The 144179-nt window shown below is 41.0% G+C and overlaps 5 protein-coding genes across 10 annotated transcripts in view; 1 reads left to right on the top strand and 4 right to left on the bottom strand.

Moving 5' to 3' along the window:
* Positions 1-12837, top strand: part of LHCGR (luteinizing hormone/choriogonadotropin receptor) — a 26177-nt gene extending 13340 nt beyond the window's left edge. Inside the window, exons 4-11 of the mRNA XM_083830499.1 lie at positions 82-156; positions 723-797; positions 887-964; positions 3268-3336; positions 4158-4232; positions 5231-5416; positions 7835-7915; positions 9947-12837. Of these exons, the coding sequence (XP_083686625.1) occupies positions 82-156; positions 723-797; positions 887-964; positions 3268-3336; positions 4158-4232; positions 5231-5416; positions 7835-7915; positions 9947-11201 (1894 nt within the window). The 3' untranslated portion in view covers positions 11202-12837. The remainder of the gene's footprint in view (positions 1-81; positions 157-722; positions 798-886; positions 965-3267; positions 3337-4157; positions 4233-5230; positions 5417-7834; positions 7916-9946) is intronic.
* Positions 12838-12971: 134 nt separating this feature from the next.
* GTF2A1L (general transcription factor IIA subunit 1 like) lies at positions 12972-28417 on the bottom strand. 3 transcript variants are annotated; one of them, XM_083830500.1, is made up of 9 exons: positions 28321-28417; positions 26632-26733; positions 26163-26286; positions 24526-24581; positions 23195-23288; positions 21505-22109; positions 19740-20033; positions 18897-18986; positions 12972-16951 (listed from the first exon to the last, which is right to left on the bottom strand). In XM_083830500.1, exons 1-9 carry the CDS (start codon positions 28339-28341, stop codon positions 16844-16846), a joined length of 1494 nt encoding a protein of 497 aa, XP_083686626.1. In that variant the 5' UTR covers positions 28342-28417; the 3' UTR covers positions 12972-16843. The 3 variants fall into 3 exon arrangements, with proteins under 3 accessions (XP_083686626.1, XP_083686627.1, XP_083686628.1); XM_083830501.1 differs by lacking the exon at positions 28321-28417 and adding an exon at positions 28120-28129; XM_083830502.1 differs by lacking the exons at positions 24526-24581; positions 26163-26286; positions 26632-26733; positions 28321-28417 and adding an exon at positions 24038-24487.
* Positions 28418-33946: 5529 nt separating this feature from the next.
* Positions 33947-60495, bottom strand: STON1 (stonin 1). Of its 3 annotated transcripts, none has more exons than XM_083830497.1 (4): positions 59407-60495; positions 46657-48626; positions 38113-38315; positions 33947-37747 (listed from the first exon to the last, which is right to left on the bottom strand). In XM_083830497.1, exons 2-4 carry the CDS (start codon positions 48575-48577, stop codon positions 37673-37675), a joined length of 2199 nt encoding a protein of 732 aa, XP_083686623.1. In that variant the 5' UTR covers positions 48578-48626; positions 59407-60495; the 3' UTR covers positions 33947-37672. The 3 variants fall into 3 exon arrangements, with proteins under 3 accessions (XP_083686623.1, XP_083686622.1, XP_083686624.1); XM_083830496.1 differs by lacking the exon at positions 59407-60495 and adding an exon at positions 57426-58378; XM_083830498.1 differs by lacking the exon at positions 59407-60495 and adding an exon at positions 49972-52440.
* An 8041-nt stretch (positions 60496-68536) lies between these two features.
* Positions 68537-98595, bottom strand: PPP1R21 (protein phosphatase 1 regulatory subunit 21). 2 transcript variants are annotated; one of them, XM_083828196.1, is made up of 22 exons: positions 98441-98594; positions 96120-96188; positions 95606-95752; positions 94409-94510; positions 93569-93733; positions 93410-93468; positions 90913-91007; positions 88824-88876; positions 86541-86690; positions 83409-83510; positions 83245-83333; positions 82412-82548; positions 81754-81846; positions 80044-80171; positions 79544-79696; positions 78648-78740; positions 77643-77876; positions 76131-76166; positions 74803-74919; positions 73851-73949; positions 71463-71591; positions 68537-69703 (listed from the first exon to the last, which is right to left on the bottom strand). In XM_083828196.1, exons 1-22 carry the CDS (start codon positions 98495-98497, stop codon positions 69674-69676), a joined length of 2337 nt encoding a protein of 778 aa, XP_083684322.1. In that variant the 5' UTR covers positions 98498-98594; the 3' UTR covers positions 68537-69673. The 2 variants fall into 2 exon arrangements, with proteins under 2 accessions (XP_083684322.1, XP_083684321.1); XM_083828195.1 differs by having other exon boundaries at positions 83245-83510; positions 98441-98595.
* Positions 98596-108271: 9676 nt separating this feature from the next.
* Positions 108272-142774, bottom strand: FOXN2 (forkhead box N2). The gene is given in 7 exon segments (XM_083832023.1): positions 108272-112519; positions 112521-112950; positions 113379-113447; positions 118076-118140; positions 122159-122283; positions 129067-129617; positions 142644-142774. Coding segments are annotated over 6 exon segments (1269 nt in total). The 5' UTR covers positions 129604-129617; positions 142644-142774; the 3' UTR covers positions 108272-112476.
* Between the last annotated feature and the right edge of the window lie 1405 nt (positions 142775-144179).

Here is a 144179-nt window from a genome sequence, read left to right as displayed (position 1 = left end):
GACAAGGCCAATTGCTAGCGAAATTCAAGTCCCTCCAGGTGTGTAACAATACAACACTGACATATATTTCCCTCATTACAGATTAATTCTGAACACGAAAAATCTGCTGCACATTGAGGACGGAGCATTCAGAAACCTTCCAAGGCTAAAATACTTGTAAGAAAGCATTCTGTTTCTTTTCTGCTTGCGTTCTTTTTTTTTTTTTTTTTGTGAAGGAATGGACAAACCACAGAAGGCAGTTTAAGGAAAAAAAATAAATTTTTCATGCCTTATGATACACCACAAGTTCATACATCATATACAATAGCTTTAATGTGCAGTTAACTAATAGTGAGGTTAAATAAATGTAATAAAATAATTAGTGAAACGAACACAAGGTATAGCAGTAACAGACAAAACAACCATAAAGTCTGCCAATTAGTTCTGCTAAGTGTATTTGTAAAGCAAAGTTTTCATTTAGAGATGACACCACACAAAAGGGGTAACTAAAATCTCTTCCTTGCACTTAATGTCAAGAGGTCTATGCTGCTTCTCCAGGATACTGCCTGAGAATGCTACACACAGTTTTTACAGATCTTAAAAACACAGTTGGAGCCTAATTAAAAATTACGATATTTGCCACTCATATTTTAATGCATTGTTAAGCTCATACCTGCAGGATTGACTTCTCCTTGCATTTTGGCCTGGTAACCTTTTCCCCTGTAAATCATGCTTTTCTCTAGGAGCATTTGTAACACTGGAATAAGAGAATTTCCAGATCTGACACAGATCTTCTCATCAGAAGCTCATTTTATCTTGTAAGTGAAGACCCACCCTAGCCCAGCTGTGAGTCTTTCCATCTCATTCCTGTATCACTGACAAATAACTTTTTTTTTTCCTCTCAAAGGGAGCTCTGTGATAACTTGCGTATGACAACCATACCGCAAAATGCTTTCCAGGGGATGAACAATGAATCACTGACACTGTGAGTAAAACAATGTTAGATCCAGTTCCTTCCGTGAGGATAATACAGCTGTTTGAGGAGAGTAACTCCGCTTTATAAGAGAGTAACTCTGCTTTATAAGAATCTTGAAATTAAGCCCCGTATGTCTGTATTGTCTTCACACCAAGACTTTCCTTTTAGCAAACTGGATTCAGTGCTACAGCTGCCTGCAAGACAGGTGAGTTTAATGCTGAGATGCTCCGTCCAAGGAAGGCAAAGAGCCGCTGAAAGCCAAGGAGAAAAGTCATCTGCCAGCACAGCAGGAGCCATGTAGGGATTTTGCAGTACCCCGTCCTCACAAAAACTTCCACAATAAATGTAGAAATAGCCCAAATCACAGACTGTACTACTTTTCAGCAGGATGTGGCTGAAATTCAGGGCTGAGGAAGGCCCAGCAGAGCAATAGAGAGCAGCAGCAGGCTGCCTCCTTCACCTTGTAGCACAAACACCAGTTTGGAAGCAAATAACACCAACCTTTGCAGACCAGAGTGATATTTAAAACGCAGCATAAATCCAAATGTGGAGCCGTGTCTTGTGACATGGGTGTGCTCCAAAACACCTGCGCAATTCTCCATGAATATTTGTTGCTGCAAATGAGCTGGAGCTTGCATGAGCAAGTACTGCAGCTGGCTGGCTTAAGCCCTTCATCAGGCTGATGTGCCAGCACAACAGTAATTTAAACACAAATGTGATGTATTGACCAATACCTTCAGAAAGTGTTAGAAGAACTAAGCATAAATGTGACCGAAGACAACTAACTACTACCTGATGTTAGAGATGAGCAATGGCTTAGTTGAGGGCATCATTTTATCTTATGGGCCGTTTTCCTGTTAGCAAGTTCACAAAATAACTCCAGCAAAATGATGATTCTGTTAATGGTACAAGAAAACAAACATGCTAGAGATGGAGAAAGATGCTTTTTTTTTTTTTTACTGCAACCCTAAACTGTATTAAATGGAAGAGAGTCTACCTCACAGCCAGGAAAGAGCTAACAGTCATTTTTCTCTTGTTCTTTTGTGATAGGAGAAGAAAAGTATTACCTTATCAGCAGCTTTCTAATTGTAGATCTACACTTTAACTCCACCCCTTGTAATTAACTGCAATTAGCTGAAATAATTCCAATTGTTGCAGCATGGTCTAGTGAAGCACAAGTTATCTGTGAGCGTGTACATTTAGCTTGCAGTAATACTTTGCATTACAAATAGCTAATGTAGGCTTTCCAAACTGTTAGTGTTTCATGAGGACAGGGAATCAATACTACACATGGTTGTGTTTTTTAAGGAAATCACTAATTTCAGCATCGTGCCAAGACAGACTCCTCACATCAAATGTAGCCAGGCACGCTCTACACTTGCAGCTTTTCTTGGGAGCAGGTTCATAACCCTAGTTTCTGCTCTCCCGAAAACAAGTGGAAAAAAGAACAAGAAAACTTTTGTAGAGATAAAGGATCCTCTATAAACAGCACCACATTTTGTATTAGGACTTAATATTAAAGAAAAAAAAACATACAAATTATTATATACAAATGATACTGAAAAAATAAGTTAATATCACAAATGGCTTTTTCTCTGTGAAAACAGACCCACAGATTAGATCTCCTAATGAAGGAAAGTAGCCAGATTTTAGGTACAGCAGGGTCCAGCCATTTGGTACCTGGCCCCGGAGTGGGAATCAAAAACCCAGGGCTGGCAGCAAGTGTCCCTGTGCAGTGCAGAGAACAGTGAGGTTTCCACAGCACTGTTCTGGTCTGGCAGCACTACTTCGGGTAACTCGCTGACTGCTGGATGATGCATCACCCACCCCTGTTTCTCTGCAAAGCTCTCACTTGGGCTGCTGGAAGATTGGTCTGTCCATAGAGGATCCGCAATCCAGCAGTACCCTCTGGGCTTTACATGAGCTTTCCGTCTGACACTTCTCTGACTCTTGCAGCTTTGCATCTTTACCTACTTAAACCACAAAATCCAGGTCTTCTGCCTGTAGGTTGTTGTCTTTGTGCCAAGGGTTTACCTGGAATAATGTCTTGATTCTGGGTCTCATTCCAAGGTGGGCACCATGCTCCTTGCTCTTAAACACCTGAACAGGAAGGCACGTAGGGAACTTAAGCTTCAATTTTATGTTAATTTCAGAGCTAATGGCAGTCATGCCATAGTTACCTATATTCTTTATAAACCAGACCCTCTAATCCTTAAAATGAATACAGTGTTAAGTTTTGAAATCCGTAGTACAATAACATAATCTCATCTTTTCCCAAATATTTTTCCTTACACATTTTTCTTAATCTTCAGCAAACTGTATAAAAATGGATTTGAAGATATCCACAGCCATGCCTTCAATGGGACCAAGCTGAATCAACTGTGAGTATGTTTCCCCTCCTCGGCAATTTAAAGAGCCATAGAATTGTACAAGAACCCAAGTTGGAAGGGACCTCGGAGATCATCTTGTCCAACCTTTCATAGTAAAAGCAGGGCCTAGACAAGATTGTCTAACTCTTTGTCTAGCTGAACCTTAGAAGTTCAACTAAACCTTACTATTTTAGATAATAGTAGATTAGTAGATTATTAGATAATAGCTCAAATGCAGTCACAAGCTCTTCATTCATCTTAACTGCCTGTCTTAAATTTCATGATACCCATTAGAAAAGTCAATATATCAGTGTCATTGAGACTCAGTTGTCAATCCTGTGCCATTTACTGCTTTTCCTGAAACACTATCCCTTAGAAAGCTGCAGTTTTTATGAGAAAAACTCTTATTTTTTTAAGTAAAATTTAATAAATTCCTAAATTTAGCAGCAGCAGTGGAAAGCTTGAACCTGTAGACCAGACTCAGGAAACTGCATCTTACACCTGGAAATGTCAGTAGTTTTAAAATCAGTTGCACACACCCTGGGACTAGCCTCATGGTTTTGGCAATTTTTTTGTTGTATTTTTGTACACTGCTGCTGCAGTGAAGGAACCAGAATGGCTGTTCCTGGTTTAAGTCAGAAGAAATTGGAAATGATCAGAATTAAGTGTAGACGGTAACAGTCTGATGGCATCAGTGGAGGGAAGGTTGTAGATATACGAATGCACAACCACCACTGTGACAGGAGGAAGGATTGAGAGGAAATAGATGAGAATAATGGCAATAGAAGTTATTTCAAAATACAGATGTAAAGACTTGATGTTTCATTCCACAGAATTCTGAAGGACAACAGAAACCTCAAACGGATACACAACGATGCCCTGAGAGGGGCCACGGGGCCAGATGTCCTGTAAGCATCAAACCCCTCTTTTATCTAGTTGCATAGATGTCCCCCATTAACTGTGCTTTGCTAAGTGGACTGCATACTTGATCTGATACCCTCTGTGTGTAAAATGGAAACATATCAATAAGACAGCATGAAATTGCAGGGCAGAAGACTCAGTCAGCACCACAACAAACACTTATCAGACGGTTTTAGCCTTGGCCTCTGCCCCATAGGGATTTGGGTGGCTTTAGTTATATTTGTGTCAGATCCTACTGATCCTCTCTCTGTGTGTCTATCCTGACATTACTAAGTAACTTGTATTTTGGTAGGATGTGAATGTTTTTACAATGTATTATTTTAGAATTTGGTTATAAAAGTGAATGAGTTGATCACATGCTATAAGCCAGTGCTGAATAAAACATATCCTTCTCATGCTTTATTAGTCGAGTACATTCTAGAGGGCTGCACTGGCTGAAGCAACATGCAATAAAACCCAACAGGTGGCTCTGTAAATAGCTCTCTCCACATATGCCATTGCATTCCTCTTATTGGTGACTTGCAGTTCAGAGCATTACTAGCATCGCTCACATAATCGTAGCTTTTTTTCCCTGTTTAATGGCCTTACTCTGACAGTGTTCGGTCATGTAACAGGCCTTTTCTCATGCAAGCAAGCAGCCCCTCTGAAGTTACTCTAAGCCAAACTACTGACGTTTGTCTTCGCAAGAATGGGAGACTCTTTTGTGTGTTTTGGTTATTAACCATTTAATTAAAACATCTAGAACAAGGCCTGACATGGTAGGTTTTGATTTCCAGCAGGATAAAGCCAGCCTCATGCCTGTCAGGGACTGCTGGGTTGCAGAGAAACACACTGCCGTATCACACCCTACATCTCTGAGATGGATATTGGGTGGCTTTGTGGATGTAGGCCTTCATGAAAAAACTGAGTCACTGCTATCTATCTTCACACTTTGGTGGCGCTTTTATCTGTATGAAAAGAAACAAGAGTGCTCTCTGTTTTGTAGGGATATTTCTTCAACGGCACTGGAGTCCCTGCCTAGTTACGGGCTCGAGGCCATTCAGGTCCTAAATGCAACATCATCATACTCACTGAAGAGGCTGCCAACTCTGGATAAGTTCAGCAGTCTTCTGGAAGCTGTTCTAACGTATCCCAGCCACTGCTGTGCTTTTCGAAACCTGAGGACAGAAAAGTAAGTCCAAATAGCACACTGTTCTGCAGGACTTCAGAAACTCCAAAATGGCAGTCCTGCTTTGTATAGCTGGCAGGGTTGGATTATCCTTGCTCCAGAGGCAAGGAAGCTGTGGAATGTAGCAAGGCCTCACTCCAAACAGCAGATCCCTAAGTCCAGGAGAGGCATTTCTACTCCTGTTATTGGAGAAATATGTTTCATCCATGATCTGCCAGCAGGGACATTACTCTAAGTCTGCTGAAAGCTTGTATTTTTCTTGATACCTCAGTAAAAAAAAGCCTTCTGGCAGTTGGAAGATACACTACCATCAAGAGCACTTTGTCCTAAAAAAAGAAAAAAGAAAAAAAAACCTGCAGCCTTTAGCTATGCAGTTTATTTAATGCAGGTACCAAGATGATCTTGTAGAAAAGGCAAGCTTTCAGTTTCTCACTGAAATAAGGACCTGACACAAGCCAGCAGAAAGAAGCTACACTCAGCTTAGTACCGGGCCTTTCAGATGACAGTAGACAGCATGGTTCTCCCTACTTCACTGCTGGAAACTGTGGCACAGAGAGCATTTCCCATCCACTAATTTGGCACAGTCAATTTGAGACAACTGGAGTTAAATTTTCAGCATTTTTGCTTCAAAGAAATCAACTCTCAGTTGGCTGTAGTCAGCCAAAGCAACTCCAAATGAGTTTAGTTGCAGCTGTGAGGATTCCACAATTCTCACCTATCCCACATGAAGTCTGCAGTAAAGACGTACCGAGCAGCCCTTTGTGGTGTGCCTGATTAGCGTGACCTGCAGATGGTCACATCAGGGCTGCGTTGCAAGGACAGGAACAGAATCCAAATCTTCAGGGTAAAATTAGGGGTAATGCTATGCTTTCTCCTTATTTTAATAAGTGGTTTCCGCTTCTGCAAGAATAAAGCAAAGATCCTATAGTCAAGTGTTTCCATCGCTACCAAATGCTGATTCAGTCCCTGTGCAAGTCTCTCAGTGTGTTGTACGCAGAGGCAACTCTGGGACAAAAAATGTTTTATTCATTCTGACTTTAAAATTACCATTGCACATATGCGAAAAGGGACCAAAGTAAAGTTGCAAAGATAACTGTGTTTCTCATGTTTATTAATTTTCAGATGCTTGGCCTTGTAACATATCATCATGCTCTATAAAAATAGAGGTGCTCTAGGAAGTCACTTTCTTATATTCAGGGACTGTTTTCGTAAGTCAACTTTGAAAATTCAAACCTGCAAATCAGGAAACTAGGCTGTGCTCCTAACTGGCATCAAAAGTGTTCAGGTGACTGCTGATGTGTTACATATCTGCACAGCCTTGACCCCTGGAAAAACTCATACAAGCAACAGGCTATTATTTTCTATGTCGTCTGCAGCTATAAAGGAATGAGAGGCACATCTCTGTTTTCCTTGTCATTTACTGATGACAGCAGGAGACCACAGAGACTGAGACATTCCAGTTTAACCAGGGAAGACTTTTCTTGTGGTTATGTATTCTTAAGACTGTGCAATGCAGCCTGTTTCTGTCTCCTTCTAACCCCTTACCTTGCCCTGAACTCTATATGCGTTCATCCTGTCTCATGCATTTTTACTACCCCTGCCCGTTCCTTCATATCCCATTCTTTACCACCTGTGGACTGCACTGCGTTAGCAGTGAGACATGGTGACAAGGTCTTAAGTATATCTGACCTCGCAAACAGGTCCGCCTAAGTCACAGACATCAGGCAAATGAAGTCCTCACACCAAATATTCTTGGGATTTCTGGGCTGAATGGGGGAAAACACAACCGGCTATAACGCATCTTCAAAAAATTACAGGAAAAGCAACTTATTTGTAAGCATCACATTTGGACTAAGAATGGTATCTTAAAACATTATTTCTTTTGTTATACATAACACTTTCTGGAAGTTTCCATGTGCTTGATTCTCTTAAGGCTACACAGTAGAGTACTGGGCCCATAACTTTAAAAGCCTCAAAACCAGAGATTTTGCCAAGTATGTGGTCTCTCAATTTGTTCTTTTCAAAGTAAGCTTCCATGCATTTGTTAGTAGATGCACTTCTCTAGAAGCAGCCTAACTGCTGCTGTTTGTACTGGTGGAGAAAGTGGCCCATTACAATACAGTATATCATAAGGCAAAACATTTCTGTTACTTACAGCTCGTGTTATTTCACTACAATGAGTAAATCATAAACAATAAACAAGCTGAAAGACCATCCCTTATACCCCCAATGAGTTATTGCCCACTGTCACAACATTTTAGACCTTCCCCTCCCTGCTTTCAGAGATCTGCATGAATGTCTCCACTGTGTGAGCCCAATTCCAGTTTACCTTACATGTCTATGAAGATCAATTGCAAGGAAGATGAGAATTAGGCCAAGATCCAGACTGAAACTCACCTTTCTTTTCCATCCTTGTTTCAGACAAAATTCCTTGCTTTCCATTTTTGACAACTTCTCCAAACAGTGTGAAAGCACAATGAGGAAACCAACTAGGGAAATATTGTAAGTACCGCTCTGCATACAGAAGCTGGAAATAGCAAATTCGGACCCTCCCCTCCTGCCACTCGTGTTTTTTCTAGAACAGCATGTTTTTTTCTTTCCATTTCAGTCACCCTTACAAGTTGCACAATGGTAGTTTTACTATCATTAAACCAAAATTTGTGATTTTGATGTTCAAAAGGGTAAAAAAAAAAAAAACAAAAAAAAACACATGATTTCATGGGCTTTACTCTCTCCAGCTTCTCTTCTAAATTCTTGAAAGGCCATCGAAACACTGATTAAATATTTAACAAAGTTAAGGGCCTACTTGGAGACTTTTCAGTCCCAGAGATAATTGTAGGGTTGTTTGATCCGAAGAAAAGCTGCCATTGTTAATACTTCTTGTCTATCTATAGAATAATTAGAAGATTGCACATCATCATTTGGGCCATAGATTTTCATGGTACAAAAAGAGTCCCTGAGTTAGAAGTTTGGGTAAGCCCGTGCAATTTGTTTACCTCTTCTAAATGTGTCTTTCCATATCATCATAGTTCTGTATGACCAGCATCCAGTGGGACAGGGAGAAAGGCAAACATCAAAACTGTTGTGTTGGCTGTGTTGGATGTAATAAGCACTAAAAACAGTATTTCATGAACAAGTTTACTGACTGTGGAACTACCCATCCCTCTCCTGCTAAATGGGAGGAGACCTTGGGACTTCTCTTTAGCCCTAACATGGGGTCAGATCATTGCAAAGTCTTGAAAAACAAAATGCCAACACATCCAATACAGCTGAAATGTGATTGATCCATGGGGATAGAGATTTCCTTGGACAGTATCTCATTTGCTGATTGGTGAGTCTTCCTACACTTGCTGTTGGGTTTTATTCAGTCCTTTGTAAAGCCACAGCTGCAGCACGTTTACATGGCCTCTCAGAGAATCACAATTATTTTTAATTAATAAGTAAAGTCAAACATATTTCCCACTCTTCCAGTTTAAGCCAGGCAAGTAAAAGCAAGACATGGAGCATTTTTTCATGTAAAGAAAGAAAAGGTAGGATAACAAGATTGGGAACATATTTACCCAACATGAATAGTTGAAAAGCGGCCCAGCTTCATTTGTCAGTTAAGACCCTGCTCCAGAAAAATAGTTTAACTTACAGGCTTCAGTAGATGCAGAAGTTTAAGCTTGAATCTAAGTTGTCCCAAACCTATGAATTTTACGAAGAGTTGTTCTCAGTGGAGATGCTTTCCAGGTCTCACATTGCAGACTGAGAGTTTGTCCACCGAACATTCATGGTTGGGATGACTGGGGAGTTGTGAAATCAATAGTCGTTCTGGCTGGGAATCGGAAGGAACGGTGCTCACTTTTAAAATGTACCTTCTTTGGAAGGCTTATCGCCATACTATTGATGACCTAGAGATTAGAGATCTGTTTTAAACACCTAAAGATATTTATAGTTAGGCATTTTTCCAGTCTAGACTTCATATATTCCTAGCTATTGACATACTACTCTATCTTGTTAACCATGCACAGCTGCTAATCCTCACTTTATAATACTGTGATCAAATTCCTCAACACTTCCAAAGCCATACATAGTCTCAGGACTTTGTTGAGTAAGTACATTTCCTAAGAGAGGCAAAGGAGCAGAACTAATATCCTTATGTTATTTTAGTTTGGTTCTTTAACTATCTGATAAAGCTTTATGCATCAAGCCTATAGTCCATCAATAGAAGTGCTCCTATCATTTGAACTGCACTCTACTGGCATCATGAGAAAGATGGCTCCATTACAGGGCAATCAAGATAAAATACTTACAAATTGGTAAATTGTATAAGAAAGCATTCCTATGGATGTAACCGTGACTTCAGTGGCTCTCCAAATATGCTACCTAAACTAAAGGCATCCTTACAGGGCTTCATTGTATGTGAATATCCTGTAGAAAAAAATCTAGAAAGTGTTTTAAAACAACTCATTTGTTGTATTTTTATAAAAGAGTGTGAGCAACATGTAACAAACAGTTCACTTCTATTTGGGGGGGTTGTTATTTTAATAGCTACAGAGATGACTCTTACAACACATCGCTGTGGTCAGCAGAAAAGAACATGTACGTGCTTGCAGCAGATGAAGAAACTTTTCCTTACAGCTACTCAGACATGTTTGATGATAGTGAAATGACCGGCTTTGAGTTCGAGTATGACTTTTGTCAGCCTAAGATACTGACGTGCACTCCAGAACCAGACGCATTTAATCCCTGTGAAGACATCCTGGGGTACAGCTTCCTCAGGGTTCTCATCTGGTTCATAAACATCCTCGCCATTGCTGGCAATTTCACTGTGCTCCTCGTCCTCATAACCAGCCATTACAAGCTCACGGTTCCCCGCTTCCTCATGTGCAACCTCTCCTTTGCTGACTTTTGCATGGGACTCTACTTGCTGCTCATCGCTTCGGTCGATGCCCAGACGAGCGGCCAGTACTACAACCACGCCATAGACTGGCAAACCGGCAGCGGCTGCAGTACTGCTGGCTTCTTCACCGTCTTTGCGAGCGAGCTGTCCGTCTACACGCTGACGGTGATCACCATCGAGAGATGGCACACAATCACCTACGCCATGCAGCTGGACCGCAAGCTGCGGCTGCGGCACGCTGTGCCGATCATGCTTGGTGGCTGGGTATTCTCCATCCTGATTGCGGTGCTGCCACTGCTGGGGGTCAGCAGCTACATGAAGGTCAGCATTTGTTTGCCCATGGATATCGAAACGGGTCTTTCCCAAGCCTACATACTCCTCATCTTGGTGCTCAATGTTGTAGCCTTCATTGTCATTTGTGCTTGTTACATCAAGATATACATAGCTGTCCAGAACCCGGAGCTGGTAGCTGCCAATAAAGATACCAAAGTTGCCAAGAGAATGGCCATACTCATCTTCACGGATTTCACCTGCATGGCCCCTATTTCCTTCTTTGCCATCTCCGCTGCCTTTAAGGTGCCTCTCATCACAGTGACAAACTCCAAGATCTTGTTGGTTTTATTTTACCCGGTCAACTCCTGCGCAAACCCGTTTCTGTACGCGATTTTCACCAAAGCGTTTCAAAGGGATTTCTTTCTGCTGATGAGCAAGCTTGGCTGCTGTAAGAGCCGAGCGGAGCTTTACCGGATGAACTATTTCTCTGCTTACGCCTCCAACTGCAAAAATGGCAGCTCAGCCCCAGGCCCCAGCAAGGCCTCACAAGCACTGCTGTTTCTGTCAGCACTAGAAAAGCCGTACAAGACACGGCGCCCTACAAAGAAAAGTCAACTGGAGCACCAGTAGATGCAGCACCTCACAGTGCTGGCTGTTATTATTTCAGTGACCAGGGATTATCTTACAGTATCTTAAACATCTCACAATAAATAAAAACACAAGTCAATAATTCTTATGCAACAACGCTGTTCTGAGGTTCAAAGCGGTATTTTCCCTTTTCTTCTGCTGTAATGATAGGTATGGAAGGTGATTATTAGGTGAAACACTGCTTCAGGGGAACTGGGGGAGTCCAGTAGTCAAGGTGCTCTTGAAGTTAATGTGTACTGCAGTGACTGCAGTCTGCCTCCCTTCTTTCCAGATCTGCTTCCCTGTGGTATTTAAAGCCTGTCTGCTACCTTTTGTGCCTTGTTTTTCTACTACTATTAGCTATGCTGGCATTGTTGGGTTAAAGAAAGGGCACTAGACTAGACGCCTCCCTTCATTTCATCAACAGAAACTTCCAATTACACAGCCACATACACCCAGTTAAAGAACAGCATTCATCAAGCAGCGTTGTAAAGATGTCACCAAGGAGGAGTTGACCTGCTGAACCTCTGTTACTAGCAATTTCACAGATTACATTAGATCTCAGTTAGAGCTTGTAAGTCATTTACTTTAAAATAAAATAAAAAATAACCCATATGCAGCCATGCATGATCTGGAAATTGAAAGTGATGCAATAGCTGCAGAACACCAAGTACTGTATTTTGTATATCATACATACACACATATGAATCACATAAACTGTGAAGGCCCCCTCTCAGCAGCAGGATAGCTGCTGCCTGCACAGGCAAATAGCTGCTGCTTGTTTTCTCTCCAGGGGCAATCTCATGGATTATTTACATCTGCCCCCCCTTCAGCGTCACTGGTGCCAGTGGCATTCAGGATGCTCTGGGGACTCCTCAGCACTCACATTCCAACCCCATTCCCAGCTGATAAATAGTTACTTTTCAGTGACTTTTTCCATTGAAATGTTTTTTCATTTTCCACCACGCATTGTCTGATGCTAAGGAGATCCAGATTTGTGGCTGCATTCCTAATTCGAATAAGAATCGAGCATTCCTTTGTTACTGCAGCATTACAAAGGGGCTTAGTTACGGGCTCCACAAGGAAAGCTCACAGTTCTGTGGACAGAAAGAGATGCAATAGCTGCAGAGGCTGCAGCTCAAGCCTCTTCTTGGGTTACTTATTCTTGACAGATTGGATTCACTTTCTCTAATAGGAGGAGTGTATTACAGTGTCAGCAAACCAATCTGCTAGCTTGAGACCTACATATGGCAGTTTGCTTCACAGAAGGTAAAGTAAATGTGTTTTATCTGGGCTTGTAATCAAAGTTTTAGTGTCTTAGATCACATTCTGTAGATGAGACCCACAATACCTGAAGGCAGATCCCCAGATGGTATAATATGCACCTCCCCTGCAGTCAGCAGAAAAATGCAGCACCGTAACGTCTGCACTTACACCAGAACAGACCCAGTCCAACAGCTCTTGATGGCCACTGAAGGTGTAGACTGTGATGTATAAGAAAATGTGTTTGTTATGATCACTTTAAACCCCTTACATTTTCTTTCAAGTCTGTGACAGCAACAGTATGAAAGTCTGTGTTCCAAAGCGTACCTCTTGTTGCCACAACACAGCACTGCAAATTAAATTTGCTTCACATCAATGACAGTGATTCTTCGTGGTATTGAATGGTTTAGCACTAGCTTATAATTGCGTTAATTAGAAATAACATCTCTGACCCTCCCTTACCTTCAGCTTAATGCCATGATTTCAGTCAGTACAGCAGGTCTGTGTACAAGCATAACTGTACTCATGAGCAGCTGACGCACACGGGGAATAAAGCAAGATACAGAAGTGAAGGAGACTGTTACAACTCTGTTTAGCCATCAGTAGGAATTCCATGTGAGATACCTCTTTATATGTACCAGATGCTGAGCTAAGCCCATGAAGAAAGGGGCCTACTGCAGGATATTTACCTAAAAAAGGGACTGGAAAAAACACTAGGGGAAAAAAAACATAGGACAAGGCAAAACAATGTCTTGAGTGGGCATCAGCTGATTTACTTAAATTGCACTTCAACAGGATGAAGGCTCACTTATATAAGTCAAATTTTTCAATACACAGAAATGAGCAAGCAACACTTTAATAAAGATTTAGATTCACATACAAGCTACATGCTATTCTATCTTACTGTTCTTGGTAAACTTCCCTTCTTTGTAGTGTAAAGTTTTAGACAGCCATTTACTGAAGTACCTTCAATGGCCATAACTGGTATTACACACTTCATCCTATCTGCAGCAAAGTGTTTGCTAAACTGTAAGTAGTGTCAATCAAAAGCATTAATATGATAAATTATTAAGATCAAAACCACTCCGATCTGATTACTCCTCAAGGCATGGACTAAAGTAATTAGCCAACTGAGCTTACATTTTAATAAGGAACAGTTTTTTCCAGTATAAAAATTCCTAACTTCTGGTATTTTTAGTTAGCTGTAAATATTTCATTCAAAGCTGTATGTCTTTGCCAATGTTCATTCAAGAACGCTGGAAACAAAGAGCAATTCTTACGTGGTTGGATGAAGGAAAATGGAAGCACACCCTTGTGCGGCAGTACAAGCAGCCCACACAGACAGGCTATAGCTCTGCACCGGGAAAACCACTGCAGACACTCCCAAGGAATATCTGCAGAGCGGCTTAGCAGGAGCTAGAAAACTGGCAATGATACATATTTAGTAGCCATTTTCTCACATACGTCAAAGGTTGTGATAGCAACAGCAAAACCCTACTTTAATCCATAAAATTCATATATTTGATAACTCAGGTAGACACTAGATGGACTCCATATTAAGGTTTCTTCATATAAAGAATGTACCGGTTTAGAAAATGCAACTGAATGAAAATTAAGGGGATACTCAGTGGCATAGCTAAGCTGTCTTCAGTATCCCTTTTGATTCAGGTCAGCTTTAGCCAGAAATAACAGATATATATATATATATATATATATATATACACACACACACAGTCAGCAAAGCTTCAGGATGAAAGATAGTCCTTTTTTATTTTAATAGCTCTTGGTACATGTGGTCCAGGAAAAGCAAAAGTGGATGAAAAAGCATCAACTCATAAATCTTAAAAGAAGTTTGGGAAGATAGTATTAAAAATATACTTTTAATTCCAGATGAGTAATTTATATAGTGAACATCATACGTGGACTGCACAGAGTTTGCATCAAGCTGTCAAAAAACAAACAAAAAATCCCTTGCAAAAACATTGAAGTATGAGAAATGTTTCAAGAACTGAATACAAAAGCAGATTAGGGTAATAGATAGAACACATATAATAATTACAAATTGGGAAAGTTTAGATGAGATAGAAGAAAAAAATCATTTCCTACTCCAATGTTTATCCTGCACATCTCAGCACCCACTCACAGATGAACAGGCGCCATAAGGGTGCTGAGAGCTCTGACTCCTCACCTTCATGTAGAAGCAGTCTTTAACACAAGCAGAAAGGCACAGAAGAAGCAGCTGCCCATCTTTAAAACTGTCCTGTGCTGCACTACCTCTGCTTTTTCAGACCAGAGAAGAGAAGGCTCTGGGGAGGCCTCATAGTGGCCTTTCAGTACCTCAGCAGGACCTACAAGAAAGTCAGAGCGGGACTCTTTATCAGGGAGCGTAGTGATACAACAAAGGGTAATAGCTTTAAACTAAAAGAGGGTAGGTTTAGATTAGATAACATGAAGAAATTCTTTACTGTGAGGGTGGTAAGGCACTGGACCAGGCTGCACAGAGAAATTGTTGACATCCCCTCCCTGCAAGTGTTCAAAGCGGGGTTGGATGGGCTTTGAGCAACCTGATCTAGTGGAAGGTGTCCCTGCCCGTGGCTGGGGCAGGGCAGAATTAGATTATTCTAATGATACCTGTGCTGACAAGTTGAAGTTGGTACCGCAGGTCATAACCTATGCATTTCTGTAGCATGAACGCTTCAGAGCCTGTAAAAGTACTGATATCTACAAGCATCTACCATGTGGGAAGAGCTACATTTCCTGCACATTCATGGGTTTGAAGTGTAGCATCAGTCCAGCCACAAGCCAGCTGAACAGGAACAAAGAAATTATATGCCATAACATTTAAACTATTCTGGATACACAACTCTTCGCATACCACCCGCAATATCCATAAAAAGACAAAAGAAATGCCACACTCAGGCCTTCTAGTTCAGTGTTCCTTCTTAGAGAGTGGACAGTAGCAGGTAAGTCCAAAAGAACATGCAGTAAACTCAAAAGGTAGTTAAACACATACCGCCTGAAGGAATCATCTCAACGCTATCAGCACAAAGGTTTCTACCATGATGAACAATGGCTGGTTTTCTTCCCTTGTTCCCCACGTTCTCTCCAACTCTCTCCTTTACTTTCCTTCTCTTCTCAAGGGTTTGGCAGCCTCCCACAGAGTAGAGAGAACCAAAGCATGTCATGCTGTCTTCCTTCAGCAGATGCAGCCAGGAGAGAGGGTTGCCAGACCCCAGGAGACGCACCTGCCCCTGTAGTGGGATGATCCTCTGAGTCAGCCCTTTAACTTGTGATATTGCCCTTCAAGGAACAGGAGCTAATTAGGAGAAAGCTACAGCTATGAAGGGCGGGGGCCTGGACCTAAAACAATATAACTTCTTTTTGATCTCTATTTTTAGAGGAAGAAACAAGAAGAAAATGCTCCAAACTGCTGGGAATGCAATTCCTATGGCAGGGTGAGCTATTGTCACAAGCGTGACTTCTACACATTTCTCTAAGCAAAGTTACATTTAGGAAAGACAAAAAAAACTCACTGCTAGAAATGTATATAAGATGACATTTTATTATTATGCACAATTTGTATCATTCACAGCCTACTGGTCTGTAGTCATAGAAGGCAGTGGATATGCACAGAACTGAAGTTAAATGACTTCACATTGACAGTGAAAATAAATCACATTCTAATGTTAAATCACACTATTCATTACATCTCAGCAGACGTAGAAGGTATAGAATAAACAATAATAGTTCTCATATATTGAGCTGAAGGGTCTTCTGCCCCCATTTCCTGACTTGCATATAAAGTGCCTACCTTTAAGCTGAAGCCAAAAAATAAACCAACACACAAGGTTAACAACAAAAAAGCAAGGGACAGGAAGGAAAGTAGGGAAAACTACACAACTGAAATAGCCACAAGTTTCAGACTTATACAGATATTAAGCTTTTTTCTTTTTTTTTTTTTTGGAACTCAGTCTTTGAAAATAAATATCACTTACAACTGTGTAGTTTTAGATTTCAAGTCATACTTCAGCTCTTATTTAAAAAAAAAGAAACAAAACCAATGGAATTGAAGTTTACTTAAATACAGTCATTTGGTATTCCATGACTTCCTTCAATTGCTAACACAGTCAATGTTCTAGTCTTTACAGCTATTCACTCCAACAATGCTTCTTTAGCGGAAAAGTAATGAAATAATCAGAAAACAGCAAAGACAAATGAGCAGGTAACAATACAGTGTTTTAATTTGCATGTATTAAGAACACATTTTACATATTTTGCAAGTTCACAGTCTTTCTTTTAAATGACAAAATAGGAAGTCCAGTTGTTTCACGGACAGTAAGGGAATAAGGCCACAGTTCTAAAGTACATTCTTCGGTGAGGCTTCACCACTCTGCATCTCCAATGGCTTTTGCAAAAACATAGTCCTTACCCTCAAAGGACATCACTCCATCCTTTAAGTAGAACTTCCATTTGTTCTTACTTCGATGTATCTGATGAGAGAATTAAATCACCCCACCCCGCCCCCCCCAAAAAAAAAATTTAGACCATAATAAAAAAAAGAACATTTAAGCAAAGCTTAGTTTAAAAAACTTGTTTTTCCTTTAAAATTCTGATAGCTCAAAACATGCAAGACACTTTCCCTGAACGCAGCACAAATATTCAATAGAGGCAGCAGATTTCAGTTGTATATACCAGATTCTTTGGCCTCTCAAGGGAACAACTTCCTGAATCTTACTCTTGTCACATTCAAGTTTTCCCACCTCCCTTTAAAAACACCAATTACGTAAAACATCCCTCTTACGCCCTCACCCACATCCCCCGCAAGGCAAAGGTAGCTGTGTGAAACCTTATGCTGGCTGGAAAACAAGATAATAATGAAGCAATTTGATTACTGTACCACTCCGAAAATACACTGCACCTTGCAAATATGTATGGTTTAATTGAAATGCAGTCATTTCCTTTTCCCATACGCATGACAAAGCAATACTGCATACACAGGCATGTAAGGATAAGGCTAAAAACATGAAAACGTTGCTCAAAAGCAAATACTGCCATACAAAACAGTAAGAAAAATGTGCATATTATTTCTTAAGTCCTGCAAAACAACCTATACTACAGAAAGTTTATGTTTAATACTAAAAGAAGGAATCTTAAACATCTCTAACAATTCCTTGGGTTTTAAGCATCAGCCTATTTCCAGATTCAGGAAATAAGGGGAAAAGAATTAAAGACAATCATTTTGCCTTCAGCATTCTTTTATAGATAACTATATAATTTAACAGGTAACTATTTCCATCTACTTTCTACTAGATCTACTTGTTTTTATTAAATCTATGTAGAAAGGAGAAGTTACCAGCATTTCCCCCAACTTCTCTAACTATCAATTTTCTGCAACATCTGATATTAAAATTTCCTACAGACATGTCCAGAATTGGACTTACTAGTTTTTAAAAGATTTTTTTTCAACTCATTACAGACAAAACTTGCTATAAATAGCAACATCCACTACCTGTAGCATCCATAACATCAAACTAAGTTATGATGCTTCAAAATTTTGTGCAACTTTTCAATACAATACACACTAGCTCAATTTCAGATGCATTTTCCACACACATCCCTGCAGCTACATTTTCCAAAATAACAAGCTTCAGAAACATTCAATCTGTTACACTTGAGTAAAGACAATTTTCTCAGCAGCCCACTGTTTCCTAAAGCACAGACCCCTTTAAGGCAGACCTAGTTGAACACACAAGAAAAATTATCACTAGTCTCTTCTGAAAGCATAAAAGCAAAGTCACTTTGTTTGGAAACTATTAGACATATTTTTCCACGTTTGCTTTCAAAATAAGATGCGCACTTTGTTTTGTCAACTTTTAAGATATAAACATGCAAGTGCCCAAAACATAGCTAGTACTTAATTTGATCTCTGAGAATTCAAAATAAGGTTAAGTTTTAAACATTAAAATAAAGCAGGACAAAATGGCCTTTAGTGACTGTTTGGCTTTTCAGTAACAGGAATTCTGGTAGTAAAGTCTTTCAGGAAGCACTTCAAAGACAAAAGATAGTACACACACACCTTTTCCTATTCCCTATTTCAGAAGTCTTAATTCATGGCCAAAGATGCATGTATACATCCATGAAGCTGTTCACATAACTTAAAAAAATTAAGGAAATGCATAAGCTTTTGCAGCTTTACAAGTCTTAATTTTGAAAGATTCAGCCCCTTACTCTTTTTCTTTATGAACCCTTCGATTGTCCTCATTTCAGAAAATTGCATACAAGTCTTCAGAGTACTGTCAGCTAAACACATCATTTAAACACTCAATTATTACAGCATTTGTTTTTCCTTAAAAGATACTGACAGCAGTCCAGATATGGATTTGCTGAAGATACTATTTATAATGATTAAGGGACAAAGATAACTACATACTGTACCTTGTCATACTGACAAACTATCACGTTATCTGTGTCAAACAAGTCTGGAACGTCCTGTTCACTGACATCATCATCAGAATTTAATGGGTCCTAGAGTTTAAAAATGCATTTAAGAAGTATTTTATACATTCTTGCAAAAATAGTGTTGAATAACTTGACATTAAACACAACCAGAACAATAAAGGTTAACACCAAAAAAATCAAGACTTAGAAGCTATGGTCCGCAAAGCTCACTTAGAAGCATCTTTACATGCTTATGTTCTCAAAAACATCCCCCCAAAACAAACAACAAAAACAAACCACCACAAAAAAAAAAAAGGTCAAAATAAAGCAGAACTCCTAAATGCCAAAGCTGACCCCAGTAACTGGAACGCTCATCAACTGTCCAGACTCTAAGCTAATCCTCTTGCGAACATTAAGGACACAAAATTTCATCTGTTTTAAATAAAAAAATAAAATAAAATAAGAGTGCTACACTTCTATCGTGCTGTTCTCTGTCTAATCCCCTGTGGTTCTTCAGAAGGAATAATACAACTAGATTTGTATCCGGATCTTACTTAAAAGAACTCAATTCCACTGAGGTCAGGGTTTCACCATAGAATTTAATGCTGGTGATTAAATATTTTAAGTGATCCAATAAACAAATGATCTCATTCATTTGTTCGTGCTCCTCATAATGAGCCCTCTCATAATTCCTCAGTGGCATCTCCTCTTGAGAGAGACATGTAACCTAACTACGCTCTCTGCATTAAACTTAGCAGGAGCTGTTCTGGGTCCAACAGTTCAGTATTCAAGGCAGATACGGTATTGTAACGTGCTTCACAAGGCTTGAAAGTAAATTACCTCCTCAACAATATCTATTTGGGGCTCTTCATTATCACAGCTACTGCTGCTAGAATCCATGTTTGAAATACTGTCACCTTCTTCATCCTCTCCTTCATCCTCATCCTCCAGAATTTTTAGATCCTCTGATTCAATAATACCAATGAATTCATTCTCTTCTGTATCTTTTGTGTGTGGTATTTCTTCCTTGGGAGAAGCATCACCGGTTCCATCTAGCTGAATTATGCCTTCAATGTCACTGCAGATATCCTTCTCTGATCGTAAATTAGATTCCACCTGCTCAGTAGGTTCCAGCTGACAACAATAAAAAAGACCAGAGATGGCTTTTAAGTTAACGCCACATAGCTTTCATTGTTCAGTACAAAGCCTGAGATTTTTGTTTAATAAAGCAACAAGATTCACAGCACTTACTTAAGTGGGAGTTTCAAATCCTGGACTACTTGTAAACCCTGAGTATGTTTGAAAAATCTTGTTCTTACACCTACCTTAAATGGAATCCATGTCAAATATTCATTCCCTCAGTAATACAGAAATATATTTTCTTAGACTTTTCTTTAAACACTATTGTACTTGACTTCTTTAGAAAATGATGTTCAAACTGGCCTCTAGAATTTTCTTTAAAATAGAAATTCTAACTTAAAAACTATTCCTTATTTTTGAAGTAAAAAGATGAATCCATTTCTTTCCCTCAAATCAAAGTGCTTTGTTTAAATACAATATAAAAAGCTGAGAATAAATACCCCAGTACTTCAAGTATTTCATAAAAGCATTAGAATTCCAAAACAGAAAGTTCACAGGAGCATAAAAGAGCTTTAAGCTTTCAGTGATCTTAGGTTTCTCATTAAATCTTTATTGGAGCACTACATTCACATCCACGTACACTTTCTAATTCAAGAAAGTTAACACTTTTTTGATCTTCCATTCTTCCTACAGACAGTCGTCATCATTCTGCCCAAGTGTAGATGAGCAACATAAGATGCTTTCTACTTACGGTCATTTTCCATTACTGTTATTAAATTTGTATTTAATAAATTTGCCTCGATATCATATAAGCACTACAATTCAAAATCAGCACACCAGCCTCAAGTTATATTTGCAAACAATTTCTGGAACATAGATTTGACGAAGTCAGAACAGAGGCTTGTTCAATAAAATCATTTTTAAGTTTTCCACAGAGCTCTAGCTGAATTCTAGCTTGTCAGGACTTTCTTCCCAGGGAAATATGTTTCTTTCCAGCAGATTTTCACTTATGGAATCTGACTTTTCATACTCAGTATGGGCTGTCAATATAAGTTAATTGCTCTTCACATGTTATGAGTTAAAATTAATCCCTGTTGACAATCCAAAAGCAATTTTACAACTGGCCAGTATCCACACACAGATTCAGCATCAAAATGACATGGTAGTTCTCAAAGCATCATTCATGCTTGCTCAGAGGCAAAAACCAATTATCTCAAAAAATAGTCTATAAGTCTGTGAATGCACTGTATCTATCCAACGCACCGATAGCGTTTTTCAGATTGACGTTGTATTCAATCCAAATATTTCAACAACATTTGCAACCAAAATTTTAAATATAAAAATAAGCAGTCAGCTAAATGCTCTTCAAAACAAGCTCAAGAATGAACCTTAAAATGATGATTTTTATCATCATTCATAGGTACTACTTACAGACATCTTTGATCACATCTCTTAAAAACTTGTTCTTCAAACAACCATCTACAACAGCTGTATTTTCACCAGATAAGAAATAAAAATGTCCTACCTTGTCAGTGGGAGCAATGGTGTCCTCATCTTTCAGACCACTGTTATCATCCAAACCTTTGCCCATGATAATCATCTCAATGATATCATCAGACACCTGCTGTTGTAGCGCTTCCTGAGGCTCAGTGTCTAACTGCCCCTCCACGTCCAGCAGCACACTGCTTGAGTTGTTTGCCTCAACAAATTCAGAAGGAGAAAACACTTCAGAGGGTTCTGAATTAAGCACAGGTGTATGAAGACTGCCGTGCTGGGATTTCTCTGTAGATTCTTCATGCTGATTCAGCACTGCATTAGGTTCAATTTGCTGCTGACTCTCCGTAGGCTGCTGAACCAACGCAGTACCGGTAGAGTCCTCTAGGTGTTTATTTTCCGTGGCACTCGGTTGAACTGCCACAGTCTGTTGGACAGCAGTCTTCTGAGTTTGCAACATGTCGGCAGTTGGCTGGACAGAGGGTACCTTCACCGGTGCAACACTGGCCACATTGGCGTGCAGAATTGAAGGTTGCCCAACCGACTGAAATATCTGCTGAATAGGAAATTGCAGAATATTTGCACCTCCTCGGCCCTGTGTAACCACGACAGGAACATTTACCTTATAAAGCTGCCCTACAAAGAGAAAGATGAAAAGCTGCTTCAGTGAGTTGAACTACAGATCCATCTAGGCCAGCGTCCTGTTACCAGTAACAGCCAAGAGGAAACAATCAGGCAAACTACGGAGAAAAAGGATGTTTACAAAGTAGTACTTTCCCAAGTACACTTTCAGCCAGTTAGGAGTAAGAAAAAACCTTGCTTTAAATTTGTTAACGTGTCATTTCAGAAACAAAGGAGTACAAGATGAAACAGTAAACTGTTCCCCATCTCCATGGACAGTTCTTTCTTTTAAGGGCATCCCCCCTATAATACGGATACAGTCTTAAACATAAGACTCCTAGTTTATCTGTCTTCTCCTTGTACAAAGAGAACTCCAAATACTGAATCCTTAATTATTATCATCAGTGTTAGAATTAAGATGCCGGAGCTAGTTTGCCAAACTAATTTAATTATTCTTTTCTCCACACATTTGCTTACACATGCAGTCATTGATATCAGCCTACAGCATTCAAAACCTTAGAAGTTATACCCAAAATAGACATCTAGGACATTACTGCTTAAAAAAGAACAGCTGTTTAAGGAAAAAGTGAATCTATGACTGAAATAAGCCATCCATTCATCAAACTCCAACGAATACGAGCAAGTTTTTGTACGGCCAATTTCATCAGCAAAAGAGGGTGAGCAAAAAGGGTGATGGGTGGTTACATTTTATTTGAATATAAAATCAACTTGATTCTGAAGCACCAGAATGTCTTTGTCAGTTTAAAACATGGAAAGACTACCCCTCATACAGGGCAAGGAGATATCTGTGCCTGGACCGACAAAGGTACACATTTGCCAGCAGCTGTAAAACAAAAAAAATGGCATTCCCTGGCAGCCCACATTAACTAATGTTGCAAGTGTACACAAGTGACACACCAACTAATCAATGTAATTACTTCCTCTATGCAGTAATTACACACTACAAAGGAAAAGGACAAGTGGCTCCACCCACCTATACTTCACATTTGTTTTATCTACTGCACTTAGAACTATCTTTCAATATTCACATACAGTCAATGAATGCACTGTAATGTGTTACATCTCCTCTTTAATCTTACCAGATGTTGTCTGTAGTGTCATTCCAGCTGGTACGTGTATAGGATAAGCAATACCCGAAGGGAGAGTAAGAGTTGCACCTGGTCGTGAAGCACCCTAGATACACAAGAACTTTGTTAAGTACCAGTGCATACCTTATTCTCTTAGGGCCCTAAATGTCACATTTAACATACCCAGAAAGAGGCCCCTTTGCGATCATCTCTACTGAAGAGTTGCTTCAGACTTTTGATGTATAGGCAGATAAAGAGTATTTTGTAATTGCAAGGATGATGATTGGCCCCAAGTGCTTTATATTCTCCAGTTATCACATCCTCTTTTCATTAAGAACTTTCCTGTAGCCCCTCAAAGAGCACACCATCCAAAATGATACTCTTCCACTCAAAGCCACTTTCACCTAAGCTTATGCATTATTCCACACAGTACAGACTCCTTGCCTAGGCCTATGAGGACACTTCACATCATTCTTTTTTTCTCCTGGAAAGAAAAGAGTTGAATATAAGATGCCCTTTCAAACTAGCTGTTCCTGGGAAACCCAAATTTAAAGTTGGGGAACTTGCATGTTACACAAATACCTTCCCAATATTATGTTTCAGCTTGGCAAGGTAGTTGGCTGGAGGCTCAGGAGGCACTCAACAGATGCATCAAGCTCTTATAATACATCCTTCTCCCCCACACCCAACTCCACTATACCAACAGCTCAGAACCTATCACTCCAAAAACACTCACTTTCATCTGGATGATTTCTATGCCTCACAGATAACGCTGCTTCCAACTTCATTAGTGCTGGCATTTCCCAACCACACATTATTTTAACATCCAGTAATAAAAATAAAAATGATGCCTACATGTACATTTCCACTTCTTCCAACCTCTGGGCTAAGTTCATGCAGCCACATTTTCCAACACTCTTCTGGCTGCACTGCTTGCAAAACCAACTGCTTTTTTTTTTCCTCTGCTCACACAGCAGTAACAGAGTTTGAGCACTCCTTCTGTGAACTCTTAGCTTTTGTATGGTTTTCATCAAATAATAAAAAAAAAAAAAAAACAATCAAACACACAGTTTCCTCAGCTGTGGATTCTCCCTCAGCAGACTCCTGGTCCCTTGCCTACTATACCATGTTCTACCGATATAACTGTCAGGAGAAATGCTATCTTTTTCAGTCCCTAAATATTGTCCTAAAGCACCCATACACCAAAAAGAAAAAAATAAAATAAAAAGAAAAGAAACCCTTAATATTTGCATCCCCTCAAGCCTGTGAAAAACTGACAAACTTAATCATTTTAAAATTGAGAATAATCAAAATGGAAATAAGAATTCACTGCAGCTACCTACCAGGCCTGCTGCCGTGAAATGCTGTAAACCTCTGCCAGCTGGGATGACTAAGGAAGCTATTTTAAAAAAATTACAAAAACATGTGCATCTCAGAAACAGTTGATCATTCAGTAATTTACAGCATGCAGTCCTGAAACTAAAGCAATCTTAATTTCAGCTCAGACTCATTAGATCAACAATACGTAAGCACATCTAGATAAGGCTACTGAATACACTTCCTTTTATGTTGCTTCAAAGCTTATGCTGTACTCAGGACAGGGGTTATACCCTGAATTTATAAAACTTGCATTCTGTTAAAAGTTGGTCTTTGAGTTTTTGTTGTTTTAAATATTTATCTATTTGATCTGCTTAATAAGTTGTACTGTAAAATCTAAGCATGCCATTTCTATTTATTAATATGACTACAAACACATGTAAAATGCACTGCCTTGTCAACAAGAGGAAAATGTTTAAGCGGTTTTCCACTCTAGCGTAAGTCCAATGGTGATAATAGCAGGAACTGTAGGATGGGTTTTCAAAAGCATTACATACTTCATTGAGGGAAGACGAACCAAACAGAAAGCTTTTGCAAGCTTCAAGAAGAAAAGAATTTAGGTAGCCCTAACTACTTTGAAAACCTCTTGCCATAGGACAATTCAAATCCTATTAGAAACAAAAATAAGAAGTTAGGTGGCTTTAAGAGAGTCTGGTATGTCTTAGCATCAGCTGCCCTTCCAAAAGTTAGGAATAACAAGGTAAATAAAGTTCATTAAATAAAAAGCTTCCAATAGCAAACAAGCCCCAAAATAAATCCCCTTTAATTGCATGGAATAAGGTGAAACATCTGTCTCCAAAAACAGTCCAAATATGAAGACTGTAAAAACAGTAAGTAGATGAAAAGGTACCTGCCCATCCTTTAAATGTTCTCCATCAGCATATACACTATGACATAGATTTTCATTAAATCATCACGTACGATATTTTTTTTTCTTCATGGGGAAGTTCCTCATGTCCTTTCACACTCAGAGAAGCCTCAGTTGAGCGTTACATTCTACCATAACATTAGCACAGTGGTCCGCTGGACTTAACTGAGAAGAATATGTCCTGATATGAGCCTGTATGAAAGTCAAATAATTCTGTGCACCGTGAATACTGCTTTTAGGAGTACTGAAAGACAGACCAAAAAACCCTCCCAACACTTGCACTCTTCTGTTTGAACAAGGGCTTGAATTTTAAGAAATGCTGAACCAGGTTCAACTCCACCATGACAGCAGAGCTCCAGGGCACAAACACGTCGTATAACCCTCAGCACACATCATGCCACACATTAAGTGTGAAGTGAAATGCTTAACACTTTTGATGAATTTGCAATTGAAGGGTTACTCTTCTGGACTACATACAAGAAGACTAAAACTCTCTTCACGCTTCCCTGCTGGAAATAAATGGCAGATCAAGTGCATCTAGACATACCTGCATTAGTTTATCAAAGTTTAATTTGTCCTTTACTGGTCAAATTTTGCTTTCAGATACGTACTGTTCCCCATCATGCTAGATATATACACAAGCATTGCAAAACAAGATCATTCCAGCAGCTTCAGGTCTTCCAAAAGATTCTTGAAACACTGAGCTATTCTTAAACTGCATTTGCAACATCTGACCTGATGAAGCCTGCAAAACACGATGAAAAGTGTGTGGCAACTGCAAGGTCAACTGTGAAGAATGGTGGCTATGTCTGAAGAAGCCTTCTGTTGCTTTAGACTGCATCACCTTGGCTTCCCAAAGCTGCAGAGAGAATATTAAGGTCAACAGACATCAACTTTAAAATCAAACCACATATGATAATCCAAATATGATAAAAAATAAGATAAAACCAAACATGATAATCAGGTATTCCCAGCTCTTCCAAGGGTAAACCGGTTCTATCCAATAAGCCTGGCTACACTCACTACTAGATTTTGACTTCCAGAAGCCAATACAACATTCACAGAACACTTGTAATTCTAAGTTAGGGCTAAAGTTTACATGTTCTACAGGGCCAAGAAAGAGACAGGTATGTCATCTCCAAAGATAAATATGTACATTTACATATACATACAATTTTTATTAATGGAAGGGAAGCCAACAAACCTGCTTCAAGTCTTTCAAAACCTGTTCATCTACACCCTCTTCAGCAAAGAGTTCCCGAACACCTTCAATCACATCTTCAATAACAGACTTGTAGAGTTTAAGCTGTATGTAAATTTAAAAAATTAAACATTTTCAAGTTAATATGAACATTAAGTCACTTGAAATGATAACATACAAGTCTAATGTGGCTGCAAACTGAACTGAACTGTTACAAACTGAACACCACAGACCAATCAGTGTTAATACACTAAATACTCTGTCAAATGCAAAGGTCTGTGACTCTACCAGGTACATAAGTCCAGTCATTCCCTTAAATCTGTAGAACTAATAAGACATTCCTGGAAAAAAATACTGGAATTGAGCCTCAAATTAATGGCTTCTGTGGGCTACAGAAATGCTTAAGAAATCCTAGAAATGTTAGAAAAAGCAATTGCTGTGGTGTGTTTTCAAACCTATCATGTTTGGAGTGCCAGTTTAAAATTGACATTTACTGCTCAGTATCATTCTAGTACCCAGCATCATAGCCTCTATTGTGAGGAGCAACCAACAGTACAAGCTACTAAAAATGAGATGTGCCAGTTTTATCAGAAGCATAACATAAGCAACCTGCAAAAAAAAAAAAAATCCCTTTGTGACAATAGTCTGATGCTGTATAGTAGTTTAGGTGTGGAAATTTTAATGCCACATTATATATACGCATACATAATTAATCATATTACAACAGGACACACAACATTTTATTAGTTCATCCATGTAAGTAGATCCTAGTTCTCCATTCAGATCCAGACAACAGATACAACCACATACCAGCTTCAAGATTTATCCATTCAGATCGAAAGGGAGGATAACAAGCTTTTGGCAATTTAAGGCTTACTGACCATGACTATCATCACCACCACAACAGCCTGCTAATAAAAGGTGAAAGATGAAATTTAAGATTTTTAGGAAACCTTGGAAGCTAGGACACCAGGATTTTAACTTTCATTTTTCTAATTTAACAAATAAATGTTTTACTACCATACAGTTATTCTACACTGCAGGAAATAACCATTCTTTTCAAAGTTACTAAGTAGTAACATGTTATGCTTTTTGTGAAAGGCAATCAGAACAATTTTAGCTACTCTAAAACGACCTTATGTGTGACTTCTTATGGGAGCTTAGAGATCTCCAGGATCTTCCCCTGCCCATTTCGGGACTGTAGGAACAGGGAAAAAAGGAGACTTGTCCCACTACAAAAAGATGCTGACTAGCCTGTATGTCAAATGCTTGGCCTTCACTTTTAGTGCAGAAGAGCAGAACTTAAACCACTTTGCTTTCAACAGGCCTATTCCTCTCCCCAGGATGGCCAAGAAACTTCGCATTATGCACAGCTGTATAGCAAGGACGAGTATTTATTACACTATATATTAGGTTAAAAACTCTACGAAACAACCGTAAAACGCAAACTCGACTTCTAAATTAGCAAAGAACAGAGTCAGGAGCACGGACCCCAAGGGCAGCCCCTCCTCGCCCCCGGCCGGAAGCCACCGTTTCCCTGGCCCCTGGCCCCTGGCCCCTGGCCCGTGGCCCGTGGCCCGTGGCCCGTGGCCCGTGGCCCGTGGCCCGTGGCCCGGCCTGGCCCGTCCCGTCCCGTCCCGTCCCCCTGCTCGGAGCCGCCGCCAGGCCCCGGCCCCCGCTGCGAGCCCTCACCACGGGGCTGCCGTGAGCCATGGCGGCGGCTGCCCGCGGCCCGCCCGCACGCCTTAAGGCGCCGTTGCCATGGCGGCGCGGCCTGGGGGCGGCGGGCCCGGGCCGTAGGCGGGCCGCGGGGGCGCTGCCAAGGCATGGCGCGGGGTTGGGGGCCTGGGGCAAAATTGCAGTTCTGTGAGGCTGTGCCACTTGACGGTTGTTTATCAGGCCTCTTGGGAGGGTGGGTGGGGAGAGTTTTGTGGGTTTTCCAGTGCTCTTGGCTCATAATGTTGATAGTCTCACAGTAATACAGTATGGGAGAAGGTACTGAGGGATGCTCAGAGCAATCATAGAATCATGGAATCGTTAGGGTTGGAAAAGACCTACAAGATCATCTGTCTGGTTGATCATCTGATGGTTGTATCATCCTACTACCAATGTCACCCACTAAAGCATGTCCCTAAGCACCACATCCAACCTTTCCTTAAACACCCCCAGGGATGGTGACTCCACCACCTCCACGGGCAACCCATTCCAATGCCTGACTGTTCTTTCTGAGAAGAAATGTCTCCTCATTTCCAACCTGAACCTCCCCTGGCACAACTTGAGGCTATTCCCTCTAGTCCTATTACTAGTTACCTGTGAGAAGAGGCCGACCCCCAGCTCCCCACACCTTCCTTTCAGGTAGTTGTACAGAGCAATGAGGTCTCCCCCAAGCCTCCTCTTCTCCAGACTAAACAAGCCCAGTGCCCTCAGCCGCTCCTCACAGGACTTGTGTTCCAGACCCCTCACCACCTTCGTAGCCCTTCTCTGGACACGCTCCAGGGCCTTAATGTCCTTCTTGTAGTGAGGGGCCCAAAGCTGAACACAGTACTTGAGGTGCGGCCTTACCAGAACAGAATACAAGGGTTGCTTCCACTTACCTAAAGAAACACATTGTGTTTTGCTAATGTGTAGAGAAGGAAAATTAAATGAATCCCTAAGACAATTATTAATACAGAGGAAGAGTCATACATTTTATTATTATTATTTTATTTATTTGTTTGTTTTTTATTGAAGATGAAGTTGTTGGAAGGTTATCATGCCATGGAACCTGTGAAAAATCACTTGGAAATGTAAAACCTCTTGTTTCCATCGCATTTAAAACCAGTCTCCTTATACTCAACCTTGCACTGCCAGTGTCAGTCCCAGCCTGCTGCGTTTCCAAGCCATAGGGCCTCAGCAGAGCCTTGTGAATGACAAACATCCACCTGGAGGCACAGGACAAGTCCAAGTGGGCCACAAACCTGTCAAAAAACAGTCTCCTTGATGATCCAGGCAGGCAGGTTAATTCCCCCTGAAACGTACATAACGCTTTTGTTTTATTTCTTTGAAATAATTAGTAGGTTTCCACAAAAATTCTTCAACTGGAAATTTCCCTTTTTCAGAAAGTACAGATTCTGTGGGCAATATTCAGATTGTAATATTGGTGGTCTCTGAGTAATGTGCAACTAAGAGCTCTAAAGGAACTATATGTCTAGTAGGAACTTGGTGATCTCAAGAGAAAAGGTGATGTGGACCAATAGCTGAAGCACCAACACAAAAGCACCACAGAGACTATGGCTTTTGTCTAAACCCTCTTTGGTGGCCTAGAGCAGCTCACCTTGCTGCTCTTTCTCTCAATTTCCTTGCCTGCAAAAAGTGATGCTATTGTAAAATTGCTCCATAGCCTGATGAAACATGTTATAGAAAAGCTACATACTTATTATTCAGAGCACAAACTGGTGAAGAAAGTGTATGCAAAACCCCATGCTTGCCCCTGCTCCCATTGTGCTCCCTTTTTCCTCCTTGTGCCTGAAACACACTGTGGATGGCCACACTGGGACACAGCTGAGTATTGGTTACTAAACCCAAGTTTCTTCTTTCAGCTCCGGAGGCCGAAGGGGGACGAGGCCCTGTGCAAAGTACAAGGCAACTGAGGCACCCAGTTTGGACCCTGAGCACTAGCACAACCTGAAGCAGTCTGAAACCTCAGGTTTTGTACATGGAGGAAATGAGGCTTTGTCCTGAGAACAGAAAGGAAGAGAACTACAGTTGCCCCTGTAATGCAAAAATATACCTAGGAAAGCTGGTTGGAAAAGCATATTACCTTGCTGTAAAACTGGGAATTCATTCTTACCTCATAAACAGGGAGATAGCTGAAGCTTCCAGTTAAGTAGCAGCAATCTGGTACATCTACACAAATTATTGCTTACATTTGCAGCAATCTGCTCATATGTTAATACAGAGATTTACCAATTTAGCAGTTACTCATCTGGAAAAATGTTCTTTATTATCATATATGTAGGAGAATATATATTCTGGCCTTTATACGCATTCCATCTATGCATACATCAGTGTTTTTCTCCTGATTCTCAGAACCTAGAAGTATCTTTTTTTCTTTTTCCTTTCTTTTTCTATTTTTAGGTTGCTATGTAGATACAGTGCTGTCTGACTTGTGAAGAGAAGACTCACCCTTAAAGCGTTAGATTTTAAGGCTAGCTTACACAACCTGAAGAATGAAAAGATTTTAATGAAAATACTGACAGACCCTTAATTTTATAGCTAGACTAACACCTACAACTACAGCAAAAAAAAGGAAGCAACATCCATAATCATATTGTAAGTTGTATTTTTGCAAGTGAGACAAAGAACAAATGCAATTTGCTATTGAAGTAATTTTGCTCTGCAACAAAAATATTTAATGACACTGTCTAGATCTTGAATTAAGTAACAATTACATATTCAGCTGTTCTGTGTGCCCTGCATCACCACAAGAAAAAGGCAAGCCATGTTGCTTTGCTCATAGAGTAATTTAAATAATAGTATGTATTTTTAAAGTGCATCATTCATTTGAAACTATCTGGGATAGTGCATAACAGGAGATTCATTCTTCTTCTTCCTGTCTGATCAGTCCTGTTGTGTTAAAAGAAATAGCAGGAAGAACTTTCAGCCTTTAGGATCTCACTGGGCACTGAAGGTTGCAGATGGTGATCCTGCAGCTGACTGCAACTTATTCATGAGACAGATAAACCTGACACATAGCCATCTATCTGCCAGCCTACTGTACAGCAATTTTAGAAAGGTAGAAAAATGCAGAAAGAACATACATAAATGAGTTTCCCACTATCTATGACCCCTCATTTATCAGGGAGTTACAAACTTCCTTGACATTGGAAAAATTTGTATGCCTAACTTCAAAAAGAGAGGGAGTTTGGGCAGCTTGATACCAAAGGATTTCTCAGCTATCTCAGCTAGAGGTCAGGTTACTTTGGGTGTGTCAGCATGGACATTTCCTTCAGTCTCAGTTCAGCTTCCAATCCAGGTCTCCCCATTGCAGTTTCTTTAACAGCTCACAAGTGTTTTAGAAGTCAGGTTATCAAAAACATTAGTATGCTATTCAGACACTCTTGATTTTTCTGGGTTTTGTCAGCACTTGGGGTAGTGCTGCTTAAGGGCACCTCAAGCATTCATTTACTGGACAGGTTTTAATTTGTAATTATTTATACTCCTCTTGGTACATGATGTCTGGAGAAGATTTATTTTTGGATGATGAACCTTTATTAATCATTTTAAAAAAATACCATTTTCAAATGCCTTACCTCTAGAAACAGAGAGCCCTCAGCCAACTCAGATGCTTGGTAGTGAATGCCCTCTCCTGTTAAAATCTAGTATTGCTGCTGTAGAGGAACATAAATAACCACAGGTCTACACAATTCTTTCTTAAGACATTATATTACAACTACCATCTTGCCCTTCTTACCAAGTAAATGTAATCACTCTTAGAAGGAAGTGGTTGCAGGATCTGGGCAGTCCCTATGCAAATGCCTCGACGTGGTCAGACCTATAATTTCATTTTAAAGCTACTCTGTAACACACTGCCTTTGTTTTCAGCGGTTGATTCTTATATATATGGCACTGTAGTATCATAACCAATTTTATAAATAATGTGATTTTGTTACAAGCTCCATCATTTCTTTTGGAGTTCTCAGACAGGTAACACTGGGACACGTTTAATAAATGGACCTCTCCCATTTATCATGTGTGACAATTGTTTCCTCAAATGCCTCCCTTTTTACCGGATTTAAACAACTTCAGAGGAACTGTAGAAAAAGCTGTCCCTTAGTTTAATTTAATGACAAACTTTCACGACGTAGGGGAGCACAAGAAGGGCTCTGACCTGCACAACTGCTGTATAAAAAAGGCACTGCCAATGAATTGAATACACTGAATAGTTCTGTACAGCTCTGCTCCTTGATACACCCAGAGATTTTTGTAGCATGATTAAGCCTAATAAAGGATGAAATAAACCTTGCCTCTCTTAAATATTCAACCTCCCTCCCTCCGTCCCCAAGAAAAGCTCCAGTCCTGCTCTTGGGCTCCCCAGCTCCACTCTCCTGTGCCTAAGAGATGAGCAGGACGACGAGGCACTAGCTACACGCATGTTCAGAACCACACGGAGTCAGGCTGCGGTGGGAGGCTGTAGGTGGAGGCGCCTGGAACATTATCTGAAATGGCTGCTGGGAGTTTTAGAGTTGAGCAGATGGTTCCTCAACAGTTTTAATCCAGCAGTTGGGCAGATGACTGCTGAAATCCAGCAGTTTGAGTGTGAAGTTAAGTAAAGGAAGAATGGCATGTTTTGCTCAAGCCCAGTTTGCTATGTCTAACTTTGCATTTAATAATTTAGAGGGATAAATCTGAGCAACCACAGAAGCCCTTTACACCAGCAGCACTTTTTTGCAGCACCAACAATTTGCTACTGCTAAAATCAGTCAGGCACATGAATTAGAAACAGGTGATTCAAGCACAGTCTGGCAGTAATGTTTTCTTGTGCGTTGCCTAATTGATACCAAGTCAACTCTACTGAAGAATGACAGACACATAAAGATTAAGCTGCACTGCTGTGTCGAGTCTTGGAAGCATTTATGTGAGGACCCATTGCTCAAGGATCATTTTCCTTGGGCTTCCCTTCCAGAGCAAACATTGTTGGATTCCTGCTCTCCTAATACTTGACCATATGCATCGTTTCACTTTTTTTTTTTCCTCCTCCTCCAAAGTCTACTGAACTTCTACCTGAAGTGATGCAAGCATTGCACATCCCCTTTAACAGTATTAACTACATAATCAGCAGCAAAAAAAAAAAAAAAAAAATCAGTAACTAGTTCTCATGGCTCTGTGGAGACGCTTTTCATTTGCATGCTATGACCTTCCACAAAGGCGGCTAAAATAACCTTTTTTGTTTTTGCTTGAGGCAACGGATTGCTCCCTCCATTTCTGATCTCTTCTAAAGTTTGGTGTCAATGTTTACATTTAGGAGGTAAAATTGACTCAACATTACAGATGAATGGAGAAAAGAAGGTCCCACATTAGAGAGCAGTCCAACTAGGTTACAGCAGTAACATACCTCTGCATATCATCAGGATGATACCAAAGTTCCTGCTTTTAATCTTGCATATTCAGCTTTCTGTGACCAGCATTATTTAAGGCTAAGAGTGATGTCCCCCATTCATACACACAGAATTATTTTTTGTAATAAACTGCAATACTTGGTGGTACAAGATCAACCAGTTAATTACAGTAAACGTAAAATGAGCTTGATAATTTTTTAATGAGGGGACAAGAAACTGCCAGTTTGAAATACAATTTTATTTTTCTAATCAATATGTAATCTACAAAGTGTTATTACAAGATCATCAGCATGATCTGCTTATATTTATACAGACAAAAATAAAATATTTTCCATTAAGAATAACAGCACTGCTTCAGAGTTATCAAAATTACAGCTAAGAATTACTAACTGCAGCAGTTAATTACTGTGTTTAGTCAACAAAAAGACAAATAAATGTAAAATGATGTGGACACCAATACGGCAGCTAAGAAGTCTGTCAAGTAAAATAAATGCAGCTAAATGCAACATGTGAACACACGTTTTCAGATGCAGAGTACTTCTGGACAACTAATATGGAGTCTGGAAAAAAGCACAGAGCATAAGGATGACCATGGCTTGGCATCACGTTCAATGGAGTGCACCATCATCCTCATTTCTCAAGAGCTGCTGCACAAAGGCAGCCAGAACATCATTCCCAGTCACTGCAAGGCTTCAGCTTTGACATCCAGTAACACCTCCTGTCCTCGTTTTTGTGCTCTCTTCTGGTTGCAGTAAGCAAGCATTGAAGATTGCTTATTTACTAGCATCAAGAATCTTCTACAGTGTTTTTTTTTTCCTGCCCGTTATAACTATTCTTCCTTTCTTCTTTTTTTCCCCACTCTCCTTTATTCTTAAAGGCTTTGATGCAGATCCCATTTTGTCAGTTAAAAGACTTCCATTGACTTCAATGGGTGTTTGAATCCAAAATTACATCAAATACAATTTACCTACACTAACACAACTAGTATAAGAAAGATTAATGCAAAAAAAGTTTGTCAGTTTGAGCAAATACAACGCTTTGTAAATAAACACTTTGAAAATAGCCGTTCTCATTGATTTACACTTAAAATTTAGAACACACCAACTGTGCTTCTCCTTTGTGAAGGAAATACAGATAATATCTAAATACTGCCCTGCAGTAAATGTTAGTGAAGTGTCAGCATCGTATGTGACCTAAGCAGTTGGAAGACTTTCAGTGAGTGCAGGTGCTAGCTGTGGACATGCAGAGAACAGATATGTGTGAAACCTGGTTCCTCATATGATGCCAATGTACCTCATGGGCTATTTAAAGCCCCAGTCCTTCTGCCAGCTGGACACCGAGCACACATTTTAGCAACTGTTCCTCATCTCCCAGAATACAGTTAGATGACTTACTGCCCAGATTTCTAAAGAATAAAAACCAGTATATTTACTCACTATCACCTGCTATAGTGTTCATAGAAAATGTTAGCAAATAAGTCTTAAACACAGAGAATGTTCATTCAATTGGTTATACTCAATGGCATCAGAGAATGCAGAAGAAATATTACAAAGGAGAAGCCAGGGTGTTTCTGCTTTAGCAGGTTGCAGTAGAATAGGAAGTTAGAATTGATGGGGGGAAGTCAGACAATCCAAACTTTCTTTCATTAAAGTGCTTCATATTTTTAAATATTCTGACAGCAAGGTATACAAACAGCAGTTTGAATCTGAACAGGGTAATTATTCAGCCTTAGGCTTCCCTAATTGTCAGGTTTAAATTGAAAGCTATGCATTAAACAGAGTAGCTTTCTTCCAATACAGGAGTATTTCTGTGGAATGGATTCCCTGTGATACTGATCCAATTCTTATTAAATTAACAGAGAGTCTGGCAAGCCTCAGATGGAAATCCAAGATTGTGCTACACAGATAAAGTTGTAGCTTGATCTTTTTATGTTAACGAGTTCAGTAAGGCTGAATGATCATTTGCACCATACCAGATACAATGTGGACTCACTACCAAGAAAGATGAATTAAAATGCTGCTTTACAGCTCTGGTATAACTACGGATTTAAGTGAATTGCAGAGCTCTGCTGTGATGCCAAGCATGAACATTTTGCCCTACTATTCACTGTGCCACTCAGTTCAGCTGAGAAGTAAACAAACTGAAATTGAATGTGAATAAAAACAAACCAAACATGACTTGAAGGTGCTAATGGCTACTAAAGTCAGAACAGGGATGGAGGATGCCGCATCTGAGACATATTTGGATACCTACTGTACTCAAATTCCTGCTTAGATTTATGATAATATAACCTGCTAATAAAAAGGATATATAGAGAAGACAAAATACCATAATAGTCTATTTGGGGCTTTGGCAATGTAATACCCATAAAAACCTGCCCCCAGGACTTACTATAGAATCTATTATGCATTTCATTCTCAGCTTCCAAACGGGTGGAAAAGTTTATTATGGTGAACTATGTTCATATTATGGCCTTCTGTTTCCTCAGACTGGTAATTTTCTCAGTACATATCCCACATTTTTCTACTTTCAGGGAATAACATTTATCTGTATTTTTACACAGTGCTCATATAAACAGTTACAAGCTGTGGCAAAATATAAAGTAAGACTTAGTGTATTACTGTATTTTTATTCTCCAATAATTTCAGTTTGAAGTAAGGATAATTTTAGGAAAACTGCAGGAAAAAAATTATCACAAGTATTTTTTTAATTTATCAGATTTTTTAACAGAGCTGGAATTACAGCCTGCATAAAATGACTAAGGGGATAATGGCTATGTGGAAATGCTAAAAAACTTTCCTAAATTACAATAATAGGAAGTTAACACATTAATATAGGGTTAGTAGCTACCTGCTAAAATGTCACACTTTCAATTCCCTTGCAATAGTCTATTCCTGCGTTGTTTCCCCTCAAAAATGCCATTAGAGCCAGCAGCATGATGAAAATACCTCACTTTCCATGCATGAAAAAAAAAAAATGCCCTCTGTCTTGAAGTTCTTCAAAGCAGCAATGCAGCAGCTTCTGCAGTTTCCAAACCAACATCTGGACCCTAAATCCTAAAGGCACAATCAGTAGCAACTCACCATTTTTTCAGCCTGTGGGCTGATGCAAATTATCAAAGCTTCATCAAATGAAATAGGAGTGGACCGTTTTACGCATGATGAGAATATGCCCCCTCACTTGCTGCAACAATGGAAAAAAAAAAGCCTGATGCTGGCACAAACATTTTAATCACATCTGCCATATGTTCTTTTTTTTTTGCCCAAGAGATTACTCTGAGTGAACCTGTAAAAGTGCTGGGGAGGAAACACTCCCTGCCACAGAAAAATGAGGAATATTATTGCTGAGGAACTCTTCCCATTTTACCAATGAAATCACCCAGTTTATAACTCATTAGTTGAGGCTCTCATAGAGAATAATATTACAGCTTGTTTTGTTCACATAAATTAAGGAGAACAAAAACACGGGGGACATAGGTTTTCAAACGCCACTAAAAAAAACTGTAATTGGTCCTGCCGGACCTTACACATATGCTGGTCTGCGCATAAGTGCTCTGGCAATTTGTACTGCTGAGCATTGTATGTCCAAGTGACATGAACTCTTTGAGCAGTGTCATTAGGTTTCAATATGGACTATGAGATCATTCCCAAGTCAGAGATATGCAACAGGAAAAAAAATATATTACAATCAGTCAAGTAAGTGCTCGCATCCTGCAAATCTTTACAAGTAGACCTTGCTCATCCTGTTTTTCCCACGACGGGAACCTGACTTGAACACAAGCCAATCAAATGAGTGCTGATTTGCAGCAACAAACCCAAAAGCACTTAAAAATATATTTGATGACCTAGTTTAGGATAAACACGATCAATGCGCTTTTTCTAACAATAGAATTTCCAATGTGAATTGATTCCTACTAATATCATGGTGATGATGCACGCGGTTCTCCTTCACTGCATTAAGCAGTTGCCAGCCTTATCTGGATCTTCTCCATCAAGCCTAATCCACTTCTTTTCAATTTCAACCTGTAGTTAGAAAACAAAAAACAGGTAGAATTAGCAAACAATGGGGGGCACTAAAAGTGTGATTTGCAGCAATGGCACAAATAAGAGCTTTGACGCAGAATCAAAACATTTCCAGACTGAACAGATTTCAAAACCACTACTCCCAAATATAGCTCACCGAGGAAAAATAAGGCTGCATTTGTCTTCCAGCATCATCTTTGATGAGACAAGGAATTATTTTTTAATGATTCTTTTGCTTGAAGTCATTATCACAAGCACATGCAAGATATGGTTAGAATACAAAGCAGATTTGCTCTGTAAATACCGTATGGAGGGAGTGGGGTAGGGGAAGAGAAGGAAAAAATTGGAAAAACAGCCCCGAATACCTGGCAATTGTAAAAAGCTTTCTGAATCACATGTTTCTGCGGCTGCACATCACTCTCTAAGCCCAGTGACTTGACTTCTGTTCCTGATGCACAGGTATCATGAATGACAAACTGTACAGTAGCAAATGGGTACCAGTCAGAAGGTATTTCCTGGTCTGATCCAAGCTCGAGTTTGTAAGACAGGCTGTGTGGATGATCTGAACCTTGGAAAACATAAAAAACAACAAACACACACAAAATCAGTTAATTATTTTTGCTTTGTTCATAACGCATGGTTAGTCTGCTGGCAGAAGACCACAGCTCTATCTTTTATTAATGCATAGCTGTTACATAGTACATTATTCTATCATCTTTTCTACTTCAGCACACTTTCCACAATGATTGTGGTTTTACAAATTAATTTACAAGTGATTTAGTAGATCCTCTCAGCTTCTGATTAAGAAAAGAGTAGTACAAATGTAGGGAAACGGCTGCTAAATTCAGACTATTAGGAAAGAATCTCAGTTTTCACTTCAGAATATATTTCTTACTTTACTGTTATAGAAAAATAAAAACTGGAAGACCCCAGCTTAGCCAAGACAGAGATACCTCCCTGTGTACAGCCAGGGCTCTCTCCTGTAGGAATTTTCCTGGGGTGTTCCTTTCAAGAGCTAGCACTATCTTGTGTAACATCATTTATTACAGTCTGTCTATAGCAGGAAGATAAAGGTATGGCTCAGACTGCAGCTCAAACAAGGTACATCCCAGCTGCCAAGATACAGGCTAGCTGGATTCCCTTCCTAGCTTTGTTTCTGCTTTGGGAAAAGAACATAACCCTGCTTCTTCTAAAAGAAAATACTGCTGAAGTAACTGTCCCGTTATAATGTGGAAATGGCATGGAAAACCATTGCTCCTTCACCTGGCCCACAGGAACACCAGGGTGAAATGCCTGCCTTCCAAAGAAACATCAGCAGAATCACTGCATGAAAGCAGTATAATAGAACGAAAAGAACCCTTTCTATCGCATCTGCATCTCCAAATTCTTTAGGGCAAAAAAGTAGCAATTTCGTGTTTCCCCTCCTCTCCAGGATTTTAAGCATCAGCATAAACAACAAACTACCATTTGGCTGCAGGCAAAGAAAGGCAGAGAAAGGATTGGCCATATTTTGCTGAAGGCAAGCCTGGCAGAATATATTTTTTATCCATTATATTAAATGGCACCTCAAAGTTCAGGCAAAAGTGTCCCATTCTTACTTTCTCCAGTGGCAGGAATCAATTTCGCATCCAAATGAAGAAAATGCTAAAGATGGGGCTAACATACACCGAGCTTTATCTATCCCATAGGAATCATCCATGTAACGTTCCATATTCAAATGCTCACAGGCATTTGACAAGACAAAAAATAATAATAATAAAGTCCTTCCATAAGAAGTAGCTGAACCCGCAGCAGTTTCCCTACAATAGCCACATCATCTCCAGTGCTCCTAGGAGTCTTGGGCTGGGCACATCCTCTTGCACGGCAGGTGGAAGCTACATATGCAGCAGCACCTTGTCTGAATTTCCCCCACAACCTGCCTCAAAACCTGCCCAAGCCAGGCCGTTTGCAATTTTAGAAAGTAATTTACCTTTGATCGCTTTTGATGGATAGAGTTCTGTCAAATATACTGGTCCCTGAGTTCACCAGAACAAAGTTTAATTCGATAAACTGCCCTCCAGATTTCATTCCAACCCTGGAAGGAAGTCAAAAGGCCCCCAACAATCCAGGGTTAAAGAGCATGAAATTCATGTTTGTCTTAAACATACTCACTAAAACAACCTTTTTACTTTTTTGTATTGGCTACTAAAGTATTATTAATATAATTAAAAATCCCCTCTCTCTCCCTTCCTTTGTTCAACGACAGTTAAAATCTGACTGCCTGGAAGAAATGGTGAGGAACGGGGAAAAAGGAACGAGAAATCTCCTTTGGATTGTCAGCCCCTGAACTTCAGATGGTGTGGGGGGGACAGAATCTCTAACTCTTTTTCTCCTCCACATATAATAACAATAATCAACAATCTAAGAGATATTTGCTGACTGCAAGTGTTTTTCTGTCGGTTCACCCAAAGCCACACAAACACAGCAGCATTGTTGCAGCCACCACTTCAGACAGGACTATGTCTGCCACTGGACAAGTGCATTCCTGCACTGTCTGGACTCTCTAAGTGGCTGGTTTACAAGCATCCACTGCCGGCTTGCTTCCAGCATATACAGCATTCAGTCCTTATCCTAAATGTTTCTTCTGTAACTATTTTTAATGTTAAGAGATCTGAACCAGATTTCAGAAAATAATTCTATATACACAGCAGATGTTGTCTTGCACCATGGGAGAGTATCAGCCACTGGCTATGAAATCCCCCAGGTTTCATTACAAAAGTGTGCGTCACACTGCAGAGGCAGCAACTCGACCCTAGGCAAAACAGCAGCAGTCGTAACACTAGATGGCACATGGTAAGAAGAGGGTTTCTCTCAGCCTCTAGGGCTATGGCTGACCAAGGATCTGAGGAGAAAGGTTTTGTCCAGCAGCATCTTGTTTGGAGTCCCTTTGTGGTAGAAGGAAAAGGGTGTACACATCTAGGGACTTTTGGAGATCAAATTCAGCATCTTCCTGCTGTGGGAGGGAGGCCTATGAAGAAATGAGTAGTGATGAGAATTGTTTGGAAAAGTATTTTGTCTTCCAAGAATGGGAAACCACAAAATTGCTTGGCATCCTCCTGGAGAGCTATCTGATGGTAGATGTCTCACGGCAGATGCCCGCTTGATTCCAGATGAAGGCATAAATGAGCCATTCCTCATGGCCTGCTGCTAGAGGGTCTCTGTTAGACATGGCATAGTTATGGTTCAGGTATCACCTAACACTTAAAAAGCCCTCTGGGCTCACATTCCAGCTAACGTACACTGTGAGAGGCAGAGCACTCAATGTCTCAGTGTTGGGATCTGGTAAATTCTGGACCCTTTCTTTCCCCTCAGAGGTAGCCTGTAAAAGCAGAGATGATAGTTTTGGGATCTGGATCAGGCTACTGCCCTGGGTCCTCTGGAGCAGCCTCCCCTGGACCCTTTTAGCTACCCCCAAAACACAGAACTCCTCCCAGCCCACCTACCTCCTGCACAAGACCAATGCCAGAGGCACTCACCCCTTCACTTGCAAACAATTTCCTCTGCCCACCACAGGGCCATGGTAGGAGCATGTAGCAACCCCTTCCCACCAGCTGTCAGACAACAACATGACTACCCAACGCTTCAAGAGATGGTGAGCATTGCCTTAGTTTTCTCCTAAAACCAGATAGTGTTTGTTACCTCTGCTCCACAAAACTATTGCTTCCCAGCCTTGCGCTACATTGGAGTTAGAAGAAAGAGAGGTTGCATGTGTAAGACTTTTTTTCCAAAACAAACAACCAACATCAACGACAACAAAGCCAGCAATGCTGAATAAGTGAGATGGTGGCCAGAACCAAAGAAAATGCAGAAAGACGAGTTGGCTACAGCAGGTACAGCAGGCAGGGTATACGTCTTTACGGTTGCCCAGTGAAAGCTAATACATGAGCTTTATTGTTAGCATATTACGCAGACGCAAGGCTAGCTAGCTATCCAAAATGTACCCTTTCAGGCATGGTGAAGACATTGACCATCTGGCCTGATGGAACTGAATCACTCCTGAAAGGTAACTGGACAATTTAGGGAGATAACTGAGCTTTTAATGGCTACCTTAGGAGACAGAAAACACGAGTCTTAGGTGTCTAGGCAACTTGTTACAACTTTTTGGAATTGAGACACCTAAGTCTTTCCCTATTTTACATGTGACGATCTGGCAAACCCAAAGATGTTCTGAATTCTTGCTCCCTTCCTTTGAAGAACAAACAACAAAAAATCCCACCATGCTATTAAATGAAATTCAAACCATCACCTAGCATTCAGACAGCACTTCACAAAAAATTAATAACCTAACTTTGCTGCCTTTACTCACACTATTTAGCACTCAATCACCCGTATGAGTAGCATTCAAGCAACCTTATCTGAGGTGGCACTGCAGGAAACACCACAGGGTGCAAATTTGCACAGCAAGAGATTAAAACGTAGTGATTATAAGACTAATGTCTCCCCAGCTCCCCCAGGCAGCACACATGCGTAGCTTCTCCAGCACAAAGACTGGAGGCAATACTGTGCTGAAATCATTATATATGTAAGTGCAGAACATTGTAAGTCCTGCTTTCACAAAGTATATATTCACACCATTTGCAGAAACTTCATTTGAGCAATTCTTCAAACTCCAAGCCTTTTAAACTTTTTTTTTTTTTTAATTAATACTAACACTCAGGCTCCAAACTCTCCATTTATGTATCTGAATAAGCACAGGCAGCTTTTAAAAATCTGGGGTATCTCACAGCTGACATAGACTTGGCATGGCCAGCACTCTTCCAAGGAAGCAGTTTAAAAGATCCAGTGGATACTAACATATTTCAATCTATAAACAATAGATAACCTTTCCTTCCCCTCTCCCTCCCCTTATTTTTTCTAAGCCTTGAATAAAGGCCTTTTGAAAGCAAAAGCCTCAGCATATTTTTTCTCCTTCCAATAAAAGTATTATGAATGTTTACATATTTCTATTAGTTTGACTGTCTTAAGATTTTTGCCACAACTTAGGACAGTTTTATTTTTGAAAGCTTAAATGTGTGCAGAATATTTGGTTAAAGGCTTTTAAAATTGACCAGGCAGTAATTCTACTGAAATGTTTCCTCAAACACATGAGCATTTCAAGGATATAGATGATTTTTCAGATATCAGCCAGAGGAATTATTCAACCATCAGAAGTTTAAGCTACTGTAGAATGCCACCAAAAAAAAAAAAAGTAGTTCTTACTTTCAAACAACATAAATCTGAGTTTAATTGTGCACAACAAATCTTAAGACGAATGAACTGCGCTCTCCTCTGTCCTCCCAGCGGCAGACTGGGACCCAAGAAGGAGATGAACAGATAGGTGAACGACTGGCTATGTGGCTGGTGCCAGGCTCAGGGTTTGGGGTTCTGTGATCTCAGACACACCTGGCCAGGTGGGGAAAGAGTGCTCTGGACAGCAAGCTGGCTGGGCTTATTACGCAAAAATAACAGGAAGGGATTCTATAGGTACATTGGCCAGAAAAGAAAGACCAAGGAGAGTGTACCCCCACTGGTAAATGAGAAGGGAGAACTGGTAACAACAATCATGGAGGAGGCTGAGGTACTCAACAAGTTCTTTACCTCACTGCCAGTCAGCCTTCTCATATCTCGAGTCCCTGAACCTCCAGGCTGTGGCTGGGGGAGCAAAGTCCTTCCCACTGTAAATGAAGAGCAGGTTCAAGACCACCTGATGACACTGAACAGGTACAAGTCTATGGGGCCCAATGACATAGAACCCAGGGTTCTAAAGGAGCTGGCTGAAGTAGTTGCAAAGCCTTTCTCCATCATATTTGGAAAGTCCCGGCAGTCAGGTGAAGTCCCTGGTGGCTGGAAAAAGGAAACATCACTCCCATTTTTAACAAGGGCGGAAAGGAAAACCCAGGGAACTACAGACTGATGAGCCTCACCTCTGTGCCTGGCAAGATCACAGAACAGATCCTCCTGGAAGCAATGTTAAGGCACGTGCAGGACAAGGAGGTGATCCAAGACAGCCTGCATGGCTTCACCAAGGGCAAATCATGCATGACCAATCTGGTGGCCTTCTGTGATGGAGTGACTGCATCAGTCAGCAAGGGAAGACCAACCCATGTCACCTACCTGGACTTCTGTAAGGCCTTTGACACAGCACCACACAATATCCTTCTCTCTAAACTGGAGAGAGATGGATTTGAAGGGCAAACTATTTGGTAGATAAGGAATTGACTGGATGGCTGTAACCAGAGAGTTATAACCAATGGCTCCGTGTCCAGGGGAAGGCTGGTGACTAGCAGGGTCCCTCAGGAGTCCAACTCAGGACTGGTGCTGTTTAATATCTTCAGCAACGACATTGACAGTGGGATCGAGTGCACCCTCAGCAAGTTTGCAGATGACACCAAGCTGAGTGGTGCGGTCGATACAACAGAAGGAAAGGACGCCATCCAAAGGGACAAGGACAAGCTTGAGAATTGGGCCCATGTGAACCTAAAGAGGTTCAATAAGTCCAAGTGCAAGGTGCTGCGCCTGGGTGAGGGTGATCCCAGACATGAGTACAGACTGGGAGAAGAAGTCATTGAGACCAGCCCTGCAAAGAAGGACTTGGGGGTTCTGGTGGACAAAAAGATCGACATGAGCCTGCAGTGAGCACTTGCAGCCCAGAAGGCCAACTGCATCCTGGGTCCAGAGGAGGGCCATAAAGATGTTTAGAGGGCTGGAGCACCTCTCCTATGAAGAGAAGCTCAGAGAGCTGCGGGATATTCAGCTTGGAGAAGAGAAGGCTCCTGGGAGACCTCACTGCAGCCCTTCAGTATTTAAAGAGCAAAAAATATTAAAAGCAACCCACACAGGCAGTCCCATAAGTCTTGAGAAAGCACACCCCCACCATCACTTCTGGCTCAGCCTCCTGCCTTGCATTAGTCCAGCCACTGCTGCTGCGTCTCTTCTGCCCCCATTGAGCAGAACATGACATACCAAGGTAGCAAGCAGCATGCAAAGTAGAGGGCTCTTCTCCAAATAACCAACAATTTGGGAGGAACCAGGAGAAAACGTATGGCATTGGCCATAGCTAAAGGCCAACCACAGCTTCTTCCAAAGCAAAGGAAGGGGAAGAACCAAGATGGTGTTAACACAATGTCCTTTCTCAAACTGACCACTGCAGCATTTGTGCCCTCTCTCGCACTGTGCAGATCAATAGAAACTGAAAGGCAAAATTGCTCGAGGTTCAAAAGACCTCATCGCCTAAACAAGACCCAATGTACAACACGGAAGGCACTGCTACTTCCATGTAGTATCATTAGTAAAAAGATTCACTGTACTCTGCCAGCAGGCATGCAGTAGTAATTCATACTCTCACAAACACCACATTAGCATGTTGATGCCAGACTCTTTGGAATGGCATTTTAATACCAAAAGCAATCTAGTTCATACGTAGGCTCAGGATAGTATTCCTTTTTCATTTGCTCCTGCTTCAGTTTTTCTTTCAATCTGACACTTCAGTGACATAAGCAACAATCAGAAGTATTCAAATATGAAACTGTAAAAAAAAAAATCTTAATTAAACTACCAAGCAGATTTAATATAATTTACAGGTAGTTAAAAATGAGAAGAAAGTAATCCACAGGAGGTTTTGTTTGCTTGTTGGGGGGGGTGGGGGTATTTAATTGCTTTGAATGCAAAGTCTCACCTGCTCACACGTCTAGCTGTCAGAGGTAGTGAGTGGACATGTCAGATTAGTACGAGCATACCTGAAACCAGGAATTCAAAGACTGAATCTCTTCTGGACATTTTGAAGTGGTAGTTTGTCCAGACAGTCAGGATGTTACAAGACTAGCCCAAGCTATTTGTAAATACTACGCACCTACTGCCTTTTTAAAAGTACAGATTTTGCAGATGTTTTAGGCAAATACTTTAATAGATGCCCTTGTCTCACACAGATCCCCAAAGTCTCACATACATAAAATGCCTATCCACGAAAAGGTTCAAGTGCCTTCACCCTACAGACCTTAAACCAGAGTGATACTTTTGTCAAGATCTTGCATGCCTTTAGAAAAAGATGACGTGGCCTAGTAATGATTGAACATGATTAAACATGATTGAAAACAGGAATTTTAAAACCATATATTTATATTTTCCTGCCCTCCAAAATTGTCTTTCCCTCAGTTAATATAAACCAACTATTTTGCTTAGAGAAAAATTAACAATTCCCATGTGCATGACTACAAACTTAACTGGCTTTACTGCAGCAAGTATCTAGAGAGGTATTAGCACCACAGAGAAACAGGAATAAAGTGGGAGGCATTTTTGGCAGTGCAGTTATTGCCATGAACATACCATCTCAATACACAAACCCATAAAGAGGCAGTAGATAACAGCCTTTGCAGAAGCACAGTCAAGTTGCTACAAGTATGACCACAGCACCTTCTAATTATATATCATACCCACCATTTTTTGAAAGATGCTAGAAATCCAGGACACAACAGTTCCAGTACCACCTTTCCTATTAACTGTATGACACTGGGTGAACAAGTCATTTCATCTACCAGCATTTGCTTCCCATCCCCGCACTGTCCAGCACAAACCTGTGAAGCATAAACCCTCCCATCTATTTTTTACTATAGGCTTGAGGTTTACTCAGAACGATGAGATCCACTTCCACACTACTGCACCCTTAAGATTAGTGACAGTAATACATCTGCCTCCACTGAATTAGGAAAATGCCCTTGAAAAAAAAAAAAAAAGGCTATTTTTTCTGAAAGGTTAGTCCAGCTTCCCCCAATACCACCAATATAGACACAAATCAGAAGTACTGAATCTGATGGAGGCACAGAAGCATAAAAACAGGGCAAAGTCCTCAGAAGACGTGCACCCAAACCCATCAATTTATAGCACAAATTATTTACTTGAGTTTTTATCTGGAAGCCTGTCTATCTTCCACACAACAGCCCTGTAGGCACTTTCATATTTCGCTGTTCCAACCGAGACTTGTATTACGGGATCAGATTCAATCTCATGTAAAGAACCAAGGCATGTTCTTCGATTCATTTTTGCTTTTAGGGACTTCTGCCTTTGGAGGTTCATGGTCCAAAGTGCTTTGATCCACTGAACAGGAACTGGAAAGCGTATCATAACATTTTCACAGTATTTCACAGAGGGTAAACGTGTTATAGCTGAAGACATATTTATAAAAGCCTGAAGTTCTACATATGCCCCCTGAACCACTACTGCAGCCTTCACAGAAAACGGAAGGTCTTCTCCATGGTACTGTGTCCTGAAACGCATTAGCTCCAGCCTATAGGCATCAGGGGATATAAACTTAATAATTCGTGATTGCTCAAATTCCTGCGTTTTGACACAGCTATGGAAATAGCAATCAAGAATGTTGATCCATTTCTTCTCCACATCCTTCTCAAAGTAATGCTCATCCCTCTTCTGGAGTTCCAGGTCGTTCAGAGTCAGAAAGCAGTCAGTACTTCCATTCACAAAACACAAACAATAAATGTGTGTGATGACAGCACTTTCTACAAGCTTTCCTTCTGCTTTAGTGATTTTCCCCCAGAAGTTATCCACTATTTCTAGAGTCATTTCTTGTTCTTCATAATTTCTCCTTTGCTTAGAAACGGTAGGAAGTTTCATAAGCTCTTCCTCAACTGTTACAATGAAATCAGTGAAGTCATTATAATCCGTGGTTCCTAACTTTAACATCTGCTCTACCTCCGGCTCATGGATCACTTCTACTTTGGGATGATACTTCCTTTTCTCTGTGTAAGAGACACACTCAATCTTCACCGTATGGATTTTTCCTGAAACATTATAGCTCTCTAGTTTGGGTTCGGATAGCTTACAGTGTGGCTGCAGCTGGAATTCTCTGAAAGGTTTCTCAAGGCCCTTTTCATAGTACATCTGCAACACACCTCCTGCAAGAACCCTCAGGTAAATAGGACCCCATTGCCGAGATGACATCATGTTCTTCTTTTCAGGAATGCGCAGCATGAACGGCCATCCATCAGCTTTCCGGCTCCTGAACAGGCCATGAGGAACAGTTGGGGACTGCTTGTGCCACGCGTGAGCACTGGAAATGGGTAAGCTTCCCACAGTGTCAGAGCCATCAGCCTGCAGGTGTTCAAGCCTCTCACAGATGTAGCTGAAGGAGCCCTGGTTAAGGCTCTTCTGATCATGGTAAACCTCTTTTTCTTTAGAATGACAAATGCCTTTGTTAATCGCTTTGTCCTTCCTGCATGTGTTAACATTAGCTGGTGATGTGCTGAGTGCGCACCCTTCCCTCCAAAAGGGACTGGAAAAGCCACAGTCACTCTGGAAGTGGGGGAAGCGCCCCAGTGTCAATGACTCTCCTGACTTGTCACAGCCTCCTTGCAGATCAGGGTTTCCCTCATCTGTTGATTTGGAGAACGAAGTCTTAACTGGATTGTCGTTAGTCAAAGGAAGGCTGCTGGATTTCTGCAAGGCGAGGGAAGAGCAAACCCCAGGTGATGGAAGGTTAACATTTGATGGCCATTCAGGAATAGGATACAGGATATGAATCCCAGGGTTCTGGATGCACGGATTGCCTGGGTAGTCTCTGGTTGGTGTGGTCAGTGGAGAGTTAGTGGGGGGCCCAGGGCTTAGGTAGAAGTCAACTACAGGAGACGAGAGTGGAGTGCTGCCTGTAGAAGATGATCGACTTGAAGATTCATGCACGTTAGAAAGGTTGAGTTTAAGGCCATTTGCTTTACAACTGCTGTGATTATCAACCAGTTTCTGAGGTGACTGGAAGAGTGGCTCGTCATCAAAGGTAACCCAATTGGTTGGATTTGTGGAACACATCTTGTAAGAGAAACCTGAAGCACTCGCAGATATATCACCCTCAAAGCATCTATAAAGAAAGAACAGACACAATCAGAAATCAATTCTATTGAAAGACAAAACCAAGAAACCCAGCCCTTACAATACTCAAACCACACAAAGCTTAAAATTTGCATGCAGTTTACAAATCATATAGAATCACAGAGTGTTTTAGATTGGAAGGGACCTTAAAGATCATCTAGTTCCAACCCCCTGCCATGGGTAGAGATGCCACCCACTAGACCAGGTTGCTCAAAGCCCCAACCAACCAACCTGGCCTTGAATACTTCCACGGATGAGGCATCCACAGTTTCTCCAGGCAACCTGGCCTGGTGCTTTATCACCCTCACAGTAAAAAATTTCTTTCTTTTATCTAACCTAAACTTACCCTCTTTCAGTTTAAAACTGTTACTCAGCCAAATGTACTTTGTGTGTTACATGTCTCTGTTCTCTTCAGAGACCTCTGACTTATGCTCTCAGAGATCAGACATCACAGTAAAGTTAGAGGAGGGGTGGAATGGCTTATAAACAAGCAAGAGCTACCTATAAGGATGAGCAGTACATCCCTGTTGAAGGGTAGACTGTAAGAATCTGGAGGAGATACAAGCTGTTGAAGCTCACGTCAAAGCCAAGTAAGTAACAACATATGCATCTGCCAAGCACTGAATTGGCTGGTGTCCTGGAAAAAGCACCAGGCTTCAAACAAATTAATGCACTTATCAAACAGAGTAACTTTGGTGAATTGCACAGCTAGATGTCCTTTGAGCAAGACTGTAGCCAGTAAATAATTGTCTTGCCTTTGTTGTTCTAAACCATGCACTGAAATGTAAACGCTCATTGTATCCTTATGCAAGATAAGTCATCCACAAAGTACTCCTCCCCACTGCTCCCGACTAATGCAGAAGTGAGAAATAAATTGCTGTTGACTGCAGAGGAATCCAGTACAATGAAGCACCACAGGGCCTACATAAACATCGTTCATTTGCAAAACAGTATTCTTATTGTGTTAGAGTGTGTTCGCATTTGCCGGAAAGCACAAGGAAGGCAGAGTTCATGTGCACAAAACCACCTGCACACATACTACTCTGTTAATTACGGTTAGATAACAATAATTTAGAGCCATTCTCCCTCATACGCAAACAGCCATAGTCAAGCCATTTCTTAATTGCACAGCAAGGATGTACGCATATAATCATGTAACCACAAAAGCCATTCCTCATCTGCAGCGTTTAGAGAACTGTCTGTTTCTAGAGATGACAAACTTCAGCCAAGTGGAATCTTATCCTACGAGTCATTATTTTTCAAAACTTCTCCCTTATTTCTTGGCCAGCTTATAGCCTTTAAGAAAGCATCATAAACTGACACAAGACACTCACCCTGCTGTTGAACAAACAAGGGATTGGCATGGACCCTTTGGTCCTTCATTATTTTTCTGAACTCTCAACCTTTTTGTTCAAGAAAAATATTTGCACTATGCTAGTTATTTTATAAGTATTCTCCTCCCCACTTAAAAAGAGAAGGAGAAAATGAGCAAACAAGTTACAAAGGACAATCACAGCTCAGACAAAAAACTACTACTGTATCCTTCACCCACTCAGTCACTTCATCAAAATCAAGTGTGGCAGTGGAAAGAAAAATCAAAGCTCTTTGGTCTCATATTTGGTCATGATGTTTTCTTCCTATTTCACAGCCTTCTTCTCCGTCCCCTCTGCAGTATTTACTGACTGCTTCTGCAAGCAGGAAGTTTCGATGTTTTCAGGCTTGCTCCATCCCCATCTGGCATTTATGAAAGGTAAGTGACTGCCAGCCAGAGAAAAATACTGAGGGTGAAAAACCACGCTGAGCAAGGAGACTGAGAGACCTTCTTGCTGCCTGGGCTCCATGGATGTAGCTGAACGGAAGTGACGGTGCACTCGGGAGCCTGACAAAGCACAGCCTTCCTGTCCCGCTGCTGCAACACTGAAGGGGCAAATCACAAAAACTTGAGATCGTGCAGAAGAGGAAGAAAATATAAAACAGGAACATTTGCAAACCTTGTTTACAGGAAAAAATATTCATTTTCCAGTGCATTTCCCTTTCACATTTCAAGTGAAGTTTTTCAGTGCCCTTTATTATTTCCAGATGTTGAACTATTTTTTTCCAGCCTCTGTTGCTATTCAGCCTTTTTAAAATGTGATGTTGCAGATTATTCAGCATGTTTTTTCTGTTACAAAACACACTCATAAAGATGTTGGAAATGTAACTGCTATATACTTAACCTCAGTCAATAAATGTCTACAAAAGGAAACACTTTGGCAGATGGAGCTCTCATTTGCAGTTACAGTATCATTCATGTACCCGTCAAAAACTGCAGCTTTCACCTTTTATTACTTGTTCAGGAATGTGTTTAAAAAAAAAAAGATGCTGATATTAAAAACAAAAAAAAAACACAGGCAAGAAGCAAGTGTTGAAATAGATAGCAATTCCACTGCTATTGCTCACTAATTACTGAAAGCAACTACTGGGAGTGGAGAAAAAAATCCAAACGGATCTTTAAAAGCAATTTTTGTAATGTCATGCTAATATGATGAAATGCACCCTCTCCTCTGTTACAGGCAGCACCATTCATCTAGTCCTTAAAAGAAAAACACACATTTATAGTCTTACCTACTTTATGTAGTTTGTTCTCGGATGCTTTTACATCTGTACGACACAATAAATTAATCCTGTCTCTCAAGTCCTCTTTTGTTCTAAAAAGTGCTTCAAATTCCTTCTTAAGAATTAGCACATTCCTCCTTTAAAAGGCATTAAAATCGGGCTGTAAAATAGACGTCGTTTGGCTCCAAAAAGCTCCCTTGGGACCCAGGTAAGCATAACCCAAATACTTTAGGTAACAGGAAAACGATACAAGATGCCATTGATCTCTCTGACCACGTACGCTATGCAGCCCATAACATCTAAATTACAAGCACGTGTGGTATGTCCTTCAGATATGTGACAGGAAATACCATTTTTAGAATATTAAAATCACAAACAAAAAGCTGGCTGAAACATCAGCTGATATTAAATTTGACTGCAGCGAACTCAAGAGCTGCGACTCAGCTCAACCCATCGTGTTCTGCCTGAAAACAATCCTTGCATTTAGCAAATTAACTCAGTCCCTCAGTGTTTAACGAACAGAAGTTGCAGCTGTAACTTCTTCACTTTGATACCTTGAGGATGTAAGGAAGAGGATTCCTACCCTATTATTGAGAGATTTTATAGGCTGCAGCTATTACCAGGTCCTTTGCTGCTTCTAAAATCCCAGATCAAATCTGCAGCTAAAATACTACTCAGCTTCTGTGCCTTGCGGGGGGATGCCGCTATCTGTTCCTGCAGCGAAAGGGTAACAACAACTTACTTGCTGCAAGGTGCAATTGAAGGTATCGACTATGGTATTTTTAATCCAGATACACCTTGGTCCTCAGCTAGCTGAGGACGGTGACATCCTCCAGTTGTGTCTCCACCACCCCGATGGAGCAGCTTCTCATCACCCCCCTTACAGCAGGGAAGAACCAGCACGTGAGCCAGTTCTGTCCACAGCCCAGCACATCACAGTACCCAGACCGCCTGGGCTGTCTGCAGGCTGAAAAACGTTGGGGGTCATGCAGCTGCTAGTGAACCCCCTGAGCATCTCGGTCCCAAGGTCTTCCCAGCTTCTGGCACCAGGTAAAACCTTCAGGCGCATCCCTGTGGATTTCAACATGAAGGGGCTGGTTGCAGGACAGTCTCCATCACAGCACAGCTCCCATAACAGCAGCTCGCAGCCTGAGCTGACTTGCTTTCACAGGTTTGCCCAAGGATTGCCTCCTGGTTTTATGTTTGTTTTTCTTTTCCTTATTTTCCTTTTAAAGATATTGAAGAGGAGTGGGGTCAGTTAACAAGGAATAAAAGGGAAACAAGTCCCTTTTGCAAAACATATAGTAAGTGAAGGTAATGTTTGATAGAGTGTATTCATATTCCAAAATACACAGAGAAGCATAATTACATAAACACATTCATTGTCACCTCTCTAGCCCCAGAGACTATTGCGTGCCTTCAAAAGCATTAGACTATATACAGTCTTTAAGTAAGTTCTCTTTGTAACACCTGAGCACATCTCTTAGGCGTGCTACTTCCATGGTGGGATCTTACTAGGCAAACGTCAACATTGCACATTGGTTCAAGCTCAAAAAAAAAAAAGGCAGATTTAGCAATGCACATATACCTACACACACTGTAACAAAACGGTTAAATAAACCCTTCAAAACCAGCTGAACTCTTGGCACAAGCTGCTCCATTTGTGGACAACACCTGGCAGTTTTATTTCTGCCCTGCCAGAGAGACTATGGCCCCCATACATTAATGCATGTAAATGATATTTCCAGGAACATCATCATCCACTCTCCACATGCTAACTAGAAATCTAATGCAAAACTCTCCATACTATGCATGCCGCAGTAAAGCTGTCCCATAATGACACCATATGAGTTGTTACTGTTTATTGTATAAATACGCAGACGACTCTTAAAGCATTTTGCCGTAAAGCATAATGGTTTCACAGGGAAGTACAAATTCTCTGCAGTTTAAGCAATAAAGCACATATGGTATATAAAATAACCTAAACATTTGTAAGTCCTTGTAATATCCAAGTAAAATATGGCAAATGTATCTCTCAGTTTTACAGCCATATTCCTTTATCACCATATAGTTTATTACTTAACTACACAAAGAAAAAAATGAAGAACACCTTCTATGTAAAACGTTGCTTGATTTATGCTGATTTGCCTCAGATTTTGAGACTACATATGGCTGCACTTTTATTTAACTCTGCTCTACGTCTCCTAGGCGGAGAAAAAAAATCTACAATCTATACATGTGAAACGAACACAAGCAAATGACAAAACTGACTGTGAAAAATTGGCTTTCATTTGCGTTTTGGATATATACGTGAAGTCTTCCACTGCATCACTCATTTCGTTACTTTTAGAAAAATAAGTCATTGGGCTAAGAGTCAAAAATACAGACAGACTTCAAAGCATAACGTGAACTTGTATTTACAGCGTTGGCTCCGCAGAGCATGGGCGCAGCTGGGAGAAGCTGTTCACGTGGGATTCCAAACTCCTTGCGCCAGGAGCACAACCTCCATGCGAGGCAGGAGTAACTTGCTCCGTCCTGAGTCACGCACAGCTGACAGATACAGCTGCTGATACTGCACACACAAGTGTGAAAAAGTTAACATTCTTAATTGGGGGTTGGAACTAGGTGATCTTTAAGGTCCCTTCCAACCCGAGCCACTCTATGATTAATAGCATCAGCACAATGCTGCCTGTGTCCAGCAGGGCTCATACTTGCAATGGGAATAAAGCAAATCTCACATCTGGACATTGTCTATGCTGGGGAAAAAAGGCACCCAACATGCAAACATTGCAGCAAACATAGAAGGGTAAGAGGTTATTAGGTTATTAAAACGTCAAGTCCATGTATTGGCCCAAATGCGCTGTCCCTGAAGAGCATCCAGCACTCGGGACAAATTCTGTACAGCGGTGCTCAATGGAGCACCTGCTTCTCTGCACCTCTGGGTCATGTCTCATGCCTTAAAAAGCTGCAAACAAATAGTAAATTCACACACGAGGGAATACCTACAGCAAGCTTTCAAAATAAAATGAAAAAAGCAACAGTGCTGCCAGATTCTCATCTCTAACATCTACTACAGGCTGTGTGGCTGTTACTGAAGAGGGTTTCCCCCAGAGAAGCAGCTCATCTTGCTCACTACAAAACAAGGCTAGACAGTGATAACCTTCCAGTTTATATTGAACAGAATAATTTACTTGGAAGTGCATTATCAATCTTCAAAGATCACTGAGTCCAACTGCCCAACCACTTCAGGGCTAACCAAAAATTAAGGCACATTAATAAGGGCATTATCCAAATGCCCCTTGAACACCGACAGGCACGGGGCATCAACCACCTCCCTAGGAAGCCTGTTCCAGTGTCTGACGACCATCACAGTAAAGACACGTTTCCTAACGTCCCGTCTGAACCTCCCCTGGCACTGCTTTGTGCCATTTCCCTGTGTCCTATCACGGGTTACCAGGGAGAAGAGCTCCGTGCCTCCTTCTCCACTTCCCCTGCTCAGCAAGTTGAAGAGAGAAGTTGTATGAAAATTTAGCAAAGCTATTCAAAGGCATTTTCAATTTTCCTATGGAATAACTACCCCAACCTTAACCAGTAGGTGCTGTGAATGAACTCCTCATGCCTGGATCCACCCTAACAGACCTTCCCTAGCATTCAAACGTGAAGTAATTGCAAAAGCTGCTTCAAAAAGACAACAAAACCACATGCATGACTGCCCTTGAGCATAATGTGATCAGCTTAAGTTGATCTCCCCGTATGCCGTAAGCCACGATGCCCACAGCCTCCCTCCTTGCTCCTGTGGTCACGCAGCCAGGGCGAGTCACACGAGCTTGCTCACTGATCCAACTAAGTGCACGGCTGCAGGGCACACCAGCTTTAACATGAAGTTGGCACTCTAGAAAAACAGGAATACTCCTTCAGCCTGCAGATACATTATAAAACACATAGATCAATGACTGCAACAGCACAAAGAAGTCAGTAAGAAGCCCATCTCCACCAACAAAGCATCCAAGAATCACAGGCTTACAATGAAGATTCTAACATAAAGAAAAAAAAAGTTTTCCCAATCCACAGCTACACTGAACTCTTCTGTTTTTGACGAAAGGTGATCGTATCTTGCACTGTACCACACCACCAATTCTGGACTGGTATTTAAGAAAGATCCAAAACCACAGACTTTACAATTAAAAGGTAATGAGAATGACAAAAAAAAAAAGGCTAATCTCTGATTTATCATCTAGCCTTTTTATTAAAGGCTCTGATTTATCATCTAGCCACAAGAATGGCAACTGTCAATACTCAAAACAAGTCTAAGCATCTCTCTTGGGTCCATCAATGGTTCTCACTTCCCAGGTGGTCCCTTCAGAAGGCTCAGGAAGGGTACCCATGAACAGAGAGGCGCTGGGAAGGCCAGGTCTCAGTAACATGCTTTTGGTAGCACACACTTCCGTGCACCCTTGGAGTTCAGGTACATACCTGAGCACACAGTACGGGCCATCCCCATGCTCATGCCCCACTCGCTGGCAAACAGGTGATCAGAAGGGAAACATTCAACAGGACAGCATCCACTGTCAGAAGTGGTAGGAGTATTTCTACTAAGTTGGCTGAGAACAGCGTTAAGCCATAAGAACCCCAAAATGGTAATCCAAGTAAAAGCAAACACCTTTAATAGAAAAAAACTTTTCCTAGAAGACATAAAAACAAGTTTGATCAAATCAGTACGGTAACTAGTAAGCATTCTCTTCATCATTTGTTTTCCTTCTTCCCATTGTCCATTTAGACGAGATACATAAATCATCTTTAATTCACTTCATGCACATGCTTGCTTGTCTCCTTTATACAGCACACCCCTCCATGGGGCCTCTCTTCTCTATACAAAAAAAAAAAATCACCCCAATTAGAGGATAAACAGGGGAGAAGAGGCCGAAGTTCCTGCTGCCATCCAGTCCCCTCTCGCATTGCCATAGCGACTGCACAACTCATGCTCTGCAGGCAGATTTTGGGGAGCCAGTGAGCAGTCACAGAAGAGACTCATGCAAACTGTTTATTGACAGTAGCTGACATTTTACTGCACAGAAGGCTTTTTTGTTGGTTCCCCCCCTCCCTTTTTTTTTTTTTCTTTAAACCATAACACAGTGCTCTGGCCTGGAAAAGATGGGAAAATAAATGTTTGTTGTTTTTTTTTTACAGTACTTCTGCAGGTCACCAAGCTAATGGCATGTCACTGAATTTACTGAAGCATCCTTAAACTGTGTTTGGGAAACGAGTTATCATTAGGAATGCACAAACATCTCACACAAGTGCTCTGGTCACGGCAGAACTGCAGAGGGCTTCAGCAAGTAGTTTATTTAACATCCAAACTCCTCCCCATGAGCAGAGGCAGGGATTTATAACACGCTACCGAGCAGCAGAAACGCAGTCATGTACAGCTGTGTCATTTCTCTAAAATCAACAACCTTATTTTAGAATTAAGCAGCCCTCTGGATGAAAAATAAAACCAAACCAAACCAAAACAAAACAAAAAAGTCCTGAACGCCTTGGCACACAGATTGCATATCAAAATGTTAAACAGGCCATGTTTAGAAACAAATTTAAAACTGGTCCCCAGCTAGTGTTTGTAGCGTCCCTGGGAAGCCATGGATGAAATGACACAACGAATACGTGATGAAAAAGTATGCTTCAAAACCTCCTTCCCCAAATCTAAGCGCTGAATAACAAGAAGCAGGGAAGCTATTTGAAATACTACACTTAGCACATTCACTGAACCACACAGTATACTTGGGGGGAGGATGGATGTAGGGATGGGGGGGTATATTCAGAGTCCGTTTTTACATCAGCATTTACATCAGCATTTTTACATCAGCATTTACATCATGCTCATACTATGCATGAGCATACCTCATGTTTTAGTGGCCAATAAACAAGTGCTAGTACCTTCCCAGAGATTAACACACCACATAAAACTTGCAGAGCTCTTAACATGAGAAGTACTACATGGAAGCTACTGCTAACATTTTCTGACAGGCCCACTCTCTCCTAAACTGCAGGATATTCTGTTTCTCCCTGTCACAAAGCCTGAACATTCATACTAACAAGGCATATCATAATTAAATCCTTACTGCTTAATTGAATAGAAGTATTTTTAATAGCTACCGATGACAGTCATGTCAGAAAGTACGATTCCTAATTCGCTTACCCAAAAATCCTCATCCGGATTCCTCTCCAAAAGCACCTCTAAGATAGATGTGGACCCCGTGGTATGGACCCATGTTTGGAGCAGTGCTTGAAGAGCTGCAGCCTGTGGGCATCCCCAACAGGCTCAGTTCAGAAGGACGGCATCCCGTGGGAGGGACCCCACGTGGAGCAGGGGCAGAGAGTGACTGTGAAGGAGCAGCGGAGACGAAGTGTTAGGGACTGACCGCAGCCCCCATTCCTCTGGGCTGCTCAGGGGGAGAAGGTAGGATAGGGTGGATGGGGGAAAGCTGTTTGTAGGTTGTTTTTAGTTCCTCACTGTTCTAGTCTGCTAGTGATAGGCAATAAATTATATTCATCTCCTTATACTGAGTTTGTTTTGGCCATGGCACTAATTGGTGAGCAATCTCCCTGTCCTTAACTCAACCCTCGAGCCTTTTTCCATCGTGTTTTCTCCCCCACTTCCTCTGAGGAGGAGTGAAAGAGCGGTTGTGGTGGAGTTCAGTTGCCCAACAGGGTAAAAGCAAGATGCCAGAGTTAACATTCATGCATGGATAAACTTCAGAGTTTGCGTTAATTTGTTATTTAGAGATCTGGATTTGGGTAGCAACATCCAAAAGCTGTCCCATTAAGTTTATGCATCCCAATATTTTTTTGAAGGGATTGAAAATAAGTGTATGTGCAAAAGGAGAGAGGAAGAAGGAGAATAACCAGCTCAGATCATGAAGCGAGGACCCAATACCTACCTCTGTCCAGAATTTCCTAACAGTGCAAGGTACAGCTCTAACATCAGTTACGTATAAGTATAAGGTCTGGCCAAACTCTAGTAGTACAAACTACTTCTGTGCTCTAAACTAGTTACAGACTAGTTATATGGTGCGGTGCTAAGCACTGCTCTCCATATAGCTACTCATACAAATAGTCAGGGAAGTAGGTAAGCTTTTTTTCATAACATTTTCTTGCCGTAGGTGCACTTTCAATGCAATAAAGCAGACTATTTGATGTTTTGCCTTCAGCTAACCTTCTTCTTTTATTACACATGTAAAAAAGCCATGACCTCCAGACATGGAAAATGGAGCTAACAGGAAGGTGAACAGTTCATATGTAAGAGCCTCAAGCTCTAAAACTTCTTTTCCCTTCCCCATCCAGACGTTACCATTCTCCCCCAAAAAGTTAAGTCCTGTTTGCAGAAAAAACAGGTTTCTGGTGCACTCTGCATCGGTGAGAAAACATCCCAAACCAGGAATGTGAGCGTAGACATTCGTAACCTAACTTTTACCATGCTTCAATAAAATACTCCAGTCAGCATTTTTCCTAGCACATTTACGAGGTGCTCTCAGTTGTCGCAAATAGCAGAACACCTAAATCTTTTAAAAAATAAGAACCAAAACTTTACTGAAGAGACCCCTCTCCGTGAATACTTAGTTAAAACCAGAAAGCAAAAGTTTTCTGCAGTCTTTGTCACCTACACTACTCTTGAATTGCATCTCCAGAGTTTGCACGGAGGGCTTATTTATACACACTAAGTGCAGTCTGACCAGCTCAGACACGTGCCAGCGCTGCAAGGCACATTCTTCAGCTGGATGTGCTGTTTGTTTTCCCAAAGCCCTGTGTCCTGCTGAACATACAGCAGGAATTTCTGCACCAATAACTTCAAACGCTGCGAGCACACACGCACAGTTTAACATCACCAGCTGCATTACTAGAAAACATGAGAAAAGGCTCCAGGAGTTAATTTTGCTTCAAATAGCACACGGAAAAAAAAATAAATAAATCCTCGCTGGCCTGGCTCCCTGCTTAAACAAGGCGAAAGTCCTGGGAACTCGGGGGATGCCCGTACCCAGCCCCACAGCTCCGCGCCCCGGCACGCCGCGCAAACCCAGCCCCTTCTCGCCACTTCGCCGTCGGTAAACAAACAAAGGTAGAACTCGGTATTTATTAAATCCCGTTCTTCAACCAAAAAACAGAGAACCTCACCCACTTACCCCGCTCCAAGCGACCGGCTGCGCCTTAACTACCGGGAAAACGCCGCTGCTGACGGCGACGCCGCCGGCCCCGGCTGCCCTCCGGCGACCCGCGGCATCCGCTGCAGCCGCCCGGGCAGGGAGCGGGGCAGCCTCCGGCCCGCCCGGGAGGGGGTCACCGCTGTCGGCAGACACAGCCGGCACCAGCCGAGCAGGAGGCGACGGGGTCCGGGACCGGGAGCGGGACCGGGAGCGGGTCCGGGTCCGGGTCCGTGCCCAGGCTCCGCCTCGCCTCACCGCCCCGCCCCGCCCCGGCCCGGCCCGGCCCGGCCGCCCCCGCAGCCCCCGCGGCGCCCGGCAGGGCCGCCATTTGCCGTGCGGCGGGACCCCGCCGGGCTGAGCCTCGGTCGGAGAGCTGGTCGCTCCCGGAATTTATCTTCAAAACAATTTTCTTTGTAAGAAGTGGATAGTGTTCCCATGGCAAGGACGTTGTTGTAATCCTTGAGATGAGCAAGCCGAGTGCTTGCCTTTCCGTTCTGTGCCTGAGCACATCTTCTGGATAAACTTTGAGAAGGGACGGGGATGCGTTAAGCAGGCGGCGCGGGCCGGACTCCACCGCAGCTGCTGGCAACAAGCACAGTCTCTTCTCCAGTGGCACCAAACACTGCCCTCAAGGTCACATCTTTCAAAGGTGCAAAATAATTTCCCTCTTGTGCTGCTCGCATCCCAGAAATTCTTTCGAACAATTTCCTCTTATCTTGAAATTCAAACAGCAGAAGTGGATCTGCTGAACAGCGAGACCATGGGAGCCATTCAGCTGCACTTACAGCCTAACCTTGTTTCATTTCCTGCCCTTTCCCAAGTTTACAATAAGTGTGCTAACCACTGAACCGTCAAGTCTGCAAAACTTTATGGTTTTAAGCAGGACTGTTGGTGAAATTACAGAAATTCTATTTTATTTAACTCTCCAGCATATACCAAACTTCAAAGAATAGGGGAACCTTTTCAATAGGGGAAAAGCAAGTGCTTGTTCTAACATACATCATGAATTTAAAACAGTTACTTTCTAGACCCATTGTTAGAATATGGTAATATCTGAGCCAATTTTTCTTAGATGTTATAATTCATATAATATGATATAGCATTGCTGGATTTGATTTTCACCAACTTTTAATAATAAGCGATATGCATAAAAATTCTGATATATCCAGTGAAGACTGCAGAGCTCTTTTGCATGCTTCATAGCCTTCATTTAAAACAGTGTTGAGAAGTGCTTCAAGTGTATTAATTGAATTTTTGTGTAAAAGAAGTTACCCAAGCATATATGAAATCTGTGAAATGCAGAAAGTGGGGAAGAAAATGCCTGATGAAAACAAGATTTCATTTCAGTGGTAATGGGTGCTACAGCAGTAGAGTTTCTTACTAGTACATATAGTTAAGGCAACTTTGTGTGTGCATTTGCTTATAACAATGTCTGTAAGGTATTGATAGCCCTGTCCTACCTTTCCTGAAGGTAAAAAAAAAAAAAAAAACTCATCCCTCAAACAGATCTAAAAAAAAAAGGGGGGGGGGGCTGGGGGGGGGAAGGTGTTAAGATGTGGAAGACCAGGGAGAATGTCTAACTGGTTGGCCACAGAGCTCAAAAAAACATTTCCTGGGAAGTGCTTCAATTCTTCCCTTTCTAAACTGACTTCTCCAAGAGTTTCATGTAGAGGAGCCTCTTGCTTCTACTTCTGACAAGGACTCCAGGATCACTCTCTTCAGCTGTGTACTCCTCTCCCTTGTAGCACTGTGCTGGCTCAAAAGCATGGGTAGAGCTCTGCAGCCATTTAGCTTACATCAGACGCATAAACTTGCTGGTTTCTTAGCAAAATCTTAAGCCAGGGTGATTTTCCAATTTGTGTAAAATAGGCATTTTCTCCTCTGTAGCATCAATTTTCCTCTCTCTAAAAGGGAAGGTGCTGTCAAAGAAACGGCAAAGGATTTCTTGGTGTCTAGAACATACGTCCCAGGAAAGGGACACCTAAAAGAAAAGAAGTGCCTGTGTTTTAATGAGTATGCCCCTCAACCCTTGGGAAACAACTTTTTTGGTGGAGTAGCAGTCACAGGGACAGTAACTGTGAGAAAAGACTGATGACCAGAACCAGTTAGGTGACAAGTGATCCACCGTTAGAGGAAAATCTGCTTATGTTGCGCTGCAGAAGATACATTGCAGTCAAAGAGGAGCTGAGGAAGGGCAAGCTACTGAGACTGAGATTCAGAGATGAATTACAATTGTTTTAGAAATGGGGACCTCCTAGGGAACAGGCTTGGAGTAAGCATGTGGGCAGCCTCTGGTGAGGATATGAGACACTGATATGTAACTTAGGTGAGACAAGGAGCTGACTTTCCATGTGGTAAGAAGCTTGTGAGATTGTTTTCTGAGGCTTTTCTAGAAATGGAATTGAGACAGGCTCCAGCAAATTGAAGGGCATGAGGTGGGATGAGCAGTGACTTTGATACGCACACAGCAACAAAGATTTAAATCAACGCTGAAAGACATCATTTTCAACAACACATTTCAGGCTTTAGACCACTTATCCTCGGAGTTCTTAGCCTCCCGACCAGGGAGGTGATCGTCCCCCTGTACTCTGATCTGGTGAGGCCGCACCTCGAGTACTGTGTTCGGTTTTGGGCCCCTCAGTACAAGAAGGACATCGAGGCCCTGCAGCGTGTCCAGAGAAGGGCTATGAAGGTGGCAAAGGGCCTGGAACACAAGTCCTGTGAGGAGCGGCTGAGGGAGCTGGGGTTGTTTAGTCTGGAGAAGAGGAGGCTCAGGGGAGACTTTATTACTCTCTACAGCTACCTGAAAGGAAGGTGTGGGGAGCTGGGGGTCGGCCTCTTCTCCCAGATAACCAGTAATAGGACTAGAGGGAATGGCCTCAAGTTGCACCAGGGGAGGTTCAGGTTGGAAATGAGGAGACATTTCTTCTCAGAAAGAACAGTCAGGCATTGGAACGGGTTGCCCATGGAGGTGGTGGAGTCACCATCCCTGGGGGTGTTCAAGGAACAGCTGGACGTGGTGCTTAGGAACATGGTTTAGTGTGTGACATTGGTGGTAGGGTGGTTGGACCAGATGATCTTGGAGGTCTTTTCCAACCCTAATGATTCTGTGATTCTTTGATTTTCTTCAAGGTAGGCCATCAAAATTGCCAAGTCTTCCTAAAAACCTATAGAGCTAGGGAAAGACCAAGCTGCAATGTTGGAAGACCATGTCCAGGGCAGGTCTTGCCCTCTGTTTACCCTCAGCAGTGACCTCTACCTCTCAGAGAAAATAGGTCCCAGCTCCAAGAGAGGACAGGTTATCTTCTGCTTCAAAGTCTCTCTGGAGAGAGGAGATCTGTCAAAGAAATGCAGAACAAGGCTTGGAAATTGGCTTAATTACCAACAGGATAATTGTCATATTACCCTAAGTAATACAAATTCCTTCTCAGCCATTACATGGAGTCTTTCTAGATTGCACGTACCAGAGGTACCATGCTCCAGAAAGGACAGGAATCATGGACAGAATGGGTGGGATGAAAGGGTGACTGCAGATACACTAATTCCATGTATGCAAAGCTATCAGGGTCAGCGACAGCTCACTTACAGCAGTAAATTCCAGTTTCTTGTGTAATGTATCCAAATTTCTTTATAAGGCATTGCGTTCATTTTAGCGTCTCTGCTTTTCAGTGCTGCTGAACTTTCCCTTGCATTTTAAAGAGATTAAGGAGAGGTGTCCTTTTGTAAATTACTTTCATTTGTCCTAATATCTTCTCTGAAAACCAAGCAATCCTGATCTTTTGCTGTATTCAGGGGAAATATTCTGAATGTCTGCAGTTGCAATGGAAATGTACAGTTTTCCCTACAAATAAATTTATCTGTTAGTTTAATGCCATTACAATGACAAGAATTCTGCTAAGAAAATAAAATGGTATTCTTGTTTTTTATTTTGTTTAGTTTTAGATCAATTTTTATTATCTAAATAATAATAAACAATGCCTCATATAGTTAGCCAGCTCTTTCTTCATGAGTGTTGATTGTTTCAAATCAGCTAAAATACTAGTTGGCAAAATTATGCTCCCAATGAATTTTATATTTATAATACATAACCTGATGGCTTGTTACCTACCAGCTTCTGATAGAATCTTGCTCTTGTTCTTACTTCCATCACAATGACGTGTAAGGGATGGTGGAGTTTCATGAAGGCAGGGTTTGAGGATTGGCCTTAAAATGGTGTGAGTTTCCTTTAAGGAGCAACAAAACTACTTATACCTTCACTATTGCTCAGTCTTCTTTTAATCAATGGACTCCCTTTCTGTTCAAGTCATAGACCTACTAAAGATCATAAATTGAGTGATACCATCAAAGTCCTATTACAGAAAATAGAATGTAAAATCAGCATTTCAACCCAGAGCAGAGCAGGCTGAGGGGAGGCCTCATGGCGGCCTGCAGCTCCCTCACGAGGGGAGCGGAGGGGCAGGCACTGAGCTCTGCTCTCTGGGGACAGCGACAGGACCCGAGGGAACGGCATGGAGCTGGGACAGGGGAGGGTCGGGCTGGGGGTTAGGGAAAGGTTCTGCACCCAGAGGATGGTCAGGCACAGAAAAAGTCTCCTCAGGGAGATGGCCACAGCACCGAGCCTGACAGAGTTCAAGCGTTTGGACAACGCTCTCAGACACATGGTCTGTTTTTTGGGTGGTCCTGTTTGGATCCAGGAGTTGGACTGGATGATCCTTGTGGGTCCCTTCCAACTTGGGATATTCTATAATTCTATGATTCTACGTGATATTTATATTGAATATATCTCATTAAAACATCAATGATAAATATATAGATATGACTGGGGAGAGAAAAGGTTGTCTTTTCTTCTGATAGCCTGAAGTTTTTTCCTTCGTAATTTAATATGTAACTTGCAAGCCAGAGAGAATGGTTGCATTTTTATTTTTCTGTCTTCAAATGTTTTTCTTCAGTACTGCCAGCACAAGGCCCCCAGGCTCAGATGACGAAGCAGCAGCTTCATCACTGGCAAGGGCAAGTGCTGGGTTGTGTAGCTTGGCATGCCACCCTCCATCACAGCATAGGGCCCTGGGGGTGCCAGAACCTGATCTCAGCATCCTTCTTCCCCTCTGGAATTCCATCCCAATGACTCGCCTGTCTTCTCTCAGAGCACGCCCAATGCCTCAGCAACAAGAAAAGGAAGATTGATACCTCATATCTTCCCCCCAAAAACAGGGAATTTAGACATACATTCATCAAAAGGAGTCCTCAGGACTCTCATTTACTCTTTTACAACATTCAGTAAAGGTTTTTCTCTTAGTTTCTACACTACCCCTTTCTAATGGTTTTCATTTTAGGTGGGAAGAGTATTAATTTTTTGTATCTCGTTATCAAGGTCAGCATATGTCTAAAAATACATCAAATTTTTCTTTTGCTGAGACACGTACAAACCTGCTGTTTTTAGTGACTGAGAGACCTCAGTTTTGCTTTATGCTGATAAACCACAGAGAGACAGAAGATTTAGAAGAGGAGAGAAGTGACAGTGCTCCAGTCCCTCACTGCAGCAAACCAGTTTCTTGGTACCATGTCCATCACTGAACTTCACCATGTCTCTGTGTGCACATGAATGTTTTTGGTTTTTGCAAAATAACATAATCAAAGAGACAAGTATTCTAATATTTAGGATTCATTTCCAAAACAAGACTGTTCTTCTTCAGTAAATTCTGCAACCATTTTCACCTTCTCCCTAAATAATTCAGTGCAATATAAATACAAGCAGTAAAAAAAAAATGATACTGAGATTTAAAAGTACTTAATACAATTTCACTTTAATGAATAGCATATGCAGAACAAATTAGAACCATTAAAACTATTTCTACTGTAAATACAATCTGAAATTTGACATAAGGATACAGTATTACATATTGCTACAGGCAGTTATTAAATTAATTCAACATTTTATAATGCTAACAGTTTATATTGCTAACTATATTTATGCTGATCTCAATGCGATTTGCAGTACATTAACCTTTTTGTAAAATATTTACTGTTTTGATAAAAGTGAAACCTGTCAGTTCTTATGTTGCTAGAACCAAATACTATTGAATGGAAATAGAAAAGCACTCATTTGTAGACTTATTTTTAACTCTTTGCTCTACTACTTCGCCTTTTATTTTTGCAACAAATTTCCATAAAAGTCCTTCCTGAGAATTCAAGCCAAAGTGCAAAAATTAGTGAAAAATTTGTCTCCTTCCCTTATTTAATAAATTCAGTTTTCACTTACCTCTATTGCTCCTAAAAAAACTCACAAGTTTAGTATATTCACTGTTTAATTACCACATATTCACCACATATAAATTAGTTATAGAAATATAGCATACTCATTTTGTTCCTTCTGTTTGAGATTTGGTGCTTGTTGGCTTCATGACCACCTGGGCTAGACTGAAAATCTAAGAGAAACTTGGCTTTGTGCCCTTGTTGGGACTGAACATAAACCAGACTTTCCAGATACTAAAAGAAATTCAGTGAAACTGATACCTCCTCTCCTCAGGCATTTGCTGTGACAGACATTGTATGCGCTATACATGATCTGAAAGTCACTAAGTAGAAGGCACATAAGGGGGTCCAGTACTACAGCTAATTCCTTATACCAATGACTACAATTAATGAAACTGCATTGAGTTCTCAGGCCAGATTTTTTCAACCTGGTAACTTCAGTAAAAAGTCTTCCTTAAATAAAGTGCTTTGCATTTACTCCTTCCAAAGGAATTAATGAATAACAATTGGTAGAGCTTAAAGCGACTGGAAATTCCACCCTGGACTCTTTAATTTTGTGGTTAAAGCTCTTCCCAGCACCAACCTGTGTTGCTTATGGAAGACCATAAATAGTTTCAGCACCAGGCCTGGATTTCCACAGCTGCTTCATTGCGTAAGACCTCATCAGTTTATGAGGCTTTTGACTTTGCCATGTGAATTAGTTAAAACCAGCGCATATAAGCTGATTTCTGTGGTTATCTCTACCATTTTATACATTAAAAATTTAACTTTTTACATTGTTTTAGTGTTGTCAGCATAGCAGCTTGACATGCAAATTAAGCCCAACAAGAATCATATGCTTATTTCGCTGCTCAGCCTGGGTATAGCAGTGCTGTATTTGTACTGAAAGTTTGTGGAAGAACCCCAGTGATTCAGAATCAGCATTGATGTGGTTGAGGCTGCCTACATATACAACAAAGGCAAACAATGAGAAATTGCCCCTAGGCAAGTTTCCATGTGGCAGATTTCATAATCCCAAATACATCTTGGTTTCTAAAAGTCTCCAGAAGCTCTCCTCTGTCCCCATCTGTCATTAAGCTAGCAGTTCTGCAGATGGGTGTAGTTAAAACAAGTTTCTAATTCTCATGATTCAAAGTAAAAAAAAAAAAGTATTCAAGAATTAGGGCAAACAGAGCCTTTTTTAAATTAACATTGATTTAAGTCACTGCTGAGTAATAGTGCAAATAGTAACCAAAGCAAAAAATGCATGACAAGTTTTTGTTTTTAAATAGAGTAGCATCTAGCTTTTGTAGGAAGGAGCAATTAGCAATTATGTTTTTACTGTAATAAACTTCATTTTTATCATGAGCCTGCTGTTGCTAAGATAGTAGTTTCAAATTACCTTTACATACTGCACTGAAGAACAACAGGTTTGCCCAGTTTATATGGCCAGATGATTCTCCAAAGTTTAATACACCGTTGTATTTATATAATAAAAAGGGTTTACTTGGCTCAACCAGTCCAGAAAATAGATTGCTATGCGGTTATAAAGTTGATTTTCTCTCCTGTTCACAACTGATCCCTTGGATGTCTGAGCAAATCCCCTCTTTGAAGGTATGGGGAGCATAGCTGAACAGCGACTGGCTCCTGCTGTGCCTGAAGTCAGCATCAAGGAACCATGCTGGGTCAAAGACCCCTCCCCACAAAAAAGTTCAGCTCAAGTCAGTGATGGAAGCTGGAGTGGAAACAGCAACAGGATTACAAGTACAAAAGGAGAAAGTGAAGCTAGCTTGGTAAAAAGGAAAAACACCCTGTAAAAATAGAAAATACATTTCAGCAAGCAAGGGAGTGAAGTGTTTCAGTCCTAATACAGATGCTGCTCTTGAGTGCTACCAGACCACATCTAGTTGTGATCTAGGTCTGATGTTTCTGGCACTGAAGCACTAAGCTGTTTAATATTGAATCCAAAGGAATTAGCAAGACATTGTGAACACCGTTTAAAAATTAGTTATTTTAAATCAGTTATCAGTGGTTAAATCACAGATGGATATTTATATAAGTAACAAAATCATTAAATATGAATGTGGTAACACTGGGACAACTTGATTTCCACCTAACAATACTGTTTTACAAGTTAATATTTTGGCCTTATTTCAATATTAGTACAGTTTCCAATTTGTGTTTCCAAAATACACAGACCATTTTGTATAGACAAAATAGTTCAAATTCATATTTGTTGAAAACTTTGTCTCTAAGATTAATTCTCTACTGCAATGCTTAAAAGAGCATTCAGCTTTTTAATGGCAGAACGGTTCAATTACAGTATAGGTGTTAAACATCTATAGTTACAGATATTCAGAAGCTGATCCAGAACTAACTAGTTAGCAGGTAAGTACATGCGAGTTGGGTAGTTTCAATAGTAACTTGCATTGCAGCATTAGAAGCTGAAACTTATAATATACTGTATGGCTTTGGCTGGGATAGCGTTAGTTTTCTTCTGATGCTGTGTTTAGCATTTTTGATGAAAATAAGAGTGATAACATTGGTTTTGGTTGCAAAAACAGCTGAGGATAACATATATTTAACTTTCTATTAAGCCCTGAAACAATCTTCAAAGCATATTTTTACTTATGTCTTTTTCTGAATGTAGGCACTGTAAGTAGTAGCATCAGTAAGAAGTTCATCAATTTGATTCATAAAATTAAAGATAACTAAATTAGTACCTTCACTGACAGATCGAATTCCTCAGAGAAGGCAGCTTCAAAAAAAAAAAATCTGGCAGAAAGCAGTTAGCTTCCAACCCTATTTGAAACACTTGAAGCTATCTGCTTTGGCATATGGCTTATGGCATAACCAGAATTAAGAAAGAGTCACACTGTTTTTGTCTAGTTGATTTTATTGTTGCATATTAATAACACCGACACAGTTGATATCAGAGTGAACCCTTATGGGACAAGTGCCATAATGCAAATTATGAAACAGAAGATCAGTGTAAAGTGTAAGCAGCACAGCATCTGTTTTAAAAAAAAGTCAATGCCATGAAAACTTGTGGTATTGGACTTCATTTAAAAAAAAATTAGGAAAGGCCTAAAGTTCACAAACTTCCCAAAACACAAGAAAAGCCATGTGCGTATCCCCAGTCAATCTATCAGGATTTAATTCCATGAAAGACTTTTTCCAAATTCAGTGTTTAAATTTTCTATGTATTTCATATTCTTTACCATAAGAGAGCACAGTAAGCTGTTCTATTCTACACACAATTTGCCCCAAAAGAGCAAAGGAATATATGATCACATTGTCCTCTAACTTTAAACAGCTATTTCAACCAGTACATATACATGTAAACAAAATGCCTAAATAAGGGCTTAAAAACAATTTCATAGAAGTATCCCAGTTCAGCTATTTGTGCTCTTTATTTCAAAAATTCAAAGTGCCAAATACAAGCAGAAAGTTTGAACTATTGCAATCTAAATTAAGAATGATCCCATTTGCTTGTGTGATTTTATAGAAATCATTTAAAGCCACAATTCCAGTTAATTCAAAAGGGCTGAGAACAGGAATACATTTACAGTAGCTGCACAGCTTACATAGCCAAATTCTCAAAAATAACTTCTAAACTTATTAACAAGTAACTGAATGTACAGGTGTTGACATTTTAACGTAACTCAAGACAGCTACTGTACTGATACCAAATTTGTTAATGCATAATCTATTTGAAAAATATACAAAAGCTGAAGTTATTACATGAAATTAAAACCCAGTTTTAAAAAGTGCACAGTAAAAACTGAAGGTAATTACTATATAAATTATCCACAGAGTGTATGTGTCCCAGTTTAGATACAACATGAAGTTCTGTTAGAAATTCTAAGTAGTTTAAAGCCATTTACAGCACCAATCCCATTTTTACTAGATCAAATACCACCCCTGCTTCCTGTAACAAGCAGGAACTGGACAATGAATGTTCAATATCTGCATTCTGTTCAGCAGCAGCCTCCACGGACAGTTGAGCCAGGAACTATCGATTTTTGTTCTTTTTAGAGTTTCCCTGCAACAAGAAGAAAACAGTGAATACAGTATATAGTTCAGATAAGAACAGTATATAGACAACATATAAAACCCGAGGTCTAATAGTTTATAGCTACAGCAAGCAAGGAAACACCGTAAGACTAGGAATAAACAGTCCAGTATTAATAATGGAAGCCTGCAACTGCTTGCTTTGAAAATCCCTCTCTCCATACAGGCATAATAGAGGAAAAATGCACCATAGCTTTCAAACAAGTACAACAGTACCTTACTTTAATTGAAACCTATGGAAAATGAGACATTTGATTTATGTCCCACAACACTCAATTATATTAGCACCATTAACATTGTAAGGACACCAAAGGCAAGTTAAATCATAATTTGTCCTTCAGTGATATTTCAAGTATAAGCCTTATACGATAATTGCCTCAAATTAAATTGATTCTCCACCCTAACATTTTGTTCCAAAACAAAATTGACTTCAGCTTAGTCTACACAGAATATTCTTAGTTTTTAGAAAAGGATTTATTTCGCAACAACCTCATTACATTTGACTTTCAGCAATTCCACAATGCAAACATACAGCTTAAAAATTTTGTACAGTAGTACAAAAGTACAGTAGTACTTGCTGCCAATTCGCCATTTTCCTATTTCCTTAGGATAACATTTGTTTTTCTAATGGCTTAATTCAGTTGAAATGAAAGTGATGCAGTTTGGTTTCTACATTTGATAGCATCCAAAATGCAAAAAAGTGTGTCTACTGTTATGAGATTATGACTTACTTCCTTAGAGACAGAGTACCCCTTCAAGTTTTAAAATTATGACAGGTTAAAAATTCCACAAAACATTTTATAAAAACATGAAGTGATATAGTCAGTATATAGAGCTTCCTTCTAGAAGCAACAAGGCCTTATATACAAAAAAAGTAACCTTAAAGAGCACAATGTCAAGCCAAAATACTCAAACATCTGAAGGAAGACGTGGAGGAAGTCTACATATAAAAATCACTGTCATGGGGTATCTAATCAAAACATAGATCTTCACACACACATCTCAGTGAAACCTGCTTCCATGCATTCCACAATTAATTCCACAATTCCACAAATAATCCCGCATTATTTGTTTCACAGCCAAACGAGTGAAGGATAACGACCTTCACAACATACATTTCTTTTTCCAAGCAAGGAGTTTATCCATTTACTAGAAGCAAGTTTTTCTACTTTATGATGAAAATTATAGTAGCCTGCTGTTGAACAGTCAGTGCTTAAACTACGGTATATCCTATCCTGAAGGTTCTAGGAAGAAATGTACGTGTGACTTTTGAGAAAGTTCACAGAAGAATTTAAGTGGCAACTTTCTCACTCCCACATGAAAAAAACAGACCAACTAGAATATGGAAATAAAGCAGAGGAGAAAGAACAATTGCCAGGACAGGAGCACAGGGCATTATCATAAATATCCTATATCATTAGATGGTATTGCAAATAGTTTCATTTTCACCAGATTAAAAAAAAGTGCTGACCTTTCACAGGGTACACTTTAAATGTGTACGCTCTGAAGCGGTGATATACAGTGTCTGCTCTTTCACACATGTACATTTCCGAAAATATTTTTTTTTTTTGAAATATGCACGACCAGCTTTGGAGTTTTCTTTCCAGTTGGCCAAGAGTAAGAACTACAGCTTGTTGACAGATTTGTGAAAGGGTATTACTGCAGGCATGCCAAATGCAACCCACAGAACTCCACTAGCCAGTGTCTACTGTCAACACTTGACAACTTACCTTACTAGTCATTTTTAGTGTATCAATTTCTTCCCTTTGTTTAGTTAAGGTCTCATTCATACTGCATAGATGGTCACTCATCATACTTAACTGATCCTCATAACTTCTCTTTGTTGTCATCAATTCATCCTATTAGGACAAAAAACAGAAAAAAGTCCACAACTTGAAGCCTTTGATCAGTATTAGAAAATGTCTGCTTTGCCAGTTGTCACTATCTCCACTTAGTAATCTACACTTTTGATGCTAGATATGTGCAATTAATATGCGCACTTAAACCACTGAAATTACATAAATGAATCACAAATTGCAATTAAACCATTGAAAAATAACACTTGACAAAAAAAGTCAGTAGTTACTTCCTTTCACCTCAAGATTCATGCACGGTCTTTCCCCTGTAATTTTGTTTTGTTTCCTTTATGTTTTTTTCAGCTTTGTATAGCTTACGTAAAAGCTGAACAGCTAGATTTTCCACCATCGCTTCCAACCAAGACACAGGTAAAATCTTTAGGATTAGAATACTGCCTGTACATGAACACATGCAGCACGTGAAGCTGAAGGCATCAGCAATTCACGTGCAGTTGCAGAGCGATCTTTCTGGCCTTAAAAACATGGAAGGATACTGTGCATTACTAGAGCATAGCAATGAATGGATACAGACTCTTTAGGAGGGACAGGATAGGAAGGCCAAGAATCACACTCTATGTGAAAGAGTGGTTAAAACACAGTTAAGATCTTATAAGCAGGAATCACACAATAACAAGGGTAATGTGGTAGGCATCTGATACAAGTACTTAATCTCACTACCAAGACCCTAATCCTCATGAGGAATTTTAACCACGCTGCTATCTTCTGGAAGGAGAAGGTGGGATGCTTGCAATTCAGGAGTTTTTAGTGTTGTAAGGGATTTCCTGATACCAGCGATCAACAGACGTAAGAAAGGCTCTCTGCTGAACCTGTTACTCAGAAGTAAGGAAAAGCTGGTCGGGGATGTGAACGCCAGTGGTACCTCTGGCTACAGCAACCGTGAATTACTGGAATTTAAGATCCAGAGAGAAGCAAGCAAGATGAATAGTAGAATTACAGCAACCTTAGACAAAATCTGCTCTTCTGAAATCCTTCTCAAGGTTTGCTGAGCAAGGTTCCTGTGAGAACTGCCCTGGAAGTTAGTTAATGGGGCCAAGAGGAGTTGAATGATCAAGGACAACCTCCTCAGAGCAAAGAACAGACCAATGCTTTGGAAGCTGAGGAACTGTGGGAGAAGGCCAACAAGGATGTCCTGACTCAACAACTTGATCCAAATGGTATCTGCTCTGACCCAGGAGTAGGCCAGATTGCTTTCAAAGAATTGGTTAGATTGGAAAGGTCCTGAGATAAGATTCACCGTTATACAGACTACTAAACATTATCAGTGGTGTGCCTACTTTTTTTTGGGATGATGATGTAATTGGAGATTAACATCTCATGCTAAGTTGGATATTAATTGTGGAATTGGCTAAAGGAACAAATCAAGACAGCACTTTTGGTTCATGAACAGTTCTTCCAAATGTCTATCATTCGTATTCATTGTATTTTAGGCACTCACCATTTCAGGCTGGTGAACAATAAAGATACGAATTAAATATGAAGAAAAGTGAAGAATTTGTGAGATGAATTATAATAATTTTCTTTTACTATTGCCTCCTTTCTCAGCGGCGTGGAGGGGAAGGACAAAAGGCTAAGTTCACAAGCAATTTGCTGTAACAGTTTATCATCTTATTGTTAACAACAACTTAAAAATTACCCCAAAATTATCTCTGCTTAATATTAAGATATCCACCCACAAAAAATGACAGAGGCTTTTCTAAGATTTTCAGTCCCAAGTGCTACAATGGATTAAGGATTCCATGTTTCATCTAGGAGACTGCACTTTCATCATTTTCCTAGTCCTGTTTAAGTTAAATGAACTAATATGGAGTCAGCCTCACCAGTATCACACTTAATAATGTAAGGAGTAGAAGACACTAGGAGAGGAAAAAATGGATGCAAGTACTGCATCCATTTAATTAACCCTCCCCTCACAGAGGGAAACGAGACACTGAAATATGCCATACAACTCTGTATTTAGACATACAGAAAACACATTTTGATAAAAGGGCCTTGACATCAAATGTGCTAAAACACAGGCTTGGCTACTACCATCTTTTCTTTGCAAGGATATTTCACTTCAACTTTATACGTGGATTTGAAGTGTATTACTTCTTTTTTCTACATACTGTTAGTTTTTACATCTCTTACTAAGGACCTAGAAGAGGCAGGACCATGCTTGGTGGTCTTTTTCTCCTTCACCTTCCTCTTACACACAATTAACTATACAAATACATCTATTACGTCATTTAATATTTTACTTGCCTGTAATCTACTGATGTTTTGACTAGCTAGTTTCAATTCTTCCATGAGTGATTCCTTGGACTTCTCCGCTAAAGACAGTCGTTTGGCAAGTGCTCGACACTGTCAATTCAAGCAGGATAAGGAGGGTAGAAGGGAAGAAAGTTAGCTCTACAGTATTGTCTTGTGTCATCTTTAACTGAATGCTTTGAATGTTTCCATCTTTCTGGAAACCTTACATATTTGGATATTAATCAGAATCTGTGTACATTTTTTAATACAAAGATAACTAAATAGTTAACATTAAACTTTTTTCTTTAATTTTACAGAATTACTATATTACCACTTGTCTAAACTTTATTTTTATCACATTATTGCTAGGAAAATATTTCATAAAAAAACACAACTCACTTCATACATTGTTCAAGTGTCATAGAAAGATGGTTTACTATGTCATCTACTATTAAAAAAATAATTTTAAGATGTTTTGGTTAATTCTACAAATCAAAACAGCCACTATGTTCAAGAAGAATTACTTAACGATTTGAAAAGAAAAGAGGAATCTAAAGAGACTATGAATTATTTTGTTAATTCTTAATTTTAAGTACAGCTTCTCAGAAGAGTCGTCTTTATCACTTCATTATATGTTCAAGTATTTTTTTTTAAATGATGTCAGCATTATTTTAAGATGAAGTCAAAAATAACCTGGTAACTAATACCAGCCATTTCACCTTATAGGAGCAGACCAATACATGATACACATTGTAATTCTTAATGCAATGAAGAAAACACTAATAAAAGCCTTTTTAAAAAAAAAAAGTCTGTCTATACTATCCATTGTTACACATACAAGACCACAGACGAAAACATATTCCAGGAACAAATTTTTCCCAGATATGATGTACTATATATTTAACACTTGTTTATGGAAAATTCAAAAAGCAATTTTCAGTACAAACACTGCCTGTATGCTCACCTCAGCATGAAAGTGTACTGATTTGCTGTCAGCAAGCTGTAGATGAGATGTAAGTTCTGCTATCCTTGCCATATAGTGTTTTTTTATTAAGTCTTCACGAGACTCAACATCTGGAGCCTGGTAAATCAAAAATTGAAACAGACATAATTAAGTTTAATAGACTGGATACTTCACAGTGCATCACAGAGTCTTCTCTACTGACTTCTTCCCTCCTGATGCCCAATATATCCAAAAGCATTAAATTCCCCAAACCACAACAGACAAATGAGAGGTCAGATCAACTGACAATGCCTACTTAGTGTTGTATTTCCTCTAAGGACAACGTAATGACTGAGGATGCAAGAGGTTTGCTTGATTTAACATACTAAGTCTCCGATGAAGACAGAAAACACTGCAGAAATAAACTCACTCTACCACCTTGAAAAAAATACTAAGCACTTACTGTTTTTTCCCAGCAAGGAAGAATTCCTCCACATAACTAAGTTTCAGAAGCTCACAAACTCTCAGAATGGTGCATGTTCCAGAAGTTCATTTAGACACTAAGGTGTGTTGTTTTTTTTATTTTTTTTTTGTGTGTGTGTGGTTTTTTTTTTGGTGAAGTGGTGGTTTATGACTCGGGGGCAGCTTTCATATGATTTCTCAATACCTCCAAGTTCAGTACTATGCCGGAGCTTTTAAGAACTGGTATCAGTTATTACCTGACTCCCACCCCCATTTTAATCGTTCCTTCAGGGAAAAAAAAAAAAAAAAAGATGGAGCAAACTAAACTACATGGCAGTTCCCTGCAGGAGCAGAAAGCCAAAGCACTGAATCTTACTCTCAAGTTCTTGCTGTGGCAAGCGTTATGCTATAGCAGTGCTAAAGGAAGAGTTAGTATTTGGTCTGACAGCTAGCCCTATGTTTCTTTCAGTATAACCTCTGGTTTGGGATAGCCTGTTAAACACAGATGCTACAGCCAGTGACTTTTCCTAAACCACTCCCAGCTTAAGCCCCTTCTCAGGAAATTAAGAACTGAGGCCTGAAATCACTTAGGGTTCCTAAGGAAAGCATTGATCTGTACTCTTACTGAAACTACAGAGAACAGACCTAGACTACAGCTCATACTGTTCCAGGCCACTTACACAAATAAAAGCTACGGTTCACTCTACAGAACAAAAAAAATATATACATGATCTCAGAAGCTTGAAGATATGGTACACAGACTACCTGAGTGATTCATGCCATTATTTTACGTTATTCTTGATATTTAATTACACCTTTGGAATAAGGTCAACAATTAAATTTAAATATTTACCATATATAATTGGATAACATTCAAAATAGATTACCTTCTCATTATCAGTAGTTATAGTCAACATCCCAACCTAAAACATGGAAGAAAATACACATGAAGTGAGGATTGCAGAAATAGGTACCTGCCATAAAAGGACTTTAATAAAACAATCTTGAAACAGTTAAAATTAAATTTAAGAATTTCCACATGTAACATAAAATAAAGCGCAATATACAGGAATGCCTTGAACAGAATTAAAGATGACACCGATTCTCCAAATATTAAGTATCCCTTATCTCAGGACGTACACATGGAATAAGCAATAAAAACAACAAGACACAGCTAGCTTATCTGATTATGCAACTACTTGCATCATATGCACATGAAAAAGCAATGTTTCAATGTACTAAAGTGTCTAAATAACACAAGGAAAAAAGGAAAAGGAAATTTCAAGAAAAAGGAAATTTATCTTGGATTTCTTGAGTACCTGATGAATTCCTTTCTTTGCAGTTTGACTAATAAATTTCATTGACAGCTTAGTGTAAAGCCCTGACAGAACTCTAGCCAAGGGATGTATGTGATTAACTAGTTTCATGTAAGAATATTTTCATACAGAGTCAGATTTTTTTTCCTGACCCGAACAGGACCATATATAGATTTGGGTCTACAAACAATATTTTTGTTATGCTGACCTATCATTCACATCAAGCACTGTGACTAGAAAAAAATCTCCTCAAACTCCTAAAGGATAAAATATAAGATCAAAAACTTAAAACGACAGTTTACTTCAAAACAGGTAATTCCAAAACTCGTTGGACTTGATGATGTTACAGGTCTTTTCCAACCTAAGTGATTCTACGGAAAACAACCCATTGGTCTTTTTTTTAATCCTGGAGCAGGAAAGCGGTGAAGAAAAAAAACACGAATTCTATTGAATGCTCATCTTAATAGATTAATTCATGTCTTACAGATGGCAGCCCTGTTAATACCACTGCAGAAGCAGCAACTCAGAGGAAAGGGCAACCCTTTTAAAATATTCATAATAAACAGCAAAAAGCTATTTACCAACACATAAAAACAACACACAATGCATACCATATCCAAAAGCAATCGATGAACCCAAGATGTATGAACCTATGCAGGTTATGTAAAATTAATGATCCAGAGAATACTGGAAACTTGAATGACTTCAAGTTAACTTTTAGGTAATACTACATGGACCTGTAGTAAGTCTTTTAGCTCTTTTAAAAATACTAGTTACCTACTTCTGTTTGCTTTAACATATCTATAATATGTTAATACCTATCATTTCCCCCTCAGTCACAGAAGTACAGAACAACAAGAATGCCTCTATTATACTAAATAGCAAAGTCTCAAAAGCCAAGAAATGCCAAAATCTGAACAGAGTATCAGCAAGCCACTTCGCAAACGTAATGAACCCAAGCATGACTGCATGATTTCAACACCAAACAACTTTCATTATTAATGGTTCACTGGTCAAATAGTACTTACTACTACTACCAACTAAAATGTATTTTTTACCCATTGAAGGAAAAAAGTCACTTACCAGACTAGTACTTTTAATAGGTTCCCTCTGACTCTTTTCTGTTGTTTCCTCCTTTTGTTGAGTTACATTTGGCAAAACAGAACGTTCTTGTACAGTTTCAGCTAAATATCCACTAAGAGAGTTCTTCAGTTTTTGGTTTTCTTTCTCTAGTTTTATTTTAGCTAGCTGGGCCTCTAACATCCAGTGTTCTTTTTCTTGTTCAAGTTTTGCAATTTTCTCTAAACTCTGCTGGACCTTTAGGATGGAAGTTCACATTAACAAACACAGAAAAAACACAGCCCTGGAGTCGTTTGAAGAGAGAATTATTTCAAATCATAACACAAATGAGCTAGTGAATAACAAAGCGGTAGGCTGCTTTCTGTAGGTTGAACTGTGATCATCTACGACACGCACAAACACCCCCCAACTTGTCCAAATAAGAAAAGCTATGGAACAGTATGTAACCTTTCACTCCACACATTTCTATTCAACATCAGCTCATCTCAAATAATAGACTCTGAACATGGGCCACTACAAAAAACACAAGTCTTTTTCTTTTACAAAAGTTCAAGGACACTAACACAAGAACAGCCTGAACATTCAAGCTAGTAAGAGAAGTTTTAGTCAGTACTTCAAATTAGCAAGTCCCACTCATAAAGAGGTGGGCAGACCGTATAAGGCCTTTTAAATACCATTTAGTCTCCCTCTGCCTTATCTTCCAGAAAAGGAAAAACACACACTCAAGAATTATAGAACTGTGATCTATTAATATACTGATAAATTATTGTTGTTAACCAGTGCATAGTCAAAAAACACTCAAGACAGTACATAAAATTAGAAATTAATATTCCAGTTTGCGCTGTTCTTTTACTCTCAAAATGATCAGTGAGACATCTGTAGTTATTTTATGACTCAGTATGTGTTTTCATGTACAAACAACCACATACACACATAGGTAGACTATTCAATACTACTTTCCTTTACAACATTTATTATTAGACATCAGTACAATTTATACCAGAATACCTGTTGTGCAAGACCTTCTCTACTTTCTGTGGAACTCAGAAGAACTCTGCGATTGGCTAAAGCCTCTTCATAAGGCACTGAATCTGCACAAGGCTGTGAAAGGATAAAAAACATGTTTCACAATAGATCAGAGTAAGTATTCTACATTTATTTTCTTATTGCCCTTCTTACTTTACTAGAAGGAAGAAAAGTATTTTCTAAATATTTATACCAGACAGTAGAAACAATGGTTCAATGGTTCAAACTCAAAGAAAACTATTGCCTTCCCTCCCCAAAAATGCATACAAAGTTCTCTGAGCACCTTTTACTTGTGTGCTACTTGGTGATCAAATGTATCTGAGGTCCACTTAGGTATCACAACATAAGGATTCTCAATAAATCACGTCACCGTGAAGTATGTCGTAACTTATTTTTTAACTATAATGGGAACAGCAGGGAGATCTGGTGGTATTCAGTCTTTTGGTTCAGGGTATTTTCTCTATACCTACTTTTCAGCTGTTTTTTGGTTTTGTTTGTTTTTGTTGTTTTCCTTCTTTTGATCTCCCACTGTCTTCCAGTGAATACAAGCATAAAAATGATGTCACTCACTCCATATTCTTGGTGAATATGGGAGGAAGTTTAAATAAGTAGTTATCAGTCTCAGAGTCTTAGTGCAGATACTACTTTTGGAACTGGTTAACAACAGAATCAACACATACTGTCAATTTTGAGAGCAACTATGATCGAATCACTTCAATAGTATTACTGCTGTATCGATCCCATTGTCCTCAGCCAAAAACTCTCCTTGAGAAAAATCCATTCCAAATTCTGGAAACCAATGGTCTGTATTCTCTTTGACATAACTGAATAGCAACTAAATTATGCTTTCTCTGTGCAAGCATGCTAACTGAACAAACCTTCTTCAAAGACTTCATGTAAGCAACTGCCTTTTTCTTGTACTGCAGCATACACTCAGCTGAAAGAGGGCTGATGAACTCTGTTCCTCCTTTTGGGCCATAGCTTAACGAAGCAGTGAAATGATCCAAGTTGTTGCTGAAGAACGAGGCAATCTAGACATAAAGAGAAGTCACTTTTTGAATTAAGTTGAACAGAATGACTTAGAGAAATAACTCATTCAAGAGAAAGACGAGCATTTAGTGAAACTGAACTTCACAAGAAGATATTTAAAGAAGCTACAGGCTCTTCCACATAGCTTGGACCTTACTAACCATCCTCGTTACAATATCTACTCTTATTACACAGTTTCTAAACATATCTCCTGAAAGTACCTTTCATTAAGCCTGTACCATATAGTTAATAGTATCAGAGGTACACCTAGATTTCTCAAATAAAATTTTTATTTTATTAAAAAAACGCTCAAGTTACAGCATTATATTAAGACAAAAGTTTCCATTACCTTGCCCATTCCATTTGTTAAAGACACAACAGAGGACAAAATACAGTCATTTGTAGTTATGAGTTTCTGTGTGACAGTTGGAATGTCTTGTTCTAATGTAGCTTTCTGACTGTAGTGCTTGGAAATATCTAGAAAAAGAAAAACACTTATGTCAATTATGTTTTTGTCTATTCAAGCAACCATCTCCAAATACAGCTAATGACCTTGGGTTTTGAACAATTTTCCCCTCTTTAAGTGAGTTGTACAAGTGTTTAGTCTGGATGCTTCTAGTTTTTCAGTAGACTGCCTTACACAACTGTTTAAGATCAGAGGGAACAGTTACTACGTCTGTTACAGAAGGCAGAATAAAGGGGTATATTTGTGTTCTGCATCCCCAAAATCATAGCTATACAGAGGAGCCAAACTCCCACTGAACCTAGCATTTGATTTCCAAAGCGTACTTCCCACTTCCACATATTTACATCAGGACATTAAAGATATAATTACTAATAATGCTCAGTATCTGAGTCTTAAGCTTACATGACTTAGAAGGGTAAGGTATTTTAATTCTGTCAGAGCAAACCTAAAAGTCGATTAAAAATTCAGAATATCTCTTCCTATAATCTGAAGTTCTTTCAGGTAAAATTAACAGAAGAGTCTTCTGAGAAAAACAAAAACAAATCCACTACACACATTTTTTTGAAAGTAATTTACACAGAAATATTAGCTTCCATATGCTAATAAATTTCAACAGTATCAACATAAAAAACTCAAGTATTTATCATGTAAAACAGACATTCTCAATCATGGTGTAGTTAAAATGAACAAGCATTTCACAAGTAAACATTTCACAGCTATTTTACAATCAAGTGCTTTTGCTACAAAAGGGAGAAATCCCAGGTCATCAGCACCAGAAATTTTAACTTGAGGCAAGTTTAAGCAATTGGAGAACTGTTTGAGTTATAAAGGGAGGGTAAAGAGAAACTACAAATCAAGAATTCTCGAGTATGTGAGCATGAGATATTACACATATCTCTACTGCTAACTAGTGAGTTCTGAAAACTTTCTTCAGTACTTTTTCTGTCTTCTTTATTTTTATTAAGTTGTATTGAGATTACATTACAGCAACTATACCTAGAGTATGTATCAAAAAAACTTATCTGTGCTACAATACTCTCTGGCATAGTAGTACCTCATGTTGTTTGAGGTCTCTACAAGTCTCAAGTCTACAAGTCTCTAATATCATCAATTTTTTAAAACAGGACCCTGTAAAATGGGTCAGTGCAATTGACATTACTGCTAACTGACTGAACAAAAACATACATTTTGTTTAAAATAAGACCTTAATGTTTATACAGCTGACTGGTATCAAAACAATTCAACTATACTAATTACTCTCCCTACAAACAGCTACGTAGTACAGAAGCTATTGGATATATGGATTTGTATGGACTAAACATATGGTTAATTCTCAGGGAGTTTTAAAACAAACAGCACTCCACTAAAAATCCAGCAACCGAGAAGCACTCCACTAAAAATCCAGCATATCCACAACCTGTTGATAAAAGAAAAGCCATTTACAAGCAGGAAGTTCTGCTTTAATTTTGAAACTGTCTTCTTCATAAACTTTGGTTATATAGTCATGTTAAAAAAAAAAGTAATCAACATAAAAATTGTAAGGAATCAACAAAGAAACAAAGCTGAAAACAACCACTACTTCTGCAGTCTCACCTTTTAAAATGTCATGAGATCCACGAAGACTTGCTGCAATGCTTGTAAACACCGAGTTGTAATTTGTTCGAAGTAGTCCTTCTGGTTTTGTGCCTAAAGTACCACGTCAAAAGGGAAAAAACCTTAGCATTCAGTCACCAATGAAAAAAATATCTTTGAAAGTCACTTAACTTTCACCTACTGAAAATATATTTGAATTATCTCTTCCTTTAATATTAAACATATACATACACTATATAAAATGCAGGTTATTAACAAATTCATGATTAAGAGACAACAAATGACCTAGTGTCAATAGTATGATAAAAAACCTACAATCATTTCTTCTCCTCTACAGTGAACTGCAACTAAAATGCGGTACATGGGATTATAGTGTAATTTTAAGGCCTGCACTGTGTCCATGTCTATCCAGATGGAAGAGTGCTGAGCATTAAAGAAATAACCTACAGCACACACTCCCAGCCAGGATAAAAGAGGATCCAATATGACACAGCATTCTGCAGAACTCATTTGCCCCATAGTTTAGACTGCACCTAAAGAGTAGCCACAATCTTGTTCTTCCTGTATCTAGGAAGTGTTTGTTTATTTAAAAAACTGGCCCAAAAGGAATACTAGTACATCCCAGCCTCAATGCAAGTGAGCCAAAACTGGCACTTACTTGGTAAAGCAAGAAGACTAATATATGTGTGTAGCTTCTCAAAGACCGCAGTCAACCTTTTCATGTCTCTGTGTAGTTCCATATTTCTAGCTCTTAAAGCAGCTGTGCAAAGAGAAGACTCACACTCTTCTTCCAAACTAGGAATATATGATTTAAAAAAAAAAAAACAAACACAAATGAGTAAGTATCTTTAAAAAAGATCGATATTTTTGGGGGTAGATAGCTAGTACTCTCTACATCCCCAATCCAAAGCAACAATAAACTGGGAATTTATTTTAGAAAGGTTAACTTACCAGAGTAACTTAGCAAAGGTACAAAGAAAGCATAAAAAGCTTTTCCTTCTTCCTTAACCCAAACCTATTTTGTAAGTATTCCTTTACACTGATAATTCACCTTCCTTTTCAACAACTCATGAACAAATACTTTCACTGCAGAAGGAATGTACATCTGACCAAGTTTTACTAAATTGCTATAATTGCTGCATGACAAATAATTTCTTGAGCCTGTCCAAAGATTAACAGTTTAAGTGTGTAACATTTGAATAGTATCAGCGCTACTGAACAACATGATTAAGGAACATTAAAAGTCTGTGCAGCTTGTATTAGAGCTTCATCTTTGAGGGGATAAAAATTTTAAGGTATATGGTTTTAGATCTAATGCACAGATGAAAAAAAGCATAATCTAAAGGCTCAAAAAACAGCAGGCAAAGAAAAAAGTTCTGCTTTTAAATCCAAGGTGCATTAAGGACTGACTTAATACTGAGTTGTAGATGTTGCCAATGCTGCAAATCTGACATAGTGACCCTTTATTTTGATCTATTAAATCAAAAGTACCTTTTTAACTGATAAGGAAGAATCTTTCTTAAAAAGCATAAGTATGAAGCTAAATGTTCTGAGAAGGCCTTCAATTTCACAGCTGTTTCCTGGAAAGAAAGATAACAAATAGGTATTTTTGCTCTGTAAAGATCTTTTTCAATGATGAAAATCATAAATCTTACCAGGACTGTCACAGTATCTTCAGTAATACTCTCAAACAAGTGAAGCATTCCTTCCTCCAGAGGGCGAACATACAAAGCATTTTCATGAAGATACTGTGAGAACTAAGCACAGAGAGATTTTAAAATGGTGCTTGGTGAAGGCTCTCAAACTATGTTAAGATAACAATTTACACTTTTTATAAAGTACCTGTAACTTGAAACGATCCCCAAAACATCATTAACAAAACAGTCAAGTGTACAGCCCCCTCTTCTTACAGGGCACACAAACACATACCTTGAGGGAAAGTGAGAAATAGTGAAAACTATAATGGAAATCAAGGACTTTGCCACAGTACCCTGTATCTCCCTTTAACTGCCATGCACAGCACACCAAACTCCTGCTTTTTTGGCTATAAACACTTTCATTATTTGTTCAATTACATCAAATTAAGGCTAGATCCATGCACCCATTAAGCCACCAAAACAAACTGTCCTACCTTCCTCCCAGCTGTTCATCTGTCAGCCCTCATCCTGTGCACAAGCATTTACTTGAACATGCTGTGCAAAGTATTGAAGAACTAAACTGAGTTAAAACCGACAGCAAGAGAAATATATTTTAATTGTTATCTGTTCACAGTCCAGTTTGACACATGGGGAAAAGTATATTTCTGTCAATACAAAGTATGGAGGATGGAGGAGTAACTAAGCAAAGGGAGAACTGCTTTCAGGAACTATGTCAGGTTAGAGCAGTTTTGAAACATGGGTGTCAAAGAACTGCCTGACTTTCCTAAAAATTACTTATATTAATTTAATGGATAATTTCTGCTTCAAAAAAAAAAAAGCCTGGAAACAAAGGCATTTACTCTTAAACTCTTCAAAATGAACACTGGTGGTACTGTTAACATTTATAAATGTGACTATAAACACCACAGAATTACAAAAACTTTTTCCACAGATTGACATAGGCAATCAAAAAGTGATACTTTTTTTTTAAATTTATCCCACAAAAGATACCTTCACCTTTGATTATTTATACTACAGTAGTAGCTAAAGATCCCAGGCAAGTAGGGTACAAGAAACTTTAGTAAATTATATATTTTTTTTGCTATTATTATGCTGCAGTAACACAGTGTTAACAAGAAGAGAGATGCGAAGCTCTCATTCATACATGCATATGTCTGGATGGGATTAAGGAGAATTCCTAAATCTAAGGAGGAAGAGCCACATGCAGAATGCGCCTGCCTTGTTGCAAGAGAGAGGACTGGAGTTATCTGGCATGATGCTGAAGCCCCAGTAGAACCCAGCAATCCAATACTTAAAGAGAAAACAAATACTTGAACCTGGAAGAGAATTGTCCACATCTACTTTGAGTGTTTGGTGTGGAAAAGAGCTTGAAAGCGCCAGACAAGACCTGGAGTTGGGGAAAAATAAATCAGCACAAGTGTGCTAAGCCACTACATGACACTTGTCTCATTTTCTCTACTGCATTACGGGGAGGTTTTTGAAACACTCAGTGGAGGAGCTAAGATCACACTGAGGATTATCTGCCAAACAGATAAGTTAATCGATGATATAGGACCAAGAGCAGCTTCAAGAAGTGCAAAAAAGACATTTTGCTGCTGGAAAAAAATCACAGCAAAAGCTGTAAGGTAGAATGCACTGAAACATTTAGGTTATAAATATACAGGAACAGAGGCAGGCTTCAAGAAAACAATTATGACGACAAACAAAGCCTGAGCTGAATCCATCATCAGAAAAGGAGAATCAAATTACAGTTCTGATTAAGTTGCATGTTTCAGCTGTGTGAAAGCACTTTGCTGAAAAACAAAGAACTGTTAGTTAGGACATTAAGAAAAAACATGCATGAGAAGTGATGTCTATGAAACCTGATTTTATTTGCCTACTGTAAACTGCAATAGTGTTTATAGAATCCAATCACTGTTAGGCCAAAGACAGTTCCTGCCCCAGAAAACTTGGAAGATAACAAAACTACATGGCCTTCACAAGAAGGATATGCCGTTTTGAGTGTTGCTAGTGGCAGGAGCAAGAAAATACTGTTTTCAAACCAAGAGCTATGCTGAAACTCTGAAAAACTTCATTCTTGATTTAAATATGTGAAAGAACTGAGAAGGTAAATGTAACAGGATTTCTCCAGAAGAACACCCACATAAGCATATTTGTTGCCTCCAAAGAGGCTGAAGGATGTCCTCCCAAGAACAGGAAAGTTTTATGACAGTTAACATTGCTTATATAGGTACTACGCAGCCATTCAATGAACGGAAGGTCACATCCATCTCTAAATTAAGTCTGAGCCATGCAAACCAGTAAATTGAGATTTTCATCTGAACCACAAAATGCTAGGTCATCTAGCTACCAACTTTAAAGCACGTTTGTCCACTGACACTGTAAAGTCAACAAGTCAGACGTTAAAGCAATTTTTATTCCATAGCGCCCACATATGAACTCCCTGCACAAACACTTGTGCGCAGTATTATCTTCTATGTTTCATGGCATAGAAGATAAAATTCAAAAGGTGCAACTTGAGAACTCTGAATGACACCCTAAAGGAAAAATAAAAATAAAAGAATCTTCCCATGGAGTTGCATAAGAGGAGCCAGGTCACGTTTCTCAATAATTTCAACATGCTTTTCATCAGACGTCAAGCTTCAGAACACTTACAGGAGGGGTCTTTACATAAATAGCCCAAAATCAGATTATAAAGTTGATATTTGACAAGCAGAGTCCAAGTTCTCACCTCTGTAAACCTAATTTACATCCAGTTTATTTCATATTATAGTTACACACTTCAAACACAAGACCTTCTGTCTTCTTATCTCCCATGCTACACAGTGCATTTTTACATTAACTAATGAATACGCTTTAATTTGGCATTTAAAAAGCAAAACTTTGATTTGCCTATCATACTTCTCTTTTAACAAAGGCACAGGGGAAAATGATTCTCTGCAACTCGCCCTTTCCCCATATTCCGACAATTCACCCAACAGAAAAGACCTCTCATGCAGGAAAAGCTACCTGTCAGAAACACATTTACTGCATTCAGTAAAGGAGGTAGAAGTTTCCACGACTAAGATTATTCACTCAGTAAAGTCTACGTAACTGAATATACTTACAGCTGAAATCAGTAAGCTTTACCTTCTGATTTAATGGTGATATAGTGTCTGTTGCAGAATCAATGGGAAAGATCTGGACCTTCTGCTCAGTGTATGTATGAAAGTTCAAAAGAGCTGTTACAAGCTCTTGAACAAAAGACAGTGCCTGGCCAGCAAGGTCTCGCAGCTTGAGCTGTAAAGACAAGTTATAGAAGTGATTGCATTTGACATGTACCTATTTAAATGTGAAAAATATTAGGTGCTTAGACACAAGAAAAAAATGCTGACTTCTTTCCTGCCACTAGTTCAGCATAAGACACATAACAGCAATTATCCACTTATAAACTTTAAAAATGAATTTATAAACTACAATTCCATTCCAAAACGTGTGTTTTTGTTCATTGAAGTGTTTGTATTCCATACAACAGATGATGCTTGCTTTTGCTGTATTTCTCAAACTATAGGCCACAAGAACACTTAAGAGGTTGTTACAACTACACAAGCAATCTTTGAAACAAATACTTCAAGATCAATAGACTGATAGCTGACCACAGCTCAGTTCTTTCACCGTTATGAAAGCAAGGAATTTGTGATAACTATCTGGAAGGAAACTTAAGTACTAAAGAAAACAAGTATTTTATTCTGGGGGCTCTCCAAGAATAAAAGGTGTCTGCTTCTCTAATCAGCAATGCAGTTCTCCCACCTGTACAGAACTGAGCTGCTGCTTGCATGAGGGTGTTCTTTAGCTTCAGTGCAATTGGAAGATATCCGAGAAACAAATCAAAAATGGGGCATTTTGAAAATGCAAAGGCAATGGACAAGAAAACCTTATTCTGTTGTGAATATGGAGTACAGAATAAGGGTAAAGTGACATTTCAGCCAAGAATGAGTTATCCTTCAGAGACGTATTGGTAATAGTTCAAGTGTCAAATGAAGTGAATCTCAATTGTGGATCAGGGATAGCTGCAAATAATTAATAGTCATTATACTCAGTTTGTGTATCTTAATTATCTATGCAAGAAAGGAAAACAGACAATACTACTGTTTTGCTGTCCTTTACGTTGCAGCCTGTGTTAATACAGTAGCATTTTGCCTCCACTGGCAGAGCCAGTCATAAAAATCTGTCCTGGAACATTTTCAAGACTGCAGATGTTGAAGCATGAAGCTGGCTGACAGAGTGCTACCAGGCAACAGTAAAGGGATAAACTCTGCATGAAGTTATTCAGATTTTTTTTTCCTAGTACTCAGCAACAGGCCAAATTAAGACTATTTCCATCACAAAATTGGACACTAGGTCACCAACTCTCACAACAGACATAAGGAACAAGGTCTCCTATAGACATACTTATGAAGAAAAGAGAAAGCAGCTATTTGAAACTTTTCTAGTGACATCCGAATGCACTACCTTGAAGGTTCTAGATATATCATACAAGCAAAGCGAAAATACTGTGCACTGAGGCACATATCCTCACTAATAGCACAGCAGAAAAATACTGACTGCACCAAGGTATGTGATTTACTCCAGTAAAAATCCCAATACTCTTAGATATTCACAGAAAACTAGTTTTCACTTTTTAATACTAAGTTGCATTCCCAAGGAAGTTGATGAAGTTACAGTAATGAACTGAAACTCTGTATTTCAAGTTTAGTAGTATTTAAATTAATAAGGGTAATTGGGCTGTGTTTTGGTCAGAAATATCCCATAAAATGGGAGTGAACTGAAGCTCTCAGAATTACAACATTTATTCCTTCAAAAGATTACAACGTATGACAAATAATATTAATATATTATCTAGTATACACCAACTTACAAATGAAAACATTTTTCAGAGCTCGTGATGTGACCAAAGAAGCTGAATTTGAGGGAAACTAAAGATATCAAAGCTACCTTTTTTCCAAAAAAGATTAAGTCCTCTAAACTAAGGTAGATTTAACTTTAAAAATGAAATGTTCAGGTTCTAACTTACTGCAGGTTGACATAGTAAAACAGTATTTCAAGTATTTAGCTTTAATAAGAGCTATATAGGCATTTTTGCCATTCTTTCTATAAAGATGTCACTTTATTAATACTTAACAACAATCACCAACCGGGAGTCAATGGACTGGCTCTAGGTCAGAGTGAGATAAGCAGATGACTTATTGCATATAAGAGTACAGACTGTCTTTAAGGAGTGCAGAGGCTTTGCGGACAGAAATTTTCTTGAAGTACCACAATAATAAGAAAGATAGTCTATCTTCTGCCATTTTAGGTTGCTGAAACAATTGTTTTCATTCAGTATCTGTGTAGAAAGTTACTTCTTTACATACAAAGTCAAAAAATACTTACCTGATATCTTCTGTTGTGTAATGGTATGTTCAGAGCATTATACCGATTTGATCCTACAGAACAAAAATTGAGATGCATATGTATTAAATCACGTTTTATTTTTAAAAAACTTAATGATATACAGTGATTTAAATAAACTCACTGCAATAATAGTACAGTTTATGTAAGTAATAACTAAAAACATCAGAACAATGGACGTAATGAGGTTGGACTAGCCATCCTCAGTTAAGAACCATTACTATGACTAAACAGGAAGTCTTCCTATACTTGCCTCAGATTATAAATCTAGTTTAACTATCTGAACACCCTAAATTTGATAGCAAACAGTAGAATCTTCTTGCCCAGAAGAACAATATTCTTCACTACACAAGAGTGAAGTCTTTAAAAAAAATCCTTATAGAATCCAAGACTAATTTGAAATTTCAGTTACATCCCAGCAACTGTCAACAAGATCAATGTATTATTTCTTTAAAGAGCTCCTCTATGTACACAATTTGTTGATTGTTCAGAATAAGTTCTACTCCCCATATATTTCAGCATTTGTTTCAGTTACAGAGCACTTGGGATGATTATTCAGATAAAAATTGGAACACTTTTTTTTTTCCCAAAGAGGCAGATGTACATTTGTACCCAGAGAACAGCTTACAAAGTCTTAAGTATTTAAAAAGGAACATGTCCATGTCCAATTAAGTGCAATAAGCACCACTATCTAAGCTGTCATAAAAAGTTCAACTTCTTACTCTTTAAAAATCACCATTTGAAATTACTGAATGCTACTACCTGTAAGGAAGGGATTAAGAAAGTTCGTCTTTATCTTCTTGTTCTTGAAATCACACTTGATAATCAAGTAATCTGTTGCTGAAACTGAAGCCAGCTACTAGTTACATTTAAAACCAACTACAGAGCCAATAGCAAGATATTTGGAATCCATAGTAGACAATCATTTCCTGACTTTCTCTCACTATTCTGTCATTAAAGAGCTTTCCACTTCCGCACTGTTTTCTACACAAGCAAAAGTGTACTATGTGATCATGGCAGCTGAGCGAGCTGAGAAATTACGTACAGAGTTTTCGCTACAAGTATAACCACCTGTAGATGTCAGCCAGAGAAGTATAAGCAAGAAGCAGACAGCAGGCAAAGATCTTTACTTGTAAGAGGCAAGGAGGTAAATAAGGATTATCAACTCAAAGCACCGCTATCTAAACATAATATGCTGTATGAGGGTCAACATCTCCTAAGGAGCTCTGTTTTTTCCAAGCCAAGACTCACTGTACTGCCAACCCAGTGGAGAACCTGGATGGCTCACCCCTGTAGCAACCAGCCAGATCAGCTTTTACAGAACGTAAGGCTGTCCAAAACATCAAGATTACTGCTAGAATAGTACACACTCCCTACCCAAGTGCAACCTCACATTGAGTCTATTCAAAAACAGCACTGATTTTGCATATACGGACTGATTCTGGTACCAAAGCACTCCTTCAGGTTAAAGTCCCTGTCCCAAAATCAAAGTACTTTCTTTTATGAAAAGATTACGTCCAAGATAAAACAATAAGTAAGTTGTAGTCTAGGTGTTCTTTGACCAGAGATGCGACATACTGACAGGCTTTCCACTAAGTACACAACATTATTTATGCAGTGCCTCATTGAGTCAGTATTACTGCAGCCACTAGTTTATTCCCAACTTACTGTAACTCTTAAATTTACCCCGACAAAAATATCATTCTTTGAGATGAGTACCTAAAGGCAGCTTTGTGGAGAAACTGGTAAGTTGACAGTGTTTCCTCATCTTTCACAATATTCTGTCAACACTAAGTAAGACAAGTGTTATGTTACTCAAAGGCTTTTTAAAGTTTTTATTTTCGCTTTACATAAAATATCAAATTTTAAGTATATATATTTAAGATCACTAAACAAAAGATGACTAGCAACATGAATATATATTACATTTAGCTCAAGGTATCTGCTTAGATGTCCAAAATTTCTTACATCTAATGCATTTTAATTCTTAAAGAGTATTTCCTCCACATGGGTACCTAAAATTATAAAATTAAACAAGAGGACTAAAAAATCCAGACAAGGCAATACGTACTTGTGTCATTAAAAGGTACTTTTTCACTGATTATGCATAGAGATTCTTCCAGTCTACTGCCCAAAGCTGCTTGAAGATTCTTTAACTGTTGCTGACTAAATAAACAAAAAAGCACACACATTCAATGTAAACCTTTAAAATTTGATCTGTATCACCACCACCTTAGCTAACCCTAAGCAACCCTTGGGTGTACAGGTATCTGTCTTTCTAGATGTTAGGATGACTCCTATCTTGTCTTCTTTCTCCTGTGTCATATTTAGACTACAACAATGTATTTTAGTCACTAACAAATGCATTGAAAGATGCAAGAAAATGTTGTAAATCTTAAGTTCCATTCTCAATTAGCTCAAACTCAAACTGGGTTCCAAACTCAATTTTCTTTATAATCTTTACATTATTTTCCAGGTCCACATTTATTGCGTAAGCTATAAGAAAAGTATTCTTTTCTGCTGCAACTTGAATGGGAATGCAAGAGGGCCTTTATGTTAGTTACTTTATACCTGATATGGTATTTCATACCAAGTTGCTGATAATTCACTAAGTTGTCGCATCATAATTAGAAACATCTCAAAAGCCAAAGTTCTGTATTTAAGCATTGTTGTGATACAACCTGTTCACACAGGGTTTGGCAGTTGTTTCTGATGCATTCTTAAGTTATTTTTACTTAGATGTGCTTCACTTACATCTGATTGCATACATAGATGTGAATCTGAATTATTACTGTTTATCTGTATATTAAAGGTAGTAGTAGTAAAATATTCCAGCACATTTTTTTAAAATTTATACTGCATATTGATTTTCAGACTAAATTCCACACCTTACCCAACTGCGGCCCTCAAAATCTTCACTGTTTTGTTTTAGTTTGACATCTATTACTCCTGCACACATACTGGAGGGTGGGAGGAAAGTGTCAAAGTGATAGCTCTTTATTTTTTCCTCTTAAAAAAAGCATTCAAATACATGGAATTTAATCAGGACTGACAGGGAAGAAGTATCCAAATAGACAAGTATGATATTGAGAAACTGCCCAATAAGTAGCTCACACACACGAACGAAGATTTTTCTTCAAGAGCAGCCCCAAAATCGCATAGAAACTGTACAGCATAAACTGCAGTGGAATAGGGCATGACAGAAAAACTCAGATAAGATGCAGTACATATTTTTCCCTTTTGTACTATAAAGGAATGGATAGTAAGTAATTTGATATATTTTGTTTTACATTCTATCCTTTAAATTTTCAAGGCATACATGCTGTCAAGTGTTGTATGCCCTTCAGAGAATCATTCAGGTTGGAAAAGACAGCTAAGAACATCTAGTCCAACCCTTGCTTTCTAGAATAAAGCTTGGATTTAAAAGGCAAATGGATCCCTTCTGCCAAAAAGCTTGGGAAAACAGAAGAACAGTACCTTCATAAAGACATCTTCTGTCTAGTGTTCATTATATCTTAATTTTAAACATCAAAAATCAATAAGTATCAGGCTTTGTTTTTAAAAAGCCTCCCTTCTTAAATGGTAAGGACAATTTCTTACGACAGTAATATTGCAGTCATCGTAAAAAATGACAGATGTGCTTTAAATTAAATAGCAGCAGATTAAGACTACATATTCTTAAACGCCACAAAAAAGCAAGTAACAGCAAAACATAGCTTTCACCCTCTTTTACAAGTCACATTCTCAGTGAAACTCTGATCTTCATTAGAGTTGAGTTAATGAATAAGTATTTTTCAAGATTACCATTTGAAAGAAGGAATTTTTCATCTGACCGTTTACTGTGCACTTATCCTTTACATCAAAGATCCATACTGCAAATTTTAAAAAAATGCACCTTAATAAAGAACTTCAGAGAAGTACACCTTAACCTGATTTGGCCCGCGGTCCTCAGCTTCTTCAGTTTTCTACAACTTGTCTTGAAAACAATGAAAGCATTCCAAAACTAACAATAGAATCCTTGAGCAAAAAACTTCAAATATTCTAGCTGAGTGTTTTACCTGCAAATACCAATAGCAAAAGCTATTGCTCAAAAGGCACTGGGGGGTGGGAAGAGAGAGAGGATTCTTGAAACTCTTCAGCTGGTTGTCTTGGCGTAACTTCACCAAGTCCCATCCCATCTGCTCCCTGCCTTCCCCCCCATCCGACCCCCCCACTGACATTTTTGCAAACTCCTATCTCTGTTTCATAGAAGTTCAGTGATTTCTTTACATTTTATAATGTTCCATGACAAAGAAATTTTTCAAATCATTCATCAGCTTCGCAGCTACCTAAAATAGCCTGGCAGATAGAACTGCTCTTAGTAAGAGCTGACTCTGGAACTGATTGTCTAGTTACATACTCAGCAGAAGAAAAATGGGTCAGACCTGCATGGTGTTGATGTTAATGTGCTATTGCCCCATATTTTGAGTTTTATCAACTTTTTTTAAAAAACATTATTACTCTTTAAAAGTAATCCAGCAGTCATTTATTTAAAGCAAATTTTCATTATATTAAATTAAAACACTTACCATTCTTCGGTTCGAAGCCTACAGTCCTTAGCTTCTCTTTCTAGTGTCTGAGACTTGATCTTTATGCAAGAAGATAATCTCACAATGTAAATACTGACACAGGAAAACATTTCATTTTAAAACTTTTTAAACTTGTCAAGTAACAGAAAAGCTCCTTACTTCCAATTTGGCTTTATCATTCTGCAGCTTTTCTATAGTATCTGTGTATTTCCTTGTTAAACTGTCCACCACAGCCTGATGCTGGGCAGCATCAGTTTCCAAAACTTCAAGTCTAGTTCTCAGCTCTGCTTCTAAGCGTTTGTGCTGCTCGTCTGCTTCAAAGAACTAAAATAAGAAAAGCGATCTTATATTAAAGTTTCATTTTACTACGGAACCTAGTCCTATGAATTACACTAATGTAATTAGCCACTTCAGGTTCAAAACACATACATACTAATTCTCAGACACGTAGAAACTTTACACTGTTATTTACAGGGAAAAAAGAGATTCAGAAACAAAGTATTTCGTGTTTATTACAGACCTGCAATATCAAATACTTAAAATATTAATGGTGTAATTTGGGGAAATTAAACATGAACCACAAGGCTTTTTGCTGAAGTTTTCTAAACCAAAGTGAAGTACATTCTTGACTTGATTATGGCAATTTGCAGAAAAAAATTTACACTTTAAAGCAAATCATAAACTGTTAGTGAACTAAAAAGCTTCCAACACAGTACCAAGCATGACTACTTTCAGTAGATTAGCTGTCACAAAAAGTTAAAAATTTAAGTGAGAAGAACGTATATAATATAATATATTCAACACACTGTCTTAAGAATCTGAAGTCAGGATACTTTCTCATTTTGCAGGGGAACATACTTGTAAACAACAGTGGCTGATCTAATCTGCTATTTTGTATGTAATTAAACCTCTAAACCCACTAGTATTCAGGTGTATTTTCTTCATCTTTCTCTAACTAGTTTTCTCAAGTAGAAAAAAAGACTAAAAGATTTTACTCACAAGTATATGCAGTCGTTCATTCTCTTCTATCTTCTTCTGAAGATCTTCATTGAAGACACTTTTCTGCTCTTGACTCAACTGAGATGAAGATTCTGCACTTTTCTAAAAAAAAAAAAAGCAGGTATATGCATTATTCCCAAGTATGCGGGGGTATCCTAAAGCACAACCCCAGGTGTATGAAAACACTTCCTGATCACTAATTCCCAGTAGGAGCACATTAATATGTATCTTAAACTGAAATATCTAAAGATACACGTATTGCGCACAGCATTAGCTTAAAAGCAGCACTTTTTCCTTTGCACTGCTGTTATCGTACAGCGGTAGAACACTGATTTAATAAGGGCTAAGGAAGCCTCTACTCAGACTTCACATTCACACACACAAGATGGTTAGTGTGGGCAGGTTCCCATTTGACATTATTTAAATCTTTCATGATTCCAAGCAGTTGGCAATATTAACCCCTACACACAAAGGCATACACAGGTCCTGGAACCAAGTAAAAGGCTCATTGTCCCGCACCAAGTGTCCATGTGTAAGCTGGTATGGTCACACCAGGGATAATCACAAGAAGCATTCTACAGCCTGCCACTGGATAATGCCAGGCAGCACCGGAGAACACAACATCTATGAACTAGAATACCTGAAATACTGTGGTACGTTCCCCTCCTTCTAAAAAGACTGTGATCTGATGCAGATCATCTAGCAGAAACTTAATTTAAGTAGTTCTGTATGTGATTTACTTGGTCTCCCAGTGGCAAGTCTCATAAGTAAGGATGACATTGAATTAGTAGGCCTATGTTCAAAAGAACGTACTCAGTGAGGCCCTAGAGCTAAAACTAAACAGAACATATCTAAAAGGTAATACAAACATCTTAAAGTAATAGAGAGCTACGCATTCTAACAGTTGAACAAGTAAGAAAAGTTGGAGGCAATGGTTTGAAAGCCTACTCAAGCCAGGCTGAGGTCCTTCAAAACTTGGAAATCCATCTAGTGAAGCTGCAAGTTACATAAAATGAAATAAAAGAACAGAATGGCCAAAATGCATTTAGAAGAAAAATCTACTTTTTTTTTAAGTTCTGAAAAAAAACATTAATCTAAAGACTTGATGCAACATAACTGCTGCTAGAAAACAGGATAAAACAGTGACAAGTGAATAACAGACATCTGCTAAGCAAATAGTTTGCCTTTAGCATATACCTTGTTCTTTTTGCCTCTAGCTTCACTTAATGCAAGTTCATCTTGAAGTAACTCCACCCGCTTGGCAAGTTGCTGATTTCGAAAGGTCAAGCTGTCCATTTCTTGTTGCAGTTTTCTCAGTGATTGATCCTTCAACTTCAGTTGCTCCTGAGTGACCATTAAAAAATAGATTTTAAAGCTGTCACACTTACTTTCATACATGGTTTTAATAAAAAGTATCATAAGCACTCATTAAAAAAATTGCTTTCTTCAGTATTTGGACACTGATGAGGCATAAAGAATTTCTTATAAGCTAAAGAAAAAAAAACAGCAGAAGAATTAAGAAGCAACTTTCTACTTTTACAAAGTGAGCACCTACAGAGAACAATCACCACAGTAGCTGCAGAACAGAAATTCTTAACTGAATCAGTTTCCTCCTTCATTCTTTTAATCACAGCACTGAGTTAAAAAACCTTCCGTTTACCTGTTTTGTCACAGCTTAATACATTTGACATGAGCATTTTCTGGGGATTACCTTCAGAGCAGCAGAGTTCGCTTGCTCATCTACAACCCCTTTTTTCAGTACTTGGTTCTGAGCTCGAAGCTGGAAAAAAAAAAGATGCCAGTAACTAAGCAAGACAAAGAAACAACAAAAAGCAATTCACTAGAATGTGCAGAAAACATTGTATACATTCATGACAGCACTAGATGTGCGTTGCTTCTTCAAGAATTCTGTTCAAGCAGGTAGTTATCAGGTTGAAAAAAGTATTAGTTTCATATTCTGAACTGCCAAGAAACAAGACATTATTTAACCAGCTGAACTTCTTGGATCAAGTAAAACTTAATAACTATTTTGAAAATGAACAACTCAAATACAGTTAAGGTTTCAAGAACCGTGAACAATTACGGAAAAGTCGCAACTTCTTGCTCAGATACATTGCTACTTCTGCCTCTTCCCTGTTCTCCCCAGAACTGTTCGTGACTGGTTCTGGAACACAAGCAAAGCTCAGAATGAAGTCAAAATCTGTTTCAATTCAAGAAGAATACCTATTACCAGAAGCAGCAGATAATCCTGACAATAGCTTGACGAAAGCCTCAGGAAAACATCTAAAAAGCATACACGGAAAAGCCCTCTCAGACTTAATTATGAAGTTCACAAACCTGAGCTAAAAATCACTAAGGTGAAAAGTGCCAGTCAGGACACCCATCTGCCAGTCACTTTACAGAGTACCTCTGCAGTACTAAGGCCACCAACAGTCCCATCTTTCCATTTCTTGATGATTGCTTGAGCCCCAGTTTCTGCAGTGGTAGTCTGTATTCATCTGACACATTTGAGTCCAGCTGTTGCAGATACAAATTAAAGGGGCTTGTACAGTCTGGCAGAAAGATAACAAGCAAGATTCAATGTAAAACAGCAACAGCTAACCTTTTCAGTACGATATTTCAATATATTTCAAAAGGTCAAAAGTCAATTGACATCACTAAAGACAGGCTTTTGCCCTGCAGTATTCCCATTGTGCTGCTCAGGCATCACAAAGGCAAGAGAAGAAACTTTCAAGAGCATCACAGATTTCCAAGCACAGGCTGTCCCCAGCAAGAAAAAGCAGCGCAGCAGCTTTCTATTCCTTTTTTTCCACCACAGCTACTAACGCAGGAACATGTCGGGTGCAGTGATAAAACAGTATGAACTAACTCAACTGTGCTGCACCAAGATGTCCAAGCTGAAGCGTGATGCACAAGTTGAAAGAGCTTTTTGAGTCCTGCTTCTTATTAGAGGCGCGTGAAAGACCAAGAAGCCGCAACTCAAAGGGAACAAAAGTTTCTAAAAACACAAACCCTTCTGGACTGCTCTGAACTGAGAAGGAAAGTGATCCTTTGCCAGGTACTTCCCTTGTCGCTTCCTGTATCTATTGAGCGCTCGTCTGCCCCGTTCCCTGGCTTCCACAGCACCATTAGTGAACTGGCAAAGAGCTTGATAGGACCGCTCTCCTTTTCCACCTGCACACAATAACCTGCCAATTCAACAACTGATTATTCGCATGAAAGAGTTAACTGCAAAGGTGATCCCACAATGTCCTGGGGCTGCTCCACAAGAAACAGGATGAGACCAAAAAAATCGTTCCCGTGAGGAACCAACGAAGCATTGCAACTGACAGTTGCAAAATGAAGTTCAGAGAATGCTTTTGCACAACGTGATAATAAAGGAGGATCCGGTAGCTGGAACATTCAGAAGCTATAGTAAAAGGCCCGTGTTTCAAAGTGTCATTCAGGAGTCAAGCAGAAAAGCCCTCAGTTACCTTATCCTGAGCCATAAATTAATGTCCAAGGTACAGAAGGACCAGTGGAGAAAGCAACAAGAGCAGACAAAACCAGTGACAGAAACAACTCTTAAGTTGGGTTTTCTTAACATGTGGAAGTACTTATAAAATATACAGCTGTGAATGCTTTGGATTCCATCTAGTCTTTTATAGCAGCTCCAAGGGGAAGAGTATTTGATGACGCCTCCTTCTGTAACCTAAGGAAAGCTGTCAGACATGGTCAGTATCCCACGCCAAGCTCTCTGATGGTTGGAACACACAAAAACTAAGCGCTGGCTTTCCTTCCCAAGGCGGTAGGCGAACTGTGCCATTCGAGACCTACGGCCCCATCTTCTTTTTAGCGACCAAATACGAACGAGCTCCGGATTAAGCATCTTGCACGTACTAGAAGGAAAAGCGCCGTGCTGCGGGACGGGAGCCTCCGCACCCTGCGGCTGCGACACCGCCTCGCTCCCCCGCCCGCAGCCCCGCGCCCCCCCAGCCCCAGCCCCAGCCGCAGGAACGGGCCCGGCCCCCCGCGAGGCGGCGGCGGCGGCACCTTGGAGTACTCCTGGGCCAGCTTCTGGTACTTCCCCGGCAGCTCCGCCGCCGCCATCGCCCCGCCGCAGGAAGGACGGACGGACGCGCTTCCGGGTTGGGCGCGGTGACGTCAGCACGCCGCCCCCTGGCGGCCGCGCGGGGCGGGGCGGGAGGCGGGGCTTCGGGCGGCGGCGCCGCCATCTCGACGCAACTTCCAAGATGGCGGCATGGGGCGGGCGGGGGTGGTTGGCATGGCAACAAGTGATGCGCCCTGCGCGGGCTCGTCGCTACGGGGCGCCGCCGCGGACAAAAAGCTGCAGAGCGAAGCTGCGGCGCCGGCGGGCGGGAGGGCGCCAGGGGGCGCGGGCGCCATTTTGGGGCAGTAGTTAGGGCGTTGAGGCGGATCTGTGCCACCTCAGCCGGCTGCCAGACCCCTTTGTTCAACAGCCTCCCTGCAGCTTCCCCACTAGTACACTAATTATCTCCTATTTTCTTTATCCCGTACGTTTGCTGTACATTTAAACGTGTATACGCCATAAGCACTTACCAGGCAGAATCTGAAGACATTGTAGTTGGTGTATTTGGTTGTGACATGCCCATCCAATAAAGATTTTTTTTATTATTTTTTTTTAAACGATTGAGATCAGGTGTGTAAGGAAAAAAATAATAAGGCAAAACCTTAATGATACTTAAACAGCATATGCTGAGCATCTGGTCATTTGCAGGTTAAGGGCTTCCTAGTCTAGGATAGCAATGTAAAAGCAATTTACAATTTTTGTTTAGTTTCAATAGTATCAATGGTATTTTTTTTTCTGCTGAATTCTAGCATGATGTCTTCATAGTCCTTCCTCGGTCGTAGGAAGTGCAAGGGATGCTAAATCATTGGTTTCTCACCTCCTTTTCTCTTTGTTTCCCTGAAGTAAGAAGTAGCCACCTACAATGGAAGCTAATCCTTTGTTTTAGTCTGTAGCTTTGATGGTGTTTGCTATTGTTTTCCTTATCACAGTAGCAGAGGTGGCAAACACAAATAGGACATGACAGGTAGATTAGCAAATACGTTTGTATCTCCAGAGGAATTCTTAGGTTGGAGGATATATCGCTGACCCATATTGCCAGGAACAGAGACTGCACATTTTTAGAAAGTCTTAAAGGGGGCAAAAGCAAAATACATGTTATCACTATTCATCCAAATGATCTTGATGCTGTTCCGCATGACCAAATGAGCTTAAATAGCTATACTGAAATAAGAAAGCTCTAATTTTTAACAGTAGGGCCATGATAAACTATTCCTTCTGCTCCATTTTGTATTCCCTACAGAAGTTCCTAAGAAAGTACTTGGAAGTACACTGCAATTGCTGTTCAGCATACCGGGGTTAATAATAGCCCACCTCACATGGTATGTCTTCACATGTCAGTGTGGTAATTTTTATACTGGAAAATTATTAAAAACATTTAAAATTGATTCTAAGCCTGTGTTTTGAGGTTTGATTCTCTAGGATGTATCTTTCCTGAAATGTAAGACTGAATTGCTTTGAGCATACACTGCAAAACGCGGTGCTCCTGTTTTGTCATGTGTTCAAAGATGCTTTTGTGATAGCATTTTCTCCTTGTATCTGGTGCAGTGAATGCTGGCAGAGGGGTTTCACAGATGAAAGCTGGGAAAGGATGCTGAAGGAGTTAGAGTGCATAGCTGTATCAGAGTGAAATGTTCCACACTGACTACGACAGTGATTCTGACTGGGCAGCTGTATTCAGGGTGGAGTAACATGGACTTTATTTACCTGCAGCCATCTAGAATGGCCAGATCCAAATGTACGTTATATAGGACATTTATCATAGGATGGCATGCCAGCTTCTTGAAACACAAGCAGACTGAGTGGATCAAAAGATGGGTGCTCTTCCTGCTTAAAGGCTGTAAGGCTGACAGCTGACTGCAGGATTTTTAGGCTCATCAGAAACAGGTCTACTTCAATGTATTTTGAACACCACCAGGCCAGCCTCTTGTATTTTCAAGTTCTGCCTTTAAACCAGCTTTTCATGGATCCTGGAGTCCAATATAATGTTAGCAACATATAATGTTGTAATTTATCACTGTTCTGGGGTGGTGCTTGGTAAACAGGTTGAGTCAAAGTTCACTGAGGTAACAAAAGGTTTAATTTTTTACTTTCTTACAGTAAATTATCAGATTCATCCTTTTGATTTGTCAGTGCAAATGCGGTGCTATTTTTCGTAGCTGTAAGAAGGGGAAGTGGCTTTACTGTGAAGCTCCCTCTCAAGCACTTTCTTAATACTCCCCACTGCCTAGAAAGCAAGCTCGTCCAACCCCTGCACCAGAGAGGTGCACAGTGCATGTAGCTGCAGTGTGGTGCAGTGATGCTCGCCCGTCATTGACCCGCTACGTGACTGCAAAAGACCGACCGATCCTGTCATCAGATGATCAGAGCAAGAGAGGTCAGCTGAGTGGAATGCCAAGCAGTGTGGCATGGTTGCCACAGAACCCCCAAAATATTGTCTTCTGCAAGGTCCACCCACATAATAAAAGAACACATTACCCAGCAGAATTTGATGCAAGCTGAAACATGACATGTTGAACAACAACAACAAAAAAAACCTTACCAAGGTCATGGCATTTTTGCTTGTCTTGTTGGCTTCACTGGGGAAAATAGAGAGCAAAGAATATACAGTGGATCAGAGGTTGTCCTTTTCTTACGTCTCTGCCCAGTGGGTGTTGAATTGTAGGTGGTATCTCAAGACAGATAATTAATTTAGGAATTACAGTGATTGTTTTGGTATGTTCTCCTTTCAAGCTCATTTGTCCTCCCTTCTCTGCTCAAACAGTGCTGTCTGGTTAATCATAACTTGCACTTCACATATCCTGTGAATAGGTGCAGACAGAGAAACAAACAAAGAATATATTTTCAGTCATCCAGGATGTTTTCCGTGCTTTGGGAAAATAAACTTTGTTGCCATCCCTTGCATGCTTACAAGTATTCACAACAAAAGGGTTTCTAAGATCTGGAAAAAATTCAAAAATGATTGGAAGGGAGCCATCTTCAGTCATCAGACTATCACAAGAAATGCAAAAACCACATCCTCGGAAGCTGCAAACACCCTAAACTGGTGTTTTGTTTCTGTTATCTTAGCAACGGCAAGTATGAACAGCAGGATATGTGCTCACGATACGCACTCATTATTTCTCATGATGACTCTGTAGCAAGCCTTTTGTTATATTATAACCTTTCAACTCTCAAAATCGGATTATTCTGCTAAAATAAAAAAGAGCCAAGTACTAAAAAAAATTTTAAAATGTACAGAAATGCACTTCAAAGAACATTTTTTTTCATTATTTGTAGTCTTCATTATCATAATTTCAGTGTTTATGTAGCATTTAAAAATAGCAGTGAAAACAAATCCCTCTGTCTCTTGCGTCCCTTCCCAGCCCATAGGATAAGTAGCTTGAGTCAACTCTAGGGTGTGTGCATGGCTGGGGGGAGTGCTGTCTTTGCATAGGAAGAAATTACTGAGAGCAAGAAGATGGAAAAACTGAGCAAGCAGCTGCCTGTGATAATTCCGAGCTCACTTTGCAGCTTGTGCAAGTTTTCTTCACATGCTTCAAACCCTTCTCCCTGGAGATTGGTTCCACTGCAGTACGGCCCATACCAGCCCTTGGTGCAACAGCAACGACTTTCGTGTCCTCACAGCAAATCCATACTCTTATTTCTCAGGATCACAGGAAGGTTAAAGTCGGAAGGGGCCTCTGGAGGCCATCTGGCCCGGCCCTCCTGCTCAGGCAGGGACACCTTGAGCAGGTTGCCCAGGACCACGACCAAGTTGCTTTTGAACATCTCCAAGGAGAGAAACTCCACAACACCTCTGGGCAGCCTGTTCCAGTGGGCCATCACCTGCACAATAAGAAGTGCTTCCTGGTGCTCAGACAGAACCTCCCGTGTTCCTCTTTGTTCCTATTGCCTCTTGTCCTGGCGTTGAGTCACCATCCGTGGAGGTCTTTAAAAGATGGTTAAAATTTAGAGCTTAGTGATATGGTTTAGTGGAGGACTTGTTAGTGTTAGGTCAGAGGTTGGACTAGGTGATCTTGGAGGTCTCTTCCAACCTAGAGGGTTCTGTGATTCTGCGATTCTGTGAAAAGAGCCTGGAAGGACTGATATCAGTATGGATTGATAAACATAACAAAAGTTTAACAAATAAGACCACCTGCACTCGAATTCTAGAGTCTTGCACATTTACTGGAGAAAGAAAAATAAAGACAATGTACATTATTTCCAGAGAGCCAAATTAACCAGTTTCAGAGAGAAAGATAAAAGAACTGAGAAGGAGCATTATGAAGACTGTGAAGTGAGAAGTCCACAGTCTTTCCTGTAGACTAGTTGTGGACAAAGACCTGCAAGCCTTTGGAAACAGGCCCTACCCCCCCATGTGAGTGACATCAACAAACCAGGAGCTGTTAACCATAGCAAAGATGGCATGGCTTTGTCTTAATTTTCTAATTCCTGCAGAGACAGACACGTGAGCATAGAAAGGAGAGAGATCTGGCAGATTTACTAGTAGTTTAGGGAATATTTTAATCCGAACTGTTGCTGTTCATAAGCACTTACAAAAATACGGCATCTCCAAAAATAATTTGGACTTTTGGAATGAGCCAAAACCAGGTCTTTGGTACATCAAAACTCTTGTGGAGAAAGAAGAGACAAGGAGGACAAGGGAGCAGGGTTCGTCACTGACACAGCACAAAGAGATGGCACAACACAGAATGCAAAAGGAGAGCTTAATAAACAGGTATTTGTTCATCACAGGCAGGGATGGGAAACGTGAACTTGAAGAAACAGAATAGGGACACCCCAGGAGGATGGAAAGGCAGCAGGGGTGTGTTATGATCAAACTGCCTGCTGGAAAAAGCGCTGTGGCAAAGACAGGTTTGTCTTTGCGTGTTAGTATGAACTGGAAAGGAGAAACAGCATGAGGAGCAAACAGTGTCAGTTCTGAATCCTAACAATAGGAGGAAGAAGAATCTTAGGGGAGTTTAAATAAATGACCCAATCTTTTTTTTTTTTCTTTGTGTTTTACTATATTTTATGAATTTGTGTGTGTGTGTGTGCAGCCTTCAGTGTTTTTTCTTCTCTTCATGGCTCTGATACTGAACAGTGGAAGCAGTATTTTTTCAGCTGAGTGAAATACCACTTGCCTTTAAGAAGCTAGCAGCAAACAGGAGTGCATGTTCAAGGAGATATGTATTAATTAATCAAGGAATGGCAGTTAGAATTACTTTCATGAGTAGGCTCCCAGGCCTCTACACTTTAGGCAGAAATAAAATGGGCCAAACTGTTTACAAAATATGTATATATTAATTGGCAAAAAAAAAAAAACAACCACGTAATTGGCACTTCATAATGATCTGTAAATATTCTTTGTAATCTTTTAAGAGAGTTAGTTTTCTAGTATAAAACCTAAATTTCAAAATGACAGCACGTTATTGGAATGGTTTTAAATAAGACAAGCTTCTTAACCTCAATGAAATTCAGCTAAAGTAGGAGGACACACAATACCACTAAAAATTAAAGTCTAAGTATTATGGGCACCTACACATCCATAAGCATTCATTCATTTGAAAAACAGTATTCCTTAGAGAGAAGGTAGGTGCAAGCCACTTGTGCAAGCCAGCAAAGAAAAGCAGATTTGCAGAATGACAATGCACTCTTTTCCACCCCTAACCATATCCACTACTTCTGTGGATATGCACCAAAACGAAATTTCATACCAAGATCTAGCCCGGGTGCTCGTGCTTCTCCTGGCTGTGAGGTGCTGCGTGTTATAAATAAAGCAGCAACGCCACCAGAACCAAGGTATTTCCGAAGCTGGAATTCTTAGGACGCCAACAAGTAGTGATTAACAACCCCATTGGAAATAATGAGCCTTGACAGATCTAGGGTTAAATACTTTAAAATTAGATCCTGCTGAAAGCTGAATCTTGTTGCTTAGCAGCGGCTGCATGGGATGCTGCTGTCACTCAGCGATGCTTCTCTGGGGAGCTCGCGCTGTGCACACGGAAAATGGGTTGCCATTGGGTCAAGGTGACATCATGAAGCACGGCAGCAGCATTATTTTAAGGTAGAATGCAGCACGACTGCACTCGGTACCGGTAGCTGTGCAGCCACTTGGACATCTAAGGGGACGCATGGCTTTTCTTTTGAAATGGTTCAGCCTTAGCGCCGCGTTGCCTGCCTCGAAGAAGGGCTCGCAGACTTCGTGCAAAACAGCAACAGCGGGGCGTTTGGGCAAGTGCACCACAGTCACACTCAACAGGTGGATTTGTAATCTTTTCAAATTACGTATAACCAAAAGAAAAGAAAGGGAAAATGTCTGTAATTTGTGGAGGTCACACTGGGTATTAAGAACATAGCATCCTCCACCAGCATTTAAAAAAAAAAATGCATTAAGCTTATAATAGAGGAGAAAATGTACCCTTACTGAAAATAACTGAAAATTTGGTTAGCTGAGCTGATCTAAGCATTTAAATTAACTGAGGTCCTACTGGATCTTAGTAAGAAACCAAAATACCAATTTAATTAAATCAAAAAATGCCTGAGGCATGATAACTTTTAAAAGTAATGTTGTGCAGAGGTTGATAGAGCTATCTATTGACTTTCCAAAGCACCTGCCTGCCAGCCAAAAAGCACATCAACACCTTAGTGCTTCTGATGTTGGTCTGGTAGGGACCAAACTGCATCTGTAGGCTTGAAAACCCCCAATTAATTAATTACTACCACCGTTTTAGGAATGGATGCAAAAACTGTGCATGCATTCAATCCAATCTAGTGTGCTGCATATTAGATCTTGGGCAGTCAAGAAACTATGGAAACGGAGAGTACGACAACCAGCATAAAAGCTAAACTCAGCTAAACATGAAATTTTAAGAAATTGGATGTCTTTCTCTGGATATTGAAAGAGCACAGAGAAGTATTTGGTTGAAGGTGGTCATTCTGATGATTCAGATTAAGTGCAATGATGGCAAATGTAGCGTCTGCTCTTAGGACATGAGACAAAGACAGCTTTGATTTGTCCCCAGTGTTTAAAATGGAGAAAACAACCCTGTAGATAATTGCAAACTGAACTGAACCGATCAATGTGCATTTATGAAATACACATCATGGCTGAAAAATCTTGTCTTTTTTCCTTTATTTGCTAGATGAAAGAACTGCATTAGGTTCACACTGATTGTACTTTGAGAAAACATTTGACGTAATGCCACTAATTCTTAAGTGCTTGTACTAGTGCCTGTCATTGCAGACCACCGGGAAAAAGAGGAGCTGGTTAAAGTACAGCCTAAGACAGCTGTGCCAAAAGGGAGCTTTTCTGGTGAGCAGAAAGGTTACAAGGAGAGATTGTGAAGAATCAGGATTGGGACACATCTCGTTCAATGGAGTTCCAGGCCTCAAACTACCAACCTTTTCTGCTGACTGGGGCCTCAGGGTTTGGAAGTAACACAGGAGAACAAAGATATGGACATATTAGTTGATAACAGGATAAATCAACCATATGTGACCACGATAACGGCCATTAATAGGCTAGAACACACCAGGCAAGAAGTGGTGCTGCAAAGGCCGGGAAGTGTCAAGGCCAGTTCACAAAAAGCACTGGCATTCTTGAAGAGTGTCTACAGTTCCTCATGCGTGTGCCAGCGGGCTGAATTCAAACGGGAATTAAGCTAAAGAACTAGATGGGTGTTTAAGAGGAATGCAGATTGTGTCCTCAGAACGGAAACCGAGTAATCTTGGTTTGTTTAGTAACTCAAGAGCATAATGGGGGGCACGATTGCTTTTGTATTGATGCAGTGGGAAAATAAACACTCTCACGTTTAATGACGCTCTTTACACAAATGCCGGCAGAGGATAGTTAATAATCTTATATGGGCTCCAAGTAGTTTATAACTGTAGGAGCAGGTAGCTTTCAGGAGAGCCTTCTCGAAGAACAGGGAGAACAAGAAAACCGGCTGATCTGAAGACTGAAAAATTCAAGCAGAGGTAAAAACAGAAGAGTTTCTATGTCCCAATTATGCTGAGAACCTTCACAGTAACATTGCTGGACTTTTACTAATACTTCTATGTGATTAAGCATGCCAGATGTTCACCATTACGTATATTTACTCAGAGTACTCATCAAGAACACCTACAGGTATTTGGAAGCTCAAGATCTAGGAAAGTATTAGCATATTCTGTGTCAAATTTAGCCTCTCATTGTTAAAAATAAATCTGATCTATTAAGTGTTTCCTGAACAAATGTCCTTAAAATACAACTGGCATAACTGGCTAATTGCTTCAGTTAATGCTTTAGTTCAAGAGCTGTGGTTCCAGACAAAGGGCAATTCCCAGCAAAGCCGTAACAGAAGAAAACACTCCTGGGACATTTAACAGTGAACTAAAGGCTCTCTTAACACAATGTAGTGAATAACAATTAGAAAGATGTCATTTGTACATGATACTTATCTGTGATTTTGTTTGGACTAATTAGAGCAGTCGTTCTGTTACCAGTATATTAAGATGAACACTAAATCAAAGATACTAGCAGTGCATATATATGCTGTAATTTGTGGTTTAGAATCTCAATGTTATTTGGTATGGTGATGAAGGTAAGTTTTAATTAAAATCTAGCATATCATTTCAAATACTGCAATAAAAACTGTTGTATTTGCATCAGATCCTACAGAAACTCACTCCGTGACACTAGTTGGTTAAAAAATAAGAATAAAAATAGGACAGAGATGCTAATACTGGCTTTTAAGAGGTAAAAGCATCGTATCACGTCTTGTTTCCCTGCCCTGATGTGCCACCTTTGTGGAACTGCAGGATGGACTTGGCCCATGAGATGTAGATCCACTCTTCCACGATTGCCTAGAATCACGTCCTGCTTTCCTCACCGTGCATCCTCAGGCTTTACAGCAGCGTTAAGGGGTTAGCCTAGCTTTTGCCCAGGAAAATTAACCTCAGTATGGACTACACTGAAATGAATACTGAAGGAATTCTGCTTCTACCTCCTGATAATTCTGCCTCTCAGGCACTGAGAGGGTGCATGTGTGCACTCATTCAAGCGGGAGAGCTGGCCCAACAGCAGCAAACAAGCTTAGACAAGGGGAAAATCAGATGGCGAGCACTTCGTTCCTGCTGGTGAAGAGGAGGTTCTTGCCACCTGTATGCTTTCCTCCAGGTCTAGTGCATAAAGATGCAACAGACCCTATAAAAATCATAGCTAAAAGTAAACAAATATCGGAGGTACTGAAACAATATCAAATGAGAACTATGTAGCTTTCTTTATTGAGGGATATGTTCCTTAAATTATCCATTCCATATTACACAGCTATCTTTAAGCTATCATATAAGCAGCATAGCTGCAGTGGTATGGACACAGAACTAAAAAATCACAGATATTTCATCAGGAAAATAGATTTGTTTTGCAAAAAAGCAAACAAACTAAGTCAGATGTGTCTCACAGGAGGGCAAAAGGTACGCAGTAGTATTCCTGCAATTTCAAAGATGTCAAAACATTCCTTGAGTTCCACTAAATCTTGGCTTTAATAGAATATACTTCAAATATTATGGGCCAGTTACAGATGAACTTGTCCAAAAGCAAATCCTGCTCTGAATTGATAAGGCCCTGTTACCATACAGATTACTCCCACATGCACGCAATGTTCTAAACCAAGTCAAGACCTACAATGAATTACATTTGTTTGTTTTTTTCCAAACTAACCCGGTTTTGTGTAAGATTGAAAGGGGAACACGGGTCTCTCAGAACACCGAGACCAATACCAAGACGTGTTGATAAAGAGATAACACAGTGCTTTCTGTTTGTAATGCCGTTTATTTTATAAAAGCCCCTTTGATCATCTGAATGAAAAATGTGGGCAGAAAAGTCACAAATGTTATAAAACAAAGTTTATTCTGCAATATTTTGTCATAATGAATTGCATCTCTTTGGTAAAAATAAACTTTATAAACATTTTAATTAACAGAGATTAGCATACAAAAAACTAAACTTCTGTAAATATTCTTTAAAATGGGTAAAGGACTAAACTGGAGGAAAAAGGGTTAGAATTGGTCACCTACTGGCAAAATTATTCTAAACAAACCCAAGGACATTGCTTATGCTACATTAGAAACAAGCTAAGGGGAACATTTTAAAAACAACTCTGGTTCATTTGATCAGAAAGCATTCTTACAATTCACTTTTAAATAAATAATAGTTACAATGAAATGGCAATTATAAAATGTTTTATATCACTATATGGCAGCAACATAATACTTTTAATTATGCACTTTTTAGTTTGAAGAAATGTACATTTATAAAACAGACTTGATAATGGCACTGGTAGCTGTGAAGAATGTGCTTTAAGATATAATGGCAGGTGCAACATTTAGAATATTCTACCTTTTCTTTTCAATAAATATTTTGACTACACCATTATTAACATGTATGAGTGTAGTTTGCTTTAACCAAAGCTTTTACTTTTCTGTCTAATATGAAGTTGCAAACCATGCAACTTCCCTTTTAAAGTCGGATTTTAAAACATTTGATGCAACTTTTACAAAAGCAATAATTTAGTATTTGAGTCTGAAAGACCAGTACAGGTTTGTACAGTATTCACATCAGAATTTACCCAAAGCAGAGCAGCCTCCCTTGTACACCAGTCTCACGCACTTCTCCACTGTATTTAAAGAATTGAATGTGGTTCACCAATACTTTTGTTGCCTTTTAACTGCTGCTAAAGTATATCTGAGTTGACCATTGGCATGAACATTTTACATAGGTCACTAAAAAAAAGAAACAAACCCCAACAGTCAAAATAACTTTTAATTATATTCCATTTATACTATATACACCAGGGTCCTTAACTCAGGTGGCAAACAAACCCAAACCCAGTTCTAGCTATGAAAGTGAAAGGAACAGCAGCTGGTCTGACTACAAAAAGGGGCTGCTCCACAGCCGAGCTGGCAGCCGCTGCCTGCATAAACGTGCAGGGAATGGCCGGGGAAAACGTGGTGCAGCACGTCAGGTGCACAGAGCCGCTGCCCTCCCCATCGCCAAGGAGAGAGGGAAGACGGCAGAGCACGGAGAGCGTGGGGTGCGTTACTTCCCCTGCCAGACTTTCAGTTCTCTCGGGCTGTAAGGATGGATGCAGCTTTCACTGTTAACTGTTTATTAGCACGGGTTTATTGCTCATTGCATGTGGTCATTAAATGCACTGGTAGCGTCTCAGTCCTATACCTTCAGTAACGCTGAAGCCATTATCACCAGCTTCAGCCATGCTCCTAATAAATATTAGGATTCTCAGATGTTATTCAAAGCAAAGAAAAAAAAAGATCAAAACAAACCCAAACCATGGAGCTGAGTATGACCACAGTTTCCAGAGTACCTGGATCTTGATCCAGCTTTTATTGGAAGTTGAAGAAAAGCTGCAACCAACGCCAGCATGACCTATATGGCACCCGTCTTCAATAGCACCCCACTGAAATCATGGCACTGAGCAGAATTCCAGCCTGCTACTATTATCTCCATGTAGCTGAATCCTCGTTTTCTGCATCGACACGCTCTGCCCTTTACAGTATTCCATCAAGATACAAAAGCAAACTGTGAGCAAAAAGCAGTTCCAACAAGCATTCACATCTCCACATCCAAAAATCCTAAGAACCACTGCGTTTAAACTTCTTTTAAATAGCGAGTTTTCCCGTACTATCCACCAGTAACACATCCAATATCAGATCTAATCGGCTAATGCACCACTTGTGATATCCAGAAGACATACACATCTGTACAAACATTGTCCTGTTACGGGTATTAGACTAATGGGTGTTCACACAAAGCAGGAATGCATCAGAGTACTTTTCTTCCCTTTCAAGAGATAAAACAAGTCATTCTTAAAACTGAAGTAATTGATTGGGGGGAAAAAAAAAAGACTTTTTCTAGTGTTTGTGCTTAAAAAAAAAAAAAGAGTTGGCTTTTAATTCCAAAACATGCTACAAAAGAACCTCAGATATTTCAGGCTTGATCCAACAGCCATGAAATCAGTGGGAGCACCACTATTGTCTTCAAGAGGCACTGAACCAGGCCCTCAGAGCAACAGCCCTTCAGCAGCATGGCTGTATTCATATTTAAAGTAGACAGTTTATGGCAGTATTCATGAAAAGATTGACAAAGAAGAAAAAACACTGGTCTACAGAAGGCCTCCAAAGAGCCAGAAAAACACTCCACTAGGGAAAAGTTAACTTTTGGCTGAATCCAGCACTGTCTTCAACAACCAAAACAGTGGACATTGATTTCCTACTTCTAATTCTTAACCAGCTTTGCCCAACACCTGCTGGAAACAATAGCTTAATGTGTTAGCTAAAAACTACGCCACATCACTCTACCTTTCCGGAACAGGAAAGATGACCTTTTATAGTCTTCTACGATTCTGAAACATACTTAAGGCATCCTTATACTTACAGTACTGTTAAAACCCACTCCAACAGAACTGCATACCCATTTTTGAACAGAAAAAACTTTTAAAAAAATCATCAATCATCACTTATTTTAAAATTAAAAATATAAATGAGGAAAAAAGTTCATAATACCACTAAAGCATTTTTGGCCAAAAGATGTCTGGGAACTCTAAAGAGATTCTTTTATTGCAAAAATGAATTGTGAAGGAATTCCTTCCCAAAACAGAGAGGTCCTCCTGAGTTACGACTTACATCCAGCGGCCAAAGGCTAGCCTTGCTTGTTAGATGCACTGCATGTGGCAGGAGGCTAAAAGGATTCACAGAGCACAAGGCACGGTGATCTGGGAAACAGAAGGTAAAGACAGCCAAAGACTCCCAAAATGCAAGTCCGGGTCCACTGATTCAAAAGGAAGCTATTCTACTTGGTTTCAGATTAGGGGGGTAAAGAGTTCTTCCAGCAGTTGTTCACAGCCTACCCACCTGAAACCTCTGCCTCTCGTGCATTTTAAATAGCACAAGCTGCTCTGTTCTTTATTCTCTGAATCCATCTCTTTCAGTGGGGAGCAAGAGGGTTGGTGTGGCAGTGGGACAGCAGCAAAACATAACGGCTGCATTAGCAGAAGTATTCAGCAGTGGCAGTAACACCAGGACAACATCAAGCTTGGCAAATGGCAGCTTTCACCGCTGGCGACACCCAAGGCATGTGTGAAATGACCCCTCCCTCCTCCTGCCACCCCCCAAGACAATTTGTCTTAAGATGAAAAGAAAAAGCTGGTTTCCTTCAGGAATCTGACCTGCACGCAGCAAGGTGGTGGCAGGGGTGCAGCAGGAAAGAAAAAGAAAGCAGAAGGTGGTACCCACCTCAGCTACCCCTTACCCACTCTGCCAGGAAGGGTTATACTCCTTGCCTGGGGGTACTTAACATCTTGTGAAAGCAGCTCCGGGAGTGCTGCAGTTTTTCAGCCACTTTACTGGATGGGCTGAAACCTGCAGACCCTCGGAACTGCCTCACCAGCATTTCCACCAAAACCTGTGGCAGAAAAGCAAAGAGAGGGCAAGTGGGAGGAAGCAACTGAGGCAAGAACATTTCTTTTTCCTTTCTTTTTTCTCCTCCTTTTTAATTCTTGACATGGAAATCGGAGCCCTCAGACAGGGCAAAATTTACCTCTGCACATGGGGCCAGCAGAGATGTCAATATGATCCACAATGTGCATCTGAGCAAACATAAATCCAAAAAAAAAAATTAACTATTAAAAAGAAAAAAAGAGAAAAAAGTGATCATTAAGAAGTATGCTTTCAGGTTTTCACAAGTCATGCATCTCTTCTAATCTGAGAAGATTAAATTATTTTTTTTTCTTTTTAGGCAGTGATTTAAAAATAAATGGCTAAATTACAGTTAGCGCCAAAAATAAAAAAGCAATGAGTCCTCTTATGGCTTTGATCTCCCTTGCGAAGGGTAAAAGTAGAAGAGTATTGCCACAATTAAAAAAAATATATGTATATATTCAACATTGACAAACAGACTATTTTTTCCTTTGCTTGTGACTGTGGGTCTTTGCAGTACTTATTAAGGAACCCAAGCACGTTCGGATGCCAGCAAGGTGGAGCAGAGACCCTGCTGCTTCTTTCAACTCCTCATCAATTTCTTGACATAACTCCTTGAGTGCTTTGTTGCTAGGCTGACTTTTCTCAGAGGTATCTACACAAGGTTGTGATGCATAGCCACTGTCTCCAAGAGGATCATCTTCATAGTCAACGTCTGTATCCACTTCACTGTGAAATCCTTCACTGCCATCGCTTCCAGCATGGCTGTTCTTGGAGATAAATTCATACACCTCATCGACGGAGGACAAGGAAGACACACTGGACCTAGATGCGCAGCGCTGCGAACCCATGCTGCTAGCACTGTAATTGTGATCCTCCTTTGGATCAATATTGGTGGCTGCAGAATCATTTTCTTGCAAATTTATCGAACTGGAAGGATTAAATGCGCTGCCGTAACTTCTCTTCTTAGGTGTCTTCAGAGGCTGAGCTTTCTCACCTATTAAAAACAAGATCCATCAGTAAGCATATACTCCTGTGAGATCACCTAAAAAAACCAAAGCATGCTTTGGATGACTGACTGCAAAGGGTAAGCTGAAAGTGAGCATTTTAGAGTTGTAACATGCATGTTTACTGTCACCCACAGAGAACAACGGTCCTCAGCTAATCACAAATAAAAGCTGAAGAAACATAAAATCTTAGCATCTAGTACAAAAAGGGCGGGGGAAGAATTTGAAAAAAAAAAAGGAAAAAAGAGAAAGTGGTTCCATGAGAACCGTAAGGGTAGCAGAAAGAATAATCAAAACAGAATTGCTTCTTGGCTGCTCTTACTATCTGCAAGCTAGGCTACACTCATTTACTGAAACTTTAAAACAAATCTATAGCTACTGGCTAGAGGAAGAAAACAGTAAAATGGCTTATGCTTACAGTCTAGCATCCCTTGTTCGATAGAAGTATTCAACAGCATCATCGCAGTAGCGGCATCAATATCAGATTCTGTGAAGGAGAAGCGCAAGATGTTAGAACTCAGGTAATACTGACAAAATGAGGCCCCTGGAATACACAAAGAATATCTATCTGCATATGCTGGCCTACAATAATGAGCAGTGGAAAAATGTGTAAGAATTCAGATAGAGCATGACTCAGTAAAAAGTTAAGACACGGCGATCCAAGAGGGGCATCATATGAGCAATATGGTTGCAGAAGGGCCAGGTATCGCAAATATGATAACCTTACAAAAGCTGAAACCTCACACTGCACTAAAACCACAGCTGAAGACAAGAATCAGCAACATTAATTAGATGTTCATATGAGATGTTATTAGCAACAAGTGGCTTTTATGTGTAACAGTTTTAAAGAGCAGGATTACACATATGGCAAAGCAAAGCACCTAATCAGCTTCATACCCTCACTCTATGAATATGCAAGGCTGAAGAATGTAGTTAAATGCAGCATTAATTGAGCACGCATCTTTTCTACAACCTCAGCACAAACTGCTCTATTTGCATTATTTTTCACACTAACAACATGTGAAACAGAACACACAGAGAAGACAAAGGGGGAGATGGAATAGAACTGCTCCATCTAGAAGGCATGGAGATCTACACCATAATTAGGCACTTGAGAAAGATTTAAATGAACAGCAGTGCTTTTAGTTATGGTGACAAACACAGCCATAAAACGCTAACCTTTGCTGCACTGAGTGGATTACTTAAACCTCAAAGAGGTGGAGAAGCTGGGCTGGAAGACACCGTGCTAGGAAGTGGCAGCAGTAAGTGGAACAGTCTCTCCATCCGGCTCAGCTGCCACTGAGACAGGAGTTGCTGAAGTGAAACATCAGCCATCTCATTTTCGATGGCAGTCCCCCTGCCACATCATATGCCTTATTACTGAATAAGAGGGGGACTGAATTTTGTGAGGGGGACTGCAGGACTGTCAATTTGATTTTCTTCTCTTACCTAATTTTTACTAACCTCACCCCATTTGAGGAGAAATTTGAAGAACACCCTGTCACCTTGCATCAACGTGGAAAAGTGACTGAGCTGCTGTTTCCAACACAGGCTATAAATTATACACATTCCCCATTGTTTTCACTTTATCATTTTAAAATCAGCGTACTTCAAGCTCTATTCCACTGCACTCGCACTTCTTTTATTTTCTTTTTTTTTGGCGGCAACAGAGACACATTGAGTTGACAAGTCGTAGGTCATGATTTACAATCTACAGTACAACTGACAAAATAAAAATTCAAAACAAAATAAAATTATTTCCATATGAAATAAAAACATATGTACAGTTACTTTGCTCCACTATTGCAATCGGAAGGTGAAATACTGTGATTCCCTACTTGCTATCACAGACTTTTCCTTTTAACAAATGATGCCAGTATATAAGCAACACTTTGATAAAATGACGAGTAATGGGAGGCATTAATGAAACACAGCAACCTACAAATAGTGCTTCTGCATGCTAGCATCCCCAAAGAAATAGTCACTGCAAAGTTCTGCAGTGACTTCGTTCATTTGGAAAAAACGATCAGTGCTCTGGGTCACTGTTACACTGTTTTGGCTTCAATTGCAATTGCTCTCCTTGATAAAGCATTATTTCTCCGATCTTTCAAAGGGCTCACCAACAAAATCGCTGAGAGGAGGGAGATTTCCCTCATTCTGTAAAGAGCCTTAAGCACCCTGGGTCTGCCCAAGCAAATACGTTTTTCCTTCAGTCCTGAGCGAACGCAAGCAGAGGACATCCAGCAGCTCTGCTTGCTGATTCTTCCTTGCCACCGCAGCACAGACAAAGCCTCTGTTTGGAGATGTGGTAATTACCCGCTGTGGGACAGGTGGCTGCTCTGTCTCTAAGACCCTTGGTTTTGCTGCCCAAGCAGTGTTTCTGGTTTGTGGCTGAAGACTAAAACCAACCTTCTGGCCTCAACAGCCTGATGCTCCAGCAGAGAGCTGGGTGTCTGTGCTGCTGCTGAAGCTGTGCTTTGTTGGTGGCATTTTATCATCCTTGTGAAAGAGCCCGAAGGACAACGCTCTATGGCAAATTAACTTGTGCTCACTTTTTCTTGGAATTGGACCTTTAAAATTTGAGCACAATTCACTTTTCAGGACTTTATTGTAATTATCTTTGAAAAGGACAAGACTTAAGTGGATTAAGCTTTGTTACTGAGTACAAGACCTGTGCTCAACAGGCTTCTGCAGAAATTCTGTGATATCCCAGCAGGCTGCCTAGCTCCACTCTGGTGCTAAGGCCCACTACAATGTTAGAAAATGAGGAACACCTGTGAAAGTACGTATGGAAAAATGAAGTAACCATCTTCTGCTCGGCAGCTGTTTGTTGCTGGTTCTATTTGCATTTGACTGTCAGTGGAAAACACATTTCCATCTTAAATTCAGTGGGCTGTTTTAACTCATGGGAAGTGACAGTAAGACAAAAGTACGGCCAAGTCCTTGCAACTCTAACAATCCTTAAAACCTGTAAGAGTAAGTAGATCGCAGTGGGCTGAGGAAGAGGACACCAGGAAGACAGCATTGCTGCACTCCAGCAAGGTTTCCCTGAAAATAAATGGCAAAAAACCAACGAACTAAACAAGGGGTGCGGAGGGAAGCACGCTGGTTAGTTACAGGTGTGAGTTACATACAGCCCTAAGTCCTGACTGTGAGATTCAAACTGGGTTTCAGCAGGAAACTGCTCCTGCTAGGGCTTCAGCAAGGCACCTCCACCTTTGAGTGTCCGAAATTAAAATAAAAAAATCCCCTTGTTTCTCAAGAGCAGCATCTCTTCGGGTTCGTCTGCGTTGAAAAAGTGCAAGAGTGGCTACACGGACATCCCCTGCTTAGCTTGCACGCTGCTGCTGGTGTAGCTGTGACGAGCAGTGCAGTTTTGCAAGCACCGAGAATGACTGTGCTGAACAACCATACGTCACGGCGGGTCCACTAACAGCAGTGCTGGCTGCCACAGGGACAATCATGAGGGATGGGCATGTTCTGAAACACCCTTCAGACATCTGCAGTCAACTATGTCTAATGTCATAAACGGGGATATGACTTGTACTATGGAGTTCTAGCTCTAGCTAGAAGAGATCACAGAATCACCGAACGATTTAAGCTGGAGAAGACTTAATCATCAAGCCCAACCATCAGCCTGACCTACTGAGTCCCGCCAATAAACCACGTCCCTCAGTGCCACGTCCACACATCTCTTAAATACCTCCAGGGATGGGACTCCACCACTTCCCTGGGCAGCCTGTTCCAATGCTTGACAGCCCTTTCTGAAGGAATTCTTCCTAATATCCAATCTAAACCTCCCCTGACACAACTTGAGACCGTTTCCTTGAGTCCTATTCCTGAGAAAAGACTAACACACTTTTGCTACAACCTCCTTTCATGTAATAATAGAAAGTAATGAGATCTCCCCTCACCCTCCTTTTCTCCAGGATAGACAACCCCAGTTCCAACAGCCACTCCTCATACGTCTCGTTTTCTAGATCCTTCACCAACTTCACTGCTCTTCCCTGAACATGTTCCAGCAACTCTTGTAGCGAGGTGCCCAAAGCTGAACACAGCACTCAAGGTGCGGCCTCACCAGAGCCGAGTACAGGGGGACGATCACCTCCCTGCTCCTTGAGCCTGGCCGTCCAGCCACACCACTCCTCATAGTCACATCCCCAGCACAACTCAGTCCAATCCAATCTTCCTCCTCCAAGTTTCAGTGACTACAGTTAAAATCATAGTTATACATCATGAAAGCGTCTAGTTATGGATGTGACTGGTTTTTTCCTACACCTACTTCATGGCTTGTGCAGTCAGAAGCACACAGGATATAAACTTGGTTACTGAGCAGCACTGCAGCCTATGGCATCAAGAGCTATGTTCATAGTCAGGTTACTAAACCCATCCTGTTCTCCTCTTCTGAGGGCTAAAGGCAACATTCTGCAATTTTTAAGGTGATGCCTTAACTACACAGACATCGTAAGGCTATTCTCTTCACTCGCTTAATATCCAGAGTTTAGATATTCCCGCATAGCTACACTGGCAATTACACCAGCTTGTGCCCAACTTTTTTGGCAAATGAAAAGTACCACACGTCTCTGAAACTCTCTTCTGACTTGTTCCATGCTCCCTTGCAATTATGATCTCAGCCACCTATATCAAGCATTCAATTTTCAGACATTTCTGTGGCTACATACTACGTATATTAAAATTCTGTTGCCTTCTTTGTTTAAAATTGTTAACATTTTTGTTGCCTGGTCTCAGTTTGTGGTGACCAATAAAAAAAGAAACTAACTACAGGGAAACGCCAGTGTTTGTACCTTTCTAATCGTTTTTCTACAGAACAATTCAGTCTAAAAGTAGGTCGTATTTGGGACTGATGTGTCTGCTAAATACCTTGCTCACAAAACAAGACTTCTTTTACAACATGAGATTCATCTTATGGATTTAAACTTAATATACAAGTCACTAACATAATAAGCACACATTCTATTAAATAAGTTTGTTTTATTTTTTTTGTAATGTAGCAGACCCTTCAGGAAAGGTCCATACACAAAATCAGCTGGGGTTCAGAATATGCTTGTGAATAGCAAAAACAGCGGAGCAGAACGGAAGAAGATTAATGTTTACCTTTGAGAGATCGGCCATGATTCTGCTTAAGTACTGAAGTTAAGTAGTGAGGAGACGACGACCTACTGAAAAGAAATTCAACAAGTCAAAGCCAAACCCTAATTTGCTGAATAATTTGTACAAACTACATTAGACACAATACCATAATCATAGAAAGATTTAAAAAAAAAAAAAGACACCATATCTCGGTGGACAAGACGAAAAGGCAGCAAATTCTATTGCCCTCAGTCAATGGCTTGACACGCTGATTATTACACACTGTGTATGTAGCACAACGAGCAATCATCAGCGTTTGGAAAAACGCCCCAACACACACACTGAGGAAGAGTTTTGTTGGCAAGAGATACTAACTTCTACACATCTTAGGTACTTGCTTAAAGGCTGGATATTAAACAGATATTTTTTAAGTAAAACCCACATGTGAACAAAATGTTAGTTTACACAGACACCTGGAGCCCAGGAGCAGCAGAATAGATGAGAACCAGTTGTGTTTGTTGTTCTTCAAAATGATGGTAAGAGATTAGCAAAACCAAAATACAGCGCTGTGCAAAAGCTGGGGAGGAACAACAAAAACAACAAAAGTATCTGCCGATTCTGAAGTTATTGGAAGCTGGGCTGTTTGCTGGTGATGTTAGTTTTTTTGCATTATCAGGCCAACTTTCATCTGGCAGAGTACCATTTAATACACTGCAGAACAAAAAGCTGTGCTATGCATCCATCCTTAAGTATTCTGTTCATTATAAATGTACTAGCAAACTGAAATACATGAAACATAAACAGTACACAACCATTAAAATTTCATGTAACACCAATAAACATCTTTTAATTCTTCTACTTGTACTGTAAAGGGTGACAGAAAGATTTTTTCAAGCCCAATCTGTAAAAGCTACCTCACGGGATTAATGGAGTGACTTCTATCATTAAGGTATGTTTACCTTTTATATTTATTATATTTAGGCAGTTCTATTTTCAAAACTTAGAGAGAGCCACAAATCCACCCCTCCCAAATCACAAAGCTGCTAAATGCTTAATTATATATTTTTAATTACTAGTCTAGATCATTAATGAAAACAACACAACTAGAGTAACTCTTTAAATACCATTTTAAAACTAAAATTTTCAATCTTTACGTTGTATTTTAAACAAAATATTTTTCACTGGTCACTGGCCTGCTTCTGCAGCGGTGCATACCTTAGCCACCCTGAACTCAACCACTCTGCACATCATATGATCCAAACTCAGCTTGCCATTAGTAACAGCTCCAAAGGTCGTTGCAGTACAGACTGCTAATGGCAAGGAGACAGTGCACAAATTGAAGTAAGGTGACTTGAAATGTGTCATCTGAGCTACATAAGGAGCTCTGGTTGCACTGTAGACTGCCTGGCACTGGTAAGCAAAGCTAATGAAAAGGAGAGTAATAGTTAGCATCTTCCCATGTGGTAACCGCAGTGAAAAAGATTCAGCACAGTTTGCAGATTCGGTTTGCACAGTTCAGTGCAAGCATCCAAAACTCAAGTTCACTGTCTGCCATGTTTTCTTGTGGGAGTGATGGAGTGCTAAGAGATCCAAAAACAGAGAAAAGAAAAAAAAAAAAATCAAAAAGAGAGGAATGTACCCAGCCCAACACGGCTGGCTGCGTAGTCTTCAAGTGTCCAAATAGATGCTAAATATCTTCATCCTTTCATTTGAGCTCAGATCCTTCAAGAACCATATACACGCAGAGCTATACTGGATCAAATTAATGCTTAGTGTATTGATTAAGATAATCTATGCATATGCACAAGGCACTTGCAAGGTGAGGACCATGGCAGTCTCCAAAGCCCAGTAATACAATACAGGTACTAGAAGCAGGATGCAGTTAGTGGCCTTGCACCAACCTGTTGAACAAGCTACACAGAAATAAAATGCACCAGTGATGTCAATCACCTACTATAATACAAGCTTCCACTTAACTAGACACAGATTACAGTTTCGGAAAGCTTCTGATCAAAGCAACACTTTAAATTTTATTTTAAAATGCTGCTGAATGATAGGTATGTTCCCCATGAACACACTGTAAAATAATTATGAACACAAGCACTCCCACAGAAAAATTCAGAGACTCTCGTAGTTGCATTCTAGTATTGCCCTGGAGTTAAATTTGGATGGCCATTCCCAGCCTCTCTCCAACTGTACCTTTGGGCCTCCTCTTTCCCTCCACATACATGGCAATGTCTTGGGGCCCTTCCCCAGAACTAAGCCAGAATTTAAATCTAAATTCAAGAATTTTTTTAAACATGGAAGGGAGAAAAAAAATGTTTTTCTGCCTATAAGCGAAAGTCTTAGACATGTATTTTTGTTATTAACAGGAAAAAAAGATAGCTTTCATTAGGAATAAGTTGAGTGTCTTAAACTGCTGTTTTATTTTCCTGTTCTTACAAATACAGGCACTACAAAATCCGCCATGTTTTGAAGTCAATAGAAGGTAGTTTTGGCATGTGCCCTTACGAGAACCAGGATTTCCTCATAATTTGCAACTGTTGGCAAGTGTGATTAATCCTTCAATGGAAGAAAAAAATTATCAAAACCAACAGCTTCAAATTGAAGTCTTGGTCTTGCAGGTACCTCAGCACTCACTGAGATAAAATCTCTCCCCCCTCCCTACACCTAATTTCACCATATTGTTTTTATACAAAAGTAATCGCACTTCAGTGCCTATATCATTGGACTGACCTCGAACATGCTGGATACACTAAAAACGTATCTGGGCAAGGCTGTCTACAACCTGACCCGGGCTGAGTCTCATTTGATCCCCTGCTCCTTACGCCAGACAGACAACCTCCAGAGGTCCCTTCCAACCATTTTTGCAGCTTGTAAGGTACAAGCCCAACCCTAAAAGCCCCTTCTATGCAAATCTTCAATTGCTGCAGACAGCTATGGCTCACATGGTGGTGTCAGATCCCAGGGTCAATGTCCTGTGGGACTCTTAGAAAGTTCTGCTAAATATTCAGTTTTACATCCTGCTTCAGTAATCCCAGTTCCTCCTGTTTGTTAAGGAAACTCCTTGCAGTAAGGCAAGGCAGAGGGCAATGTTCAGACATCATAATTATCTCTCATCTCACTCAAATTATTTGCCAAACTAGATAAACTGGCCACTTGCCTTCCTAACTCCTGATCTCATCGGCAGCAGTGCAATCCTATTTGCTTTCTATCCTCCTACTCTCCATGCCACCTCTAAGTGCTTACTCAGGCTGACATTCCTCTTCCTGTAACAAGAATGCATGACATTGACTTGAAATTCTCTAAAAGCTATTGCCTAATCTTAAAATGCATCAGATGAGGAAGCCTTGATTCGAGAAGCGTAGCAGATTCCACCTCGGATGACGTTTGGGGTAAAGACTTTTCTTCCCATCCCCACTGCAAAATAATTTCCCACTGCAAATGGCTTAGTGAAAAACACCACTCTCAGACCAGCAGTCAACTCTTAGAAATCAGTGAGAAAAGCTGTGTCTGTCTGCGAAGTCCCTCAACAAAGGCAGCGTAAGCCTCAACACTAATTGTTCTTGTCTGGGTTATTCCAGCCAGGACCCCTGGCAAGACACAATGAGAAGGGGAAAAAAAAACAGAGGTAGAAGAAAGAATACTTAAGAGAAAGCCACCCCACTGCCCAAATGGGGATGGGGAGGCGGGCTCAGAAAATTAACAAGACCCAGGAAGAAAGAAAAGGGGAAAAACAAAACCCCATGAATCTGGAATAAAATATAAAGTTTGCTAAATATTTGCTGCAGAAAAAGGAGGAAAACCTGACCTCCATGGCTGTGAAATCAGTGCCTCCCCACTTCTCTCTCTTCTTCAGTTATAAAGGAAACTGGGAGACCAATCTGAGATCTATGATTCTATGATCTGCTATCTGGGAAGCCTGAGCTCATTACACTCTCTTGTCTAGCCAGTTTCCCTGCCTGCCTGTCCAGTTCACCAAAGTTCCACTCCAATTCTTCTTCCCGTGGAAGTCAGTAACAACACATCAACAGCTACTTGGGCATTTCCTCTGCTAGGTGGGTGAACGTAACTGCACGCTGCACTTGTAGGAGAAAATTCACCTACCTTGGTGGTGACGCTGGTGGAGTATAAAACGCAAGTGCTGAGGGAAAAGGCTGTTTTTTCAGTGCTTGAACAAGATTAGGCTTATATTCTGGATCAACGCACCATAACGAACCTTTTCCATTCACCTGCAAGAAAGAAGCATTGCAAATTAGAACATCCAGGGACCAAGTTATTTAGTATTCCCAAGACACAGCAAAATGGGATAACGTAGGCACCCACTTCTGTGCTGGTGATGTACGTCACCCTCAGGTGGCTCCATAATCTGCATGGATCAATGCGATGAAGCGTGCAGCCTTGAGACCCCTGTTATATGCTATGGAAACGTCTGTCTTGCAGCTTGGGATACCATTTCCAAAGCCCCTTCTTTAAAGCCCCATTTTCTTTCAAGTTTGTCAGCTGAAAGCTGTAAATTTTGTTTAAACACTTCATCGATACCAAAGCCAAAGAGCCTTCCTCTTAGTGGAGATATGGTAACATACTCATTTAACTTTATACCATCTGTAAAAGCAATTTGTTGGATGCTCAGCTACAAATTGGATTACCATATTCACACTTTTTCAAAATCTGAAAACCTAACTAATTCATGTATTTTTGATGCACCTAATGATGTTAGCACTGTTGTGCCAATCATTCTTGATGTTAAATTTGATATTTCAAAAGTCAAGCAAGATAAAGCACCTTCTACTCCTTCACCATGGTGGCTGACAGGATGATTTAGATAGCTGGGCACTAACTGGGGGATCCTCTCAGCTGGCTCCATCCACCATCTCAACATTAGACTAACGCCCTAATCTCTTCCTGCATCTCTCCTGGAGCTCAAGCACTTTCCCTCGTTGGTCTGATGCTTTTCCCCAATAAAAGGTCCAACTCTGGTTTGTTGTGTTTCTTTCTTTCTTTCTTTCTTTCATATCTTGGAGGCTCTCCCACTCACGGCGCCATGGGAACTCACCCCACCAGCAAACCTGCTCTGCACTATTTTACCTATGACTTTAGGCAAGCACTTATACTTGACGCCTAATTCAGTTTAACTGCAGGCTGCAGCCAGAAAGGGGCTACTTTCCCTCTTTCATCTTCCCAGCCACGTACTTCCACCAGCTTGCTGACCTGCCAAAATACCACCATAATTTTTAGTGGGTGCTCTGCGAGTGAGCTGAACCAGTGCACACCCTGAAGCAATACGAATGTTGAACCCACTGCAAGAGGCAATAAGCAGAGTGCCTAAATAAAGCATGGAATCATCTCAGCTTTAAAACAAACCATCAGTGTTCCTGGAAGAGGTCTAACCACAGCAACAGAAGTGACAATGTATGGGTAAAGCCTAGGTAGCCTGTGCAACCAAAGACCACTCGAACTTGGCCACTTGTCCTAGCAGAGACAAAGCCTAGACAATCCAGGATGTTAAATGGCCTTTGGAGGTTACTATTTCATGTCAATAGCAGGGCAACTTCCATTTGTCGTTGAGATGTTAGCTGAAATGTAGATGTGATTTTTATTTCACATCTCCTGAAACATCTTGACAGAGCCAGCACAGAGCAATCATCAGCCCATTTGGGCTCTAAATCACAAAATGAACTCGCATTTAAAATAAATTGTTCTGACACATTTTTTGGTCTGTCATCTTTTTCTGCATCTTTCTAATGCTCCTAATTTGACTTGCAGTATTTTATCTACGCAAATGAAAAAAAATGGAAACAAAAATATTCTGGCATTTTGAAACGTTGGACTGTGTGGTAATGACAATGTTCCTAGGCCCCAGAATTTTTCAGGGCTTGATTAAGGCAACCGACGTTGGAAACAAGATGCCCCTCATCATGCAGCCTTGTCCTTTAACCTTTCAAAAAAAAAAAGTTGGGGGGGAAGGGATAGCACTGATAAAATATGAGCTAGTGCTCTGATTGAGCAGATCTTCTTTTCTATCTGAAAATTCACAACTTTAAGTGCACTGACCACTAACAGACAGTAATTTAAACATCACCTCCTTTAAAGAGGCCAGGCACTATTCCAAGCCTTTTCCTTGTATTTAAACCCAAATAAAAAGGGCTATGGGAAGTAATTCTCCTCAGGAGAATGTCTGCTGTGGACAGATGTACGGCCAGCTGGAGAAGCTACCACAACCAGCGGCTTGCCTTTATCTGGGCATGCAACAACAGCCCAAGCATTGACAGTCCTTTTTTTTTTTTGTGGAAAACAAAGCAAAAGATTAGACCAAATCAACTCCAAAGGCAGTTTCGGTTACTCTGTTTGGGTTCACCTGGTTCTGGGGGAAAACACCTGCACTAGGAGCAGCCCACTGGGAGCTCCAGCCTTCAGCAGCTGTTCCCAGCTTCCATTCAATACAGGGCACCCCATGCAGCTCCTGCCAGTTGCTTCCACTGGAACTAGGTGAATCACTGGAAAATACTGTGCACACGTGGAAAATATATCTTGAAGTTTAGGAGATAACAGACAGCTCTCTTCTGTCCCTACAGGTATATAGATATATTCTGCACCCAGGATGGGGCAATCCTGGATATATGTACAGACAGGGGGATGAGAGGTTGTAAAGCAGCCCCACAGAAAGGGATCTGGGGGTTTTGGTCGATGGCAAGTTGACTATGAGCCAGCAGTGTGGCCTGGCAGCCAAAAGGGCCAGCCATGTCCTGGGGTGCCTCGAGCACGGCATTTCTAGCCAGCTAAAGGGAGCGACTGTCCCGCTCTGCTCTGCACTGGTGTGGTCTCACCTCGAGCACTGCGTGCAGTTTTGGGCACCACAGTATAAGAAGGATGTAAAACTATTAGAGAATGTCCAAAGGAGGGCTACAAAGATGGTTTAGGGTTTAGAGGGGAAGACGTATGAGGAGCAGCTGAGGCCCCTTGATTTGTTCAGCCCAGAGCAGAGCAGGCTGAGGGGAGGCCTCATGGTGGCCTGCAGCTCCCTCACGAGGGGAGCGGAGGGGCAGGCGCTGAGCTCTGCTCTCTGGGGACAGCGACAGGACCCGAGGGAACGGCACGGGGCTGGGACAGGGGAGGGTCGGGCTGGGGGTTAGGGAAAGGTTCTGCACCCAGAGGTGCTCAGGCACTGGGACAGGCTCCCGGAGGAAGTAGAAAGGGAGGTTTGTAGAAGATATTCAAACCTTGTCCCGCTCTGAATGCCAGAAGACACAGGTGGCAGAGCCACACCTACATGAGCACAGGAATGCCGACTCAATGCTTGACATGGATGTAGCTCCTGCCTCCTCATACCTTTTCTCTCCATCAGTGGCAATTAATAAGAAAATTTTAAAAATCCCCAAATGCACAATCAAGAAACAGTTTAGCAAAAAGCAGGGCAGCTTCTCAGGGCTTCCAAGTACATGCTGCTTTTCACTCCAGGTCCTCCCGTGCTGTGTATCAGGCACTGTCCCCCATCTCCCCCCCCAGAATAAAAAAAATATAATTAAAAAAACTCTGTATACCTCTCTCAAGTCTGTGTGACAGTGCGTAAGATGCAAGGAGCATTAGCTAAATCTGCGGAGGATCACTGCCTGCAGTCACACCTCCACATCTCTGAGGGCACCAAAGTAAGAGCAGGCAGCCTTGGAAGAAAGTTTGGTGTCCCGGGGAATAGCTTCTGCACTGTCCCTTGGCTGTTTAGGAGCTCCCAACCACCATTACCAGAGCCACTGAACTTTCTTGTCCAAGTCACCACAGACACAAGCTCAACTGCAACTGCATAAAGCAAGGGTATTTCAGCTCTTAAGTCTACCACCTCAAGTAAACCTTGGCAAACAACTTGCATATGGCAGCACCACAGTAAGTCTATACAGAACGGGTAACATATTTTAGCAGAGCAGATATCTGATGTGCACACACCCTGCTGCCATGGCACGAGAAGTTCCTCTTGTTGACTGCAGCACTGGCTCCTGAGACATCTCAAAGCAGTTACTTTCTCTTATCACCCTTCAGCTCATTAAGTTATATCACCGCCACTATGCAAAAGTACACAGCTTTTTCAAGTAACTGGCAATAAGGGCAGAGGAAGAAGTTTTCACGCCCCTGTACAAACCCCAAGGGCACGTGCACTGTCACTTTTCCAAACGGGAGAGCTCCCAGCGCTGTCTCACATTTCAGCCAGCCCAGGGGAATGGAAACACCTCCCTGGTGACTCCATCAGGCTGCAACCCGAGACCCTGCGCCTGCTGCCAGCTGCCCTTTAACCACAGGACTTTCAGTATCGACCCTGCCACCTTGTCTGCTCGGAGAGGAAAAAACCAACTAACCAAACAACAACAAACATAACATCAAATATTTTTCAGCAACGCAAGCAACGACAGCCTTCCCGCAATCCACGCTGGCTGCCATCTAGAGTGCGTTCCTGAGTGGCTGCAACCTGCCGCTATAGGCAGGGTAGATGCACGTAGCCAATTTATACTGATGTATGGGCAAACAGAGCAACCGTCCACAGCTACGTCTGTAACAAGATGTGGTGCAGCCCAGTAAAAATAGATCTGTGGAGCGAGAGTCGTTGCTAAACAATCGCCCACGCTAGATGTGTCTGGGAGGTCTCACTTCACATCAGCTCAAGCAGAGACTTGTGGACAACGTCCATCAGCAGTCGGGGCACAGTAAACATGCTTCCACAGTGTGTTTCCCAGGTTAGCATCAGCCAGTGAATCCAGTTCACATGTCCCAGAGCTGCCCTGCGTGTGAGCTCATGGGTGGTAAGTGTGGAAAACGAGGAGACACTGCAGATTTTCATCGCTGATGACTGGCTGGCAGCAATAGCCGGTGAACTATCAGAAAACAGAGTGTTTCACAGGGTGCAAAGGGCACAGATCCTTCCCCGTTCAGACACTGACACTCTTCCAATATGAGAGGCGGACTTATTTGAAAGCCAGAAAGGCTTTAAAACCCTTCTTATCCTGTTCCCTTACTCTGCTCCTCTGATGCAACGTGTCATAGGCATCTCTTCTTCCATGGGCACTCAGGATAGCAGAAAACCAACTATGTATTCTCTTCCAGAAAACAATTAAGATGTCATTAGCAAAGAAAAAAATGGAAGAAGACAAATTACCTTGCTCTGTTTGAGAAGCCCACAGAGGCATCACTAGCACATGGTTACAGATAATACGATCAGCTGCACTGAGCTTGTTAGCCAGTGCTGCTTGCTGCAAGAAGTCACATCTTAGGAGCACAGCCAAAGGGGTCTGCAGCATCGACGTGATCCTCCTCCATACGATATATGAATATATATATACCCATTTACTCCACTGATGCCTGCTGAGTTCAAGGCTCTACATCGAGGACCTCCACCTATATTGAGAGGCTGTCAGACACGCCAGACACTGCATGCATTTCTGATAACAAGCCTATTACCACTTAGGCTGATGTCCAAGCACACAGGTTCAGGATTTGTTTGTTGACTTTAGGGCAGGGTGAGGGGGATGAACATTGTTCTGTTTCACTTTGTTTCCAAAGTCAGAGCTGCCTCCTTGAGGAACAGGATGGGAAGTGAGAGAGGAAGGAAGGAAATCACTAATAAAATCATTCAAGTCAGTAAAAGAAACTAGCTCTACAGAAATAAGTATTCTTGACTTTAAGAAGTAGATCTTTACATGTAGCTTGTCTCAGAAAGACTGTACTGTACAGACACAGTTATGACAGCACCATTACGACAGAGGTGAAAGCACTACAGTATACTAAACACAGGAGTAAAGAAGACTGTTTGAAAGCTCTATCTGTGCTAAGAGAAGATCACAATCGAAAAGTCAGTGTAATATTCAAAATAGCTTTCACAGATTGAGAAACACACCCTATCACAGCGCTTCCATTATTTTCCTACAAGGATTTAGATGCTTTTCATAGTAAAAAGTTTAATGGAACAGCAAGCAAATAAGCAAGCTGAGGTATGTAAAAGTATAGGACAGGAAACAGGAAACTATGATTTGAACAGAATTTATTGGAAATGGGTTAATAGATAGGAAACATTGGCATCAATGAGTTCAGCAAAGCACCGAAGAAATTTGAAAGATACCCAAATTCGAGGTAGGTCTGTGCAATCCTCGTTTGACCTATTATTTCCCTGACGCAGTTCCCAAAGCACGGCCTGCCACTATGCCGCCCCATCTCCCGCAGTCTGCATCTCCCAGTTGCTTTCATGTTGTTCCCGTTGGCAGAGCAGTGACTGTGTGCATTCGCACGTGCGTGGAGGTGGGAAGAGGACAACAAGCACCCTCAAGCTCCGCAGCTTAGCGCCTCCCACCAGCAGCAACCATGGGCTGCTGGAGGAGAACACCTCCATGGGTTACAACACGCTTGCTGTAGGTACAAACTCCAGTGTCAACTGCAAGGCTGGCACCTCTGCTGAACTCACTCAGAGCTGTTCAGAGCTTACGCCTGTACTGTTACTCCAATAATAGACTCCTTTGGCAGGTACCCTAATGATTATATCCGCCCTAGCACTGAGGGTACCCCTTGCCAATTCCAAACATCATGTGTGACCCTGCTCAGAAAATTAGCATGGGCAAAAGATTCTTTTATTTACTTTTTTAATTTATTCTCAAACAAATGAGTTCTTTTAAAGAAAAAAAAAGGCACAAGACATCCTAGAATAGATGTCTAAAATGTCAGGCTGAGTGGTATAGCTTAGCAAAACTCTAAGTAGAAACAAGGTCCTTTACAATAACAGGTCAGCCAGCTTTGTAAAGGATGCATCACCGTTAGCTCTACCCAGCTTAGTGCTAAATAAAAACACAGGATGACAGAAGTGACTTGGACTCTTGTCAGAAGTGGTATTTCCAAACTATTCCTGGTTGCAAATAAAGTGTTAAAGCATTTCAATATACAACTGTTTCATACATGGGAGGAGGGGAGTTCTTGAAAATAACAGGGTGTTCTTAATTTCCTCGTGAATTTCAAACTCTGTTCAACTCCCGCCCCCCAGGCCTCACCTTGCCATGGCTTCTCTCCACCTTTCGGAAACATTTGTTCAAGGAGAGGTTGTGTCGGACAGAGTTCTTCCACCCCGTTGGTGCTGTGGCAAAGTAGGGGAAGCGCTCCAGGATCCAGCTGTAGATTTCTTTGACTGGGAGGCTCTTGTTGGGAGAGTGCTCGATAGCCATATAGATGAGAAGGCTGAAGGAATAAGGGGGTTTGGAAGTCGATGATTTTTTTTCTGGGTTCTGGTAGCAGGATGGTGAGAAGGATGGCACGCTGTCACCCTCTATGTCATACAAAGGGCTAACAATTGGAAGACCCTCGCTTCCAAGGCTGAAGTTTGTTAGAAGATTAGTACTTTCATGCAGCCAGTTCAAATTCGTGAGTTCGTCATCTGTTGAATCGCTGTCCACCACCGTGGCCTTAGGCCTCCCAGCATCTCCTGCTTCAGGCAAGCTTCCCATCCTGTGAACCTGCCTTAGTCCGGCAGCTTTTTCTGCTCCTGGCGTTTTAGCTTTCCTGTCCGGAGTCATTCCAGTGACTGGACCCATTTAGCTTTATTGGTCTGCAACAAGAGACAGAAATCATGTTCAGTGTCAGCCCAAGCTGAAAAAGCCCCAAGGAAATGCGATACTGCACTGACCCATACTGTGGTCACTGAAGAGAGACAGGGTCCAACACAACCCCTCTTGTAACCTCCCGAGCACCCTTTTATCTCCCCCGGCTTATAGCCAGAACTCACGGTACGCCCTTGGAAACTGCTCTACTTGTCTTGAAATTTCAATTTGGACACCGAAATAACAGCTATCGATGTCAACATCTGAAAAAGACCTCAACAGGTAGGATCTAAACCATTCTGTTCTCACATTAAGCCTTTAATTATATTCATTACATTGTAAATTAACCCTATTTAGAAGCACTTGCTTTTGATTCCTGAAGAGGAAAAATAAGTTGCAAAACTTAAATAGCAGACAGTCAATTTGTGATCTTGGTGCAAATTAAGTCTGTACAACCCCCTGCAAGTCCCAGTCATTCCCAAGCACTCCCTCACACTGTGGAGCTTTAAAACAAGCCCTCAAGCAAACTGTTATGCTAACAGCTGCTTTTTTCTGCTGATGTAACCATGTTAGAGCCTCACTGCACCTAAAGCTTTGGCCAACATAGCTGTATCAGAAGCGCAGACCAACAAAACCACTTTACACGTGTGGCTATACCAGCCGTCTATAAATGTAAGGCTCTCCAACTACTGATGCAGTTTATCAGCAAAGCTGTGGATATTAACTCTAAAACAAATATATATATATATTTAAAAAATCCAGATCCCTATCCCCTGTACATGTGCTATCGTTCTGGTTTCACGCTCCAGCTCCTAATGCAACAGCTCAATTGCAAAACAGACAGCAGATGAGAAGTTATCTCACTAGGCAGTGCCATACACATTAGTGATATCTTCTTACAACAGTTCTTTGTAGTATTTGCATGAACACATGCTTTAGTGCACTTGGATCTTCTGCAGAGGACACGGAAACAAGGACCTGGTCAGCCTTTGTACAAGGGCAAACTGTCAGAGCAAGTCTACTGCTCCTAAGATTTCAATGGAAATTACTGGATCAATTAGAGTGTTTGGACAATTTTTAGTTAAGTGCTCCACTCTCAGATGGACTTATTCATACAAAAGTTTGTTGTTCTAATTCAAGAACAAATACTCTAAGGGGAGGTATTAGTCAATTTTCTTTATTTTGGAGGAGAGCGACACAAGAGTGAGGTGCAATGTGGTAACACAGAATTTACTCCTCCTCCAGAAAAGCACCGTTTCCTGTAAGCAATTTCTTCTCTTAATCTGCCTACAGTCTTTCATGCCAGCTACTGCCAAGCTTTCCTTGCTTGTCCATTTTTATCAGGGGATACCTTACCAGTCCCTTTTTGTCAGGGGATTATGTGATCTGGAGAAACTGAAGATCCAAACTCCAAAAAGACGACCTGCCTTGCACGCTGTGGACCAACTCCACCACCTTCTCCAGAAAACAAAATCTGTACTTACACGGTGCTAGAAATCATCCCCCAAAATTCAATTTATGTGAAGGGACAGGCATGATTAACTATTAGCTCAGTCATAAAAACAAACAAACAAACAAACAAAAAAAAACACAAAGCAAACTGCTCAAATAGCTTCTTAAAAGTAACTTTGCTCTCCCTACAATTTAGCTTTCCCCCTAAGTTGGTGAATGCTGGCTTTAAAAAAGAGCAATTTATACATGCGTCTATGTTACTTTTTCAACCCTTCCTTAAATTAAAAACAAAGGAACAGTGATAAAATCCATAAAGTGAGACAAACCCAAATTCTGCCACAACGTTTCACCATTTTCCTTACAAGGGGCAACAACACACCCTTGTCCCGTGTCCTTTTAGCCACCTATGTACTAGCTTCCACTGCTCAGCTGTGTATTGATTTTAGTACTTGGCTCAGAACACATGAAACATCCCTTTGCAAATCTCTGGTCAGCACAGGAGATCAAAAACATGTACACACAAACAAGTTTAGGTCACTGTATTTATTCCTTTTGTCAACATGAGGCAACAGAGTCTGTTTTAAAACACAAACATGGCCTAGACGCTCCAAAGTATAGAGAAAAGGAAAACATTAACTTGAGCTGGCACTTCAAATTAGGTCAGCATTGTGGCATCAACATGCTTTTTGTTTGCATGCTATTATGCGCTAGCAGGGAATCATTAGAATAATTAATATTCTACTTTAAATTCTTTACAAGCAACATATTTATAGTAAATAATATGCAAATGCCATGTTTCCCTCAACAGATGCATTACAAGAAGCCATGTTTTAGACCATCTTTGCTGGCCGTCTTTGCTATGAGCAAGCAGGGTTTTGTGGACAGGGACGATCCAGTGGGAACACCACAGTAAGAGCAAGGAGGGCAGTTCACAAGAAGAAAACAGCATGGAAGAAGCCCTCCAGTGCAGACATCATGATAAATTGTGTACAATCGCAGCCTCGGATTCTTTCCTAATGTTTCTCACTGTTACCAGCCAGGAAGGTTGATGCAAACAGGGTTAGAGGTAAGCAGCAGGACTTGCTCTCCAGTGCTCCCAACCCAGCTAAATTAGCAGCACCAACGTAAAACATGAAAGAAATCCGCAGAAAGGCAAGGTTAAGAGTGTTGCAAGGCCACCTAGTGAGATTTACCCTCCACTCCTTTCTTCTCTTACTGACACCTTCCCTGCCTCTTCAACTGCTCCCGTGGCAGAGAAAACCACGCAGGACAATCCCCTCTGCGCGAGGAGTGCCTGCCCTGCCGATGAGACGAGATGTGCTCTGCTCCCCTCTCCTCCTGCTGCCCCCAGCCACTCCTTTCCGAAGGAGGATAGCAGGTGGCAGCCACTTCCCAACCTCTCCAGCTGGCATCCTGAATGCCCAGAAACTCACTGCTATTCCCCTGGTGACAGCCCCAGCCCTGCAAGCGGAGCCAGGACTCAGCCCCCAGCCTTCCAAATGCAGAAGCAACGTGCCTTAAACACGCCTCTAAAAACACCAGCTCGGTGCTTTGCCCTGCCAGTAGGTGCACAGGAGTACAGCATGGTACCATTAATATTAACACCCACAATGGAAAGCAGAAGTATTCAAAGCCTAAGGGCATCACATATCCAAATCCTAACCCATTCAAGCATCTATTCTGGTAAGCACCTTCAAAACAAAGCCTGCCAAAACATCTCCTCCCCAAAAACAAAGCACTACAACGGACGTACACATTATTTTGCAACGTAATTATATACAGAGGACTACGATTCTGGGATAAGATGATTAAAAGGCTGCAAAGCCAACTGAGGTTGCTTGACTAAAAGCTTGGAAGCACCAGAAACAAGATGAGAGAGGCAGCCTTCTTTCCAGCACTCCTGCGATCTTGGTACCGCTTGAGAGTGCATGGTAAAGCCAGGAACGGAGCTCCTTCTAACAGTGCAGTGTCCCGGTAAGTCCTGCTCTCCACACCACCCACCACCCAAAGAGCTGGGCAGACTAAGGCTGTAGGCATATTCAGATAGCAATCAGGTTTAGAGAAGCCCCAGCGTACCCGAGGAGGATATTCAGTGTCACAAGACACTGTGCACGGTGCTGTTGCTGAAGAAACCAATCCACACCGCCCAATAATTAATTACCAGCACACCAGAAACTGAGAAGTCGCTAGCTAATGCAAGATCTTATTACACAGCAGAGACAAAATTTTAGCCACACACATACAGACCAAGTGCCTGCAGCAGAACTGGAAGCTGAGCAGCAGCACCCCCAGTCCCTAACTGCTGTACCTCACCCACATGTAGAAGCAGCTGCTTTTAGCAAGCAGGGGGAGATGCCTGCTTCTTTTTCCGAGCAATGAGTTCCTAGCTGGAAAATTCTCAGCAAGCCAGCTACCAAGTTCAAGAAAAATCTGTCTGCTCTAAACACAGAGAATCTCTCTCTGCACGTCCCTGAACTGCTTGTGAGAAGCGTGTCCTGTGTGTTCTCTGGACACCGACTCCGCTTCCACCTGGAAATGCAACACTGCCTGCTTTGGCGTTGCTGCTATTCTGAACAGACAGGACATGGATTTCCTTATTTATCATAGGAAAGGGAGAGGAAAAAAAAACATATCAATACAAAAAAAACAACACAGAAGATAATGGTTTTTACAATCTTCTTTCAAACTCACTGAAGAGCTCACTTTGAGAAAGGTGTTGGGGGCTGAAAGGTACTCGGTATAGCAGGTGAGGGCTAGAAAGCCAGAGGTGCTAAGTACAACACAGTTTTGTCAAGAGGTGCCTTGCTGAAGAAGTCTCAGCTCCGGCAGAGTCCAGTGAGGAAGCAGTAGCAGATACCTCGGTCCCACCGAAGGTGCCACGGTGACCCTTCCCCAAACCAGCAGTACTAGAGGTAACAACGTGCAGCCACTGCTTTATTACTGCAGCTGCCACAGGCAACACACGGCCTGACTTCTTTCTGCCTAGACTCAACAACCCAGAGAAAAAGCATTCTACCTCTTGTTAAAAACAAGCAAAAAAAACCACTACTTTTTTGTGTCGTGTTGTTGCGTGAGCAGAGCTGCTGCTTGACCCTTCTCCACTTCTCATCTCAGTGCATGGCGGTGTCAGATGGAAGGTGCCACACAGCATCTGTGAGCACACCCACACCCCAGGGCAGGACAACCCCCTCTAGGATTAGATGTGCCCCTTTGTTTCTGTAGGACTAGCCAAGCAACCGGGTCGCATCAGCTAGCAGCATATTTGGGAAGGCCTGTAAACTGCTAATGGTGCAGTCATTTCCCTCTAGAGTTAGAAACAGACCATGCACTGAGTAACAGAGCATGATTCTAATCCAGGGGAAGAGATTTTTTAAAGGTCTCACACTGATGTCAAATAAGAGCAGCACTGGAACCACACTCAGTGCAACACGCTCAGGGCACGCAGCCTTAGTTACAGGAGTATTTGTACAGCCTCTACGTAGGTGTTGGAGAAACATATACAGGCTCTGTGAGAGTATTTAAAAATATGATATTTATATGATAAAAAATGATATTTAAAAATATCAGCACATCTTTTGCTTGCAAGCAAGTACACCAGCATTAACCTCTTCTATTGATTTTTCATATTCCCTTGGATATATAGGAAATGCAGCTACGCCAGGGATTGTCCCGACTTAAATACGTCGATGTGTACATTGTGTTGTTAAAACGGCACAAGAAGCACACGTATAAATGACTGTCACCACTCACACAAAGTTTGCAATACACTTTCCAGCCAGCACGCTCACAGCGAAGGACCAACGAGAGGCTTTTTGTGTGTTACGGGGAAAAGTAACACAACTCCCTGCCCAGCTAGTGAAAACCCATTGATAAAAAGCTGGACACGTTAAAAGCACCACATTCACATGGCTGCGAGCATTCAGAGCATGGCACCAGCCCATTTTTCCATCGATTTAACCTTCTCCCCTCCCTCCTCTCCTTTATCCGAGGCTCCTCTCCACTTCACAGCATTGTTCTGCAGGCTGGGGTCAGAGTCAAGTCTCCAAAGCGCTGCAAAAGGCCTATATTTGATTACAATGCTGCGTGATGTCACGTATCCAAGACAACTACGGCACTATGGTCTCCTGAGGACAAAACTACCTCTTGGTCGCAGATTTCAGCAGCCTGGCGTGCAACCGCATGCATACATGGACTCCAGTCTGGGCAGCTGTGCTCCCAGCAAGGCAGGGCACCAGCACCCTGCCCACTCCTCCTCCTCCCTTGGAAGCCAGGAGAACTGAAGGGCAATTGTTCAAGGCGTTCATCAGCTTCTTCAAGCCAGTCTGCTACACAGAGAACCTGTGAACTTCTGCATTTCCTCCTGGCGAAACTATGTGCAAAAGAAAACAGAGGGGCTCCAGGTGCAATATTTCCAAGCTTCTCCCATTTTAATGTCAATAACCTCCCACACCCTTTCATCTAATTAAAGGCAGGGGGAAAAAAAAAGGAAACTAATAAAAACTGATGAAAGGGTCCGATATTAGCAGAAGCTAAAATACACTCAGCAAAATTTGAAAAGGGAAGGGAATAAAACCTTATCATAGCCCAGGGAAGGGAAAGGCAGGCAAGGAAACAGATTTTATCCAACATCTAATTTGTATTAAAAAAAAGTTTGTTAATTAAATATACATACATATGTACACACACGTTTTTGTGATTAAAATAAGTATTTTAAATAAAAATGATATGTAAACTCAGATAGGCCCAGGATACTGGGCCCTCCAGGCCTCATCCATCGCAGAGCCTTTGGACCGTGTCCTTCAGTGCCGCCTCCAAGAAGTCTGAAATCGCAAAGCATTGTGAAAGGCTGCAGCCAGCTTGGGACAAGGTTCCTCCTGCCTTGGATTTGAAACGCGCATGCGAAAACAGTCCGGGTAGAACAGAGAAATTAGGAAGTGAAAAAAAATAAACCAGGGAAATCTAAACCATTTGAAAGAACTTGGGTGTCACTGAAGGTGAAAAAGCTTGTTTTTTTTTTTGTTGTTTTTAAATAGGAAAAATGCTCTACCTCCAATAGCAAAGCTGCTTAAATTCAGTATATTGTTTGCTAAATGAACTAAAACACACACACACACGTGAGCCACTGATATGTTCAGAAATGCGTCATTTGAGCAAATGTATTGCCGTGTAAGTCTGATGTTAATTTTGTTTTCTTGATAACTTTCACGTTTCTCTATCATCCCCTTGAACCAGAAGTGAATATTCTTTTAGCTACATTTCAGCTACTTTCAGTAACAATTTACCACTACTAGAAAACATAATGTTATATTTTCCATATCGCTTTTCTGCCTTCTTCAGCCTTAAAGCACCAGAACTCATTTTCTGCTGAAAACCAACACGCTCGAGCTTCACCTGAAGTGATCCTTATGCAAGATTTAATTTAAAAGCATTGTCAGAGCCTAACAAAAAAAAACAAAAAAAACACAAACCTTCACGTTACAACTTCGTAATTGACGAGCTTTCGCAGATTGCCATTTCCCAGCTACAGAAGTATAAGTTTTCCTCTCAGCTGTCAGGCCCAGGCACATTTTGAGAGGGTTTTTCAGGAATCCTCCCTGCGCAGGACAGGCCCAACTGCTGCACTGCTGCTTTATTTTCCTTTTAGCCGCATCCCAAAAGCAGCCATTAGCATTGACATACCTTGAGACAGGCCAAATATCTGAACACCACCTGCTGGCATCCTCAGAAGCACTCAGGCACTGCTCGCGTACTGTTACCTGCCATCCCCGTGCAGACACGAGGAACCACTGCGATGCTCTTCACACCGCCCATCTCCCCAGCCCTTTTCATAACAAGAGCACAGCAACCCCCCCACCCCACAAAGCCATCTTTCTCTGAACCCAACTCCGTTGAATTTGTCTTTCTGTATTAAAATTACATCAGAAGAATCCCTCTGCTGATAATGGCTGGGGCACAAAATGATCTTTTCTTCCCCACAGCAGTCACACGCTGGAACAACTGGGCCAACCGGGCTCCTCGCACAGAAAGACTGCCCAGTTTATCGTCACACGGAGCCCTGCGGGCTGACGGCACACCTTCAAATGAAATCCGACAGATGACGCAAGTTTCTCTGACTGCAAAGGAAAGGCACCTGTGCTAACAGGTAGGCTATTGAAACACCAGCTGACATTTGACACTTCTCAGACTGCACAGTCAAAAGTCCAAAAGCAAACGAGCTTGTACTTTGACTGGTCAACATCCCTAAACCAAATCACATTTTCTGATAGCTGGTCTAGGGATTTTGGCTCACCAGCCAGAGGATGAGGGTTGAGTAATTGCTCCTGCTGTTTGGCAACAAGCTTCCCAGCTCCCACTCACAGTTTGTGTGAGTTTTTCAGTCACCGAGCAATCTTCACAGCCAGTAATTATCTTTCAGGCGACTACACACTTGTCCGGAATGCAAGCACGATGCAGTGCAGCAACAGGTTGTTGCAAAGGAAGCAAACAGAAGACCACACATTAACCAGGAAACTACAAGTAGCTACAAAGCGCAAGACTGGAGCGTACTAAAAATGATCTGAGGAAAAAAAAGAAACAAAGCCTGAGCATGGCTGCATGGTCTCTCTACCAGAGGCAGGCTTTGGAAGTACGTCAAGTCACACTTTGAGAAGCACACACCCCACCCCCAAAAAAAAAAAAAAAGCAACTTGTTTTGTACAGTACACACAGGTGGGATGCTCACCTGGTGGAAAATGAGCAAAATAATACAAAGACGGAGGAGAAGCACCTGAGTACCTCCAATCCAGTGCTTATTAGACGGAAAACATGGTCACTCCAGTAAGGTCAGAGGTATCCAGTGATGCTGTCGAGAGGCACAATGAACAATGCCAACCAGTAGTTCTGACACGGACAGGCCGTGCTCAATGCCAACAAAGGGGAAGGACAGCGCTGCCTCTCCTGTGATGCCACACCGGCACAGAGTGCACAGCAACTGGAGGCCTTAGGCCTGACCTAGATCCATCTTTACAATGCTGCGTTTCAAACTTGTTCCTTTGGTAAGTCCCAGGGAAGCGGTGGGACCCAGACTGGACTAGACTGCCATCCTGTAGGACAGCCAGTGGGGGTACCACTGGGGCAAGCAGACCACATCGGGACTTTCTGCCAGCAGGAACTGGGTGAAAGCAAGCACAACTCATACTCGAATCCTTATAAAGGGCACAGGAGAGATTTCTACAGCAGCATTAGCTAATTTAATAAAGGAGCTCTTAAGATACCCTAACCTCTGAATAAAAGCAGAGAGCTTGAAGTCTAGGTTGAACTTAATAGAAAAAAAGTTTGAAGCCAATAGAAAAAAGTAAAACCTACATTGCTGAGTTTTGGCATAAATCATCTTATATACACACAAATTGCAAGCTTCTCTTGAAATGAAACTGGCACTCAGGTAACCATCCTGTATCACAGATATTTCCACCCTAAACACAACAGCCAGTCCTCCCAGTTACCTCCAGGCAGACCCCCAGGCCCTCAACAGCTCTTTTCCAGTGCAAGTGGGATCCAATGCTTGTGCTCCGGAAGCTGTAACATTTTAAAGAAAGGAGGCAAAGTACCAGAGGTCACAAGGATGCTATCCAGCATCAGACAGCACTTCATCTGCGCTATGTAATTCATTACTAAAGCATGGGTACGTTGTCTCTTTCCTGAACTGTATTTTGTGAGTGCCCTGGAGTATCCCTAGGTGCTTTTACCCAGCACAGTAAGGAAGAGAAAGAAAGTTTATCATCGCTCAACGTGTGCTCAGAACAGCGAGTGAGAAGGCACATGCAATATGGCAGGGAACTGATAAACATGTATTACATGCAAAGGTCCAGTCAGACAGCATAGAAGCATCTCAGACATTTCTTGTTTTACTTGGGGACATCTTCTCTGGGAGTCAAGGAAGCTGCCAGAGCTGGTAAAAGACATGCACACAGCTTACAAAACCTAAGACAGAAACCTTTAATTTATGATACCGGGATCTGGACAAGGTTTGCAGTTTGCAAGTGTACACTTGTCAGAAGACAAAGCAGCGTGTTTACATGAGTCACAAAACACTGATGACAGCAGAATTTCTGCACAGGAAGTTGCACAACACCATTTAATTGTCAAGCAGGAGGCACACAAGGCAGACTCAACTGCCTCAGTCTATCTACTTCCCTCGAAAAAGCACACTGGTTGCAACTAACACCATGACATCTCATGTACGAGCTTATCCATAATGCATCTCATGACATGGAAGGGGGCGGAACAACAAAAAGAAAACTCAAGGAGCCAAATGGAACAAAATGGGCAGGATTCACACCTCTGCTAAAAGGTAAAAAGCACGTCCTGCTCCATCCCTGCAGCTGACAGCCTTCACTTCAGGGGACAAAAGGCCTAAGGGCTGCTTCTCATTGATGTACAGTCTGTGAGGGAAGGCAGCATTTCACATAGCTAATTTTGCACCTTGATGGTGCAGTAAGAATATCCCATTGACGGATATGGCCTGAGAGGTGTAGAGCAACAGCAGCGGTGGGCACACCATCCCCTCTTCCAATGCCTGCACGTTCTGCAACCTCACAGGTTATGATCCAGCTGTCCAGCTGGGAGGAAGGCAGAATTATAACGCTAGTGGCAACAGCGTAAGAACTGCTACTGTTTTTATGGGAACATATATTTCCATGCAAGAGCCGTACCACTTTCTCACCAGTTTGAACTAATCCCTGTATGGCCTCTTCAGGTGCCAAGTCATGTTGTTCGCTGAGAGAGTCAGCCTTTGCTCTATGTGATGGTTCTTCAAGGCAACCGAGTTGAGCAGACAGAGCCTATTTTTAATAAAGATGGTAAAAAATGAGATGCCTCTAAGCCTCTGTCTTCTTTCCCAGTGCTACGCTGGCTTGTCAGGCACTCCTTCTAGTGTGACAGTTCCAGTACACATCCCTGTATCTGTTAAGTTCCTTAATGGACCGGCATGCTCCTACACTGCAATAGCTGTTGGCAATGCTGGCATCTTTCATCATGAACTCCCCAGAGGAAATGGGAAAGCTCTTCAAGAAGCAAACGTTTGGCAGTTGGAGCTGTTGAATCAGCACACTCCTTGGTTGATGTCCCTTTTGGAATAAAACATCTTTAGGGCTAAGCAATACCTACAGAGTCCCTTCGGTACAGCTTAGCCTGCAGCACCTGAAGGGGTCAGAACTTCATCCTGGCAACAAAAGCATCAACCAGGTTTTATAACAGTGAAACACTCTGAGAGCGCTTGGAACCACACACCTGGAATGCTACAGGACCAATGCCTCCAACCCCAAAATCCCTCTGCAAAGGCAGCACTGCGGCCTGAACGAACATAGCATCCTCACCACACTCTGCAAGCATAAATGCGATGTAGAACATCAGAGCTCTGGTTATGGGCACATTAAAAAACAAAACAAAACAAAACATAGAAAAGTCCTACACATGTTTTAGGTATCTCAAACATATGGTGTGAGAATTGCCATCTCTTTTGTATTTCTACAAAAGCCAAGTCACAGCTTGACAACAGTTTTAGGCCAGCATAAGCAACAACAACTGCCAGAAAAAGCAGTTCCCCTCGTGACCACTCTGGCTGCTCATACCCATCTCCGCACTGACCCAGTCCTCAAGGTGGTGCGGATATCAGTGTGGTGTACCAGACCAAAAGGACAGGCGGATAAAACCGAGGTGAGGCTGGGACTTACCTTCCTACCAATGGCAGGAACGGACCACGTGCTGAGTACCTACACTGGGATGAAGGCAACATGGGAACAGACGAGCACAGAAATCATGACAGCTCACTGCCTTCTTCCATAAGCACCACAAGGGAATTATCCTGCAGAGCACTTTGCACTGAGGCATACAGAAACTATTCCCAAGGTCCAAAGAAGCTTGACGTGCACTGGACCTGAGCAGAAGCTGTGCCACTGCAGCACCATAACATCTGGTTTAAAAATAATACATACTGGTACTCATCTAAGTTCATTAGCTCAAGCTCTGTGCCATGCTAATTGCTACGGTACAGGTTTCAGTTCAAAGCTGCCTTGTCCAGCTACCTTCTGTAGAGCTTGGGAAATGTCAAATGGCACCTGTCAAAAACAAACATGCACCAACACCACAACGCTATTCCAAGTTTTGTTGACATAACACCGTGCCAGCTTAATTTATCTTGCACAGATTCATCGTCACACTAGACTTCTAGGAGGATACAAGACCCCCAAATCAAAAAACGTAACAGAAGTTGACTGAAATGATTCACATGACGGTACACTGCAACCCAACCATTGCCCAAGTCCACTGGAATCTAAGTCACCTGTAACAAGATTTGGAGGGTATATCACTTGCCACCTTTCTTAAAATTATCTTGATCTGTGACAAACCATGGGATAGGCACAAACCTAACCAAGTTATCCTCAAAACACTGAGGTAAAATATAATTCATTATTAACTTGTTTTGCAGAAAACGTTCATTGCTAGCCTAGCCAGCCACCAAAGTAGGGACATAAGCTTATTGGGCCCTGCCTCTTTGTTTTGGCTTTAACAGAATCCATATATTTATGAACATAAGTCTGATCCCCCTACAAACGGAGACACCAGGCGTATGTTCAGGTAAGCCACACACAACGTCACGCTGTTCCTCGGCCACCGGTGTACTTCGGCATCAGGCTCCACCTCACGCACGTAAAAGCCCCAGGCCTGTGAATCACCAGGAGCAGAACTCAGCCCTGTCAGGTGCCTAACAAAAAGGTTTCCAGAGCCTTAACCTCACCTGCAGGACGCTCAGCCCATCTCCCTCACCTTTCCAGCACGCGGCTCCAGCAGAAGCGCGACGCACACCCACCTGCATTCCTGGGGAAACTTTCTACCGATTTCGTCAAAGCCACGCACTGCGCGCAGCAGGATAACCTGAAGCGCTTACCGCTTACTTAACTCAGTCACTGCCAAACGAACAGCTTCAGAATTTTATTTTATACTAAAAAAAAATCTTGCAAACACGGAAGAGCGAAGCGCGGCGGCCGCCGGCGGCTCTGCTGCGGCGGGCCGAAGGCAGGCTCGGGGGAGGGCGAGCCGAGGCGGCCGGCAGCCTGCCTCCGTGGAGCTGCGCGACCGGCCTGCCTCCTCATTAGCGCTCATCAGCTAACGAGCCCGGCTCCCCGGGGCCGGGCGGGCACAGCCGGGGGCCGCGGGAGGAGGAGGAGGAGGAGGAGGAAGAGGAAGAGGAGCCGCCCCCTCGCGCTGCCGGGCAGCGCTTCCTCCCGCCGCCGCACGCCGAGGGCCGGGGCGCCATTTCGGGCCGTGCCGTGTGGTGCGGTACCGAGCCGTGCCGAGCCGAGCCGAGCCGAGCCGTGCCCGCGGCGTTCCGCCCGCCGCGCCATTGTCCCCCATGGCCCGCGCGGGGCCCGGCCCGGCCACGCGTCCCCGCCGCCCCCCTGCCGCTTCCCCGCGCCCGCCCTCCCGCGCGCCGTTTCCCGGCTCAAGCCTCTCAGACCCTCCCAAAATAATAAATATTTTTTTTAAAAAAAATGGAGAAAGCAACCGCCGGCGGGAGGCGGGAGGGGAGGCGGCCGCTCACTCACCGCGGTCATGAAGCCGCGCTGCCGGGAGCGCGGGCACAATATGGCAGCGGGGGATGTGTCAGGGAGCAGCAGCTGCGGCGGCGGCGCCTCCCTCCCCGCCTCCCCATGGCAACCGGGCCCGGCCGCCACCCCTCCGCCGCCTCCCGCCGCCTCCCGCCCCGCCCCGGCACGGCTCGGCCCGCCCAGCGCCCCCTCAGCACAGCACAGCACGGCGAGGCACGGACCAAGCTCTCCCCGGCCTCCGAGCCCCGTGAGGCGCCCGGCCGGGGGGAGCCCGGCTCGCGTCGAGGCTCCCCGGCCCTGCCCCTGCCCCCGAGCCGCCGACCGCACGGAAAAAGTTTCCCGGGAAGCTTCGGTCTGAAAACGAAAAGGGTGGGGGGGAAATCCAGCACCAACAAAAAACCGGCAGCAAAGTTAAAAATGTGAAGCTTTGCGGCTCTGCTTCCCTTTCCCCTCACATCTCTAATCGCCTGTGTGCTTTTGCCTATTCCTCTTTTCCTGAAAACCACACTTATTTATTTTTTTTCCACAGAATGCTGGGCTTGCTTTCCCCAGAGATTAAATCTGCCTTTTTTTTTTTTTTTTTTCCCCTTGTGTCAACTTGACAAAGAATAAGGATCCTGGCTGCAAAAGCCTGCACGCTGCCATGTTTGCTCTGCGTTGCCCCGCATTGTGCTCGCCCGTGCCTTTGGATTTAAGCTTTTCAGGGCAAGAACTTGGCTGTTTGCTCAGCACAGTTCACAGAGCTGCGCGCACTTAGTTTTACAGCATAATAATAGGAGCTGGGAAATCATTCACAGGCAGCAGGAAGAAGTTTTCTTTTGCACCCAACTGCCGCTACAAAAAGTTTGTTCAACCTTCCAAGGCTTCCTTGCTGGCTGAAGGACACAGCTTTTGCCTGCCTCTGATGCATTGCAGCAATTTCTTGTGTAAGGGAGGATGGGGAAGTGTAAGGGTTTCAAGGGAATTCCCCCATTCCCCCACTCCTGATGAGCTGGAACCATATATATATATATGTATTTATTTTGAAATTGTTTGCCATTCAGAGAACATTTTTTGTTTGTTTGTTTGTTTTGTTTTTGTTTTTAATTTTAGAGTGAGGATGACTCTGGCACATGATACCACAGACAGACCTTTCTCCCAAGGGTAGATTAAATCCGGATGCAGAGAGGCCCAGTCCACATACAGGTTCTTCCCATTGCACTGTACAGCATGGCCAGGTCCAGAAACAGCATTCAAGTTGCCTCATTCTCTCCCTCTCTTTTTATTTATTTATTTTTTTCAGCTTCAGAAGTTATCCAGAGCCTTTCTACCCTCTTGGTAGAAAATGGAGGTGCACTTACGTTATGTGTTACTAAGGACGTCCAAGGTTCAAGGCGATTCCTCAGCCATTAAAAACAGAATGAGCACTGCTGATACCAACAACACTTCGCCTGTCATGGGCTCTTTTACCTATGTTACCGATCCTCTGTCTCCAAAAATTATGCACTGCATCTTGCCTTGGTAGCTACCAAACCTCACCTACTTCAGACCAAG

The sequence above is a fragment of the Anser anser genome, assembly GCF_964211835.1.
Source record: "Anser anser genome assembly, chromosome: 3".
NCBI lineage: Eukaryota > Metazoa > Chordata > Aves > Anseriformes > Anatidae > Anser > Anser anser.
This window is presented reverse-complemented; position numbering and strand designations above follow the sequence as displayed.

Excerpts from the sequence above, each read along its gene's own strand:
- GTF2A1L (XM_083830500.1), bottom strand. The coding sequence starts at position 28,341 with ATGGCTCACGGCAGCCCCGTG. Across the intron at positions 23,289-24,525 it reads ATTTCACGGCAGCAGGCCTG|GGTGCTTCACGACCAGGTGC; the intron begins GTAGGTAGCTGC and ends TTGTGTATCTAG. Across the intron at positions 22,110-23,194 it reads GACACTACAGACAACATCTG|GGCAGCTTTATAAGGTAAAT; the intron begins GTAAGATTAAAG and ends TTCTCTTTGTAG.
- STON1 (XM_083830496.1), bottom strand. Across the intron at positions 38,316-46,656 it reads GCTTCCAGATAAAAACTCAA|GTTCAGATCATCCACACAGC; the intron begins GTAAATAATTTG and ends ATGTTTTCCAAG. Across the intron at positions 37,748-38,112 it reads AAGCTTTTTACAATTGCCAG|GTTGAAATTGAAAAGAAGTG; the intron begins GTATTCGGGGCT and ends TTCTAACTACAG.
- PPP1R21 (XM_083828195.1), bottom strand. The coding sequence starts at position 98,497 with ATGGCGGCGGCGGAGCTGCCGGGGAAGTACCAGAAGCTGGCCCAGGAG. Across the intron at positions 96,189-98,440 it reads TGGCCCAGGAGTACTCCAAG|CTTCGAGCTCAGAACCAAGT; the intron begins GTGCCGCCGCCG and ends TTTTTTTTCCAG. Across the intron at positions 86,691-88,823 it reads TACACAACAGAAGATATCAG|CTCAAGCTGCGAGACCTTGC; the intron begins GTAAGTATTTTT and ends TTGTCTTTACAG.